This window comes from Pristis pectinata, chromosome 33 (assembly GCF_009764475.1).
Source record: "Pristis pectinata isolate sPriPec2 chromosome 33, sPriPec2.1.pri, whole genome shotgun sequence".
Taxonomy (NCBI): domain Eukaryota; kingdom Metazoa; phylum Chordata; class Chondrichthyes; order Rhinopristiformes; family Pristidae; genus Pristis; species Pristis pectinata.
In genome coordinates, this window is record NC_067437.1 from 11737157 (window position 1) to 11881335 (window position 144179).

Sequence of the window (144179 nt, forward strand, 5' to 3'; positions counted from 1 at the left end):
GTTCCTGAATAGTTGAGTGTAAGTCTTCAGGCTCCTGTACCTCCTCCCCGAAGGTCGTAACGAGAAGAGGGCATGTCCCAGATGGTGAGGGTCCTTAGTGATGGATGCCGCCTTCTTGAGGCACTGCATCTTGAAGACGTCCTCGATGGTGGGGAGGGTTGTGCTCGTGATGGAGCTGGCTGAGTCTACAACCCTCTGCAGCCTCTTGCAATCCTGTGCACTGGAGCCTCCACACCAGGCTGTGACGCAACCACTGCTGGAAACCAGGATCTCTGCAGGGAAAATTGCAGTATAGCAAGTCGACAATTGCATTTAATATGGCCTTCCAAAGGTGGTTCTGGTTTAACTTCCTGTGAATCTATTTTTGCACTGTTCTCTGACTGAACATCTGGAGCTGTGCACAGATGCAAAAATATAATCTGATTTATTTATGGACCTTTACCAAGCAAAGCACATCATCTGCATAGAAGAGACCACATGGTGGCCACAGGCTGGAGAATGCTAAGTTTCCATCTCTGATTTCAATAATCAAAGAGCCATTTAACTGGAGACATCATTAGTTTATACAGCCTTCAGACTAGAGGCTCCATCTGGATCCCTCTGGGACATTTAACATCCGCTGTTGTACAAACCACATCAATTTGCGATGGTAATTCACAGTGCGTCTTGAGTAACAACAGAATGGTGATTAATAATTTTTCCTCCGAAGGATTTTTAGCCATATTTCAGCCCTATGCATTTTTTGATAATTACAGGTAATTTCCATTTGTCTTTTAAACATAAAGTGTGGGCAATGGTCTCCTGATGATCTAGTTCATTTGCTAATGGTTGCTGTGGTAAACTGCTGCTTCCAGGTTCCATCTTTCCTGGATGTTGAATCAGTTCCCAAGTTCTGAATTCCACTCTCTGTAATAGATGGTCCTTTCCTTGCTGCCAAAGTCAGTGTGCCGAGCTTTCCTACAAATTTACTCGGTAACCTATTAACCTTTCAACCCGCACATCTTTGGGATGTGGGACTAAACCAGAGCACCAAACCCAGTCTGTCACAGGGAGAACGTGCAACTCTACACAGACAATAGTGAAGGTAGGAATTGAACCTGGACCTGAGATAGTGGCCCTACGTGCAGCAGCACTGTGCCACCAAATGTGGTGTGACATCGTTTTTTGGTCTGACAGTGCACCTGTGGTGCATCTGGGGCAGTTTTATTATAAGATTTCTTTATTAGTCACATGTACATCGAAACACACAGTGAAATGCATTTTTTATGTAGAGTGTTCTGGGAGCAGCCCGCAAGTGTCACCACGCTGCCGGCACCAACATAGCGTGCCCACAACTTCCTAACCGGTACGTCTTTGGAATGTGGGAGGAAACCGGAGCACCCAGAGGAAAGCCACGCAGACACAGGGAGAACATACAAACTCCTTACAGACAGTGGCCGGAATTGAACCCGGGTCGCTGGCGCTGTAATAGCGTTACGCTAACCGCTACACTACCGTGCCTGCCCATCACTACCGTGCCTGCCCATACTAAAGGTGATAAATAACTGGGAACTATGGGTAAATAAAGGGTGGCACACTGGCTTGGCTGGTGGAGTTGCTGCCTCAGAGCGCCAGAGACGTGCATTCTATCCTGACCTTGGGCGCTGTCTGAGCGTGAAGGTTGAATGTTCTCCCTGTGACCGCCTGGGTTTCCTCCGGGTGGTCCAGTTTCCTTCCACATCCCAGATATATGCCAGGTTGGTAGGATAATTGGCCATTGTGAATTGTTCTGAGTGTGTAGGTGAATGATGGAAGCTGGGGGGGAGTTGATGGAAGTGTTGGGAGAATTAAAGAATGGGATTAGTGTAGGATTAGAGTAATCAGTGCTGACTCAATAGGCCAAAGTTTCTGTGCTGTATCTCTCCATGACTCTATGACATCCACACAATATGCCCTCTGTCAGAATTTCCAAAGGTTATGGTTTTGGTGGGCTCTAATATTTCCTACAGCCTGTGGTAGTCAGTCTAATGGCTTGATGCCAACTGATGCTGCTCTTCATTTATTGCATAGCATTCAGTTAAGAAAAGGATTTATTTCGACAGGCTGATTGAAGGGAAACGGAGACACAAGGGACTGCAGATGCTGGAATCTGGAGCAAAGAACAAACTGCTGGAGGAACTCAGCAGGTCAGGCAGCATCTGTGGAAGGAAATGGGCAGTTGACATTTTGGGTCAAGACCCTTCATCTAGACTGAGATGGAGTCTCGACCCGAAAGTCGACAGTCCATTTCCCTCCACGGATGCTGCCTGACCTGCCGAGTTCTTCCAGCAGTTTGTTTTTTGATTGATGAGAACGGCTGAGAAAGGATCTCTGGAAAATAGCTCTATTTATATGGTAAGTGCTGAATTTTACATCCTGGAGACAGCAGACATAGATCGTTAAAGACACAATAGCATGGTGGTTATGTTACTAGGCTCATACCTAGAGGCCTGAATATTGATCTGATATGTGAGTTTGAATCCAAAGAATGCAGCTGGGAAATTTTAACTCAAGTAAATTAACTCAGCAACATAAAGCTAGCGTCAGTGGCACTGATTAAAACTCTGACATGTTCACTCCTATATTTGTGATTAAGCACACACATTGCTGTCCAGGTAAGATGAAGATATGCCTACTTCTTTATTACCCTTGCTGCTGCAAACTTTCTTAAAGGGGAAATGTACTGTGTTCTTAAAATGGAAATAATCACAGTAAAGATCAATGGCATGTTGACTGTGAAACTGCTGGACAGTCATAGAAACTAATGTCCTTCGGAAAGAAAACTTGATCAACTCCTTATTGATTCAACAAGTTTCTCAGTTCAGGGGCCATTAGAGCAGGACCATTCATGTCCCATGAACTGGTTTGCGACAATATATAAGCTCCACATAAGTCTCCTCCATCTGACCCTAACTGGGCTAGTCCCATCTCTCTCACGTGCTTGTCACAGAATTGTACAGCATAGGAGGCCCATTGTTCCTGGACCTCTTCATCAAAGGCCTCTCTAATTCTTCCCACTCTGATTTCCTTTCCCCATAACTCAGTGTGCAAAAGCCATTGCGTATTAAAGTAGATCATGAACAGCATCTTCCACTCTTCACCATGGTAAGTTGTCCTTGGCCCCAAGGACTGTCTGTATATAAGGAGTGAAATGGTGTGAATATCCCAGGCAGTGAGTGAGGCACACTGACAAAGAAACTGCCAGAATGGACTAATTTACTGAGGGTTTTGTGAGCTCTGTGTAATCTACCACTGTACAATGATTTCCACCATGAATGACCAGACCCTGGAGCACAATGTCAGCAAGGACCCCTAACCACCTGACCCCTTCTACACTGGAGTAGAAGTGCTCCAGGAACTTGAGGCATGGACTTGGAGAATGTGAAAGATCCGCTGGTAGCAAGGTCCCAACCACGGTGATCCGCTCGTTTGGAGCCAGGGACACTGCCTGAGGGATCCTCAGGGGAATAAAAAAGCCTTAGTCATGGATTGTCATACAGCACAGAACCAGGCCCTTCAGCCCATTGAGTCTGGGTCATCCATTTTTACACTGATCCCATTTTACTCTCCCCATGTTCCCATCAACTGCTTCCCAGGTTTTACCTCTCATCTACTGACTTGGGGCAGTTTATCATGTCCAATTAAGCCACCGACCTGCACATTTTTTGGGATGTAGGAGGAAACCAGAGCACCTGGAGGAAACAAATGTAGCCAGAGGGAGAATGTGCAAACCCCATGCAGGCTGGTCAGGACTGAACCCGGGTCGCTGGAGCTGTGAGGCAGCAGCACTACCAGCTGCACCACTGTGCCATCTTCCTGTGTAGTTTAGAAGCTGCAGCAATGGCTGAGAGGGCCAATAACCTTGGCCATTGCTCTTACATGAAGCCTTTGGTGCCCCGATGCAGGGCTTCAACCCAAAACATGGGCAGTCCCTTCCCCCCCCCCCCCCCAACAGATGCTGCTTGACCCGCTGAGTTCCTCCAGCAGATTGTTTGTCGCTCTGATGTCATGTTGGAGTGGGCATTACTCATGACACCAGATGTACTGGTGATTGACTTAAATGGCAACATGGCAGCAGAAGTGACTGCACAGTGAGAGAGAAGCAAGAGGGCTGCCTCCAGCTCAGTGGTTTGAGATTTTAATGAGCACCTTAACACAGTTTTTCCACTTTCTGTTAGTAAGGAGATGACTTTACCCGAGGCAGTTGTATCTGCCTAGGCATACTCCCACTTTCTTGAGGGACACAGTTCAAAACGATGCTAACCTTTCTTCAGCCAGGCAGCTCCAGCTCTCGAGTGCCAGGCAGCTGGGGTGGGAAGGGAGGTTGTCTGTGTACCGGCCGTGTGAGAGACAGTCGCCCTATAAATAAGAGGCAGTCCCACCTTCAGATCTTCCAGTCTCTTCAGACTCTCTATGTGATACAAATGTCCTTTGATGCTCAGACCCACCTCAGTTAAAAAAAATGATGTTTTTCTCTTGGCTTTCACTATAATTCTTCTTTTCCCTCTCCCACACCAGAAGAATTGGTAGAAAATGAAGCCACTCCTTCCTCTTACTATCAACACCTCTAGTAGCTAGGCCGCACACTAACTTTAAACAAACTACTCTTTACCAGATTTATTAAGCTTTGCACATGATTAGGAACATGAGGTTTCCCAGAGAATTTGCCATGATACAGTAATTTAGATAGAATGGACTCAACACTTTGCAAGTTCCCATCATGTTCAAAGATGCAATCCTATGAAAGGTCCAGGGATTTTGCCTGTTCCCAGCCTTTGGCTCACCTCCTTGCTGATGACCTGAGTAGAAATGGTAGTTTCCTGGCAAATTCAAAAAAGGAAAAGCTCCGCCTTTTCAAAGACATAACTTCCCTCCAAACTCCACTGTAATCAGGAGTGTTTTCCCTGGGAATGTTTGACAGGACAGTGTAGGGGAAGCTGTGTCAAATTCATGCTGTCCCTAGATGGGAAATATTTGACAGGATAGTGTAGGGGGAGCTTTTCTATGCATCCAACTCATGTTGTCCCTGACTGGAGTTTTTTCGAGAGGTCAGTGTGATGGAATTTTCACTCTATCTAACATAGTATCGCTGCCCTGGGAGTGTTTGACAGGACAGTGTACATCTATGTACCTAACCCTTAACAGACCTGCACTGGGACTTTGATAATGTGTGGGCGATTCAAGCTGTTCCAACCTCTGTCACATACTTGACCACAAAAGGAACCCAAGAGAAGTGCCCTTTAATTACAATGAAGCAACAGCATCCAGCTTGTCATAGTGCAAATGGATTCCAGCTAAGCACATTTGTGACTGATAATCTCTGCTGCTTGGATCTCACTTCCAATTTGCAAATGTGAGTCACTGTCAGATTGCATCAAAGATGAGCCATCAAAGTGAAGCAGCAAGCTTTAAAGCTCACAGCTGCGTGAATGACTCCTTCAGCAATGGATTCAGGCTCACTGTGGGATTTGAGCGAACAGTTTATATGTCGGTTGCGGAAGTGCAGCACTGTTGCAGGCTCATTTCCTCAAATTACCATTCACGACTGTTCTGCTTTGGATTCTATGATTGTGTTGGGGACAGTGGTTATGATACGGGCTTCAAGATCAGAAGATTGAGTTCAAATCCTACCAAGGGCAGTGCGAGAATACAGACTAAAAATAAACCAATAGTGTCTGTAAAAGTAAAAGTGAGGCTACTGAATCCTTGGAAACATTCCTGATTGATAACGGGAAGGAAATATGCCATCCTTCTCCTGAGTGGCACGCGATTCACCCTACACCAGTTTTGGCCATCTCTTATCCACCCTCCTTGGGCCAGTGAACCAACTGGAGGAGGGGAGCAAACGCGAATTGTGCCAGCGTCCCAAGCATGAATAAAGCCCCAATCAGAGATAAATTACTCTGTGGGATCTTGCTGTGCGTAAACACAGTAGCGGTGCGTGGGACAATCAGGTTCTGCAAAGCACCTCAGCCTGGTAAGAGGGGTGCTACCAATGCAAGTTTAGTCATTCTCTCTGTCAACAAATGGTCTGAACAATTCCTCCATCTTGCACACCATGATCCCACACGTGATGCTAATGAATGACCACTGTGCATTCTTGGTGCTGTGGGTCTAGGAAGGAGAGAGGCCAGCACACAACTTCCTTCCCTGTTCTCTAATTCCTCCAAGGTACCTGTAGTCTCAAGCGACACTTTTTAAACTCCCTGTTCCAACTCCTGCACGGTTCCTATTCAACCATTACTCCTTTGTGTGCTGACTCCTTGATTTAAAAAAATCTCAATCTTGCTTTAAAATCCCTCTATGGATGCACCCCTCCCTCTCTCTCTAACCTCCTCCCTCAGTTCTGCCTGTCTGACTCTGCTCTCCTCTCACGTTAGCCTCTTATCATCCCCAGACTTAAACAATCCACCACTCTTCAGTCCTTCAAAATTCCTCTTAATTATTCATTGGGTGATTGGTCACCAGCCCTGATATCTTTGCACATGGCTCGGGGTCAATGTTTTTGTCTGGTCACCCTCCTGTGAAGTAAACTGGAACGTTTTTGCTACACAAAAGAAGCTTTATTAGCTCATTGTTGCAGAAGCCCATTAGACCAGAGGCTGAGCTGAAATGAAGCTCGAGCAACTCTGCAACTCAGCTGAGAATCCAAGCCAATGAATCAAATTTGAGAATCCTGAAATGTCAAAACTTCCAATCTGTCAGAAGCAACTCAAATGGAATCTCATTAAAAATGCTCACATACAGCTTCAAGCTGTTTTATGGTTATATCTTTGCCTGTCAGTCTCACTGGTTTGAGAAAGAGCTTAATGATCAAATTTCATGTAATATGGATCTTGAAGCAATTATGACTTCAGAAGACAGGCATTTAATCTTTGTTTGCAACAAACAGAGAATAAAACATTGCTGTATATTGATGGATTACAAACTGCTTTACCTATTCAAATCTCCGAATATCATGTGGAATTTTACTCATCTACAGACTGTGTAAGGATGAATTGCCCCAGGTTCTTTCACTGGGAGGCTAGGTAAAAGTATTGTATCCAAATAGCCCGTCCTCCTCTTGCATCTGTCCCCACTGTTGGCACTGTGCATCTTTATCCTTTATCTGGATTCACCTAATATTTAATTAATGTCACTGCTTCTCAGGACTCTCCATGTCTATTTTATCTCCCTTGCTGGGTCATTGCATTTCTGAGCTCTTCTAAATGCATCCATCAGTGCAATGTTTAACTTCTGGCAGTACAACCTCTCTGCCCGTCTGACAGAGCAGTGCTCCCTCAGTAAAGCCCCTCTGATAATGGGCACTCCCTCAGTACTGCCCCTCTGACAGTGAGGCACTCCGTCACTACTGCCCCTCCGACACTGTGGCACTCCCTCACTACTGCCCCTCTGACAGTGCGGCACTCCCTCACTACTGCCCCTCTGACAGTGCGGCACTCCCTCAGTACTACCCCTCCGACAGTGCGGCACTCCCTCAGTACTGCCCCTCCGACACTGTGGCACTCCCTCACTACTGTCCCTCTGACAGTGCAGTACTCCCTCAACACTGCAGCGAGCATCAACCTCAGTCCATGTGATGAAGTCCCTGAAAATGCAGCTTCCTAACAGAAGAAGAAAGGTTGCTACTTACAGAGGGAAAGCTAAAGCAGGTACCTCATCACAGCTGACTAACCCCACACCTTCATCCTAATGATGCATCAGTTACCAATGCAACTTTTTCATCCAAGTCAAGCACAGCCTGTTCCTGTTGCTTTGCTTTACCTGCATAATTCCTCTCCCTTCTTAGAAGCAGATTGTCTGCAGTATACAACCGGTGAAGGAGGGGGATTTGTATCTGAGGGGCTGGGATTGTGGGGTGACCACATGGTGATCACTGGATTAGATTACATTGAGATACAGTGATAGCCCACACAGTTCAACAAGCTTCATGCTGGTGTTTCTGCTCCATATGAGCCCTCTCCCACCAGGCTTCACCATCTCTTTCTCTTGCTTCATCCCTCACATGCTTCCTGAAGACTCTTATCACTTAGAATTCAGCCCATTGTGTCCAATCCAGCCTTTCAGGAGAGCTCTCCTGTTGTCCCATGCCTTGTTATTGTGTCCCCAGGGTCCTCCATCTTTTTCCCCTTCAAGTATTTATCAAATTCCCTTGTTGAAGTTCCTTCTGAATCAACTTCCACTGTCTTTTCGGGCAGTTTGTTCCAAGTGCACCAATTTGCTGCATGGTATTAAAACAGGAGGTGCTGGAAATAACCTGCATCTGTGGAGGGATAGAGAGAGGGAGGGAGAGAGGGAGGGAGAGAGGGAGGGAGAGAGGGAGGGAGAGAGGGAGGGAGAGAGGGAGGGAGAGAGGGAGGGAGAGAGGGAGGGAGAGAGGGAGGGAGAGAGGGAGGGAGAGAGGGAGGGAGAGAGGGAGGGAGAGAGGGAGGGACATTTAATGGTTCAAGTGGACAACACCACCAGAATTTAAAATAACATTGTTTCTCTCCCTTACATGTATTATGACACAGAGGGAGGCCATTCCGCCCACTGGATTTGTGCTGACTTCAAGTAGGATAAGCCCCTCAGTCCTGTTCCCCCTCTTATTTCTCTGTACTCCTGCAACTTCTCTCTCATGTGCTCATCAACTTTCTTTTGATTGCTTTGCCATTTACTCACACCAATGGGTAATATACAGTAGCCAGTTAAACTACCAGCACATCTTTGTGATGTTAAACCGGAGCACCTGAAGGAAACCCACGTGGATAGAGAGTGTGCAAACTCCACACAAACCGCTCCTGAGATCCGGATTGAACCCCGGTCCTTGCAGTTATGAAACTGCCCACCTTGCTGAATATCTCTGGTGTTTTCTGTTTTTATTTCAGATTTCTGGCAACTGAAGCTTTTTGCTTTTTTTTAAACTTGCTGAAGGAAATGATTTATTTTCAATTCTGCACTGTCAATGACCACAAATTTGCTTCCTCCGGGTACCAAACTTTTTAGCTGTGGAAGCAGTTCTATTAACTCCAGAGAAAAAAGTCCTTCATTATTTTTAATGGTCCTTCTGAAATATCTTGACAATCCCTCTCCACATCTGCTGAATACGGGTAATATTTTCACATTTGTGCATGCAGATGCTTTGACTTGTCTTTATTTAGTTAAATAATAATGACTCAATCAGGGAAACCAACTAGACAATGCATCTGTAAGTGTAAGAGGAAGCAAATGTACCTAGAGCCAAAGTTGAACACTTAGTTACTGACACATCATAGGCTGAGTAGCTCCTTGGAGCCAATTATCTGAATTATAGGATGACACCAAATCTCCGGCACAGAACCAAGCCGTTCAGCCAAGGTGGCCCATTCTAGTGCTCATGCACCACAGCAACCTCCTTCCACCATCCTTTATTCTTCATGGAGGCACAAGAGACGGCAGGTGCTGGTACCTGGAGCAAATAAACAAGTTGCTGGAGGAACTCAGCCGGTCAGGCAGCATCTGTGGAGGGAAATGGATAATCGACGTTTTAGGTCGAGACCTTTCATATGAACCCAAATGAAGGGTCTCGACCCAAAATGCTGATGCTGCCTGACCTGCTGCATTCCTCCAGCAGCCTGGTTTTTTATCCCAGCTTTATATTTTTATCTCCTGTCACATGTCCACCCAACTTCCTCTTATATGTATCTCTGACGTGCTGTTCCATCACTCCCAGGGGAAGTGAATTCTACGTTCTTATCAATCCCTGGGAAAGAATACCACCATAACCTTAAAAAAAACACTGCTCTGACCACCTCTCCGAAAGGAAGTGGAGTCTCTTATGATTGTAAACTGGCATAATTCTTGTAAATCCATGGTTCGCTTTCTACAGTGCCTCTGTGACTTTTCGTCTTGTAAAATGGAAACTCGAGCTGAAAGTGGTATTAATCTTAGTCATGTTTAAAAATACTTATTTAAGCAGTGGACTTAAAATAAAGGGCTATAAAGAGATCACTCCTTGTGCCATTACTCAGAGTCTCTCTGTCAGCTTGGCCACAAAGGAAATTTGGCTTTCATTTTCGGCTGAAGTGGCATATCCAATTTCATCTCGTAGCTAAAGTTTACAGCTGAGGTCCTGTGTAATTTAAAGCACCCTTCTCCCCCACCCCACCAAACCCCCAGCCTCACTCCTTGAGCATGCGCACACACACACAAACGCACTCACCATTTCATTATTCAGCTATACTGATCAATATTTTACCACACTTAAATGAAGAGACAATACATAACCGTTAAAAAAAATCAAATTCTTAAAGCTTGCTGCATCACTGCACGAAGCAACCCAGGAATCAATTTAAAGGCAATACAACAAACGCCATCCCTCAAGTGGTGCTGGAATTTCACGAGGGAACTAGGCAGCTTCCTGACTGAACAGCAGTATAGAAATCATAACTTAGGGTCAAGGTAGGAAGAATGCAATGGAAATTAAACTGTGGAAGAGATTTAATGAACCTTTGCCTGTTCTTCTCTCTTGGTATCTCTTCACCACCTGCTATCCTTGTGTACCAGACTGCAATTAAGTTACTGCGGTTCCGGTGAACTTAGTTCCAGTTTATAGTCACCATAATACCTCTAGACAAAGGGAGATTTCAGTGATGCAGTTCACCATGGCTTTCGATGCGACAGCATTGCCTATGGTTCACTCAGGAAAAGTGTGTTTGAAGGTCAAGACTTCAGACCTGACACAAAACTCACGGTTTACAGGCAGCAGTGATCCCTGCCTTCCTATATCTTTCCCACATCTGCCCTACCTTCAACAGGCACCACAAGGCACTTAAAAGATACTACCAACACTTTTTCAGCAAAATCCTCCAAAGTTATTGGAAAGATAATCAAACCAATGTCTATTCTATCCCAAGCCAACATCTCCAGCATTAAGGCCCTAATTAATCTTAGTCGGCTCCATTGGCAAGCCATGTAATTTGTCTCCCTGATACCCAAGATGGACATTCTACGCCAAATGTACTGCTGAGGCTTTATAAGGCATTGATCAGACCGCATTTGGAATATTGTGAGCAATTTTGTGCCCCATATCTAAGGAAAGATGTGCTGCTCCTGGGTCCAGAGGAGGTTCACAAGAATTATCCCAAGAATGAAAGGCTTAACGTATGAGGAGCATTTGATGACTTTGGGTCTGTACTCAATGGAGTTCAGAAGGATTGGGGGGGGGGGGGGGGGGGGGATCTCATTGAGACCTACTGGATACTGAAAGGCCTGGATAGAGTGGACATGGAGAGGATGTTTCCATTAGTAGGGGAGTCTAGGCTCCGAGGGCACAGCCTCAGAATAAAGGGATGTCTTTGGTTGACTTTGAGAGAACTGAGGTGAGGAGGAATTTCTTCAGCTAGAGGGTGGTGAATCTGTGGAATTTGTTGCCACAGAGGGCCGTGGAGGCTGTCATGGGTGTATTTAAGGCAGAGATTGATAGGTTCTTGATTGGTAAATGGGTGAAGGGTTACAGGGAGAAGGTGAGAAAATGGGGTTGAAAAAATAATCAGCCATGATTGAATGGTGGAGCAGACTCAATGGACCGAATGGCCTGATTCTACTCCTATATCTTATGGTCTTATGGACTATTCCAAGCTCCGTCATGGGAAGAAATACCAGGTGGACAGAGGGAAAGAAGTCAAGGATGTGCTCAAAGACTCCTTAAAAAAGAAATGGTATGTCCTCACCAACTCCAGGGAATGCCTGGTCTATGGTGACTCAGATTGAAGAAGAAGCATTTGGGATGGTGTTGAGAACCTCAAGTCCATGTGTTGGGAACACACAGAAACCCTGTGTACATGGTGGCAGGAGCACACCACCTCACAGACTGACCATGGTTTGCATATTGGCCTTGCCCCAGAACCGGAATGGAAACAAGTCACCCTGGATCCCAAGGGATGGCCTAAGAAAGGGCAAATTGGGATGGAAGGATTTTTGTTAGGTAACAGTACTAAGAATTATGGAAAGCAGCATGGGGGATGGGAGCAAGGCACAAATCAGCTAATTGAAAGGGAGGGGATGGGAATGGAAGCAAGATCGAGGGGCTAAATCATGTACTCCTGCTCCTAGTGTGGAATTATGTGGATCAGTAATGGAATTCTGGGAAATTGTTCACTTCTTTCTAATAACTGTTGCCTTTGGAGCCTAGACTTTCAGATTATAAACCCTTCAGACAAATTATGGGTCACATTAGCTGCTTGGAAAAGAATAACACAAGTCAAGGGTCTTTCAACTGATTCCAATACCCAGACTGAGAAGTCCTTTTTTGTCATGATTAAGGCTCAGGAAACAGGAAGCTTGGCACCAGTCATAAGTCAATTAAAATCCAATCATTACAATTCCTGACATCTGTCTGCCCCATCAAACTTGTAATATAAAATAATAGTCCAGTATTTCCTGAAACTTTACAGTGATTCAACAACAATCCATGTTTCTCAGGAGCTTTTACGTAACAATCAACATAATTAAACAGCAATTATTGCTGCTGCCTCATGGTGCCAGTGACCACGTTCAATCCTGATTTCCAGTACTGTTTGTGTGGAGTTTGCACGTTCTCCCTGTGACTGTGTGGGTTTCCTTTGGGTGCTCCAGTCTTCTCCCACACCCCAAAGACGTGCAGGTTAGTAAATCATATAAATTACCCCTCGTGTAGGGGGTAGTGTTGTAAAACAGGTTCGAGGTCTCAGAGGCAAGGACTCTGAGCACAGTCTTAGAGATAAATGATTTATTTACAAAAGACAAACTCAGGGAAAGGGTAATGGGAACAACACACACACGCGTGCACTGTTTATAGCGAACGTGGGAAAATTGCAACAGGGTTAGAATACACACACACACACACACACACACACACACACACACACACACACACACAGAACTAGGTACAGACAATCAAGGAAAAACAATACGAAACCTGCCACCCTTTGACTCAGTGCAGGCACAGCTCTATGGTACCAGGGATACTAACTAAGATGTCCCCAACCCTTTTTAACAGTGCACACCTCACCAATGATTTCTCCAGCGCCGTTTCACAATGCTCAGCCTGGAGCGAAGCAGGGTGAATCCCTCAGAGACAAAGAGGCCAAGCCAAGCACATGGGGCACTCTTTATAGTGCTGGAGGGATGGGGGGTCCAGCCTAGGTAATTTAAAATGGCCAATGGCCAGATGTGCGCTGATGGGTGGGGTGGGGCCAAACCTTGATTGGCAGTGGTGTGTCTTCCGATCAGGTAGGGACAAGGCTGTCATCCGATCAGGTAGGGGCAGTGTTGTCAAGTGACAGCCACAACCCTCCACAATACAGGTAGTCACAGAATCAACAGAGAATTGTTGGGCATGTGAGATAAAAGGTTACAGGGAAATAAGAGGGGGTATGGGATTGATTAGATTGCTCTGAGAGCCAGCATACACTCAATGGGCTGAATGGCCTCCTTCTCAAAACTATGAGAAGAGTTATCAGAAATGCTTTGGGTTAAGGTAGGGTCAGTGTAAGAACAGGTGCTTGATGTTTGGTTAGCTAAGGGCTGTTTCTGTGCTGCATCTGTGTGAATTTATGACTACGATATTTAGTGGTCTCCATGATCCCAGAACCAAATCAGCTGGCTATTCTCGCTCATAACTTCGAAATCTTCTGCATCCACTGAACTGCTAATCTGGAGTTAGTGTTGAGAATTTAGGCAGCTTCTTCCCAACGTCTGTAACTTTCTGGTTTCCCTGTGCTACATTTATACCGAGTTCATTTGGTCAACCCATCCATTGACTTGCAGCATGTACGTATCTTGCTTACTTTATCCTAACAATTTTGGAGACTTCTTGTGTTCCCTTGAGTCTAGCAAACCATCATATGCAATGGAGTCAAAAGAGAGACTGCAGTCATATGCAAAGAGTGTCTTGGATAAATTAGCTGTTCTCTTACCCTATTTACAAGCCTGCATGTTTCAACAGTTATTGCTTACATTGCACTTTACCCACATAGAACAGTACAGCACAGTATGGGCCCTTCGGCACACGGTGTTCTGCCGACCTATATAAACCTTATCCACATTCTATCTATTCCCCCTCTCTACTTTACCTCCCATAACCCTCTATTTTTCTTTCATCCACATGCTTATCTAAGAGTCTCAAATGATGCTATCATATCAGCCCCTACAACCCCCACCCCTGGCAGTGCATTCCAGGCACCCACCATTCCCTGTGTAAAAAAAACCTACCTCTGACATCCCCCCTGAACTTTCCTCCACACACCTTAAACAGGTGACCTCTAGTATTGGCCATTACTGCCCTGGGGAAAATATGCTGGCTGTCCACTCTGTCTATGCCTCTCATAATCTTATACACCTCTATCAAGCCTCCTCTCATCCTCTGTCACTCCAAGGAGAAAAGCCCTAACTTGCTCAGCCTCTCCTCATAAGACATGTTCTCCAATCCAGGCAGCATTCTTGTAAATCTCCTCTGCACCCTCTCCAAAGCTTCCACATCCTTCCTATAATGTGGTGACCAGACTGAACACAATATTCCAGATGTGGTCTAACCAGGGTCTTATAGAGCTGCAGCATTACCTTTCTGCTCTTGAACTCAATCCCTTGGCTAATGAAGGCCAGAACACCATATGCCTTTTTAACCACCCTATCAATTTGCGGGGCAACTTTGAGGGATCTGTGTACTAGAACCCCGAGATCTCTCTGTTCCTCCACACTGCTAAGAATCCTGTCATTAGCCATTTACTCTGCCTTCCAGTTAGATCTTCCAAAGTGAATCACTTCACACTTCTCCGGATTGAACTCCATCTGCCACTTCTCTGCCCATCTCTGCATCCTGCCAATATCCCATTGCAACCTATGATAAACTTCTGTACTATCTACTGCACCACCAGTCTTCGTATCATCTGCAAGCTTACCAACCCACCCTTCCACTTCTTCATCCAAGTCATTTATAAAAATCACAAAGAGTAGGGTTCCCAAAACAGATCCCTGCAGAACACCACTAGTCACTGACCTCCAGGTTGAATTCTCCCCTTCTACAACCACCCGCTGCCTTCTGTGGGCAAGCCAATTCTGAAACCACATAGCCAATTTTCCACAGATCCCATACCTCATGACCTTCTGGATGAGCCTACCATGCGGAACCTTGTCAAATGCCCTGCTAATATCCATATATACCACATCCACTGCTCTGCCTTCATCAATCTGTCTCGTCACTTCCTTGAAAAATTCTATTAGGCTTGTGAGGCACAACCTGCCCTTTACAAAGCCATGTTGACTATCCCCTATAAGACTATACATCTCTAAATGCTCATAAATCTTGTCCCTAAGAATCTTCTCCAACAGCTTGCCCACCACTGATGTAAGACTCACTGGTCTATAATTCCCAGGATTATACATTTTATCCTTCTTGAACAATGGAACAACATTTGCCATCCTCCAATCCTCCAGTACCATTCCTGTGGACAGGGAGGACTCAAAGATCATTGTTAATGCTCCAGCAACCTCTTCCCTTGCTTCTCATAGTAACCTGGGGTATATCCTATCCGACCCCGGGGACTTATCTATCCTAATGCTTTTTAGTAGCTCCAACATTGCTTCTTTCTTAACCTCGACATGCTCCAACGCATTTGCCTTGCACCTGGGAGGCAACATACCATCTGGGAGTCTCATTCTTGTCCACAGAATCTCCTGTCTGTTCCCCTAACCAACGAATCTCCTATCACTATCGCAGTCCTCTTCCCCCCCCCCCCCCCACCTTCCTTTCTGAGCCACAGAGCCAAACTCTGTGCCAGAGACCCCGCTACTGTGGCTCTCCACTGGTGATTCATCCTCCACAACAGTATCCAAAACGATATACCTGTTATCAAGGGAAATGCTCACTGGCGTATCCTGTACCGACTGCCTATTCCTTTTCCCCCTCCTAATGGTCACCCAACTACCTACATCCTGCACCCTAGATGTAACTGCCTCCTGGTAACTCCTATCTATCATCTCCTCAGCTTCCCAAAATGATCTGGAGTTTATCCGGCTCCAGCTCCCTAACGTGGTCTGTAAGGAACTGCAGCTGGATGCATTTCCTCCAGGTGTAGTCCTCAGGGACACTGGAGGTCTCCCTGACTACCCACGTCCTACAGGAGGAGCATATTTCTGCCCTGACTGCCATTCCCACTGTTCTATACAAAGAAAGTAACAAAGAAAGAAAGAGAACTTACCAAAAGAAGCCTCTGCTCACCTACTCCACCTCTTGAGCCAAAGCCTCAATTCTCCACTCACACAATGGCCGCTTCGCTTGACCCTAACTTCTACAGGCCTGTCTACTCACCACAGGAACAAGAACCACAGAAACTGGCCTACCTTTTTAAACTGCTTCCCGCTCTAATGATACCATGGCAAAGGAGACTTCCCGCTCCCATGCTTGTACTACTCACCACAGCAACCCCATACATCTTCCAGTAGATAACAACCTTGGAAAGGTCTAAACATATCTGAACCGTTGACAGGTTGATGATCCCTCTAAGGCAGCATAATCCTTGCTTCCCTTGCATTTCCTGTTCCTGCTTACCAATTCTTTTTCTATTTGGTTTGTTGCAACTATTTATTGATCTTTTGCTATGCATTTACAATTATTTTATGTAAGGTGGAAGGAATGTCCATCTGAGGGGCTTATTATCTTTTGTGACTAGCAAGGCTGTCTCTTTGCCAAGCCTGTGGCTTGTTGTTAATGGCTTCCAGGCCTGAAGATACAATTAGCAAGCAGATATGGTACATTTTAATCAGCAGGCCTTTGTCCTCTGTTTTCAGACTGTTTTGCAGCTTAAATTCAAATTCTTGTAGCTAAAATGTGATCAATCATTCTGCTGGAGTGGATAGTGGTTTTAATCTTGTTTAACTTAAAATGAATTGGTAATTTTCTGCACACTTAAACCATAGAACCAGAAAGGGATAGAGCATGGAAACAGGCCATTCGGCCCACCAAGTCTGGACCTACAATTAACCACCTGTTTACACTAATCCTACATTAATCCCTTTTTTTTGATTCTCCCCACGTTCCCATCTGATTCCCCCATATTCAACCACTCACCTACACAACAATGGTCAACTAACCTACCACCTTGCAAGTCTTTAGGATGTGGGAGGAAACTGGAGCACCTGGGAGAAACCCACGCAGTTACAGGGAGAACGTGCAAACTCCACGCAGGCAGCACCAGAGGTCAGCATTGAACCCTGGTCTCTGGCATTGTGAGGCAGTGGCTGTACTGGTCACACCACCGTGCTGCCCACCCTGCAGTAAATCTGAGAATGAATTATTCCTCTGCTTGCTCACTGACACTGTCCCCTAGTCTGCCAGTTCACAGATTTTTAAATTATCCTAATTCTGAATCCTTTCACGGTCCTGTCTTTATCGCTTCCTCCAGCTCTATAACCCTCTGGCACCCATTCCACTGCCCTCAATCCACCATTGATACTGTTTCTTTACTGATCATTGTAGGAAAGGTATTCAGAATTTCAACAAGAAATTTAAGAGGTGTTGAAGTATCTCAAAAGACAAGTAGTTTTGGAATTGGGTCTAATAAATAGAAAAAGTCATAATATTAAAATTGGGAGGTTAAATGTTTAATCAAATAGATTACTAATAATAACTATTTCCACTTATATAGCCATGTTAATTTGACAAAAAATATCCAAATGTGCTTTGCAGGAGCATTATAAAAGATGTGCATTATATTTGCATGTAATATGGATCACAGCTTCTCAGCATTGGTCCTTGAATACAGCGGTGCTATCAAATAATAATGGAGAGGAGGAATGTACATGTAATGTTGGTTATGTTAGAATAAACAGGCAACCCAGAAGACTGTGGGTGGTGCCTGAATCTGATTCTTTCCAAGGTGGGTAGAAACAGCTAATTCGATCCAAGCCAACCCACACTATAATGTTATGCACTGGTGCTCATACTCCAGGAGGTAACCTAAAAAGTAGATTGCTAAAACACTTATTTTATCTCCACCCTTTGAGATAGTAAGCAAGTACTTCAGGCAAACTTGGTCATTGTGATAGGTTTCAAGGATAGGAGAGAGGTAGAGAGGCGGAGAGATTTAGGGAGGGAATTACAGAGCTAGGCTTGGTCCAGATACCAATGGAAGAATGAAGGAGTAAAATGTTTATAGGAGGTTATAGGAATGGAGAAAGACAGGCCAATGAAGGGATTCAAAAGCAATAGTCTTAAAGTCTATGCACTGCCAAATTGGGAAAGAGTATGGGTGAGTGAGCATGGGAGTGTGGGGTGTTGGCTCATTGGAGCTGGTGCAGCTGGAAGTGTTGTGAGGTACCCATGGGATAAGGAGCAGAAGATCAATCAGGGTTCTGTCCCTCAACACCATGCAAATGGCTCACTCCCTTATGGGTAGGTTCCAGGGGAAGATTGCAGCAGCCTTGCCTGTGGTGCCCCACTGATCTCACCATCACAGGCCAGGTGTTGCCACCATTTATGCCATCTCTCAGGACTTCTGCCGCTTGCTGTTTTATATAACCCAGTCCAATGCACAATTACAGTTCCATACCCAAACTGATCAGGACTGGGGAGCAATACATGCAACAACTCACCACTACGTAGCACCTTTAAAGAAGTAAAGCACTTCACTGGAGCTTTACAAGATAAAACTTTGAAAAGGATAAGATTTTAAGGCACAACTTTTAAGAGGCGGAGAGATTTAGGGATGAAATGCGAGAAAGGCCCAGGCAACTGAAGGCACGTGCACTGGTGAAGCAAAGAAATTTGGAGATGCACAAGAGACCAGAATACTGAATGAGCTTCTCATGCCAGAATCAACAATGAAGGTGGACTTATAGATACATCAAGTACCAGAGTGGCATTCAATAACATCGATAAGAAAACAGTTAATATCATCAAGGATAACCAAGGAACTCATAAAACATTTAGGAGAATGCATTAATCAAAGTTTAATCACCATTGGTACAATGGCAGTTCTAATCAAAATTACAAAGAAGTTGTGCAATTTATTTCAGCTGAAGCTCTGCGATCTGTGTTCTAACTAGCATTAAGTCGCATTCAGGAGCCTGCAGAGTTCGGTACAACAACAGGCTGTCTGCTTGCACCAGCATCTACCAAGGCAGACAAGCCACCATTCATAAGTATGACAAATAGAGAAATGTGCATGAATTAATTCATTGACGCAATGGCATCAACATCTTGAGCTTGAGATCCCCTACCGTCAACATCCTGGGGATCAGCATTGACCAGAAACTTAACTGGACCAGCCAGACAAATACTGGGTTGCAACAGCTAGACAGAGGCTGGGTGTCTTAATAGAACATAGAACACTACAGCACAGTACAGGCCTTTCAGCCCACAATGTTGTGCCGACATTTTATCCTGCTGTAAGATCTATCTAACCCTTCCCTCCCACATAGCTCTCCATTTCTGTATCATTCATGTGCCTATCTTTTGGTATTGGTATTGGTTTATTATTGTCTCTTGTGCCGAGGTACAGTGAAAAGCTTGTCTTACAAACCGCTCGTACAGGTCAATTCATTACACAGTGTAGTTACATTGAGTTAGTACAAAGTGCCTTGATACAGTACAAGTAAGAACAGTAACAGTACAAAGTGTCACAGCTACAGAGAAAGTGCAGTGCAATAAGGTGCAAGGTCACAACAAAGTAGATTGTGAGGTCATAGTCCATCTTATTGTATGAAGGCCAACACTCCATACGCCTTCTTAACAACCCTATCGACCTGGGCGGCAACCTTGAGGGATCTATGGACGTGGACCCCAAGATCCCTCTGTTCCTCTACACTACTAAGATTCCTGCCATTAACCTTGTATTCTGCCTTCTTGTGGTGAGTGAGTTACCTCCCAACTCCCCAAAGCTTCCCCACCATCTACAAGGGACGTCAGGAGCTTGATGGAATACTCTCCACTTAGGAATCCTCTGCACCGTGAAGAAAACAGCCTACTTTAGCTGGCACCCCATCCCCTTGAACATTTGCTCCTTCCACCACCAGTGCACTTGAGGCTGCAGTGTAGACCATCTACAAAATGCACTGCGGTCCCTTAGCATGGCTAGTCTCTCAGCAACTCCCAAAACTGTAACGCTACCATTTGGAACAAGAGCTGTAAACTCATGGGGACACTACCACCTGCAGGTTCCCCTCCAAATCACACGACTGTCCTGACTTGGAAATATATTGCAGTCCCTTTATCAAATGCTGGATCGAAATTCTGGAACTCTGCACCCTCGAGCATTGTGGGGGTTTCTTCGCCACACAGACTGCAGTGGCTGAAGAAGGCAATTCACACATCTCCACAGGAGTACCAGGGTTAGGCAGTAATTGTTAGCATAACTGGAAACATCTCATAAGCGACTTTAGAAAAGGAATAAACTGATTCACTTGGAGCTAAGATTTTTGTTGCGATTTATTGCATTTAGGTCCCATATGATACCCTTCTTCAAACCCTGTAAGAGAAGAGACCTTAATCAAATGGTACCTCTCTCTGCCTGAATCTTTAATATGCTTCATTGCCTAGACTCTTATACACATCATTAAAAATGTATGGCTCCAGCTCTCCTCCTGCCGGCAGATCTGCAAAGGAAAAAAGTCATCACTGAAAGTAGCACATTAATCTTGCCACTGGATTTTAACCATTTCTGTTCTAATTGACTTTCACTGGGTGTTGTTGTGAACGATGGAATCAGGGAAGTGAAATATTTTCTGCACTTTCCTGTACTTAAGAGCAGAAGTCATAATTACACTTATAAATTAGAGTCATACAGTAACACGCCCTTTGACCCATCCAGTCTGTATTGACCATTGAGGACCTTTTCACACTAATCCCATCCATTTTCCCATCAACTCCCCAGTTATCACCACTCACCTACACATTAGGGGCAACTTACAGTGGACAATTAACCGCCCAACCTTTACATCGTTGAGACATTGGAGAAGACTCGAGCACCCAGAAGAAACGCACGTGGCCACAGGGAGAACGCGCAACCTCCACAAGAATAAGAACACAAGAAAATAGGGGCTGGAATAGGCCACTCGGCCCCTCAAGCCTGCCCTGCCATTTAACATGATCATGGCTGATGGATGTTGGCATTGTCCTCTTCTGTGCCATTTCCCCATAACCCTCAATTCCTCAATCTTTCAAGTGTTTATCTATATCCACCTTAAATGTGTTTAATGATACGAGAGGACAGGATTGAATGAGTGTCTGGACCTGTGATGCATCAGCTCTACTTAGATGCACCACTGTGCCACACATCCTTCACATCAAACTACTCTACTTTACCATAAGATTATAAGACTATAAAACATAGGAGCAGAATTAGGCCATTCAGCCCATCAAGTCTGCTCCACGATTCAATCATGGCTGAATTTGTTTTCCCCAATCCCATTTTCCTGCTTTCTCCCTGTAACCCTTCACCCATTTACCAGTCAAGAACCTATCAATTTCTGCGTAAAATACACCCAATGACTTGGCCTCCACAACCCTCTGTGGCAATGAATTCCACAGATTCACCACCCTCTGGCTGAAGAAATTCCCCCTCACCTCAGTTCTGAAGGGTCGTCCCTTTATTCTGAGGCTGTGCCCTCTGATAATAGACTCTCCTACTAATAGAAACATCCTCTCCACATCCACTCTATCCGGGTCTTTCAGTATTTAAAACAACTGTGCCTCAATTCAGAAAATGCTGTCCAATACATTATCCAATACACAGATGATTGAGATTTCAGATGTGGATAACTGGGTATCAAAATATGAATAAATTCACTTCTGAGGGGAAAATAAAGAAACACAAGTAACATGCACATGTTGGCTGTGTGGTGGGTAGGATAGCATGGTGGTTGTATTGCAGGACAAGATGACTTCCGGCCGCACCAATGCAGTTGACTTTTTAAGTAACCACTAAATTGGCCTGGCAAGCCTCTCAGCTCGTGGAACTAGGAAAGAACAATAAATACATGTCTTTACAGCAACACGGAACAAATTGATCCTTTACTTCCTCTTCAAGGTGACTGTTAACATTGATGAAATGAGAAGCAGAGGGATCACAGGGAGCTTCACAGAATTCTGACAGACGTTGGTGCACTACATCTACCTGTGAATTCCACACTAATGTGCATTCATGTTTTACACACTCTTCTATTTCTCTCCCTCAGCCACAGCCCTCCATCAGTGTAATATTTCTCTCCAAACAAATGAATCTTCTGGTTATAAATCTGTCACCACCAGCACAATATTCTTCTGTGCAAGATTCTGGCTCATCTCTCATTCTGTGTCCCAAGCTACAGCTGTGCTGAAATGTTTTTGCTTTCCTGATATCAGATAGATTTCCTTTCATTGTATTAGATTTTTAATTTAGTACATTTTGTATTTCAACAATATCCACCTTGTTATAATTTTCCCTACTTTAGCAATTTATTCTAGATTCCTATTTTCTTGTATTAATATTTTATACATAATCTTCAGTGGGTGACATTTCCTTGCCACATTTCCTATTACGCTCTCGGGTGCCTTCACATTGAACTTGCTATGCTGCCACCTCACAGCACGGCAGTTGTACATCACAGCCCTCCTGCATATCGAAGCCTTTGCCTTATACTAAATTTCAAACAAATGACTGAGCACAAGATAAACATCTATACACTGTGGAACTTGAAATAAAACAAATGTCAGAAGTACTCCTACTATTTAGGAGGGGCCTACTCCTTAGGCCTGTATTCCCTGGGCTCTTTCTCTCTCCCATCTTCTATCAAGAAAACTAAGAAAAGGAGGCCATTCAGCCTGTTGCTTCACTCTGTAATGTTGTGTCCAATTTGCATCTGAGACCTACTTATCTACCTAGGATGCATTTTCCCCAATACCAGAATGCTACACTGCTTGAGGAGGAAATGCCTCATTCTCTAATTTTAAATGTAATGTCCTGTTGATCTGGACTAATTTCCAGAGTGAAGTTTCTCCCCTCTCTGTCTAGCCCATCAATTCATTCATTCATCTCAACCGTCCTTTCAGAGGAGAAATGTGAACAGTCTCAGATGACTCATTGCCATTTATTCTTTGTTCCCTGCACAGAGGAGAGCAGCCCAGCCTCTCTGCTCTACCACCCACTGAGGTCACTGGCAAATGCTGAGAACATCTTCCATGTTAATTAAACCTTCTTATTACAGAACATCCCCCCTCTCTTGTATTTTGGCTAATGGTTTCTCCTGAGGAGAGCACACATGATATTCATGGCAGTTTTAACTGGATCTGACTGCACTTTATGCTACAAAATTCACACTGTATTCTTGGTTCTCAAGTTTTCTTTTTTTTCCCCCACAGAAATAAGTCAGGATGTGGATATAGGCAGCTAGGTCATCACTAATTACCCATTGCTGAGTTCTGTGTAGCTTACTGGGCCAATTCAGCAGACAGTTATAAGTCAATGACATTGGTGTGGACTTGGATGTGTAGAAGCTGGACTTACATGATCTTATTCTATGGGCAGTTGAAAGCGAGATGGGATTCTCATAGCAGTCACTAGCTTTTTGGACTCTTATGATTGACACCAGGTGAGCACTTTGGTTGGCATGGACATGTTGGGCTGAAGGGCCTGTATCTGTGCTGTATACTCTATGACATTAATTTTTTTTATAATCTTTTTTTGTGAAATCTTATATACTGCCTTAGACTACTAATCCAGAAGTTATGGACTTAAGTGTTGTTACAGCTTTGGTTTCCTTACCTAAGAAAAAATATACCTGCAATAAAGATTCACCAGACTGGTTCCAGGCATGGCGGGTTTGCCATGGGAGAGATTGAGTAGACTAGACCTGTACTCTCCAAAGTTTAGAAGAATGAGTGATCTCATTGAAACTTGCAGAATTTTTGCAAGGCTCGACAGGCTGGATGCAGGGATGACACTTCCTCTGAATGAGGAGTCTAGAAGCAAGGGTCACGGTAAGGTGGACAGTTTGGGACTGGGATACAAAGGCTGATGAATCTTTGGAACTCTGCCCCAGAGGCATCGCCCCTGCCAATCCCCGCCTCTGGTAAAATTGACATCCCAACCGACCAATCACCGTTGGCAGAAGGCGGTACTTCCACTTCAACTGGTTGCTAAGACGCAGACCTACACTTTGGCAACCCACCGACCTCCAATTGATAAGCACTTAATGAATTTTTTTCTCTCAACAAAGTTAAAGCCACTATAACAATCCATTGACCCGATTGCTAGGGTCTCTTCGCCATCATTAAATCTCCGCCGATAGAGGCCAGCCCGTACGCTGATGATTGACGTTCCTATTATCCATTCACTTTCCACATGCTGAAGCGGTGGCCAATTAAATTTAGAAGAAGGCGGGACGCCAGGCCCCTCCCAGTACAGGGGGTGTGAGTGGCAATAATTCTAACCAGTGGCTAATTGAACTCGAGACAGTACGACCAATCACGTGCAATGGTGGGCGGGACTTCCTTTGACCGCCGTTACCAGGACCCGGATCCTGCCCCTAACAACGGTTGAGTTGAATGGAAGAAGTCCTGCCGAGGGTGAGTTACCTGGTTGCGGGGGGAGGGGAGTAAATGTTGGGCTCAGGGCTGCTTTTGTCCCTTATTGTATAGTTTGCCGAGATGAGGGGCTCTTGAAGTTGAGGTGTTGAAGGTGGGGGAGTGGACGTGGGTGGTTGTGGCTTGTGGGTGGAGGTGGGAACGGGGGGGGGGGGGGGTGGGGGTCAGCTTTGGCCTCGGTGGGTTCTCCTCGGCCCTTTTGCAACCCAACAACATCCCAGAGGCAGTACTGTGCTAGGGAGCGTTCGGCTCTGTTCTCTTGGCTTGGATTGATGTTCTCTTGACTAATGCTGTGGCTCCCAGAGTAAACGACGTGCAGTCGTTCATGGCTGGGGTATTAACAAAAAGACCCAGTCTCTGGGTATTGGTATTGGTTTATTATTGTCACTCGTACCGAGGTACAGTGAAAAACTTGTCTTGCATACCGATCGTACAGGTCAATTCATTACACAGTGCAGTTACATTAGGTTAGTACAGAGTGCATTGAGGTAGTACAGGTAAAAACAATAACAGTACAGAGTAAAGTGTCACAGCTACAGAGAAAGTGCAGCGCAATCAGGTGCAAGGTCAGTGGGTGATGAGCTGCGTACCCTCTTAGTATCTGAATCGTTATGGATCAGAAAGACAACTTGACCTACTGAATCTCTACTGGCTCCTTGCAGAGCAGGCTATTTGGTTTGACTTTCCCGTAGCCTGCAAATTATTTTCCTACAAGTGCCTGTCCAATGACACTTTCTTTTGCAGGCACTTCCACATCATAACTACTTGGTCGGGGAAGAAAATTCCTCAAACCATTCTGTGCCCTTTGTCCATCATTTTGAATCTGTGTCCTCAAATCTTTGAACTATTTTCCAATGGGAGCTGCTTATCTCTTTAACAAATTCCTTGGAAGGATAACATCAGTGTCCTCATCAGGCAAACATCCCCAGCATTGAGACTCTAATTCTTTTCAGGTGGTTCTGTTGGGCAGATCGCATTGCTTGCACACCTGACTCCAGACTCATGAAACAGACACTTCTATGTGACAAGCTCGGAACAGATTGCAAGGTGGACTTTGGGAAAAGATTCAAGGATGTGCTCAAAGTGTCCTTGGGAGGGGTGGGGGGGAATACAAGAAACCCCACAGAATCCCTGGCCCATGACTGTTGAAAGTGGAGAAGGAGCATCTAGAATGATATTGCGAACACCTCTGATGTTCATGTATCTGGTGCACACACAAGCTATGTGTAAACAGTGGAATAAATGTACCTCATCACAAATTACCTACCCCACCCCTTCTTCTGCTGACACCTGCTGCCCCATCTATGGAACAGTCCCACATTGGCCCCATTGGTTATCTCGGAACCACAAAGGTGGAATGGAAGCAAGTTGTCCTCCATACTGAGGAACAGCTTAGGAAGAGAACATTTAACCTGTCCGAACCAGGCTCGATCAAGCTCACTGCAAATCTCCTCTCAGCTTTACTTCATGGAGGCCATCCTATGGGTTCTGTGTCTAAATTTAAGCTGAAATCAGTCATCCCTGGAGCCATTTGAGTAAATCTTGTCCCATAGGATCCTGTCGATAACTAAGGTTATCTTTTGAGAGTAAACAAAAATAACAATTTTCATTTTATATTGTATATTTAATGAGGCAAAATTGTATTACATATTTCAGTGGTGTTTAAGAGAAAGCTAACATTGAGATATGTAATGAGGTTCTAGGTGACCAAAAGTTTGGTCAAAGGGGGTGCTTTAAGGAGCATCACAGAGGGAGAGTTTTGGAATTTAAGAACTTGATGGGTGAAAACATAACAACCAATGGGGAAGCTGTACAATTCTGGAATGATCAAGAGGCCAGAGTTGAAGCACAGGTATTGAGTTATGAGAATTTTAAAATCATTGTGATCAACCAGGTGTTGATGCAAGCACAGCAGTGAGCAGGACTTGGGTGCAAGTTAGAACATTAGTGGAAATCTGTCTAGTTACAACAAGGACTTGCATTTATAGCCTCTTGTTAATGGTAGTGCTGCAGTTTTCATTGTAAATTTGAATGTGGGTTTTTCAAAAACTAATAGAAAATGATGTACTTTTTTAAAATCTGTGCTCCTTAAGGTTTCTTAGGTTTTGTGGAGCCTGTGAAAAGCTAAGGCCCCAAGCACATACTAAACCAGGTAGTTATTGGGTTTTATCTCTGCTGTTGGTCTCCTTCAACTGGATGGTGGTGCTGCTGTGGTTTACTGGGTTTGGGAAAGAAGAATGATCTGCCATGATCGCCTTATTCACTGGGTAGTGATGTGTATGCAGTGTAAAGTGGAGACAATTGGCTGTGACACCCTTGTCTGCTGAGTATGCTACTCTGTTTAGATTCCCCCTGAGGATAACTTGGGGGGGGTGGAAATTATGAACTGAAGTTTCCAGTCTGGATGAGTTGTTTGGTGATGTCTGCTGGATTATTTCAGTAGAACCTGCTGGGATTGTTTAGTTCTAATTACCCCTTTCTCTGAAATCATTCCTCTATTGCAGTTGCAAGAACTGAGCTGGGGAAAATTGTGAAATGCAGAAACTAGCCCCTTCCATAGCTCAGTAGATAAATATAAAGCCCAATGTTATATTGAGCTTTGAAGACCAGGATAGTCCCGCATTTGATTCTGGGTCGTGGAAATAAGTCATCATATTTGATTATGAAAGTTCATTAAGTAAATGCACTGTCTTCTGTAATCCTGAACTATGTGGAATTGTTGGTTTAATATTATTTTTATATATATATATATATGTAATATAAAAAAATAATGTAATGACCATATAAATTGTAAGTGTGAGGCATAAGTGTTCTTTTATATGTAAGTTATTGGTCTTCTCTCTCCCAGGATTTGCACTTGTTCATTTATCCTGGGACTTGCCCTGCGATTTTAACCATTGAATATGGCAGCAAGGAAATTGACTTGGTCATTGAACAGGTTCCACTGAAGGCTGTCCTTAAACAAGGGGAGGACTATACCTTTGATCCATCCCATGAGTTAACACATGGTGGTTATACTTCGTAGTGTGTAGTAACTATCCAGTGTAAAACATTTCCAGCTGTCCTCTTTTACAGAAGAATGTTTGATCATGAGGAGCAGAGTGATTAAATGTTCTGACAATCTGGTAGATAAGTTGATGTAATCAACTTTCTGAAATGGAAAATTAACAGTTTTTTTTCTTTTCTCTTGGCAGGGATAAAGTGTGTCCGCAATGGCAGAGCCTGAGCCAAAAAAGGAAGAGCCAGATTCCAGGCGTCTTCAAACCTTTCCCATCGTCAGAGTGAGTTTCCCATCAAACTGCTTAAACTTCCTTCTCAACTGCGGCTGAAAGTTCTTGCGATTCAAAGACCTACCCAGCTCCTGTATCTCAAGTGTCACCTGCTGCCTCTGGCTGTGTAGTTGGCTCACAACATTGTTAGTGCCTGAATATTCTTCACAAGTAGCTGTCCAAAGCTAATGTGAATCTTCATCTACTGAAGCAGTATATTAAGCAATAAATAGGGCCCTTTTATATACTGAAGGTCAATTTATCTCTTCAATCTTGCTGAGCTCTGGGCTCAGAACCTCTTTAGCAGGCAGTAAATGCTAAATTCATTAATCAATTGATACTTTGGGGGAAAAAAAATGAATGTCCTTATTGATTTAGATATTGTTATAATTGAAACCTGTCATATATAATGGGCCAAGTAAGCTTATTTGTTTAGCTGCTTATAAGCGTGTGGCAAACATTAGTAAAGGGTATTGATTGTGGTGATGGACTTTTGTTACACCCACAGATCATCTTTGCTTCCAAGTGGCTTGTCACTTTTGATCGTTGGACTTGAAATTTGAGCAGGAATTAATGATTTTTCCCCTGGGTCACCCATATAGCTAGGTGTTAAACTTACTGGACTGTGCTTGGGGGAAAAATCTATACCCCCAGGTACAATCTGATCCAGGTGAACAATTGTAGGGTGCAGGAGCAGACTGCAATAAACTTCAGGTCAAATACGGGGAAAGTTCAGAAGCTTAGGATTAATGCAGGTGAACTCTAGGTGAGATCCTCTTTATTCTAAAGAATAATGTTGTGGTAGGAAGGACCCAAGTGCTCAATGGGTGTAATTTGGGCAAGGGAATGATTCAAAGGTAGAAATTTTGACTTAAAGCTGAAATCAAAAATTTCCAATAGCCAACCTTTCTAGTTTGTATCAGAACTGACCCGTTCAGAGGAAAGATCAACTTTTCTATCTCTGTGGATGCTGCTTGACATGCTGAGTATTTCCAGCATTTGTTTTTATTTTGTATTTCCAGCATCTGCAGTGTTTTGTTTCTCCAGTGTATATCTTGTGGTTCCAGCATTCTTTTGCCTTCTCCCTTTTTTTGTTTCCCTCTCTTGTTTTCATTTATTTTTTTTTATTTGCATCTTCCTCTAGACAGATCATTTCCAGTCAATGAGCCTTTGTCGCCACCTCTCAGCTGGGATCACCGGCAGTTATCATTCAGTCTTTCTTCATTTCTATCCTATCACAGGCATTCTTGTTGTTATCTCCACCCCTCCCACTTCTGTTTTCTTAGTCAGAGAGGGGTATGGAAACAAATCCTTCAGCACATCAAGTCCATGCTGACTGCCAAGCTCCCATTTTTTTTTCATTAGCCCCACTCTAACCCATGTTATCCTCCCCACGTTCTCATCAATCTTCCTCCGCCCCCACCCCCCCACCACCACTATCTACATGCTACAGGCAATTTACAGCAGCCAATTAATTTACCAACCTACATGTCGTTGGGAGTGGGAGAAAAAAACAGGAAGAAATCCATGTGGTAACAGGGAGAACATGCAAACTCCACATAGATGGCACCAGAGGTCAGGATTGAACCTATCATGAGCTGTGATACAGAACCTCTACTAGCTGCACCCCCATGAGCATCTTAATTAACCGGATAATCTGTTTATTCCCCTCCTCAGATGCTGTTTGACCTACTGCTTATTGCTAGCTTTTTCTGTTTTTACTTGAGATTTCTAGCTTCTGCAGTTTGATTTGTGACATCTTTTGGGTCAAATTTAAATGCCATATACCCACATGGTCAGTTGATACTATTTATATTATTGACTTTGGTTTCCATTAGCAATTTATCCTGGTTAATGCTATAAATTTCAATGAACTTCTGTGGTTTGTGATAATCACATCCTGAATTTAAAAAGCCTCATGAACACCAAAAAATTTAATATTCCGGCTGTGGTTTTACTTTTAAGTTCCACGTGTTCTTTACTGACTAGACCAAGTTGAGACTACTCTCTGCCTCTGAGCCTGAATCATATATGTTTAAGAGGCAGGTCGACAGACACTTAAATAGGCAAGGCATAAAAGGATATGGTATTAATGAGAGCAAATTGAATTGGTGTAGATGGGGAAGAAAAGGTCAGCATGGATGTGCTGGGACAAAGGGTCTGTGTGCTGTACAACTCTGAAGGATATTTGTACTTGGTTTGCTCAACAGATGAGGGTGGAGGAGAGGGGTGCAGTGGTATTCCTGTATGAGAGTATCTTCGAAGTCCATTAGTTACAAAGCACTAATGCAATCTGCCCCTTATTTTGCTGGAGGAAATCTTCTCTAGAAACATCTGAGAAATGGGGAAGTATCCCAAGGATACACTTGAGAGATTGGGTGAAAAATATTTTGGGGGCATTAAGGAGTTTGACAACTTAACTGTATAAGACGCTGTCTGGATTTGGGAGATTATTCCTTGAGCTAGCAATAGATCCCTCCGAAACAAAATATAAAACCATCTGTGTAAATTGCTCTCAGATATTTAAAGAAAATAAGAACATTGTGCAGGTTAGCTGTGGCTTCTATCCTTCCCAAGAGTTTTCACCTCATTGGAAGCTGATTCCTAATCTCTTCTACGAACAAGGCCATAAGAAATGGGAGTAGTCCATACAATCCTTGAGCCTGCTCTGCTATTCGGTAAGCTCGTGGCTGATCTGATTTAGGCCTTGGATCCATTTTCTACCTGTTCCTCATATCTTCAATTCTCAAAAACAAAAATCTTGGCCTTAAATATTGAATAATTCAGCCTTAATACCTCTGAAGAACAGAATTCTAAAGGTTTGTGACTCAAAAGAATTCCCTCTTCATCTCAGTCTTTTGTTTTCAGCATTGTGATATGCCAGAGGAAATGAAAGTTGAGACGATGGAACTGTGTGTCACAGCTTGTGAAAAATATTCTGCAAATAATGAGGTGAGTCTGTCTTGTTCTCACATGACACTTTTGTGGATGGGATGATGGAATGAGATCTTTGTTCTGTTCATTTTGATACTCTTCCTAACGGTGAACTTTGTAAAGGTGTTGCTTCAATGTGTCTGAAAGTCACCATGATGTCCTTCCTGGTGAACTAGCCTGCCAGCACATGGAACTTTGCCCCAACACCGATCTGTGCCTCTTTGAAGATCGAGGAAGTAAATAGTGATTGCATGAACTGGAAGGGGATGTATCTGTGTTCATACTTGCTAAAGAGAACAAAGTTGCTGACTCCATTTAAAACATGGTGGTTTGTGCCTCTCACACCATCACCTTTCATGTGCTTTCATTTATATTTGTTCCTCCTCCTGTCTAAATTGGAGGTGAAGAACGTGCCCTTATTCTGCATTTGTTGTCTGTATGTTGGTGATACTGATAATCATTCCTCATTGAGTGTAGTGATGATGGTACAGCTATAATGGGGTTTGGTTGTTAAGGGTTCTAAAGTGTTGATCAGAAGCTGATTTGGGATGGCTCTGTTTCCAGGATCATTGTTTTTGCATCGGAAAAAGTCACTGTACCTCTGCTTTAACTGCCTTCTAGCATGCTGGGTCTTCCTGACAGGGTTCATAACAAAAATACTCCACTTATGCAACTTCATTTGATTGAAATAATTGGAAAGTAAAGCATAGGCTGGAATTGATTTATTATTGTCACATATACCAAGGTACAGTGAAAAACTTGTCTTGCATACCGTTCATACAGACTAATCCATTACACAGTGCATTGAGGTAGTATAAGATAAAACAATAACAATGCAGAATAAAGTGTAACAGCTACAGAGAAAGTGCAGGTAGACAATAAGGTACAAGATCATAATGAGGTAGATTGTGAAGTCAAGAGTCCTTGTCTTACTAGGGAATTGTTCAATAGTCTTATAACAGTGGGATAGAAGCTGTCCTTGAGCCTGGCGGTACGTGCTTTCAGGCTTTTGTATCTTCTGCCCGATGGGAGAGGGGGGAAGAAAGAATGTCAGGGTGGGTGGGGTCTTTGATTATGCTGGCTGCTTTACCGAGGCGAAGTATAGACAGTCCATGGAGGGGAGGATGGTTTCCATGATGTGCCGAGCTGTGGCCACAACTCTCTGCAGTTTCTGAAGGAACCACTCAATTAACAACAAACCTAGTTAATATCTCCCCAAACATTGAGCAAAAGTGAGGAATCGGGAGTATCTGGTAACATGACCAGCGGCCTATGGTTTGTCAACCATCACAGCATCATAAAGGAGTTTTGATTCTATTCTAGAGGATAGTCTGTCTGTGTTTCAGTGTCAGGCCTTGTAATAGTGTTAGGCTATGATCCGAAGTCAGTTCAGATGCACGACCAGGTTCCCATGTACCAGAAGCACAGTAACCAGCATGTTTGAATGTGTGATGCTGTCGGGTCAGAGTAGATCAGCTGAGTTGCACGATGCCATGCAGCATTGTTGGGGCAGCAGCATCTATCATTAACTGTACTGTGGTATTGGAATTACTGGATAATGAAATGACTTGTGGCCTGCTAGTTTGCTTTATACTATTCTGTTCGTGGCTTGATTCTCTGTATTCATAAACCATTTTCCTATCCTTTCAAAACACATTTCTTCTCTTTCACAGACCGCAGCCAAAATGATCAAAGAAACCATGGACAAGAGGTTTGGAGCTTCCTGGCATGTCGTGGTCGGTGAGGGGTTTGGGTTTGAAGTCACTCACGAGATGAAGAACATTCTGTACATGTATTTTGGGGGCAACATGGCAGTGTGTGTGTGGAAGTGCACATAACAGAAGAACTGTACATGGAACAGCAGCACTGAACCTCCCCTTCCCTCCCTTCTCCAAATCCAGCTGTGTAAAAAGACACCAATCCTGTGCAAATTGTCACTGATGGCAAATGCTGCAAATGGACTATTCGCCATTCAGAGATTCAAAAGATTTCTTAGGGTTACACAGCTGTAGGAACAAGGACTAAAAGTATTCTTATTTCCCTGTTTTTTTTTAAGCTACAAAAAAAAATCAATAGTCAAAAACAGGTTATCCATTTGAAGTACTGAGATATTAACGTGACTAGAATATTAACAAGGTGAATAATCCACAGCAATAGAGAACTTTTTTAAAACCCTTTCTTAAATCATATTGCCATGATATTTCCATTACGTGACAAGGAAGGCAGTTTTCTGAGAAGTTACTGGAAGCTGAATTTCTGCTTCACCAGTGTGTTTGTCATAGAAGCCTCAGCTTTTTTAGAATAAGGTGTATCTGGGAGAGTCTACTAATGTTATCAGGGTGGGGAAGTAGAGCAAAGGAGGGAGAACAGTGGTAAACTTTATATTCTGACCGACAAATGTAACCTTGTGCCCTAGTCCTCCTCACTGTTTATCCTGTTGTCCTAATGAGACTAGACTGAGATGTAGTTACACTCACATTCTTATAATGCAATTTCTAGGGACCAGATAGAGGAAGAGGTTAGGAGGGGAGATAAGAGTCCAGTCGATTTCATCATTAGTTAAAAGCAACATTACCAGCTCTGGGGTTGGGAATACAAGCCTTCAAGGGAAATCCTTCATTAGCTTGTTTTGAAATACTTTTTTAACTTTTTGATGTTGTGATAGAAATGCTCTTACTTGTATTTTAACATGTTTTAATAAAAAAAAACTATTATGAGTGGTAGCATTAATTTACATTTTAGGGTTGGAACAATCCTCCTGTCAGGCTTGTGTCTGCGCATGTGTGTATGTGTTTTAGTATCTTATTTCAACAGAACTATTAACATATTTCCATTGACAGCTTGTATTTGCATTGTAAGATGTCCCAGAGCACTTTGGTGCACTGAGACCATTTTTCTCTTGAGCTATATAAGGTTGTGGACGAAAGAGGGTGATATTTAAGAAGCATCAAAGGAAAGAGTTGTAGGAGGTACCCTGAGTTAGTGGTGTAGGTAGCTGATAGCAGGCTACCTATGACAAAGTGGTAAAAATCAAAGCGGTAAAAATCAAAGCTCAAGAAGGATGCATTAGAGAAATGAAACTTATTTAAAGGGTTGAAGGTGAGGAAGATCAAGTCCAGACAGGGATTTGAGCATAAGAATTTGGAGTCTATTAAGTACAATTTTAATTTAGAAATGCAGCAACTAACCTTCAGAGGAGGGTCTCACAAATGACAATGTGATAATTGAGTTATGTTGGTTAGTGAAATCTGTTCTTTTGACATGGCAACAGTAAATAATGTTCCTGCATTCAAGAGAGAGTAAATAGGATCTCCCCAGCAATGAAAGCTCAAACCTCTGGAGCAGGGCTTGAGCCCTTCAGACAATCAGTATTCAAATATCCAGTTTATCAATAATATTTGAGAGGATTCCTGACACAGGCTCCTTGGCCCAACTTGTCCATACCAACCAAGTTGTCTACCTGAGCGAGTCCCATTTATTTGGACTTCCTCTAACATTTTTAATAAAGTTGCATTAATCGCAAGCACTAGATTTCAAATAATGAGTTTTAAGTTGGAAGGTTGTGGGTTTAAACTTCTTGTCAGAATTTGTCCAGCCAACCTAGGCAGACACTGCTGTGTTGTTGGACCACTTTCACATTGGCTGAGATGTTAGGTCTTCCCTGTTTGAAGAGTTTAAGCTGTTAGTGGGAAGAGCAAACAGCTTTCCCAGCTGATGTTCTTCCCTGCTTTATTTGTCTTGCTACTGATTCTGGTATTTTATGTGTAGCTTGCTTGCATTGTGATGTACGTAATGGGTGTTAACCACAATAATAAATAACTTTTTGGTAAGCTGGTCGAAACTTACCTGGAATGAATCACTCCCTAATTTCCCAATCTTATAAGTAGTTCAAAATCCTACCACTTCCTGTTGTTGGATGAGGTCTCCTGTTCTTTGAACACTATCATGGACTTTCCAACATCCGATGGAACAATGAGGAAAGATATTCCTTCACAGATAGGAAACATTCCCAATACAGCTTCAGCATAGGTTACTGACAGAAGAAGGATTCCCTTAACTTCGAATCAAAAACTCTTAAAACAACAGCAAGAGTTTAGAATTACATTTATTCTCAAGCATTCCGGACTTTAGAGATACTAAGGGCTTAGGCCAGCGAGGGATTTGATGACAAGGTGCTGTTGCAGAGGTGGAAATATTTAGTATTAATGATGGGAGTTCCCAAGTAATTGGAAGCTCATTATGGTGTCAAGTAAAAGAGGTTGTGAATGTTTTGGTACTGTATCAGACTATTGTCAGGAGGAAATATAGTGTTAGTGTTTGGGGAGTGATATTTAGGTGGAGGAAATTTCTGCTCCACCGGTGTTGGACAAGTAAGGTGACAATTTAGGACGAAAAGGGTAAGGGGGTAGGGGCTTGTTCAAAGGGTGTTGCTGAAGTTAATTTGTGTGTCATCAGCATACATGTGGAAACTGATGTGTGTTTTTGTTGGATGTCATGTGAGCAGAATGTACCCAAGAAATAGAAGGGGATGAGAACAAAGATCTCTGAGGAACACTAGAGTAATGGAAGGGAAGTCACAGCAGAAGTTTTAGTGGCTATGATAAGATAGAAACAAGAATGGAAATCCACTGGAGAGATATTGGAGCAAGGTAGTAAAGTCAACTGTGTCAGAGGTCAAGAAAGACCCTCAAGTTGCACATGGTCTAATATCTATGCATGGAATGATGTGCATTGAACAGTACAGGCGAATAGGTTTAACTACTGGGACAACCCCATCCCCAGATGCAACTCACTCTGATGAATTTCTTCTCTAATCAATCTTCTAGCTCTGTAGAGGCACAGACACCAATCTTCACAAATAGTTGATGTCCCATTACCACAAGAGATAGAACTTGTGTTTCTGTATCTCAAATGCTTTAGAGCCAATTAATTAATTCTATAATATAGGAAATGTGGACAAGGAACTCCTTTCAAATCCTGCTGTTTATTCTTGCCTGTTATAGATGTTTTGGTGTGTGGTATGAGTGTGGATGCTTGAGATTCTTACTGTGATGTTACGTTGATTGTAATTGAATAAATAATTTGAAAGCACTTATCAAACTGGTTTAACAGCACTGGAAATTCTGTATATATAGAAGAGAATCAGCTGAAGTGTAGAAACATTGCTGCTGAAATTGGTAAGTTAATTTTATTCCTGGTTTATCTGTGGGAAATACGAGTTCTGGATGTATATGCAATTGATCGATAGTGCCTGTGTGACAATATTTGGTGATCTTTAGCTCTAAGAGATCTATTCCTCTTGGTCTGGGTTTCCAGAAAAATACCCACTGGTATTTTTGCCACACCAACTCTTGTTATGAGTACCAGTTTCACGCAAGAAGTGCCGCTGATTAATATCCCACCTGGCAGTCCCAGTGTGGAATGGCACTCTGAACTTGTTGCTACAGTTCCTATCCATAATGGTGGGCTCTCACTGAATAACTGGGTTGTGAAGATGCAAAATGGCTTTCCTGTTGTGTCATTACGCTAGTCGATATTGCAGGATGAAATTTGTGGTTTAATTGGTACAGTGTGACTTTTCAGTGCCATTTTAATGATAGCACAAAAAGGCTTTAAAATCTTATGTAGGAAAGATTTGTGACTAGGAAAAGTCTGATACAGCCTTCAAGCAGTTTATAGTCCAGCATTCCTGAGCAAAGACGCAGCTATTTAGACTGTCTACAATGCAGCTCTTCTCTCTCCTTGATTTAATGAGTACTCAGATTGTGGGTGAGATTAGAACATGAGCCTCCCTTGTGTGGGTTTGAATAAGCAGCAAACTGATTCACTGGGCAAGAGTCTGCACAATCTAAAGAAAAACAATATATTTTTGTAACTCGGTGCATTTACCCTCTCTGAACATCCCCCTTCCCCATTTGCTATACCCTCTTTATGGTTCCATCTTTTGAGATGTGATCCAAAATCAGGCAACGATCCTCCTGGGAGATTGGGTCTGGTCTCTTCTGAGACTGGCTCCAGTCTCTCTTCCATCATATGCATCCCACTTAAACCATTAGCATTACATTGCAAACTCCCATTCCATCGTTTCATTATAAAATCTGTGACAGACCTTGCACTTATGAAAGAGTAATGTTCTGAGGTTACCGCTCAAGCTTATTGGATGGAATTAGCTCCGTTTTGTGCCTAAACCCCCACCACACAATGCAATGTGCAGCCCTGGGGACAGTACATGGGGCAGTACATATAATTGGCCCCACACTCTGTCATATGCATTAGTTTCCTGGTGCAAATTTGTTAACCCACACTAAGCTATTATAGTCAATGCAAATATGTTAATATTTTCACTTAGTTAAAAGATAATTTGCATTAACCCAGTTTCAGTAATGCAGTCTCTGTATTTTTTTAAAAATAAACTTTATTCACAATAAGAAATATATACAAAGGAATAAACAGTGCAAAACTCATTACATTCTTAGTGTCATTTGGTCAACACATTCAGTAGTGTTAATGCATTTTTTACATAGCGCAATTGCCACTGATGTGGCCTCCTGAGGTGATCCACCCTTTTGTTGTTTCAGGGGCTTCCCCACTGGTCTCAGCCCCTCAATGTGTCTATTAATGAAGAATTGAGCCGCTGATTATGGCGGGTGCTTCCCTAAGCATGGATTTACTGAAGGATCACAGTTGGGGATCACAGTTGGGGATCCCACCTCACATTTCACTGACTGGGAGAAGGAAATGATCCTTTGGGAGTGTGTTGCACATTTGTCCTCTCCTGGTACAGAGAGAGTAACTTGCCAGGATAGCTGCTTCGGTGAATCCTTCAGTACAGCCTTCCTGGCTTTGCTTGCCAATTCTACAAAATGGCATACCTCTACCCCAGGAGGCAGAGTGCAGGGAACAGACCAGGTCAAAAGAAATGCCCAAAGAAATCACCTGAGCACTGAATATGTGTAGACCCAGAATCAAGGTTGGAAGAATTGTGATCCAAAAGCAAAATATTGCAGATGCTGGGAATCTGAAATAAAAACAAAATGCTGGAATTACTCAAAGGGTCAGGCAGCAGTATCAGTGGAGGGAGGGACAGAATTAATGTTTTGGGTCAACCTTTCATCAGAACTGGAAAAAATTAGAAATGAACCAAATTCTCAGTCAAACTTTCCCCCTATCACCTTAAAGCTATGTCCTCTATTATCTTTTGGCATATCCCCTTTGATGCTCACCAATTTTTATCGATGCACCATAGAAAGCATCCTATCTGGATGCATCATGGCTTGGTAAAGCAACTGCTCTGCCCAGGACCGCAAGAAACTGCAGAGAGTTGTGGACACAGCCCAGCACGTCATGGAAACCAGCCTCCCCTCCATGGACTTTGTCTATACCTCTCGCTGCCTCGGTGAAGTGGCCAGCATAATCAAAGACCCCACCCACCCGGGTCATTCTCTCGTCTCTCCTCTTCCATCAGGCAGAAGATACAGGAGCCTGAGGGCACATACCACCAGGCTCAAGGACAGCTTCTATCCCACAGTGATAAGACTATTGAATGGTTCCCTTATACGATGAGATGGTCTCTTGACCTCACAATCTACCTTGTTTGACTTTGCACCTTATTGTCTACCTGCAATGCATTACCCTGTCGCTGTGACACTCTACTCCGTATTCTGTTATTGTTTTTACCCTGTACTACCTCAATGAACTGTATAATGAATTGATCTGTACAAACGGTATGCAAGACAAGTTTTTCACTGTACCTCGGTACAAGTGACAGTAATAAACCACTACCAATACCAATATTTGACATTTCCACCCTGGATCTCGATCGGATCTCCCCTCAGCCACCGGCGCTCCAGAGAAAACAACCCAAGTTTGTCCATCCTCTCCTTATAGCTGAAGTTTGGAGTACATATTGATGGAGTACATATTCTGGGTAGAAAGGAGGAAAACAGTCCAAGGAGTCAGTGAGAGGACACATAGGTGCGTTGAGCGGTATAGATTGAGGGCCCACATAGCCTTAGAGTTGAACAACACAGTTTTAAAGGACAGATATGGGGCAACATAGTTTGAACGTACATGAGCAATGCAGGGACCTGAGGGACAACTTTTTCACACAGACGGTGGTGAGTATATGGAACAAGCTGCCAGAGGAAGTGGTTGAGGCAGGTACAATAGTATCATTTAAGAAGGACTTGGATAGGTACGTGGAGGGGAGGGGCCTGGAGGGATATGGGCCAAATGTAGGAAATTGGGACTAGACAGGTGGATAATGTGGTTGGCATGGACTCATTGGGCCGAAGGGCCTGTATCTGTGCTGTATTGCTTTATGACTATGAATACTGTTCCAGAATGTTGATATAGGGTCTGAGGGTGCAAACACAGAGCCACACAGTCTGAAGGTACGGGTACGATACAATCTCGGCACAGGTACAGGGTAAGACTGAGTACAGAAGGGAGGGGGTAACACAGTCCAGTGGGTAAACGATTGGAGGAAAGAGGTTGATTCAGTCTGAGAGTGCAAGTTGGACAAGACAGTCTGAGTGTACAGCCTGGGTCAGTCTCCCATCCCAGCTCTCTGCCAATCAGATGCTGTGCCTCGCTTTAACTGAGGTGACGTCAATGGGCATATTTCCTGGTTCTAATGCTCTGAGTTTGCTGGTTTCAACATACAAGACCAGCGTCTACGAGCAGTTCCAACGGTGAGTATCAGCATCTCCTGTAGGGTGTTTGATAAAGCCTCATGTTTTATACCATTCTATCATGTGTAGCTGTGTTAAGGTTAAAATTAACTGTAGGAATGGCAGATATTTTTCAGTTTATTATATCTCACTTTCTCTGCACTGAGGTGTTGAAATGATTGCAGTTAGATTGTTTCCTGTTGCAAGCAGCAGCGAGACTGAAGCTCTTTGAAACTCTCTGCCACTTGCCCATGGCTCTTGGATCAGATGATTTTCCCGGTCTTTGTTCATCTTTGTTCTTTCTTCATGAGTTGAACATCCATGGGGAAGTGCTCATTCCCCTCATAAATCTTTGCTTACCCTGAATGGTCTTTCACCTCAATAGGAACATGGATGGAAGTTGTTGGGCTTGGACTGAGCTTCTCTCTCTTTCTCTCCCCCCCCCCCTCTTTATCTCTCTCTCTCTCTCTCTCTCTCTCTCCCCAACTCTCCCCCCTTTCTCTCCCTCTCCTTTTCTCTCTCTCTCTCTCCCTCCCTCTCTCTCCCTCTCTCTCTGTCTCTGTCTCTGAGTAACACAAGATGCAGTATGGAGTATGTTTCTTAGTATCCTTTGACAGATCGTCATCTGATCTCACTGCTTGAATGTCCATGGGGCAGAATTTAGCCAGAGGGGAAAGATTTAAGGGGGACTTGAGGGGCAGTTTTCAACACAGAGAGTAGTGGGTATATGGAACGAGCTGCCAGAGGTAGAGGTGGGTACAATTACAAAGACATTTGGACAGGTTCATGGATAGGAGAGGTTTAGAGGGATATGGGCCAAATGCCAGCAAATGGTATTAGCTCAGGAAGACACCTTGGTCGGCATGGATGAGTTGGGCTGAAGGGCCTGTTTCAGTGTTGTATTACTCTGTGATTCTAGGTCTGGGTTGAATTAAACTTCAGCCACAGTAGAGAGGTTAGTTCTCTTAATTTCAGGATAAGGGTATCACTGATATTTCTTGTCTATCGAGAAAGTGGTGTGAGGCGCCTTGAATTGTCAACACAACTGAATGGCTTCAAAGGGCACTTACGAGAACAATGTGGGACTGGAGTCACATTTAGACACAGCATGTTAGTACATCAGGTTTTTCTTCCATAAAGGTGACTAGTGAACCAGTTAGGACAGCCTGGATTCTTTATGTTTCCTGATCCCAGATTTTTATCTTTTCTTTAAAAAACACAACTAAATTTAAGTTCTCTAACTGGCCAGATGGGATCTGAGCTCCCATTCCCTAGATTACTGAGCAGGTAACAGAAGCACCCTGGCCAGCAGAAGTGGTGTTTGAATGGAGATGGAGCAGGTTGCCAAGCAGACACTCTTCTAGTTAAAATAATAAATAACTATGTTATAGACGTTGACACTCATGTTCGCCCCATAACTCAAGGATTCAACCCTGCGCCTCTCCAAAAGCCAGCAAATCTACCTCCTGTGCACACCCCTGACCTGTGGTGAAGCATTGCAATTAGCTTCCATGGCATTGGATGCCAAACAACAGAAGGAAACGAAGCATTTAGTCAGAAACAGAATCAGACTTTGCAAGTGAAGCTCCATTGAGTTAAAAGCCCTTAGGACCCACCCTTAGGAACTGTCAGTTCATAGTTTTGTTGTACATCTGAGTTTTAATTCAAACTAATTCAAGGGACTTGTTTGAAACTACAGCAAATCACCATTGGTACAGGTATTTTGGTGAAAAGCACAGCAGGTTTATTAAGTAAGTCGTATCCAGTATAAAGGAGCAATGCTTAAAAGGACAACAGTCTGTTCCTCAAAACTTCGGAGACTCACACTCCGAGTGACTGTGGACTGCGATGTGATATCCTTTCCCCTGCTGTTGAGTTCAGGTTTGGTTCCTGCTGTGCTCTCTGTCTCTGTCTCTCTCTTTCTCTCTCTGTCTCTTTCTCTCTCTCTCTCTCCTCCCTTCTCTCTCTATCCTCTCTCTCTCCCTCTTTCTCTCTCCCTCTCTCTCTTTCCCTTCTCTCTCTGTTTCTGTCTCTTTCTCTCTCTCCTCTTTTCTCTCTCTGTCTATCCTCTCTCCCTCTCTCTCTCTCTGACCCCACATATTAGACGTCCTCTTTGATCTTAAGTGGTTACTAATTTCCTGAGCTCCTGGTTCTTGAAAAATTTATTTTATGTTTTCTCTTTACTAAACTTGTTCCTTCTTTTGCAAATGGAACTATTCCTTATCATCCTTGTTTGCTCTCTGACTGAGCTACCCCTACAATGGGGCTTCTGCACTTATTGTCAAGAATTCTGTCACAAAGGCTGTTTGCTCCTTTGAATATTTCAGCCCCTGTGTTCACTATAAACCTAATGCCTATAATTTACTTGTATCCAGTAGTATACCTCATGGTGGATTTAAATTATTTGCCCTGTCCCTGGTTATGCGTCTGCATTAACTATAACACCACAATCCCATAGTTTCAATTAGTCCTCTGATCTTCACTCTTGAAAACTTTTAAACATAGCACATTCTTTGCCATTGGTATTAATTTTTTTTTACTTAACTGACCATCATGCTTTGCTTAACATGTAAAAAAAATGTTGCATTTGTTTTAAAATCTAACACTTCCGTTGCAACAATGACAGTAAAACCGAGTTAGTGTTGCAGGTTGAAGAAGGGTGAAGGGTCTGATGAAGAGTCTTCAACCTGAAGCGTGAACTGTTCCTTCTTCCACAGATGCTGCCTGACCTGTTTCTGGCATTTTCTGTTTTTATTTAAAATAGGCTTATATGTTTAAAGCATTTTACTATTTAAGCTACTTTGTATTGGTATTGGTTTATTATTGTCCCTTGTACCGAGGTACAATGAAAAACTTGTCTTGCATACTGATTGTACAGGTCAATTCATTACACTGTGCAGTTACATTCAGTTAGTACAGAGTGCATAGAGGTAGTACAGGTAAAACCAATAACAGTACAGAGTAAAGTGTCACAGAATAGTAAGTGACATATACTTCAAGCTTAAAAGTGTAGAACAATTATAGTAAGGGTAATGAGTAGATCTGTAGAGAGCAGCTTGCAACGAGTCGCCACACTCTGGCGCCATTTTTGCAGAACAATGAGCAGATCCACAAGAGAGAAGAGCAGCAGTGAGGATCAGGATCTGTCAGACAGACCAAAAATAATGAATAAAAAATTGACCGTACCGGCACATACAGTTGGCATCTCTCTCTGAAGCTGGGACACAATTGTGTGCAATCAGAATTTGACGAGCCTGACAAAGAATTTAGAGCACAGACACAGGCCACCTAGTCCAACTGGTCCATGCCAGCAGTCATACAAAACAAAACCATGCTAACTCCCCCTGACTCCCAGAGGCCATTCAGCCCATCATGAACTTCAAGCTGACCATCAAGCACTTATCTGTACAAGATTTGAAGGAGGGTTGATTTCAATAGTATAAGACATGAACTGGCGAAAGTGTAGTAGGAGCAGCTGATATTTCTAGTCAATCGAGAAAGTGGTGTGAGGCACCTTCAATTGTCAACGCAACCGAATGGCTTCAAAGGGCACTTATGAGAACAATGTGGGACTGGAGTCACATTTAGACACAGAGCATGTTAGCACATCAGGTTTTTTTCCATAAAGGAGAATAGTGAACCAGCTCGAGGGAAAAACAACATCCGATATGTGGGAGGCATTTAAAAGCAATATAGTAAGAGCTTAGTGTCAGTATGTCCCTGTAAGGGTAAGAAGCAAAGGTGGTAACATTAGAGAACCTTAGTTAACAAAGGGATTTGAGGGTTTGATCAGGAAAAAGAAGGAAACATATATCATGTGTAGCAAATTATTATCCTTTGAAGTGAAGTTTATACAGGATATAGAAGGGAAGAAAGTAGTTAGGAGGACAAAAAAGGGGATATGAAATGGCCCTGGCCAACAGAGTTAAAGAGAATTACAAAACCTTTTAGAAATATATCAGAAGCAAGAGGGTAGCCTGGGAAAGCATAGGTCCCTTTAAGGAGTGGGGGCGGTTGGCATGGTAACTCCTACCTCATAAATCTGATTGAGCTTTTGAGGAGGGTACTTAGAAAATTGATGAAGGCAGGGCAGTAGATGTGGTACACATGGACTTCGTCACAGCTTTTGATGAGGTCCTGCATGGTAGGCTGGTCCAGAAAGTTAGGACACTTGGGATCCAGGGTGCTTTGGAAAACGGATCCAAAACTGGCTTGGTGATAGGAGGCAGAGGGTAGTGGTGGAGGGTTGTTTCTCTGACTGGAAGTCTGTAACCAGTGATGTACTGCAGGGATCGGTGCTGCAATCTTGTTGTTGGTTGAGAATGTCTGTGGTCTGATGACTAAGTTTGCTGAAGGCATGAAGATTGGTGGAGTTGTAGAAAGCAAGGGTGTTGCCTGAGGATATAGAGGGACGTGGATCAGCTGAAAAGTTCAGCGGGGTGGTAGCAGATGGAATTTAATCCAAACAGTTGTGAGGCAATGAATTTTGGGCTGTCCAGACATACAGTATACAATAAACGGCAGGGACCTTAGGAGTGTTGATATACAGAGGGATCTTGGTGTGTAAGTTCATAACTCCCTGAAAATGGTGACACAGGTGGATAGGGTAGTGAAGAAGGCATTTAGCTTGCTTGTCTTCATAGGCTGGGGTATTGAGTATAACAGTTGGGACATCATGTTGCAGCTGTATGAGACATTGGTTAGGCCACACTTGGAATACTGTGCACAGTTCTGGTCACCACACTATAGGAAGGTCACCACACTAAAGAAGTTACAAAAGATTCTGCAAATGCTGGAATCTGGAGCAACACGCACAAAGTGCTAGAGGAACTCAGCAGGTCAGGCAGCATCTATGGAGGGAAATAAACAGTCAATGTTTCAGGTCGAGACCCTTCATCAGGACTGGAAAAGAGGGCAGAAGCTAGAATAAGAAGGGAGGGGGAGGGGGAGGAGCACAGGATGGCAGGTGATAGGTGAGTCCAGGTGAGGGGGGAAGGTAGATAGGTGGGGGGAGGGGGATGAAAGGGAATGATGTAAGAAACTGAGAGGTAGAAGAGGCAAAAGGCTGGGGGAGGAGGAATCTGGTGGGGAGGGCAGTAGACCATGGAACAAAGGGAAGGAGGTGGGGAATAGATGGGTAGGTCATGAGGGCATGGGAGGGGAAGAGAAGGGGCGAGGGGGCCCCTTCAAAACAAGGGGGGGGAGGGAAAAAAGGGGGGGAGAAGAGGAGAGGGGATACTGGAAGTTAGAGAAATAGATGTTGAGGCCGTCAGGTTGGAGACTCCCAAGGCGGAATATGAGGTGTTGCTCCTCCAACCTGCGTCTGGCGTCAATGTGGCGGTAGAGGAGGCTGTGGACATGTCGGTATGGGAGTGGGATGTGGAGCTGAAGTGGCTGGACACCGGGAGATCCTTGCTTTTGCAGCGGACGGAGTGAAGGTGCTCGACGAAGCAGTCACCCAATCTGCACCCTCTTATTCCATGGTCTCCCGACCTCTCCTACCGGATTCCTCCTTCTCCAGTCCTTTGCCGTCCTTCCCCCCCTCACCCAGACTCACCTATCACCTGCCAGCCTGTGATCCTCCCCCTCCCCCCCATCTTCTTATTCTGGCTTCTGCCCTTTTCCTTTCCAGTCCTGGTGAAGGGTGTCGACCTGAAATGTCGACTGTTTATTTCCCTCCATAGATACTGCCTGACCTGTTGGGTTCCTCCAGCGTTTTGTGTGTTGTGTCTTTGGAATTCTCTAGAAATCGAGTCTGTGAACATTATTAAGGCAGAGGTAGATGGATTCTTAATAAATGAGAGGGCGAGAGGTTACGACAGGTGGAGATCAGATTTCAATCAAATCAGTCATGACAGGGTGGATTCAATGGACTGAGTGACCAAATCTGCTCCTAATTCATACCTGTGTATGAAACCTTTCAACATTAACCTGAATAGACACAGCTTTTGAGAAAACAGGTTCAACAGGGCCAGAGGGAAAAACATTTTTCAGAACTCTGCTGTACATTCGATCAGAGTACTGCATATACCCCTCTAGGCAGTCTCCAGGGGAACCTGTCAACTCAGAGAATGTGCCCGCTGGCACAGAATCCACTGACACCTTCTACCAAAGGCATCCAATGTGGGACTTACTGAAGGAATAGAAGAAAATTGCATTTCAAGACCCATCTGAGAGAGTGTGTGTGAAGGATGCCGCAGTGGGGATTCTGGATCAGTCTGTTCTCTGCGCGTCGGTCACGTTAGAACTGGCTAAAAGGTTTCTACTCCTCAATGCCTCATGTTCCTGATGTCTTTGAACACTTCATCTGATGATTTCAGAGTTTGAAAGTCCAGAAATCTGGCAGCTCACAGTTTCTGGAAACCAAATGACAGTGCCGGTACATCCTTGCCCCTGTGTCAGGGACGTGGTGGTGCTGGAGGGGGAGCAGAGGAGATTCACCAGGATGTTGCCTGCGATGGGGCATTCCAGTTATGAGGAGAGACCGGAGAAGCTGGGTCTGTTCTCCCTGGAGCGGAGAGGGTTAAGAGGGGACATGGTTGAGGTTTATAAAATTATGAAGGGTGTAGATAGGGTAGACTGCAGGAAACTTTTCCCCAGATCAGAGTAAATAAAACTAGAGGACATCGATTTAGGTTAAGGGGTAGGAGGGGACAAAATAGTGGGGAGTACCTGGACCGCACTGGTGGAAACAGAGTCACTGACAGCATTTAACAAATGTCTAGATGAACACTTGAGTCGCCGAAGGCATTGAAGGTTACGGGCCAAGTATTGGAAGATGGGATTGATATGGATGGGTGCCTACTAGTTGGCATGAATGTTGTGGGCTGAATGGCCTGTTACCCTGATTCATGACGCTCTGATTCAGCAGGTCATAGGTATGAGGTAGGTGTAAGGGCTGGAAGAAGTTACAAGAGAGAAATGGCTGTAGCTGCTGCAGGAGGTTACAGAGGTAGAGGGGGTTAGAGAGGCTGGAGGAGGTTACAGAGATAGAGAGGGTTGTAGGGGCTGGAGGAGGTCACCGAGATAGAGGGTTGTAGGGTTTGGAAGAGGTTATAGAGGGGGTTTATAGAGGAGGTTATGGAGAGAGAGTTGTAGAGGTTGGAGGACGTTATAGAAATTGAGAGGGTTGTAGGGGTTGGAGGAGGTTGTGCGGGAGAAGTGCCAGGAATAAAAACAACATAAGTTAGTACGCCGTGTTCAGTACTAACTGAGAATGGGCAACTGTGTAGAAGAGTCCCACTTGGTCGATAGTTGGTTTGTCTGATCACTTCCTCATTTGTCAGTCTTATCAGTCAAGCTCAACTCACAACTTCTCCATGTGAAACTGGAAAGGACTGATTTCACAAGCTCCCACGTTTCTCAACCATTTCACAATTGTCAAACTTCCCGTAATCAGTAACTCCTGCTGAAAGCACATCCACCAATGGTGGAGCAATTAGAATTGGGGACCAGATTGATAAGCTCTTGCTACCCAACCCATGAGTAATAGTATCAGTCTACACTGCCACCACCTCACAGCTCTTCTGGCTTAGAAAACAAGAATTTTTTAGTCAGTGAGTTTGAGGATTAACTTCAATTCTGTCCTGGGGTAATGAAGCTTCAAGTTTTTATCTGTCATCGACTACATACAAACCTGTCTTTACTTAGCACCTTTAACATCCCAACACGTCCCAAGGTGTCTCACAGACTGCGAGATATCCATGGGGGAAAGCTGCCGACTGGCACATTCCAGGCTACAGGAGTACGTGCTGAGGGACGCACTGAAGCTCGGTGCAGCCAATGCAAAGGCTCTGTGGGGAAGGTCCACAGTCTGGGCTCCTTCCGCTACCGGACATGGAGGGGCTGGGTCTGGTGGGGAATCCCCTCAAAAATTGAAAGGGATGTATCGCCCCAGGGGGCCACATGAGTGGCAGTGGTGCTATGGTTTAATAGAAAGTGTTAACACTACTGAATGTATTGACCATATGATACTAAGAATGTAAAATGTTTTGCATTGTGCTTTTCTTTTTGTATATAGATTTTATTATGATTAAAGTTTATTTTTGAAATAAAATAAACAAAAGATGCCGCACAGATTTTAACTGAGCTACATAAGGAGATAATACAACAGGGGACCAAAAGCTTGTCCAGTGAGATTGGTTATAATGGGATCTTGGAGGAGTGGGAGAGGTAGGGAACTCCAGAGGTTTAGGGCCTTGGCAGCCAGTGGTGAAGCAATTAAAACTGGGAATATCAGGAGCTCGGACTTGGCAGAGTGTAGGGATCTCCTCAACCGCTCCTGGGATAAAATCCGTGAGTAATAATATCAGTCTATACCCCCACTACCTGTATTTACATAGCACCTGTGGCACAGGACACTACTCCAAGACATTTTGCTGAACTTATCCTGAGATTAATCCCCCAATTTCTACTGCTCCACCACTGATGGTTCCACTTTCAGCTGCTTGGGCCTCGGGCTCTGGAAATCCCTCTCAAACACTCTATTCTCTTTTAAGACACTTCTTAAAACTTTGACTGAGGTTTTGGTCATATATCCTCATTTGTGTCAAATGCTTTTATGCTCCTTTGTTTCTTTGCTTTGTTAAAGGTGCGATAAAAATAGGAGTGTAAATTGTTTGTGGGATCTTTGCATTCAGCTTGGACGATAACTTCACCCAGGTCTCTGAATTTACCCAGTGTACTCTGCCTGTCACTCTTTGAGGGAAATTATTCCTTGTTCAATCATTTCTCCACGTACTTTTATTCATTTTCAGGGTCTGGGTATTACTGCCCCTCCTGATTTACCCTTCAGAAGGTGGTGGTGATTTGCCATTTTGAATTGCTGCAGTCCTTTTGGTGAAGGTGTTCCCACAATACTATTGTGGAGAGAGTTTCAGGAGTTGGATCCAGTGATATTGAAGAACTGGTGACATACTTCCAAGTCAGGATAGTGTGTGATTTGGAGAGAAACCTGCAAGTGGTTCTATCCCATGGACCTGCTCCCCTTGTCCTTCCTGGTAGTTGAGATTCTGGGTTTGGGAGGTGCTGTCAGAGTAACCTGGGTGAATATCTGCAGTGCATTTTGTAAATGGTACAATGGAGACACTGCAGATACTGGAATCTGTAGCAACGCACAATCTGCTGGAGGAACTCAGTGGGTCGAGCAGCACCTGTGGGGGGAAAGGAATTGTCGATGTTTCAGCTCCCACAGATGCTGCTCAACCTGCTGAGTTCCTCCAGCAGATTGTTTATTGCTGCAAGTCCCCACTTCTTGCTTTTTTTTTGACTCACAGATAAAGTCAACTTGTATTTGTTTAGCACCTTTAATGTGGTTTTAAAAAAAAAGTCTTTCACAAGAACAGGATCAAATTTCATTTGATTCAGACCACAACGCAGTATTAGGACTGGTTACCAGATATTGATTTAAGCAGCCTTCTAAAATGGTGGAAAGTAAAGTGTAGGGAGGGAATTATAGGGCCAAGGGCCTAGGGAAACAAGTCTTTGGGCCAAAATCCTGCATCAGGACTGATCTGGTTGAGTTCCTCCAATAGATTGTTTGCTGCTTGTAAATGGGACAATTGTTCTCAACAATCTTTCCATCTCTCAACCACCTTTCCTGCTCCAGGCCTCAACCTATAACTCCTGGCCAATAATCTTGTGCCTGACTGGACTAGGTAGGTACATTAATCAACCAAGGTCTGGTTCCTCACTCCAGGACAGAGTTCCATTGGAAAAGCCATAGGAAATCAACCTTGGTCAGTATTGTCCCTGTCCTCACCTGAACAAATTCCTGTATGACCCACACATGCCAACACAGCGTCGCTCGAAAGGTGATGCTGTTTGGGGATATCAGACTCCTATAAGCCCATCTCCTCGGAAAAGGAGAGGTGATGGATGGGAAGGAGCTAGGAAGCAAATGCTTCCCATTGTCCAGGAATGATGAAGTTTCTCTATTAGTTCCCCAGATAACATGGCTGAGCAGGAGCAAGAAGAACATCTAATCGCTGACGAGGATGAAGTGGACAAGGCATTGAATTACAAAGCACCGGTGCAGAAGTCTCTGGCCGAGATTGTTCAACTCGATCAGCACGATGAGAGTCTGACCAAGTACAAGAAGACTCTGTTGGGAGAGCAGATCCCCCAGGTTGCAGGTCAGTGTGACACTGCCCATTCTAATGCCCATGCAGATGTCAGTGGAGTAAGTTATCAGAGAAGGCAGACAGTGCAAGAGGTGCAGAGGGAATTGTGTGCATTTCTGGGGATAGATTCTTCCGAGGAATATGCGGAGAAGATGGATGTGGAGGGTGGGGATACAGGAAGGGAATGGGTAGGTAGGGTTGGGTGATACAGAGATGGAGAAATGAGATGTGGGTTGGTAGGGGTGGGAAATATGGAAAGAAAGTGGTCAGGTAGCGCTGGGGGATGCAGAGACTGGGGTTGTGTGAGCAGGATGAGAAGATATACAGAGTCAGTGAAGGATTATGCCTCAGACCCTGTATGATTTAATGACCCATTTCCAAGTAAAATCTTCAACTAATGACATTGGGGTTCCCGTTCTAGATCCCAATGCACCCAATGTGACTGTGACTCAAATAACTCTTGTCTGTGAGGAGGCCCCGAAACCAATCATCATAGATCTCACTGGTAAGTTTGGAGTCATTAATGAGTTTCAAGATTCCTATCGCTGGTGATTCGAATTAGAAAGTTGGCTGTGCCAACAGATGTAGGGACATGCTGAGGTACATCATAAATGGGATGGCATATGCCAACACGATCTGGATGGACACAGACAGAAAATGAGGAGGTAGTTAAGGCGGTGGTATAGATACCTTGGCCCATTCACCACCAACACGGTCACTGCCTTCACTCACTTGTTTCATTAGACAAGTTTTAGAGAAGAACTATGCAGCCTTGGCATGCTATGGCTACAATACCTTGGCCGTTGTTATGGGCATTGACGGAGAATGAGATTGCAGTTAATTTGGGGTTTGAGCCTGCCCGACTCAAGTACGCCATGCCTGAGTCACACAATCATCATAGTCAGTCCTAGCCTTGATCCAGTTGCTTAGTCACGGTGAGATGATGAACCACCATCTTCTTCCATTCATGGCATCTGGCCCCAGTTCTTCAGGCCTGATGCCCAGAATGACAAGGACTGCTGTTGAGTTTGCCGGCTTTCATTGGTTGCAATCCAGAGGTTTCCCCACACGATGCATCATGTTGGTCAAGAGCTTCATTTTCCACCTCCAATACCAATAAATAAAAGAAGGCACCATTTTTCAGTGTCCCCAATGATATTTCTCCTGGGTATCACAAACATATGAATTGCCACAGGAACAGGCCACTTGGCCCCTCTAACTTGCTCTGCTATTCAAGCATCGGTGGTGGTTGCTCAGAATCGAGGCTATTAACAACCAGGCTCGAGGATCTTCAGGTGACTGAGGAGCTCACCTCTGGACACACGGGTCCCTTGGGGCTCAGGGGCAGTGGGATCTGATCCCCTGGGTTTCTCCCCTTCTCCTTCCTCCTCTGCTACCATCGCACCTCAGTATCACTGGGCCTCAAAATTACTACCGTCTAGTAGCTTGGTCCTCCCAGCCTGGGAGGACCTTGAGAGCATGTCTTTGCATTGTTTCACTTCAGCTGCCTTTCGAACATTGGCCATTGGAGAGCAAGGAGAAGGAAAGCTGGTGAAGTTGGAGCCACCCCATTCATTAGGACTGTGGTTGTTCAGACTGTTGCTCATGTTTGGGAGACTAATATTTAATTCCTGCAATACATCGACTCTAAAAGAAAGTCATAGAGTTGTACAGCAGAGAAACAGACCCTTTGGCCCACTAACCACTAAGTAACTGGTATTCAATGCTCTGTCACCCTCCTCCCTTCCCATTATTTATAAACCATTGGCATCTCAATACCAAGCAGTGTCAAACCCTGGAGACTGGAAGGCATGCGAGGCACATGCCTATTGCTTTCTCGTTATTGAGGCAGAACTCTTGAGGTGCAAACAACCTCCCGAGGATGATTTGGGTGGGGGAGGGTTAGATTTTACAGCTCAGAAACAGGCCATTTGGCCCTACTAGCCTCAGATCGTCAAGTTTATTGTCACGTTCACAATTACAGTGATGTACAGCTACAACGAAAAACTTGCTTGCAGCAGCATCACAGGCACGTAGGTACAGACAACACAAGAACATAAATTATACCTAAATTATACAAGAGAAATGAAAGTGTGCAGAGCAAGACACTTGTGCAGAAAAAAAACAGAGACAAATCCTTAGACTTTGCTTGTGTTTCCACTCCACCCCATCAGAAGGGTTAAAAAAAAACTGAATCAGTTTCTCAGTAAAAGAAAGTAAAGGTTAAATTTTCTGCCTGGGATTGATAAACAAACTGCCAATTTAAGTCATGTGTTTCCACTCCACCCACTCTCCCCATCAGAAGGGTTGAAAAAAACTGAATTAGTTTCTCAGTAAATGAAAGTAAAGGCTAAAGTTTCTGCCTGGGATTGCTAAACAAACCGTCAATTTAAATCATGGGCTTTGCTGGGTGGTGAAAAATCCATTAATCCTTGGTTGTCAGGGGGCAGGGTTAAAGGATCAGTCCTTTGGTCAATCCTTCCATTGACATTTGACAATCCAGTCAGGAGCATGTGTCGTTTAGGTACCTGAGCTACAGGGGACACAGGAGACAGCAGATGCTGGAACCTGGAGCAGTTTGTTCTTTTGCAATTGTGCCACAGGTTAAAGGTGCAGGGGGTGGGCTGGGATTTGTAGAAAGGTATTTGTGGCTTCGGAATTCACAACTTATAGTCTCAACGTGAGTGTTTATTGATGTTTCACCCAAAACAGGTGGAGGATCTTTGCAGATGTAGGTTACAGCCTTGTCGCCGTGACAGTAGCCCTCCCTCAGTACAGTGTAGCGCTCCCACAGTACTGACAATGTAGCCCCTCAGTACTGAGTGTATTGGCGTTGCTCTGCCTTGCTCGGAAGTTTGGTGATACTGAACTGGCCGGATTTTACCACTATTTTAAATCACTTTTGTTCGAAAACTACAGTCAGTACTGAGAGACTGATGCTCTATCTATACTGAGTGAGTTCAGAGAGAGTGCAACACTTTGAGTCTCGAAGGAGTGCTGCTCAATAGTGGGCGAGAGCTGCACTGTCGCTACTGAGGAAGTCCTAAACCATCAGAACTGAGGGGGCATTCTTTTCGCAGTCCTCGTGCGGTGCTATAGTACGAACACTGAGGTAGTAATTCAGCATCACTGTTGAGGGAAGGCTGCATATGGTGGGGTTCACTGCCTGTACTGTGACTATTGCTGAGAGTGGTGAACTTTTATCGTGCTGTTTGTACTGGGGGAGTTTTGTACTGTTGGAAGTTTGCAATGAGGGATTGCAGTGCCTTTGCGAGGTGGTATTGAGGGTTGGTATACTATGGGAGGGGCGATACTGAAGATGTGCTGCACCATCAAAGGGCCAATACTGAGGGATTGCACCTTTAGTGAGGTAGTAATGAGGGACACCTCCAGTGTTGGAATGCCTCCTTTCAGATGAGACGTTGTATTGAGGGTCAGTGTGCCCCTTCCAGTGGAATAGTTTGAAGGGGAGCAGGGAGACTTTCTCTGCTGTTCTGACCAATACAAAACCAGCATAGCTGAAAGAGATGTTCTGGTCATTATCGGTTTGCTGTTTGTGGGACCTTGCTCTGCTTAAATCGGCTTCCGAGTTCCTCACGTTGCAACAGCAACCAAGTTTCGGAATTACTTCGTTGGCTGCAAAGCACTTTGTAACATCCTAAGGTTGTGAAAGGGACTTTGGAAATACAAATCTTCCTTCCCCTTTTGTTCTCTGCTGACCCTGATACTTACTCCTTGTTCTGTGTTCAACAGGTGATCTCCAGGCCCTGAAGAAAAGTAAGGTTGTGCTGAAGCAGGGTGTGTCCTACAAAATGAAGATTAATTTTAAAGTCAGTCTCACATTCTGATCTTTCTGCTTTCTGTCTGGCCAGTGTGTTGTGGTTCAGTCACCACATGTACCCCTTCATCTTCCTGACCCTCTCCTCCCGCCTTAACCCATTGGGACCATTTGACTAATGACCTTCTCTGAGTTCGCCTTGGCCACAGAGTGCACAGATCTGTAATTTTGATGGCAGTTGACAGCGTATTCAGGTTAAGTCACCGAGTGTCCCTACCTGTCTCCATCATAGGGACAGGAGAAGGCCATTCGACCCTTCGACACTACTCTATTATTTGATGAGGTGCAGCGTAATCTGTAGCATTTACCCATCTTGGTACCCAGATCAAAAGTCTCAACCACGGAGGGGAGAGACTTCCATACATCCACCACCCTCTACACTGAGATGTTCCCTGAATGATGTGGTTCTGATATTTATATCAAAAAGTCGTACAGCACAGAAATGGGCCCTTCAGCCCATCATGTCCATGCCGACCATTTTGTCCATCGCACTGATCCCATTTGCCTGCATTGTCCGTATCCTTCCACGTTTTGCCTATTTAAGTGTCTGTTTAAGTGCCTCTTAAACATAGAGATTGTGTCTGATTCCACCACATCCTCTAGCAGATCAGTCCAGTATCAACAACTCTCCATGTAGATTAACCTCCCTCTCAGACCCCCTTTCAAACTCCTTCCTCTTACCTGAAACCTGTGCCCCCTTAGTTTTTGATACCCCTACCATGGGAAAAAGATTCTGACTATCCACCCCATCTATAACTCTCTCATAACTTTATCTACCTCTATATCAGGTTACCCTTCAGTCTCTTTTGCTCCAGGGTTAAACAAGCCCAGCACATCCAATCTCTCTCCATAACTACAGTCCCCCAGTCTCCCCTGTGTCTTTGTTCTGGTATCCTGGCTTTGGCAATACAGGACGCAGGTCAAGAGTGTAATGGAATATTTTCCACTTGCCTGGATGAGTGCAGCTTCAACCACACTCAAGAAGCTCCATCGAGGACAAAGAAACCCACTCGAATGGTACCCCATCCACCACCCTAACGGTCTACAAAAGTGCGCTGTAGTTACTTGCCCAGGCTACTCCAACAGTACCTCACAAAGCCATGTCCTGTGCCACCGAGAAGGACAAAGACAGGCTGTGTATGACAACACCACTGCCTGCCGATTCCCCTCTGTGCTGCACACCACCCTGACGTGGAAATATATGGGCTGCTCCTTCACCGTTGCTGGGACCAAATCACAGAACTCCTTGCCCTTTAACGTCAGAAGGACTAAAGTGGTTCGAGATGGTGGCTCACCTCTGTGTTCTCAAGGGGAAATTGGGTTTGGACAATAAATGACAGTCTTGCCAGCAACACCCAAGTCCTTTAAATGAATAAAATAAGATGTACAATGAGTGAGTATATGGAGTTATGTTATAATTAACCATATCTGTTGAACGGTGCAATAGGGTTGAATGGTCCCTTCCTGTTTCGTGTTAATATAAATCCTTTAATCATCTAAAACACCTCACTTGGATCTCCGTTACATTCGAGGAACTGCAAGTCTAGTCTGTGCGACATAACTGAAAACTTACCCTTTAATACTTGTTACCATTCTGGTGAATCTGTTCTGCGCCCCATCTTTTTCCTGAGGTACAAAGGGACAGAGACATCCCTGCGACTGCTGTGAGGTTTGTGCCTGTAAATAGGGAGTAGAGAGAAGGATTGATAGCCAGTCACCAGTGGCTGCGCCACTCACTCCTTTTGTGAGCTGGGACTACCACAAGGGCCAACTTTCAGCAGTTAAACATCAAGTGATTTTTGGCCTCTGTTTTGTTGACCTGGTTGGAGACGAGGTCTCAATATTTTCAATGTGGTCACATATTTTTGGGGCTTTTACAGCTGGTACATATTTACATGTAAATTTCCAACAGGCGGAGAGAGAGAGTCAGGCACTGCATGTTTGTCACACATAATCTGGGTGGTGTGTTGGTGTGTTATAAACAAACAGTCTCTCTTTAATCTCAGTGCAGCAACAAGGGTGCTAAAGTTGTGATGTACCACTGACCAACATTTATAAGGTTTCGTTCTTCTGTGAAAGGATTGTTCATTTTAGAGTCAGCATGGAAAAAGGCCCTTCAGCATACCAGGTCTGCACTGACCATCTACAGTATATGAATCCTATTTTATTGCCCCCACGTTCCCATCAATTCCTCCCCATCCACCCCCACCAACCCCCACCATTTACATACATAGTAGGTTCAATTTACAGTGGCTAATTAACCTAGCAATTCTGCCCGTCTTTGGGATGTGGGTGGAAAACAGGAGCATCCAGGGGAACCTTAGCAGTCACAGGGAGAACATGCAAACACCACACAGACAGCATCTGAGGCCAGGATTGAACTTGGGTCGCAGGAGCTGGGAGGCAACAGCTCTACCAGCTTCGCTACTGTGCTTGTGTTAAACAGACATTGTCATAAAATTATTGGTGGAAAGTAAAATCTCTGATATATAAATCACTCTTAATGTATTAGTGGCAGCTTTATTTAGTTCTGAGTGCATTTTTGCAAAAGTCACAAATTGAAAAGATTTGGGTAATTTCCCTCAGCTATTTTTGTACCTAAGTGGGGAGATCATTCCAACTTCTCCTCAGAAATTCCAAGAGTTGGTTTGGTTTAACATTGACACAGCTGGAAGAGCTGTTGTCTCACTGTGGCAGAGAACCTGGGGTCAATTCTGCCCTTCTGTTCTGTCTGTGTTAAGTTTGTATACACTCTCTGTGACCTGGTTTCCTCCCACATAGAAACATAGAAAACCTACAGCACAATTCAGGCCCTTCGGCCCACAAAGCTGTGCTGAACATGTCCCTACCTTAGAAATTACTAGGCTTACCCATAGCCCTCTATTTTTCTCAGCTCCATGTACCTATCCAAAAGTCTCTTAAAAGACGCTATCGTATCCACCTCCACCACCGTTGCCGGCAGCCCATTCCACACACTCACCACTCTCTGAGTAAAAAACTTACCCCTGACATCTCCTCTGTACCTACTCCCCAGCATCATAAACCTGTGTCCTCTTGTGGCAACCATTTCAGCCTTGGGAAAAAGATGTTGGGAAAAAGAAAAAGAGGTTAATTGGAGGGAGGCAGGGAGGGAGGGAGAGAGAGAGAGAGAGAGAAATGGGTTACAGGGAAAGTGGAGGAATGGAATTGATAAGATTGCTCTGAGAGTTGGGACAGACTTGATGGGCTGAATGGTCTCCTTTTATCATAAGTCAGTCTGACTGGTAATGTTTGTTGGAACTAAAATTGCTTTTTTTTATAGGTAAATAAAGAAATTGTTTCAGGATTGAAGTACGAGGTACTCAGCTACAGGAAGGGGATAAAAGGTATGGCAGAATATAGAATATATTCTGCATTCTGTTTTACTTTTCCTTTTGTACTGCCTCACTGTGCTTATGTATGGAATGATCTGTTTGGATGGCACGCGAACAAAAACAGGAGACACAAGAGCCTGCAGATGCTGGAACCTGCAGCAACAAACAAACTGCGGGAGGAACTCAGCGGGTCAGACAGTTTCTGCAGGGGGCAAGGAATTGCTGACTTTTCGGGTGGAAAACCTGCATCAGCCCTGGACCCAAACAAAATCTTTTCACTGTACCTTGGTACGTGTGACAATAATAAACCAATTACCAATTAGAACAGTTCAGCGCAGGAACAGGCCAGGATGAACTGACCAAGATGCCAGTTTAAACTACATATCTGCTTGCACATGATCTATATCTCTCCATACATTGCCTGTTCATGTGTCTGTTTAAATGCGTCTTAAACGTTGTTGTATCTGCTTCCACCATCTCCCCAGCAGCCCATTCCAGGCACCTATCACTCTCTGTGTAAAAAAACTTACCTCATAAATCTCCTTTAAACTTTCCCCCTCTCATCTTAAAGCTATGTCCTCTTGTATTTGCCATTTCCACCTTGGGTAAAAGACTCAAACTATTTATCCTCTCTATGCCTTTCATAATGTTATCTACTTCTATCAGGTCACCCCTCAGGCTCTGAAGCTTAAGAGGAAGCAATGCAAGTCTGTCCACCTGCTCCTTATAGCTACTACTCTCTAGTCCAGGCAACATTCTGGTGAACCTCTTCTGCACCCTCTCCAAAGCCTCCACATCCTTCTTATAATATGACAACCAGAACGACACACGTGGCCAAAGTATTATTCAGCTTCAACATGAATTTTATACTCATTGTCCTGAATGGTGAAGGCAAATATGCAGTATGTGATGGCCAAGTAAATCCCCATGGTTAGATTCAACACCCTCTGCTCAGCTTATGGCTGCTGATGCTGATTGGCTGCCAGTTATAAAACATAACTGATTTCTATTGGCTTTGATTTCAAGTGTAAATGATGATTGGACAATGGCTGTAACAGACAGCCAATCCTAGGCTTCTGTTTTATTCCTAGGCAGCCCATTCATGTAGCTACGCCACTGTGGGAGTACAGTAATGGTTACTTTAATAACCAGTAACTTAATAGTCTGAACAAGTAAATCAGAGAAAGTAAGATCAACTCTAGCCAGACCGATCTGAGTATTTCTTTGTAATATGCACCTTAAGATCAAAAGCAGGAATCAGTAATGGATATCATTAAATCGTCAGAAGAGCCCAACTGGTTCATGAATGGATCTGCCCTCCAAGTGTGACTATATGTGAATCCAGTCCCCACATTGAGAGGTAACTGTCCTCTGGACTGGCCTACCCAATCCCTCATTCAAACTACTAGACTCATACAGGACGGAAACAGGCCCTTCAGCCCAACTGGTCCATGCCAACTAAGATACCCTTCTAAGCTAGTCGATTTGCCTGCGTTTGGCCCATATCCCTCTAACCCCTTCCTGTCATGTACCTGCAGAAATGTCTTTTAAATGTTGTTAATGCACCCGCCTCAACTACTTCCTCTGGCAGCTCGTTCCAAATATGCACCACCCTGAATCGAAAGAAGTTGCCCCTCTCACCTTAAACCTATGCTCTCTGGGTTTTGATTCTCTTTCCCTGGGCAAAAGACAGTGCACATTCACCCTACCTATGCCCCTCATGATTTTATACACCTCTTTAAAGTCACCTTTCGGTCCCCTGTGCTCCAAGGAATAAAGTCCTTGCCTGCTCCACCTCTCTCCATAACTCAGGCCCTCGAGTCCTGGCAGCATCCTCAGAAATCTTCTCTGCATTCTTTCCAGCTTAAGGAGGTTTTTCCTATAACAGGGTGACCAAAACTGCACACAATACTCCAGGTGCGGTCTTGTACAACTGCAATATAAGTCCCAGCTCTTCTACTCAGCGCCCGACTGATGAAAGCCAGCGTGCCAAATGCCTTCTTCACTACCCTGTCTACTTGTGCTGCCACTTTCAGGGACCTATGTACTTATACTCCTAGGTCCGTTCTACAAACGTCCTTCTGACCTACTCTAACAATGTGGCCATCAACACCTTCCCAGGGTCAGTGATAGTGACCTAATCACTGTAGCATCAGTGTGGAGCTACAGTTCATACTGTACATGTGATGAAGGGGCTAGATGTGTAAGGAACATTAACAGCCTGAAGAGGAGAGGTGGGTAAATGGCCGGAGAGGGGAGGTGGGCTTTGGGACCAACTAGGTGGATGACCAGCCCCACTTTAGCCCGAGGCTCCCAGGGTGACATACTGTCTATTCGGATCCCAATTTTTTAGCTCAGGACACAGACGTGGGCGGAGGTGAAGCCAGGCAGACTGGTACCCCACCCAAACATATATTTAAGCACAGCACGGGACCAGTCAGCAACTGGGACAAGGCAGCAGCTGTTGGTCCAGAGCGGGTGAGAGAATTGGCTCGAGTTCACTGCTATTCGCCAAGTTGCAGTTGAAGCAAAGAGCTAAAACTGACTCATGTGAGAACCAAGAGCTAGATATAGGTAGAGCCTTGGTTCACTCAGTTACATTAACAGTGTGCCTATTTGTTTATGTTTTGTAGACTGATACAGCCCTCGTTGAATATTTGCCTGGTGTTCATATACTTATCATAAGAATGTAAGAACACAACCCAAGAAACGTGAGCCAGGTCCCTTGAGCCAGCTCCGCTATTCATCGATCGTGGCTGATCTACCTCTTGTGGAATGTTCCTGCCTTTCCCCATATCCCTGGTTTTCTCAATATCTAAAGATCTCTGTTTTGAATAAACACAATGACTAAGCCTCCACAGTCCCCTGGGATAGAGAATTCCAAAGGTTCACCGGCCTCTGAACGAAGGAATTTCCCCTCATCTCAGTGCTAGACAGCTAACCCCTTATTTTCAAATGATGCACCCTGGTCCTCGTCTCCTCAGCCAATGGAAACATCCTGTCTGGACCCAGTCTGTCGAGCCCCTTGTAATGTTTCAATATGATCTCCTCTCATTCTCCTGAACTCTTATTACAACTTAGAAGACCATTCAGCCCATCAGGTGCATGCTAACTCCTAGGAGAGCAAACCATGTCCCTTCTTCCTGGGATTTAACTCTGACAAGTGCGAAGTGTTGCAATTTGGGAAGTTAAACCAGAGCTTGACAGATTGGCAAGGGCAGGACTTACACAGTGAATGACAGGGCCCTGAAGAGTGTTGTAGAACAGAGAGACCTAGGGGTACAGGTACATAGTTCCCCAAAAGTGGTGACGCAGGTAGGCAGGGTGGTGAGAAGGTGTTGGTACGGTTACCTTCATCGGTCAGGACATTTGAGTTCAAGAGCTGGGATGTCATGTTATGACTGTACAAGGTGACGGTGAGGCCACATTTGGAGTATTGTGTGCAGTTCTGGTCGCCCAGCTATAGGAAGGATGTCATTAAACTGGAGAGGGTCCAGAAAAGATCCACAAGGATGTTTGCTGGGACTGGAAGGCTCAAGTTATAAGGAGAGACGATAGGCTGGGACTGTCTTCCCTGATACAATGGAGGTTGAGGGGTGACGTTATGGAAGTTTATAAAACCATGAGAGGCAGAGATAAGGTAAATGATCACGGTCTTTTTCCCAGGGAAGGGGAGTCTAAAACTAGAGGGCATAGGTTTAAGGTGAGAGGGGAAAGACTTAAAAGGTGACTTGGGTTAGGATTAGGGTTAGGGTTACTTCTCCACCTGGAGGGTGGTGGGTATACAGAACAAGCTGCCAGAAGGTGTGGTAGGGGGAGGTACAACTACAACATTTAAAAGACATTTGGATGGGAACATAGATAGAAAGGGTTTAGAGGGATATGGGGCAAACACAGGTACGTGGTTCTACCTCAGGTAGGCAAGTTGGTCGGCATGGACAAGTTGGGCTGAAGGGCTATGACCCTATAACCCTATAACTTCTTTCCTTAGTTCCCTGTACTCCTACAAATGAGTCTCTATCATTTGCCGCTGATTCTTCTTGCTTTTAATCTACACTAAGCAGGCAATTAAGATAACATAAGATTTCTTTATTAGTCACATGTACATTGAAACACACAGTGAAATGCATCTTTTGCGTAGAGTGTTCTGGGAGCAGCCCGCAAGTGTCGCCACGCTTCCGACGCCAACATAGCACGCCCACAACTTCCTAACCTGTACGTCTTTGGAATGTGGGAGGAAACCGGAGCACCCGGAGGAAACCCACACAGTCACAGGGAGAACGTACAAACTCCTTACAGACAGTGACGGGAATTGAACCCAGGCTGCTGGCGCTGTAATAGCGTTATGCTAACCGCTACACTACCATGCATGCAATAGTAAGCAATGTGATCTCATTCAGGTGGATCTTGCCAGTCCATTCACAATCTATAGGGCTGTGACAGAGTGGGTTGCACTCTCTAACCCACAGAGTCAAAAGGTTGTGGGCTTGGGTTTGGGCTTGAGTCCCACTCTAGAGACTTAAGTACAGCAGGCCAGACTGACATTACCAGTGCAGGGGGAGCTGCCAATAGAAATATCATGTCTGCTGACATGTTAAGCCTGAATGGGCAATAAATGCAGGGATACCTCTGAGCATCTGCCGGGTGTAAACGAATCCTCTAACGCAGAACAAGAGAGGTCTCCTACATCTACATTTGTCTGTCTTAACTTTGTTTTTACGCTGACACAGGAGACTGCAGGTGCTGAAATCTGAAGCAACAAGCAATCTGCTGGAGGGACTCAGCGGGTTGAGCAGCATCTGTTGGGGGAGAGGAATTGTCCTGATGCGGGTTTCAACCCGAAATATTGACAGTTCCTTTCCTCCCACAGATGCTGCAGACCCACTGAGTTCCTCCATCAAATCGATTTTGTGCTGCTGTTTGTGGGATCTTCCTATGCGCTAAAATAGAAACAGAAAATGCAGGAAATAGTTTCTCTTCCTACAGATGTGGCCTGACCCGTTGCGCATTGCCTGCACTTTCTGTTTTTATTTTAGGTTTCCAGCATCTGCAGGTTTGCTCTTAAAGTGTTCTCTTCCCCCATGCTGATTGGTTGTTCACTTTCCCACGTTTTGAAGCCCCTGCCCGCGTTGCTACAGAAATGCTTCTTTTTTAATCTCTTTGATCTTCTCTCAGTGGAAAAGGTGGTCGTCATGATGGGCAGCTATGGCCCCCGCGCTGAGGAGTACGAGTTTGTGTCTCCGAAGGAGGACGTGCCCAAGGGGATCTCCTCCTGTGGCACCTACGTCGTGAAAGCCCTCTTCACCGACGATGACAAGACTAACCACCTGAGCTGCAAGTGGTTCCTCTGTCTCAGGAAGGATTGGGATGAGGATCCTGGCACAGAATGAGTTCGAGTGAGTGCAGCTGGAGCCCACATTGAGCCTCCCGATGTATCCATTGGTGATCAGGAACTCCTTCTTGAACAGTTCTACGGCCGGATCACACACGCTGTACCCTCTGATGCATTGTCCTTGTCAAGGTCAACGTTGCAGCTCCACTGAACATTGCACAGTCCGTGCTGGGAGGGGGGTGGGTGGGTGGGGTTAACGCACAGATTTGCTCATTCTGCTGGGTCTCAGCAAATTCTCCCTTCATGATCAGGACTCACACCAACACCTCGCAGTGGGGCAGGAGGATCTGTGGTGGGGTTCTGTCTCCAGGTCCTCTCTCTCCCTCCTCTCTCATTCCTTCTCTCTCTCTCTCTCATCTGTTCTTTCTCTCTCTCATGTTTTCTCTCTCTCTCTCATCTCTCTCTCTTTCTCATCTGTTTTCTCTCTCTCGCTGCCACCCACCTACATTCTTTCACTGCATCTTCCCTGGTCTCATTCTTTATTCCTCCTCTTTCTCATCGTCATAGTGTCAGAGAGCAGGGAAACAGGCCCTTCAGCCCATTAGTCCATGCCGACCTATTTACATCAATCCTGCATCAATCCCATTTTATTCCCATCATCCCCATCAACTCCCCACTGGTTCTACCACTCACCTACACATCAGGGGCCAATTAATCTATCAGACCTCACGTTCTTAGGATGTGGGAGGAAACCGGAGCACCTGGAGGAAACCCACACGGTCACAGGGAGAACGTGCAAACTCCACACAGACAGCGCCTGAGGTCAGGATTGAACCTGGATCTCCGGCACCATGAGGCAGCGGTTATCCCTGCTGCGCCACTGATCCCTCTCTCCCTTCTCTCCCTTCTCTCCCTCTTGAGTGTCACTGCCCCCCTCTCTTTCTCCACCTCTCTGCTGGCTCTCCTCCTCCTCCCTGCCTGTTGTGTCGACTTCATTCTCTCTCTGGTTCCCTCTACCCTGTAAAGTGATCTCCACTCATAGTCAAGCCTCTGATGACGTGGTTGGCCTTCTATTGTGCAACAGAAATAGACAGTAAACTACGACAATTCCATGCTACTTCCAGACTCACCGTACGCACAGTACGTGCCTTGCCTAATGCTAGCCTGATGCATTGTAAGTTACAAACTGCTCACAATGATCCTGTTCCTATGGCTTTGCCTTCTATTATCTGATGAAATGTTTTCCAATAAATTAGATAACTCCCATTATCTCTTTCATTGTGGTGTTTTTAAACCTCTTTTAGTTGTCAAGTGTGAATGTCCTTTGCAGTTTTCAAATAGTGTACATGGGAAATTTGCCTGGTTGAGAGCCATCGGTGAGGAGAGACTTGGGCTGCTGGGATCATTCTCCCTGGAGCAGCGAGAATTAAGGAATAACATCAGGAAAAGCTGGAGATACTCAGCAGGGCTAGCAGCATCTGTGGAGAAAGAAACAGGGTTAATGTTTCATGTTGGTGAGCTTTCATGAGAAGATAACATTTTTTTGTGGGGGGGGAGGGGCGGCGCAGTGTTGCAGCGGGTAGTACCGCTGCCTCGCCACTCCAGAGACCCGGGTTCAATCCTGACCTCAGGCTGTCGGTGTGGAGTTTGCACGTTCTCCCTGTGACCGCGTGGGTTTCTTCCAGGTGCTCTGGATCCTGAAAACGGCTGACAGGTAGGTTAATGGGCTATTGTAAACTACCCCTAATGTAGGTGGGTAGTAGGAGAATCTGAGACCCCTCGCAGACTCAATGAAATGAATGGCATCCTTCTACATTGTAAGGAAATATGAGAAAATGTGATAGGTTGCATTAGTTATTGACCTAATAAAGTGGGCTGGACACTGGTTAATGGCGGGAGGAGGCACTGCTCCCACTGACCAGAAGGGATGGAAATGCAGTTGCCTCTTGCTCAGTTTTATCTTGGTTGACACCAGACCCACGGGGACTGAGATTCAGTAAAGCAGCGTCTGTTAGTTCCACAGGGCATGTTGGTAAATGTTCCTTATTCTAAGTAACTGATCAATAAACCAAAGGCTTTGTCAGATTGAATAGAGATGATTAATTAACTTGAACTGCACGGGGGGGGGGGGGTGGAGGGGGGGGGAATCATGTCATGTAGATTTAATTTGGATCAATCAGAGCCATAATGTACCAATGGACCACTGTTAGTACAATGTGAATAAAGGTGTGATCAGTTTGTCTGTGTGTGTCTGTGTGTGTGTGTCTGTGTGTCTGTGTGTCTGTGTGTCTGTGTGTGTGTTTATGTCTGCATATGTGTTTGTGTGTGTGTTTGTGCCTGCGTATGTGTTTATGTGTGTCTGTGTCTGAATGTGTGTGTGTGTCTGAGTTGTGTGTGTGTGTGTTTGTGTCTGAGTGTGTGTGTGTCTGTGTTTGTGCCCGTGTGCATGTGTCCGTATGTGTGTTTGTGCCTGTGTGTGTCTGTGTGTATGAGTGTGTTTGAGTCTGAGTGTGTGTGTCTGTGCCTGAGTGTGTGTGTGTGTGTGTGTGTGTGTGTGTGTGTCTGCTGTCTATCATCTATATTTCTGTCGGTCTCACAATTTCTGAATCGTGTGCGTCTGTGTGTGTGTGTGTGTGTGTGTGCTGTCTATCATCTATATTTCTGTCGGTCTCAAAATCTCTGAATCGTGTGCGTCAGTGTGTGTGTGTGTCTGTACGTGTCTGCCATTACCTGCATCTCCGTCTGACTCACATACTTTGATTGTGAGTGTGCACTGCAGGGAGATATATTGAAAACCTCTGGGGTTTGTTCAAGAAGTTGTTTCCACTGGGAGGAGGATTGGTAACCAAACAGCAGTATTAATGAAGAACAGTAATTTGGTTAAAGAACTAGAGGAGAGATGAGGAGAAATTTTCACTCACACAAGGAGTTGTTGTGATCCAGGTCACGCTGTCTGACAGGGCAGTGGAAGCAGGTTCAAGAGGAACTTTCAAAAGGGGAATTGGGTAAATACTTAAAGGGCTCTGAGGAGGGAGGAGGGGAGTCTGACTAATTGGGGCTCTGTAAAAGACCACGCATAGACATGATGGCCTGAATGGCTTTCTATGTCCATGATTCCAAATATTGTCACAGTACGTTGCTAACTTTAAAGCAGATAAATAAACCAATCAGTATTTATTTATCTATATCAATATTTCATGCGGCACACACTGGTGCATTCTCAGCATGTGGCACCACCGGACTTGGATCAGGAGCTGGACTGGACTGGAGCTGGGCCTGAATAAAAAGCTGGAGCTGGATCACGATTGGGATTCCGACTGGGAAAGGGACTTGGACTGACTTCACTCAGCTCTCCGCCAGGACCTTAAACCCTTTCCCTTAATCTCAGCCACTGCAGGATCTGTAGTTTCTGTTTGAATTCGAGGTTCTCACCATTCTGAAGTTTTATAGCCGCTAAATCTTTATTTTAACTCAACAAATGAGTGCTGTGGATGACCCCTGCTGTAGTACGGTGGCGCAGCCAGTGAGAGTCACCAGGCCCTGCCCGTCACCTGCCCTGTTCCCACACCTGCTCCAAGGTCAAGGTTTATTTATGTAACGAGGTGCTGGTGTCAGTGTTATAACTCTGCCAGCCTCTGGTGCCACCTCAGTCGGAGGGCTCGGGGAGTTGCAGCTGGTGTTCTGTTCGCACGTGTGTGTGCACGTACAGCTGCTCAAGATGACTGCCCACTCCCTGTTCCTCCTTATTCTGCTCTCCCTCCCCTCCCTCAGGGCTGGAGGTGAATTCTCCACCGAGGACGTTGGCCAAGAAGGGAAAGCCGAGGAAGAGGAAAATAACTCCAAAGGACAGCCTTCTTCAGCAGGTAGGAATCAAACCGATCCACGTCACTAGAGGCCTTTCAGCCCATCACTCCCAGGGCAGGGAGTCCGGTGGTGCCACATGCTGAGAATGCACCAGTGTGTGCCGCATGAAATATTGATATAGATAAATAAATACTGATTGGTTTATTTATCTCCCATTCTCCCCCTTCCTCAAAGACCTGAAAGTGGTGACCCAGGTGAAGAAAGCATCTGGCAGACTTGCCTTCATCGGTCAGGGCACTGAGCTGGGGAGTCATGTTACAACTGTACAGGACGTTGGTGAGACCGCACTTGGGGTATTGTGTGCAGTTCTAGTCGTCCTGCTATAGGAAGGACGTCATTAAGCTGGAAAAGGTGCAGAAAAGATGTTACTGGGACGGGAGGGCTTGATTTATAAGGAGAATCTGGATTTTTTTCCCCTGAAGCGTAGAAAGCTCATGGGTGACCTTCATAGGGTATATGGTTGCAGTGTTTTTCCCAGGGTAGGAGAGTCTAAAACTGTCACAAGTTTAAGGTGACAGGGGAAAGATTTAAAGGGGACCGAGAGGTTTTTCCACACAGAGGGTGGTGTGTATATGGAATGAACTGCCAGAGGAAGTGGTAGGTGTGGATACAATTATAATGTTTAAAAGACAGGCACATGGATGGGAAAGGTTTAGAGGGAAATGGGCCAAATGTAGGCAAATGGGACTAGCTCAGGTAGGCAACTTGGTCAGCATGGATGAGTTGGGCCGAAGGGCCTGTTTCCTTGCTGTATGACTCTATGACCTTTCTGGGATCTATTTGAGGGATCAGCTTCATCCCAGGGCAGTGTTTCAGATTCTGACAGTGATGAGTGAAGCCTCTGAGCGAACAGAATGGGTTGGACAAGAGGAAGAGCATTCAGCAAAGTTACAGGTTCGAGTCTAACTCAGTGTGACGGAACTACACAGCTCAGGGGAGTGTTCTGGTCCCTTCCTGTAACTGTAGCATGACGTTGAGTATTTGCTAAAGGCTGTCAGTCTATAGGTAGCTGCCAGTTAACCACCTGATGATCAATTGAACTTACACTTTTAAAAGGGTGCATTGTTCCTGTTTGCAATGAATTATCAGCCACTCGTTCAGGCTGGGGTAGTAGAGGGCGTTACTCTGGTCCTGTGTCAACTATCTTCCCTGTTCAGCACTGGGTGTGGGTGCCCAGACTGGACTCTATACCTGACCTGATCCCCTGAGTCAATTCTGTGAATTCAGCCCAGGGGAGGAGATGGGGTCGGGTGGGGTGAAACTGGATCAGCACAGTGGCTGAGAGTTGGCAAACACTGGGACCCATCACTGGCTGAGACTCATAATACGGGGCCCAAGGCTGATGTTCAATGTACAGAGCCTGGACCCAAGATTTCAAAATACATGGCCCAGGGCAGATTGTTCATTATACAGGGCCCAGGACAGAGACTTCATTATACAGGGCCCTGGGCTGATAGTTCATTATATAGATCCCAGGGAAGATAGCTTCTGAACTGGAGATTAAGGAGGCTGCTGATGCAGGAACCTTGAGCAACACACAAGATGCTAAAGGAACTCAGCGGGTCAGGCAGCATCTATGGAGGGAAATGGACAGTCGACGTTTCGGTTTCCCTACATAGATACTGCTTGACTCGCTATGTTCCTCCAGCATCTTGTGTGAGCCTCTGAACAGGACCTGGCGCCATACAAAACACAAAATTCGTTACACAAGGTTCAAAGCCCAGTTCAATTAATTTATTTCATAGGGTAAGGGGCCTCAGTTCATTAACACAAGAACCAAGGCCCAAGAACTAAGAGTTCATTATGCACAGCACAGGGCCCAGGACTGATATTTCATTGTTCAGGGTACAGGGCCCAGGACCTACCTCACAGGGCCACAGGATGCAATTCTTTCTTTAATGAAAATTCATGGGAAAACAATTCAGCAGCCAAACTTTTTCATTGTGTGTATCCTTCCAGAACAATCTGACTCTCAATCTATGCCCTATATTCCTGTCCAATCATGAGTAAGTGAAGAAACCTTGCGTAAAAGTGCATGAGTTACTGATTTAAAAAGCAAGCTGGAACAGAACCAATAATGACAAGTGGGTGAAGCACAAAGCTAACTACACAGGAGCGAGAACACATGAGCACTTGAAAAAACATTGAGTTACCAGGAGTTTAAAATATCACATCTGTTTGAAATCAATATCAGATTATACCAATTTAATGTCAGTATTGGTTTAGTGGGTAGTCCATCACACCTGAGTTAGACTTGAATCTGTAATCCAAGATGAAGCTCCCATAGTATTGAAGGAGAACCTTGCAGATGAAGGGGCAGTACTGAGGGAGTGCCGCACTGTCAGAGGGGCAGTACTGAGGCAGTGCTGCACTGTCAGAGGGGCAGTACTGAGGCTGTGCCGCACTGTCAGAGGGGCGGTACTGAGGCAGTGCCGCACTGTCAGAGGGGCAGTACTGAGGCAGTGCCGCACTGTCAGAGGGGCAGTACTGAGGGAGTGCCGCACTGTCAGAGGGGCAGTACTGAGGGAGTGCCGCACTGTCAGGGGGGTGGTACTGAGGCAGTGCCGCACTGTCAGGGGGGCAGTACTGAGGGAGTGTGCACCCAGTGGATTCCCGCCCATGCTGAAGGCTTCCATGTGTTGTTTGTCTCCAGCTGCCCGGCTGTGCTAAAATGCAGCTGTTGCCTTTCCCTGTGACGAAGGCATCTCAGACTGGCTCAGTCGAAGTGCAGTCATTGGGGGTCAGCAGTTAGTGAGGAAGGTTGTCACTCCCCTACCCTGGACCCACCTGACTGGACACTCACTTGAAACTACTCAGCGTCCAATCATTACTTGTATATCCAGCTGCACTTCAATCACAACTCCACAACCTCCTCTACTAACTACCCAGCCCCAGTCCCTCTAATCCCCTTCATCCACTGCCTCCCCTCAGCTTTCAGACCCTTCGGTGGGAGCCTCCACCTCTGAAGAATAGATTCTCCCTCAGTCAGAGGCTCCCTCCTCATTTGGAGTATCCTCTGCAGTTGAGGGACTTTCTCAATTGACGTGTTTCCTTGGAGGATCTCCCTCCGTCAAAGCCTTCCCTCAGTCACCAGGACTGCACTGTGATTGTTTTACAGAAGTGGTGCGATTGGTCCGGGTGCTGAACGATGTGCCCAGCGCTGAAGCTTTCATCCAGGGGGCTCAGTCTGCTGTTGTTGGGTTTCTCAAGGTAGGAGATTGGCTGCAGTTCAGAGCCCAACACCACAACCTGCAACCACTCTCTACACACACACACACACACACACACACACACACACACACACACACACACACACACACACACACACACACACACAGATATTGAGACATACACACACACATTCACATACACACAAGATACACACACAGATACAACACATGTACACACATCACACAGACATGCACACACACATGTACACACACATACACAAACACAGACATACACACACAAAAACACACACACACAAGACACACACACAGACACCATACATGTACACACATCACACACACGCACACAAACACAGCCATACACACACACATGCACACAGACACACAAAAACACATACACACACACACACACACACACACGGACACAGATATTGAGACATACACACACACATTCACATACACAAAAGATATACACACACACACACACACACGGACACAGATATTGAGACATACACACACACATTCACATACACACAAGATACACACACACAGATACAACACACGTACACACATCACACAGACATGCACACACACATGTACACACACATACACAAACACAGACATACACACACAAAAACACACACACACAAGACACACACACAGACACCATACATGTACACACATCAGACACACGCACACAAACACAGACATACACACACACATGCACACAGACACACAAAAACACATACACAAACACACACACACACACACACACACACACACACACACACACACACACACACACACACACACACACACACACGCAATTCCCACTTCAGGGACTCGAGAGTACACAGATCTGGCGAGTGCTACACTGTGAGAGGTGCCATGCTTGAACTGAAGCCTCACTTGCCCTCAGGCAGAGTAGGAGTTCCCTTAGAACAGACTCGCTGCCCTGGCCGTCAGTTATCTCTCATCCTTTCACAAGCAGGTGAGCTGCAGTGCTTCAGCTACCGGACTAGTAACCCGAAAACCTGGACTGACAGTCTGAGGTCAAATCACACATTGTCAACTTTGGAAGTTCAGTTCTGTCAGTGATCAGGAATTTAAACTACTGGATTGTTGTAAAAACCCATCTGGTCCTGTCAGGGAGAGTTGGGGATTGGGTGTTGGGGATTGGAGGGGAGGAGGAGATGAGGGGCAATCTACTGTCCTTGCCTGATCAGGCCTGTTTGTGACTCCTAACCCATTAGTCTGTCTGACGTAACTCACCAAGCTGGTCGGTTTCAGGGCAATCAGGGACATCGCTGACCTTGCTAGCGATGCCCACACCTTGAAAAATGACCAAAAAAACTGCAGATACTGCAAACCTGAAATAAAAACAGAAAATGTTGGAAAGACTCAGCAGGTCAGGCAGAATCTGTGGAAGGAGAAACAGTCAACATTTTAGGTGGAGGGTTTCTGACAAAGGGTCTTCAACCTGAACTGTTAACGGTGTTTCTCTTTCTGCGGAGGCTGCCTGACCTACTGAGTGTTTCCTGTGTTTTCTGTTTGTATTAATAAAAGAATTATACATCAATAAAAGTACAGATTATTGGGTCACAACCTTACTGCTGTCTGTGGGATCTTGCTGTGTGGCAATGAGTTGCTGCATTTCCTACCTTGCAAGAATGAATATGCTTCAAGAGTCGGAAAGTACTTTGGAACATCCTATAGAATGACAAATTAGTTTTTTCCACTTTTTAAACCACTTGCATGAGCCTCAGAATCAGAATTATTTTCACTGACTTAGATGATGTGAAATTTGTTGTTTTGTGGCAGCAGTTACCATAAATTTACAAAAATAAATAAATAGTGCAAAAGAAAGGAATAACAATGTAGTGTTCATGGGTTCATGGACTGTTCATAAATCTGATGGCGGAGGGGAAGAAGCTGTTCCTGAATCATTGAGTGTGGGTCTTCAGGCTTCTGTACCTCCTCCCCGATGGTAGTAACGAGAAGAGGGCATGTCCCGGATGGTGAGAGTCCTTACTGATGGGTGCCACCTTCTTGAGGGACCGCCTCTTGCAGATGCCCTCGATGGTGGGGAGGGTTGTGCCCGTGATGGAGCTGGCTGAGTCTACAACCCCCTGCAGCATCTTGCATTGGAGCCTCCATACCAGGCAGTGATGCAACCATTCAGAATGCTCTCCACTGTACATCTATGGAAATTTGGTGACATACCAAATCTCCTCAAACTCCTAACGAAGTAGAGCTGCTGGCGTGCCTTCTTCGTGATTGCATCAATATATTAGGCCCAGGATAGATCCTCTGAGATGTTCATGCCCAGGAACTTGAAGGTGCTCACCCTTTCCACCATAGTTTGGTGGGGAGTCGGGGTAGAATCGGACAGGACTCCTCCTGCTGGTCACCGAATACTTTGGGTTTGTTTCCTCCTGTGACTTTTCTTCATGCTTGTTCCCCAACCCCAGGATCAGGACTCCTCGGAGGCCGATGCTTTCAATGATCTGGTTCAGAAGCTGAGACAATTGCCTTTTGCCGTAACCTATAACGCAACAGTTTGGGAGAAGTTTAACATCAGCAGGAACACCATCACCCTATTTAAGAAGGTGAGACCAAGGTGAAGTTACAGCTCTGTGTGAATGCTCCAAACGAGCTTCCTCCCACCCCTCTCCAACCCACGCCATCGCTCCGTCCTTTATCCCACCGGCTTTTCCTCTCTGCTAATTCCCTCTAGGGTCAAGTCCCATGTCCTCCACTCTCCAGGGAAGGAGTGCGGCGGTTAGCGTAACGCTATTACAGCGCCAGCGACCCGGGTTCAATTCCGGCCGCTGTCTGTGAGGAGTTTGTACGTTCTCCCCGTGTCTGTGTGGGTCTCCTCCGGGTGCTCCAGTTTCCTCCCACATTCCAAAGACGTACGGGTTAGGAAGTTGTGGGCATTTCACTGTGTGTTTCGATGTACATGTGACTAATAAAGAAATCTTGCCTCCCCTCCCCTCCCCTCCCCTCCCCTCCCCTCCTCTCCTCTCCTCCCCTCTCCTCCCCTCCCCTCCCCTCCTCCCCTCCCGTCCCCACCCCATCCTGTCCCACCTCCTGGAGGTTCCTGAATTCACTTTGGATTGTGTGTCAAGAGCCTTCACTCTATTCTCTTAATTGTGTGCTGTTCAGGATTCCAGCATCTGCAGTCTCTTGTGTCTTCTCTTTGTTCCTGTCAGTTTGATGAAGGGCGCGCCGACTACCCCATCGAGGAAGGTCATCTGAAGCCGAACGTCACGAAGATTATTCGCTTCCTGAGACACAATGAACTTCACCTGGTGACTGAGTACAACCGAATGGTAATCTCCGCCGCTGCGGAGCAGGGGAAGTCAGGGTGGTCAGTGCACGTCAGTCTCAGTGACAGAACCATCCAACCTAGTGGCCTGTTCCAGGGCTGGAAGATGATTCTACGCCCAAACTCAAATAGAACCCTTAACACAAGAGGATTGGGGACACTTTGATCTAGGGCGGGTAACCAGAGATCCTTCACAAAAAGAATGGTTCCCAAGGGAATGGGAAGGCCTGGGATAACTGAGGTTAGGAAGTACGATGGGTCGATGATCTTATTGATCTTGCGATCAGGCTTTCTAACGGTAATGCTGGTGCCCAGTGTCCAGGTCACTGGGTTAATTCTGCAGTATTGGTGTGGAGATATGAGGTCACATCCCTCACTGAATTCAAGTCATTAATTAAATCACCCTGCAGGGAAAGGGTATTACTAATGGTGAGGGTTGAACTGTCAGATTGTTATAAACCCTATCTGATTCATGGTGTTCCACAGGGATGGACTTCTGCTTCCCTTACCCATTCTAGCCCATATGTCAGCTAGAACACTAGAAAGCAGGAGCAGCAGTAGGCCACTCGGCCCCTCAAACTGTTCCCACCATTCAATATGATCATGGCTGATCTATACCGGCCTCAACTCCTCTTCTGTGCTGGTTCCCCAGAGCTCTCAATCTTCCAGAAATGTATCTACCTCCTTTTTTAAGTACCTCCAATGATTTAGCCTCTAAACCCCTCTTAGGTAAAACTTGCAGAGATTCACCACCCTCCACAAGAAGGATTTTTCACACACCTCAGTTTTAAATGACTGCCCCCTGATCTTGTAACCAAATCCCCTCATTCAGGACCCTCTCACCAGTGGAAACGTCGACATTTACCCCATCACGTCCTCTCAGGATCTTATGCGTTTCAATAAGATCACCCCTCATTCTTCCAAACAAAGAACACAGATCCATCTTCCTTAGCCGCTCATGACTGGACAATCTTCTCATCCTGGGAATTAGCACAGAGAACTGAAAGCCATCAGATCAAGGGTTAGTAAGGGATGGACAACAAATTCCGGAATCGCCATCCTGTGAGTGAATGAATTAAATAAAGGACTCTGGGCAAAGTGCTTTGGAATTTCATGGCATCTCCCTCTTCTCAGGATGCAAGCCAGATCTTTAGGTCGGGGATTCCTATACACCTCCTGCTCCTTGTCAGCAAGACGTCAAAAGAATATCAACCTCTGCTCGAGGAATTCAAAGGTGTAGCCCCCGAGTTTCGGGGGAAGGTAAGTCCCAGGGAGCTTGGAAGAGGCACACTCTGGAGCTGGGTTCATCTCTGATGTGTTGTATCTCTTGGTCGAACATTTTTGATGTCGAGGGGCTGCTCATTGGGGAGTCGGATAGGCGGGCAACTGTAAGCAGGTGGACAAGACCATCCCCAAGTCCAATAGGGAAGAGGGGGGATGTGGAGAGGTGGAGAGGCTGAGGAGGTGTGGGGTCCTGGGGTTAAATCGAATTAGGACCAATAGTGGTGGCGATGGGTGGGGTTAGTGGTTCACACCACTGACCCCTGGGTCATGGATTCAACTCGCACTGCAAAGAATCAGAGATAAAATCTGACAGTTCGGTGCAGTAAGGGAGTGCCGCACCGTCGGAGGGGCAGTACTGAGGGAGTGCCGCACTGTCGGAGGGGCAGTACTGAGGGAGTGCCGCACTGTCGGAGGGGCAATACTGAGGGAGTGCCGCACTGTCAGAGGGGCAGTACCGAGGGAGTGCGGCACTGTCGGAGGGGCAATACTGAGGGAGTGCCGCACTGTCGGAGGGGCAGTACTGAGGGAGTGCCGCACTGTCGGAGGGGCAGTACTGAGGGAGTGCCGTACTGTCCTGATGCAGGGTTTTGACCCGAAACATCGAGTGGCACGGCAGCGTAGCAGTTAGCGTAACGCTATTACAGAGTCAGCGGTCGGGGATCAATTCCCGCGGCTGTCTGTAAGATCCCCCCGTGTCTGCGTGGGTTTCCTCCAGGTGCTCCGGTTTCCTCCCACATTCCAAAGACGTACAGGTTAGGAAGTTGTGGGCGTGCTATGTTGGCGCCAGAAGCGTGGCAACACTTGCTTGCTGGCCCCCAGAACACTCTATGCAAAAGATGCATTTCACTGTGTGTTTCGATGTACATGTGACTGATAAAGAAATCTTATCTTATTATTGCCACATGTACCAGGATACCATGAAAAGATTTGTGTGTCATCCAGGCAGATCACGACATACAAAAATACATTGAAGTTGTTGGAAGAAGACAGAATGCAGAATAGAGTGTTCCAGCTTCAGAGGAAGTGCAGTGCAGGCAGAGTCTTAGAACTGAGATTTAAAAGCGTAGAATGATTGTAGTAAATGTAATGAGAGAATTTGCGGGGGGCAGCTTGCAGAGTCATCACTCTCTGGTGCCATCTTGAATTGAAATGGTTGGGCAATGATTTAAATGGGGTTTTGACCCGAAATATCAACAGTTCCTTCCCCCCCACAGACGCTGCTCGACCTGCTGAGTTCCTCCAGAAGATTGTTTGTTGGTTCACATTTAAGTCATTCAGCCTTTTGGCCTCTTGATAAGACAGGTGGGAGGCTTCTCAGGAAGGAGTCACGTGGCTGCTGCCATTTCAGTTCCTAACCTCTGCTCACCTCTTCCCCCTCAGGTCATTTTTGTTCTGGTTGACACAGACAAGAAGGAAAATCAGCGAGTGACTTCATTCTTTGACGTGAAGGAACCCGATCTGCCTGCGATCTGCCTCTTTCACGTGGCGACTAATGCAGTGAAGGTGATGAAGGGCGAATATATCAGCCGGGACACGATACGGAGGTTCTGTACTGACTTCATGGAAAGTAAGGAGGAGGTGAGTGACAGGGTCGTCTCGATGAAGCATGATGATAATTGTTAGCAATATATATCACTACTGCTCCTGGAGCTTTGTGTACTGTGTAGAGTGTTGTGGACACAGACCAGTCCAACACACAATCCATCCTCCCCTCCATTGACACCACCTATACTTCCCGCTGCTTCCAGAAAGCAGCCAACGTAATCCCCTCCCACCCCCATCATTCTCTCTTCTCCCCCCTCCCATCGGGCAGAAGATACAAAAGGCTGAAAGTGCCTGCCACCAGACTCCCCTATCCCGCCATTATCAAACCCTTGAACAGATCTCTCAGTCGCGAAAGATGAATTCTGATCTCCCAATCTATCTCATTGTGGCAGCGGCACTGCACTCTCTCTGTAGCTGCTGCGCTATATGCTGCATTCTGTTTTCATTTTACTACCTCGATGTACTTATGTATGACATGATCTGCCTGGATGGCATGCAAACAAAAGTCTTTCTCTGTATCTTGGTAATAATAAACCAATTCTAATTCTAAATTCCAGTTTTGGTCACCCTGTTATAGGAAAGATGTCATTAAGCTGGAAAGAGCTCAGAGGATTTACAAGAACATTGCGAGGACTCGAGGGCCTGAGTGAGGTTGGGCAGGCTAGGACTTTATTCCTTGGGAGTGTTGGTGACTGAGGGGTGATCTTATCGAGATGTATAAGATCATGAGGGGCATAGATAGGGTGAATGCACACAGTCTTTTTCTCAGGGTAAAGGAATCAAAAACTAGAGGGCACAGGTTTGAGGTGAGAGGGAAAAGATTTAAAAGGGACCTAAGGGGCAACTTCTTCATGCAGAGGTGGTGCACAGATGGAACGAGTTGCCAGAGAAAGGTTCAGTAACAACATTTAAAAGACATTTGGACGGGTACATAAATAGGAAAGGTATAGACGGATAAATGATATGATAAGGTATCTTTATTAGTCACATGTACATCAAAACACTCAGTGAAATGCATCTTTTGCGTAGAGTGTTCCATGCAGACACAGGGAGAACGTACAAACTCCTTACAGACAGCGGTGGGAATTGAACCCAGGTCACTGGCGCTGTAATAGCGTTACGCTAACTGCTACACTACCATGATAGTAGAAAATAAAAGAATGTGGTAGAAGAGAACAAAAAGTAATCTGAAAGAGGTGAAAATGCAGAATTATTATCTGAAGTTACCGGAGAAAAGTGCAGCAATTGCCGTAATTCTAAAACAATGACTCCTGAATGGCTAATTATCTGAAATTATTGGTATCAATATTGAGCTCCAAAATGCTGAAAAGCACATGGTTGGAAGAAGAGGACTATTCCTTGACCTTACCAAATCTGGGCAAATGGGATTAGCTTAGATGGAAATCTTGGTCGGCATGGACCAGTTGGGCCGAAGGGTCTAACCCTTTCTCCTCCAGGATGGTCCTTGCAACCTCATGAAGATCAAAAACCGCAGATGCTGGAAATCTGAAAGAGAACACTCAGCTGTTTAAACCTGTCTGAATGTGGTTCAGAGTTGAATTTTAATGATGGTGCTTCTTTGGAGCACCTTGTGCCTTTTTACTACATGTACTACATAAATCCCAGTTTTAAAATACGAGTTCTTGTGTGGGCCCCAGTTCATGGTCCTGAAATGTCTGGGAACCAGTGTGCTGTGGGCCTGAGGGCAGGAGCACAGTCATGGCATGGCCAGCAGAGGGCACTCACGGACCATCCTGACCCTGCAGAGAATTTCATCAAGAGGAGGCACCCGACGATGCATCGTAGAACAGGAAACTCAACTGCCACCTCTTACCAGTGCGGCACACTTTCGTGCTCATTAGAATGAAGCCCATAAAAAGTTTCCACTGTTTCTGACATCAAACGGACCCCGGGAAAGTACAGCAGAGTAATGCAGTGTAAAGCTCCCTCTACCCAGCCCCATCAAACATTCCAGGGCAGGGACAGAGCTGTGTTGTGCAACAGGTTTTTATTCATGGAACTGGCCATTTCTGCAGGCTGCAGGACTCCGTGTTCCATGTACATACAGCGTGAGAGTTTGCAGCCCCCGTCTGAGTATTTGGCGAGGGCTGCTCCTCAAGTTCTGGTTGCATTTCAGCCCCACTCTCCTGACCTTTGGGCATCCGGTGCTAGGGTGGGGGAGGTTCGGGTCGACTGGGGGAACCTCTTCGTCAGTCTGCTCCTGGGCTGGCCAGGGTGGCCAATCACAGCTCCAGGCTGTAGAGGGTTCCATCTGAGCTGACTGCCTTCCCCTCTTCCGAGGATACACTGGTGCCTAAGTGTTCCTGGGGAGGGAGCACGTGGTGTCCACTGGCTCTCTGGAGGCCTTCTGGGACCGGTGGGCACTGCTGGGGCTAGAATGCATCTCAGACAAGGATAATCATGTTTTAATATGAGAACCATGTAAATATTGTGATGAAAGTTGTATAAGTATGTAAATAAACCTCTCTCTTTGAAAAATTAGGTTAGAGTAAAGCTCCCTTTATACTGTCCTTATGGGGAGGGACAGGATATATTGGATGCAGCATGAAGTGCCCTACACACTGTGTCATCAAACGGTCGTAGGGCAAGAACGGAACAGGCAAAGTTCCCTCAACATTGTCCCATCAAACACTCTCGGGGCAGGGATGATGCAGCTTAGATACAAAGTGATTGAAATTTAAAACTCTGCAGATGTTGGAAATCTGAAATAGGAAGCGAAAATGCCGGAAAGGGTGAAGGTGCTCCCACAGTGGTGTTCCAAATTTCTGGACCCCTTGCCCTTCTTTGTGGTGGAGGTAGTGGGGTTAGGAAGTGCTGTTAGAGTAACCTAGACAAATAGCTGCAGTATAGCTGGCATCCAGTGTGCGCCAGTTCGTGCAGGGTTTGAATGTTTAGGATAGTGGGTGGAGTGTCAGATAAGCAGGTTGTTTTGTCCTGGATGATCCTGAGCTCCTTCAGAGTTGCTGGAGGTGCACACTCGTCCAGGGAGTCTTCCATCACACCCTGTGCCTTGTAGATGGTGCAAAACATTGGAATGTCATTAAGTGATCACTTATTACAGGGTGCCCAGCCCCTGACCTACTGTTGGTATTGGTATTAGTTTATTATTGTCACTTGTACCGAGGTACAGTGGAAAAACTTGTCTTGCATACCGTTTGTACAGATCAATTCATTACACAGTGCAGGGTAAAAACAATAACAGAATACAGAGTAAAGCGTTACAGCTACGGGGAGGTGCATTGCAGGTAGACAATAAGGTGCAAGGTCAAACAAGGTAGATTGTGAGGTCAAGGGTCCATCTCATTGTATAAGGGAACTGTTCAATAGTCTTATCACCGTGGGATAGAAACTGTCCTTGAGCCTGTTGATATGTGCCCTAAGGCTCCTGTACCTTCTGCCTGATCAATAACTAACATTCAAAGGTGTCGATACTGGGTCCTCCCGATCTTAATCAATAGCTCGTGGTGCTCGGATGTGTCGGTCCTGGCGAGCTCCTGCTCATCCAGCCTGGAATATCTAACAGTGAAGTGTCGACCATACTACCTGCCACGGGAGTTCACTTCAGCTATCCTGACGGCAGTCTACATCCCACCCCAGAAGGACACGAAGCCTGCACTCAATGAACTACACTCCGTGGTCAACAACCTTGAGACAGGATACCCTGAAGCCATGATGGTAGCCAATGTGGCTGGTCCAGTTGAGCTTCTGGTCAATGTTGGCTCCCAAGATATCGATGGTGGGAACTCAGTGGCGGGGACACTGTCAAATGTCAGGTTGGAAATGGTCATTATCTGAGACTTTGGTTCCTTGCTACTCATCAGCCCGAGACTGAACATTGCCAAGGTCTTGCTGCATGTGGGCACAGACGTGTTCATTTGCAGAGACTTCGCGAATGGAACTGAGTATGGTACAGTCACAGCAAACATCCCCACTTCTGACCTTACGACGGAAGGGTCATTGATGAAACAGCTGAAGATAGCTCGGTCTGGGACACCGCAGTGATGATTGACCTCCAACAACCACAACTATATGTGAATCCTAATGCAGGGTTTCGACCTGAACCGTCAACAATGCCTTTCCTCCCACAGATACTGCTTGACCTGCTGAGTTCCTCCAGCAGATTATTTGTTACTCTGGATTCCAGCATCTGCAGTCTCCTGTGTCTCCACAAAAATCTTCCTGTGTGTGGGATATAATTCCTACTGGAGTATTTTCCATTTGATGCCCACCGACCAGCTTTACCAGAGCTCCTTGACGCCATATGTGGTCAAACGCTGCCCTGATGTTGAGGACAGTCACCCTCATCCACCTCAGGAATCCAGCTTTGGATCCATGTCTGAAGCAAGACTGCAATGGGGTCTGAAGCTGAGTGACCCAAGCGATATCCAAGCTGGGCATCAGTGACCAGGTTATCGACACTGCTTGATGAAGAGTCACAGAGTCATACAGCACAGGAACAGGCCCTTCGGCCCACCTTGTCCATGACAACTGTCAAGTACCTATATACACTAACCCCATCCACCTGCACTTGGTCTGTAGTCTTCTGTGCCTTAGTGATTCAAGTGCTCCTCTAGATACTTCAATGTTGGGAGAGTCTCTGCCTCCACCACCCATTCAGACAGTGCATTAAAGATTTCAACCAACCTCTAGGTGAAAAAATACTTCCTCAGATCCCCTCTCAACCTTGTACCCTTTACCCTCTAGCTTTAGATACCTCTGCCATGGGTAAAAGTTTCCTACTATCTCCCCTATCTATGCTGATAGTTTTGCGCACCTCCATCGTGTCCCCACTACAAGCTTCCTCTGCTCCAAGGAAAACCCAGTCTCCCTGATATCTGAAACACTTCATCTCAGGCAACAAGCTGGTGAGTCTGCTCGGCACCCTCTCCAGTGCAGTCATGCCCTTCCTATAGTGTGGCGACCAGAACTGTACACGGTACTCCCGCTGTGGCCTAACTAATGTTTTATAAGGTTGTATCATAACTTCTTATATTAAGTCCCCCAGCTAATGAAGGCAAGTATCCCACATGCATTCTTCAGTGCTCTATCTACCTGCCAGCATCTGAGCTCCTTCAACTTATACACCGAGGTCCTTCTGCTCCTCAATACTCCCTGGGGTTCTACAATTCATTGTGTTTGTCTTATTATTAGACCTCCTAAGGTGTATCACTTCACACTTGGCTGGATCTAATTCCATCTACCAGTGTTCTGCCCATTTTACCAATTGATCAATATCATGCTGTAGTCTGTGACTATCTCCTCATCATCAACAACACTCCCAATCTTCCTGTCATCTGCAAACTTACTAATCACTCCTCATTCATTCATATCCAAATTGCTGATGTATACAACAAACAGTAAGGGTCCCAGCACCGAATCCTGTGGTACACCACTGGCCACAGTCACAGACCCATGTCTCCACCTTCACCCACAGTGATGGTGGATCACTCACCAAGATTACTGAACCAATTTTGGATTCAATTTGCCATCTTGTCCTAGAACCCATGGGCTCTAACCTTTTGGAGCAGTCTCCATGTGGGACCTTGTCAAAGGCCTTACTGAAGTTGATGCAGGCTGCATTGTTTTACAGTTTGTTATTTTGATACTCGTTTGAAAAATTCAATCAAATTAGTCAGACAGGATCTGCCACAAACAAAACCATGCTGACTATCTTTGATTAACCCCTGCCTTTCCAAGTTCAGATTAATCTGGTCCCTCAGATCTTTTTCCATTATGTTCCCTACCACTGACATTAGACTCAGAGGCCTGTCATTACCAGGCATTTTCTCATTGTCCTTCTTGAATAACTCTACCATGTTTGCTGTCCTCCAGTCATCTCACCTGTGGCCAGTGAAGATTTAGGCCCCGAGCAACCACCTCATTTGCATCCCATAGCAACCTGGGCTATATCTCATCAGGCCCTTGGGATTTATCCGCCTTTAGGACCACTACGATATCTAAAACTCTCCTTTTTAATGATAAGATAAGATAAGATATCGTTATTAGTCACATGTACATTGAAACACACAGTGAAATGCATGTTTTGCGTAATGTTCTGGGGGCAGCCCGCAAGTGTCGCCATGCTTCCGGCGCCAACATAGCATGCCCACAACTTCCTAACCCGTACATCTTTGGAATGTGGGAGGAAACCGGAGCACCCGGAGGAAACCCACGCAGACATGGGGAGAACGTACAAACTCCTTACAGCCAGCAGCCAGAATTGAACCCGGGTCGCTGTCACTGTAATAGCGTTACACTAACTGCTACACTACTGTGCCTGCGATGGTCCAGAATTTTATTGCCCTCTCCCTGAATTCTCCAACTATAATGCCTTTCTCCTTAGGGAATAACGATGACCAGCATTTGTTTAAGGCTCCACCTGTGGCTCCAAGCACAGCTTACCGCTGATGTGAATGTCAATCCTGGTGTGGAAAGAGGTGAATGGAAGGATTAACCCATCGAGCTGGCTAATTTTCACCAGCCTCCTGAGCCTTGCATCTTGGCTGTGCTCCCTCCCACAATAACATCGGGTGTAAACACTAAAAGCCAGACTTTCCATACAACTGCGGAAAGCAATTTCCCTTCTCCTTTCCATTAGTGCTGTGATTCATATTCTGGGGAATGATATCACAAGGCATGGTGTTGGACAGGGACCCAGAGCGCGCGACATGTCCCGAGACCACATCATTAATATTGGCCTGGGTGGGGTCCAGATAGGGTTTGACTGACCCATCTGAGGTTACATACTTTGGTAAGGAGAATCCAAAGGCAGATTATTATCTAAATGAAGAGAGATTACAGATGAGAGTAGAGAGGGCTCTGGGTGTTCTTGTGCAAGAATCACAGAAAGTTAGCAGGCAGGTGGTTGGGAAGACAACTGGTAAGTTGGTTTATTATTATCACATGTACTGAGGTACAGTGAAAAACTTTGTTTTGCCTGCTATCCATACAGATCAGAATCAGGCTTATTATCACTGACACATGTCGCAAAATTTGTTGTTTTGCGGCAGCAGTACAGTGCAAAGACATAAAATTTGCCATGTTACTAATAAATAAATAAATAGTGCAAAAGAGGAATAACGAGGTAGTGCTCATGGGTCCATGGACGGTTCAGACATCTGATGGCGGAGGGGAAGAAGCTGCCCTAAAACATTGAGTGTGGGTCTTCAGGCTCCTGCACCTCCTCCCTGATGGTAGTAACGTCAAGAGGGCATGTCCCAGATGGTGAGGGTCCTTAGTGATGGATGCCGCCTTCTTGAGGCACCACCTCTTGAAGATGTCCTCGATGGGGGGGAAGGTTGTGCCCGTGATGGAGCTGGCTGAGTCTACAACCCTCTGCAGCCTCCTGAAATCATGTGCACTCTTATACCAGGCTGTGATGCAACCAGTCAGAATGGTCTCCACCGTACATCTATAGAAATTTGTAAGAGTCTTTGGTGACTTACTGAATCTCCTCAAACTCCTAACGAAGTAGCTGGCGTGCCTTCTTCATGATGGCATCAATGTGTTGGGCCCAAGATAGATCATCTGAGATGTTGACGCCCAGGAACTTGAAGCTGCTCACCCTTTCCACCGCTGACTGTGGTCATTTCATCACATCACTACATGAAGGTGATACAAGGGAAAAGAATGCAGAACATAGTGTTACTGTTACAGAGAAGGTGCAGTGCAGGCAAGCCCATGGTGAGATAGTTTGTGAGGTCAAGGGTCCATCTTATTGTACAAGAGGTCTGTTTAATTGTCTTATAACAGAGGGATAGAAGCTGTCCTTGAGCCTGGTGGTATGTGCTTTCAGGCTTTTGTATCTTCAGCCTGACGGGAGGAGGGAGAAGAGAGAATGTCCGGGGTGGGTGGGGTCTTTGATTACATTGGCTGATTTACCAAAGCAGCAGGAAGTGTAGATAGTGTCCATGGAGGGGAGGTTGGTTTCCATGATGTGCTGAGCTGTGTCCACAACTCTCTCTAGTTTCCTACGGTCTTGGGCAGAGCAGTTGCCATACCAAGCCATGATGCATCCTATGGTGCATCTATAAAGATTAGTGAGGGTCAATGGGGACATGCCAACTTTCATTAGCCTCCTGAGGAAGCAGAGGCACTGGTGGCATTTTGGCCTTTATTGCAAGTGGCTTGGAACTTAGAGATATGGAAGTATTGTTACAGTTGTATAGGGCACTTGTGAGGCCGCAGCTGGAGTATTGTGCACAGTTTTGGTTCCCTTGTCTGAGAAGGGATACTGGCATTGGAGGCAGTCCAGCAGAGATTCACCAAGATAATTTCTGGGGTGAGCAGGTTGGGTAAAGAAATAAGATCTTTGGGGTTTAGCAGAATGAAGGGTGATTTTATTGAAACATATAAGATCCTTAGCGGCCAGGTAGATGATGAGATGTTTACTCTGGTGAGCGAATCTCAAATGAGGGGACATAGTTACAAGGTTCAGGAGTGATCATTTAAAACGGAAGTGCGATGGAACTTCTTCTCGCAGAGAGTGGCAGTGAATCTCTGGAATTCTTTACCCCAGTGGGTTGTGGAGGCTGGACCATTTGAAGTATTTTTGGAAGATGAGGGAATTGAGGGTGATGGGGAACTGGCACAGAAGAGGGGATGAGGCCTGGCCACACCTGAGGGGCTGACTGGCCTCCTCCTGCTCTGGTTTGCTTATGTTCTGTCTCCTACATCAGTTTACAACGATGAAGAGCGTTTGCACTGACTGATGTGGCTTTATTGGCTCTCACCCTGTCTAAATCCTGGCATAACGCACAGATAAAGCCTGTCTAATCCAAGTAAGTACGGGAATGGATAGATCCAATAGAAACTCTGCTAGTTGAGGGAGACCAAGGCAAAGGGTGCAGAAGCTTAAAATCAGAGACAGGTCATTCAGGATGATGTTGGGAAGACTCGGAGACCCAAAGGGGAGAGGGAAACAACACGATGATGCTGGAGGAACTCAACAGGCCAGGCAGCATTTGTGGAGAAAAGCAGGCGGTCAACGTATTGGGTCAGGACCCTTCCTCAGGACGCGTCCTGAAGAAGGATCCTGAACTAAAATATTGACCCCCTGCTTTTCTCCACGGATGCTGCCTGGCCTGCTGAGTTCCTCCAGTGTCATCGTGTTTTTCATCTAGATTCCAGCAACTGTAGTCCTATGTTTCAAAGGAGAGAGGGAACCTGGAACAGTCCCCACAAAAAGCTGCAGAGACTGCTGATTGTTCCAAAATTGAGGTCGGTGGATTCAGTGGGATCAGGTGAAGGGAACTGGAGGCAGGGCAAGTCAATGGAATCACAGTGGGGGCAAGTTGCCTGAATGGCAGACTGGGCAAGAAGTGGGGAGAGGGAAGGTGGAGGGAAGGTGGAGCGAGAGGATGGACATGGTGAGAGAGTAGACATAGTGTGAGAGGGACTGAGTGAGAGTGTAGAGTAATGGGGGGAGGCGGCAGGGAGAAGGGGTGCAGCTGGAGAGCAAAGGGGAAAAAAAGGCTTTAAATTATTGGCTAACAACGATTAGCGTTAGGAAAAGGAAAAGGCTTATAATGTTGCCAGAAAGAGCAGCCAGCCCGATTCGGAAAAATTCGGAAGTTGGCAATGGAGAATAAAGATATTGATATGGGAAGGATGGTAGAATACGAGAATGTCTGAGGGAGGAACATAAAACAGGCTGTGTATGCTATGGTAGCTGTGTCACCCCCATTGTGAGGAAGGATGTGGAGGCTTTGGAGGGGATGCAGAAGAGGTTTACCAGGATGTTGCCCGGATTGGAGGGCATATGCTATAAGGAGAGGTTGGACAAATTTGGGTTGTTTTCTCTGGAGCGGCGGAGGCTGAAGGGAGATCTGATAGAAGTTTATAAGATTATGAGGGGCATAGATAGAGTAGACAGCCAGCATCTTTCTCCCAGGGTCGAAATGTCTAATACTAGAGGGCATGCATTTAAGGTGAGAGGGGGTAAGTTCAAAGGGGATGGGCTGGGCAAGTTTTTTTACTGGAATGTGCTACCAGGCGTGGTATTGGAGGCAAGTACAATAGAGACATTTAAAAGGCTCTTAGAGAGGCACGTGAATGTGCAGAGAATGGAGGGACACGGATGTGCAGGCAGAAGGGACTAGCTTAGTTAGGTTTTTAATGACTAGTTTAATTAGTTCGGCACAACATCATGGGTCAAAGGCCTGGTTCCTGTGCTGTACTGTTATATGTATTATGTTCTAGAAAGGAAAAGATTACCTTGGTCCCTATCAAACAGAGAGAGGAGAAATAATAGCAGGGAATAAAGAAATAGAAGAGAAATTAAACAAATATTTTGTGTTCTGCCTTCACAGAAGGTGGCACAAGAAATATCTCCCAGAAATTGTGGGGAATAACAGATCTAGAGTGAAAAAAGCTTATTGGAAAATTATTGGAATTGAAAGCCAATGAACCCCCAGGACCTGATAATCTTTGGATGCCCGTTATTTTCAGTTAATCAGTTCTATCCATTCCCAACTACCTGCAATCCACAACCAGAATGTTTATCACAGCAAATAAAAGTTAAGAAAATTTAAGAGTTAACCAATTAATAGGTTTCGAACGCACTGGCTGTTATTTTGCAAAATTCCTGAGGTTTTGGACCTGAGAGGCAACTTTTTCATGCAGAGGTGTGTATGTGGAATGAGCTGTCAGAGGAAGATGTAGAAGCAGGTACAATGACAATGTTTAAAAGACATTTGGACGGGTACATGGATAGACAAGGCTTGGAGGGATATGGGCCAAACACAGGCAAATGGGTCCAGTTCAGATAGACATCTCAGTTGGCATGGATGAGTTGGGCTGAAGGGCCTGCTTCTGGGCTGTATGACTATGACTCAAATTAGACGGTTCCCACAGACAAGAATAATGTAACCCCAACATTTATTGGAAAGGAAGCAGAGAACTACAGAGCAGTTAACCTGATAGCAGAAGTAGTGAAAATGCTAGAATCTACTACAAAATAAGTGGTGACATCGTACTTACAAATTAACAGGATAGGGGAGAGTCAACTTGAATGTATTAACAGGGAATCATGTTTGACAAATCTGTGCATTTTTTGAGATTATAACTCACTAAACAGGTGAGAAGGAGTAATGTGATGTATTTGGACTTCCAGAAGATCTTCATTGAGGCACCACACATAGGGCTACTAAATAATATTAGGATAGGGCGTAATATACTGACAGACTACAATGATCTCCCTAAGCTCCCACATATGACAGTTGCAATATGCAACCTTCCCTGCATTGCCTGTTTAAATTCAATTTATTTAAATACATTAATTTATTTCATTCTTTAAATATAAAATCACATTGTTGTCCTTACCTGCACTTGGCCCCTTACTCACCAGTCTACAGACATAGCACACAGTGGACTTCGCAGTCTGTGGTAAAACACACTCTACCTCAGCAGAGTCCACAGACTTTTATTGCCAGCATCCACAGGTTCTAGTACTAGATGTCAAATACCAGAGGACATGCACTTAAGGTGAGAAGGGGAAAATTTAAAGGAGACGTGCGGGGCAAGTTTTTACACGGAGAGTGGTGAGTGCCTGGAACGGGCTGCCAGGGGTGGTAGTGGAGGCAGGTACGATAGTGGTGTTTAAGAGGCTTTTAGACACATGAATATGCTGGGAATGGAGGGATATGGATCATGAGCAGGCAGAAGAGATTTAGTTTAATTTAGCATTGTGTTCAGCACAGACATTGTGGGCCGAAGGGCCTGTTCCTGTGCTGTACTGGTCTATGTTCCATGTTCTGAGCTTTCAGTTAATCAGTTCTATCCAGTTTCCCAGCTACTTGCAATCCACAACCAAATTGCTTATCACTGCAAATAAAAATTACAAGGTTAAGAAAATTTAATAGTTAAACAATTAAACCTTTGAAAGTAACTCATCCTCTTACCCCCAAAGTCCAAATCCTAACAGCAGAAGTAATGAAAATATTAGCACCCATTTGAAGTAAGATGTAATCGGGCATTTATAAAATAATAACAGATCTGGGCAGAGTCAACAAATATCTATGAAAGGGAGATCATGTTCGAGAAATCTCCGAAGTTTTTGGGGTTGTACCTAACAGAAAAGGCTGGACAAACTTGGGCTGTTTTCTTGGCGGAGGCTGAGGGGTGATCTGTTGGAAGTGTATAAAATTAAGAGGGGCATAGATAGGGTGGTCAAGCAATATCTTTTTCCCATTACTGAGCGATCCAATACCAGAGGGCATGCATTTAAGGTGAGAGGTGGCAGGTTCAGAACAGACGTGAGGGGTATGTTTTTTACTGAGAGAGTGGTGGATGCCTGGAATGCATTGCCTGATAGGGTGGTGGAGGCAAACTCACTGGGGGCTTTTAAGAGAGGCTTGGATGGGCACATGAATGAGAGGAAAATAGAGGGATATGGGCATTCTGTAGGTAGGAGGGATTAGCTATGTCGGCACAACATTGCGGGCCAAAGGGCCTGTTCTGTGCTGTACTGTTCTATGTTCTAGAACAGGTGAGGGGATAACAGAAGGTGTCACCACTACATACCACGTTAAAACCATGCAAGAAGAAATTTCGTCACCCAGAGGGTAGCAACTTTTTTACCCAAGAGAGTTTTGCGAGCTCAGTGACTGAGCATATTGTGGACTATTTTCTCAATGGGGAGAAAATTCAGAAATCAGAGGTGCAAAGGGACTTGGGAGTCCTAGCACCGGATCCCCTCAAGGTTAACTTGCGAGTTGAGTTGGTAGTAAAGAAGGCAAATGTAATGTTAGCATTCATTTCAAGAGGACTACAATATAAAAGCGAGGATGTACTACTGAGGCATTAGTCAGACCTCATTTGGAATATTGTGAGCAATTTTGGGCCCCGTATTGAAGGAAGGATGTGCTGGCCCTGGAGACTGTCCAGAGGAGGTTGGCAAGGATGATCCCAGGAATGAAAGGCTTAACGTATGAGGAGCGTTTGATGGCTCTGGGCCTGTACTCAATGGAGTTCAGAAGGATGAGGGGGGATCTCATTGAAACCTACCAGATACTGAAAGGCCTGGATAGAGCGGACATGGAGAGGATGTTCCCATTAGTAGGAGGATCTAGGATCCAAGGGCACAGCCTCAGAATAAAGGGATGTTCCTTTAAAACTGAGATGAGGAGGAATTTCTTCAGCCAGAAGGTGGCAAATCTGTGGAATTCGTTGCCACGGAGGGCTGTGGAGGCCAAGTCATTGGGTGTATTTAAGGCAGAGACTAATAGGTTCTAATAGGAACTAATAGGTTCTTAATAGGGATTAAGGGTTACAGGGAGAAGGCAGGAGAATGGGGTTAAAAAAAGTCAGCCATGAATGGCAGAGTAGACTCGATGGGCCAAATGGCCTAATTCCTCCTATATTGTATTGTCTTATATTCAAGACAGAGTTTGATAGATTTAAGGGACTTGGGGTCAGTGAAAGAAAGTGGTGCTGAGCTAAAGTATTACCAATGATTTTATTGAACAGAGAAAGGAGAGAGGGACTGATTAACTAACTTCCAGTTTTATCTCTTATGCTCTTACACTCATGTACGTTAGCAAAGACTGAAGCTCCCCTTTCTGTTTTCCAGCCTCCGAAGAAACCTCCATCAGAGGAGTTGTGAATCATAAGGAATGCCATTCTCTTTACATTGCTTGTTTCCTTACAGTGTGTTCAGCCAATGAAATAAAGCAACACCCTCCGATCACTGTAAAAAGATTGCTTCAACACTCTGTATTGGCTGTAGGTCGACTATTAACCTGGCTCTCCTTTCAAACGATGGTTGACAGACCAGTACATGTCAGTCAGTCTGGCTTTACTCTCTTATCTAACCCTTTGTTTTTCCTACGTTTATTCCCCAGTTCCAGTTTGTACGTTCTTTTGGATTTTTAAAATAACTTTATTAAAACATCAGTAAAATTAAAATTAAGATGTCATCCTTGGTATCCAGGATGCACTCCAACCCCTGCAGTGTCACATGGTGCTAGAAGGCTCCAGTGACCCTGCAAGCACTGTGTGTTCTCTCAACTTGGGCGTGGTTGTTACCTTGGAAGTGGGCAGTCAGAATGAATGTTTGCCGTTGTTGTTGGCTACGGTTACCTTCAAGTCAAAAGTCCCGTCAACAACACCCTGTGACAGGACGGTGGAAATGCTCATCTCTCCAATCCCTCAGCAGCTCAGTGAGGAATTCACTGAACTAACGCTGCTCTATTGCAACTAGGCATATGTCCTTCCCCACCCACACTGCAGCACCAATTCTGAGCAGGTCAGGGCAAGTCGAGTTTATTGTCATGTGCACAAGAACAGTGAGGTACAGGTACAATGAAAGACTAGCTTGAAACAGCATCACAGTAGGTACAGACAACACACAGAATATAAATTACACATAAAATCATCTAATACAATGAAAAAAAAGGCTCTGCAAATGCAGAACATTAATGCAAAAAATAAACACAACTGTAGACAAGTCCATGATAGTGCAAGAGGTGTTCCGTTGCTGAGGTAGGGTTAGGGTTGTGCAGATCAGTTCAAGAACCTGATGGTTGGAGGAAGGTGGCTGTAACTGCCAGCTAAGCTTTATTGCAACAACTCCTGGTCTTTTCCAGGAACTCCTGGAGCTCCCTAATGTCAATGAGAAGTGCCTCGGTAAGGATCATGTTGGTGTCCACTGGTGATAGGTTCTCGATCCTCCTGTGCTCCATACCGAGTCCCTGTCCTTCTCTGGACAGTCACTGATGTTCCAAACCCACACTATGTGGCAGGCATCTCAGCCATGCCATCTCACCCCACCTTCCCAGAAGCGATGGCAAGCAGTCCTCCTGGGATCTCCACCAGGGACCAGTGACCCGGGGCTGAAGCAGGCCTGACTCGCCCCCTGTTCCAGGTGTCAGGCCAAAGGGTGGCCCCACTGCCCCTGGCTCTGAAAATCCAGCTGGAACGTGTGGGATGGATGGAAAACATGCCACAAGCCTCCCTGTGGAAACAGCTGCCACATCTCGGTGACGTTACAGCTGCTTCTGCCTCCCTCTGTGATCTTCTTATGTCCAGTCACCAACCTTACAATAGAAAAGATTTCCTTTTGCAATAATCTCTCTTCTTCCCATCACCAAATGTTGACTGTAATCAGTCTCTCTTGAGCTGCCTCAGCTCCAGCCTCTAACACACTTCCCTGTAGTGGTGCACACTGATTGCAGCAGATGTTCTCAGTCCAACACGCCATCCCAGCCCTGGGGGTGTTTGATGGGACAGTGTAGAGGGCACTTTATTCTGTACCTAACCTGTATTGTCCCTGCCCTGGGAGTGTTCAGTGGGACAGTGTAGAGGGAACTTTGCACTGTATCTAACCCATGCTGTCTCTGCCCTGGGAGTGTTCAATGAGAAAGTGTAGCAGGAGCTTTCCCTGTATCTAACCTGCACTGTCCCTGCCCTGGGAGTGTTTGATGGCACAGTGTAGAGGGAACTTTATTCTGTACCTAACCTGCACTATCCCTGCCCTTTTTTTTTCATTACCTTTATTACAAAATACAATCTACAATACTACAAAACTACAACAAACACAGACAGTAACGGTGACTAACACAGTCACTAACACAAACAAAACTAAATTAAAATATTCCCATCTCTACCAAGGATGGTGCTTATCCCCTGCAGTGCCCAATGGTCCCAGAACGCCTCCATGGTACCCGTGGACACTGCATATTCCCTCTTCACGGTCACCCGGGCACGGACATAACCCCAGAACATCTCTAGGCAGTCCGCCTGGGCAGCATCCTCTACTACCTGCTTCCAGGACACACATATAGCTATCTTAGCCAGCCCCAAGAGCAAGTTTACGAAGATATCCTCAGCCCGTCCTGCCCCTCTCCTCACTGGATGATCGCAGATAGGGTACTATCCCTGCCCTGGGAGTGTTTGATGGGATAGAGTAGAGGGCGCTTTACTCTCTGTCTAACTTGTACCATCCCTGTCCTGGGAGATAAAAACAAATTCAGGAGGTCATAGTAACTAAAAACCCAGATACTTTCTGCATAATATACCCATTGCTAATCCTTGTGATTAAGTCAATGACTACAAAAAGGAAGCAGAGAAGAAGACAGCCCAGGTTCCTTTCAAGGTCACGGCCAAGTTACACCTTTCAGGTTACACCTTTCAGTTAAGTGTGAGATCTGCACTCACTGCCCATCTCACTTGCTGTCATGATTCAACCACAGGAAGTGGGTCTGGAGCCTTGGGTAAGGATGGCACGCGTCCTTCCCTAAAGGACGTCACTGAATCAGATGGGCTGTTATGAAAATTCAGTGAAAATATTGGATTTTCGCAAAATCCATCTGGAGGAGTGAAATTAGCCGGGATTCCTGCTCCCAATGACTGGTTTATAGACACAAGATGCTGGGATCTGGAGCAACAAACAAGATGCTGGAGGAACTCAGCGGGTCAGGCAGCATCTGTGGAGGGAAATGGACAGTCGACGTTTCGGGTCGAGACTCTTCATCTGGACTGTCCATTTTCCCTCCACAGATGCTGCCTGACCCGAAGTGTTCCTCCAGCATCTTGTTTGTTGCTCCTGGTTTATAGAGAGTAAAATCAGCCAGGGCTCCTGCTGCCGGGGTCCTGGTTCATAACGGGTGAAATCAGCCTGGACCCTGTGGCGTTCGGAGACCGTTTTGGGGGGCGTCTGGGGGTGCTGGAAGGGCGGGGGTCCCAGCTGGTGAGTACCGTTGTTTCAACAGTCAGGCGCCCTCGGGGGGGGGGGGGGGGGAGTGTGCACCCGGGGATGTAGCCACACGGACGCCTCCAGGAGGCAAGCGGTGGCAGGAGAAGGGGCTTTTGTTAACCACCCCCCCCCCGCCCCCGTCCCCGTCCCCGTCCCGCCGGCTGTTCAGCTGGGATTGAACGGCCCGAGCTTCGTGGCGTCTGACTCCCGTCCACGTCCACAGACATCCCAAGAGCCGCCGTCCGCACACACTTGTCTGGAACAATTAATGCCAGCGGATTCCTGATACAAAACAGATTTTGCTTATTTGGAAAATTCGCCTTGCCCAGGAGATGAATTCAGGTTGTTTGGAGCCTCCGACCGGCCGGTTAATGGGAGTGTTGGTGCTTCACGTGGAGCCGGGGCGAGGGCTGCCTGCAGATTGTTCCGTGAGCTGCCGGCCCGTTTCCAGCCGGTGCCGACCCCGGGCCCGCCGCCGCGCTCAGCACTTTCCACTGACTGTTAACCGTCTGGCTCCGGGCTCTCCAATGCACCCCCCCCCCCACCCCACCCCAGGGGCAGCTGCCGCTCCCCTCACCGGGACCCATCCCCCGGGGGCAGCTGCCGCTCCCCTCACCGGGACCCATCCCCCGGGGGCAGCTGCCGCTCCCCTCACCGGGACCCACCCACCGGGACCCATCTCCCGGTGGCAGCTGCCGCTCCCCTCACCGGGACCCATCCCCCGTGGGCAGCTGCCGCTCCCCTCACCGGGACCCATCCCCTGGGGGCAGCTGCCGCTCCCCTCACCGGGACCCATCCCCCGTGGGCAGCTGCCGCTCCCCTCACCGGGACCCATCCCCCGGGGGCAGCTGCCGCTCCCCTCACCGGGACCCATCCCCCGTGGGCAGCTGCCGCTCCCCTCACCGGGACCCATCCCCCGTGGGCAGCTGCCGCTCCCCTCACCGGGACCCATCCCCCGGGGGCAGCTGCCGCTCCCCTCACCGGGACCCACCCACTGGGACCCATCTCCCGGTGACAGCTGCCGCTCCCCTCACCGGGACCCATTCCCCGGGGGCAGCTGCCGCTCCCCTCACCGGGACCCACCCACCGGGACCCATCCCCCGGTGGCAGCTGCCGCTCCCCTCACCGGGACCCATCTCCCGGTGGCAGCTGCCGCTCCCCTCACCGGGACCCATCTCCCGGTGGCAGCTGCCGCTCCCCTCACCGGGACCCATCCCCTGGGGGCAGCTGCCGCTCCCCTCACCGGGACCCATCTCCCGGTGGCAGCTGCCGCTCCCCTCACCGGGACCCATCTCCCGGTGGCAGCTGCCGCTCCCCTCACCGGGACCCATCCCCTGGGGGCAGCTGCCGCTCCCCTCACCCCACTCCCCCTCACCGGAGCCTACCACACCCCCCTCCCCCCCGGCACCGAGACCCACACCCTCCAGCTGCCGCTCGCCTCACCCCGTCACCCTTCACACCGATCCCCACCCTTCTGACCGGGACCCCGCTTCCCCCAGCACTGGTATCAATATATACCGAATAAAGATATCTTTTCTTGTTTTGCTCAGTCAAGTATTTGTTCAGATGCTACTGCTCCTGCCTCTACCACCTCCAATGGCAGCTCATTCCAGATAGAAACTACTCTTTGTGCGAAAAATTTATCCCTCAGGCCTGCTTTAAACCTCCTCCCTCCCATCTTAAACCTATAGCTCTTAGACACCCCTACCATTGGGAGTACTTGAATCACCAAGGCATGGAAGGCTACGGATCCAATGCAGATCAGTGGGATTGGTGTAGGTAGGTATAATGGGCGGCATGGACATTGTGGGCCGAAGGGCCTGCTTCTGTTCTGTACAACTCCGACTGTGTTGAGGAATTGAGGGCTATGGTCAACTGACACAGAGGAAGAGTTGAGACCTGGGGTAGATCAGCCATGAACATATTAAGATAAGATTTCTTTATTAGTCACATGTACATTGAAACACACAGTGAAATACATCTTTTGCATAGTGTTCTGGGGGGCAGCCCGCAAGTGTTGCCACGCTTCCGGTGCTAACATAGCATGCCCAAAACTTCCTAACCCGTACGTCTTTGGAATGTGGGAGGAAGTCGGAGCACCCGGAGGAGACCCATGCAGACATGGGGAGAACGTACAAACTGCTTACAGACAGCGGCCGGAATTGAACCCGGGTCACTGGCGCTGTAATAGCGTTACGCTAATTGCTACACTACCGTGCCTATTGGCAGGTTTGAGGGGCTGAGTGGCCTACTCCTCTTATACTTCTGGTGTTGTTTTGCATTATGCTGCTTCTGCGGTTGGATAGCTTGCCATCACACCATGATCCATTGAAGTGTTACCTGGACAGGACCCCTCAATCCTCCAACCCACGCTGACAGATCCTACCTTGGCCAAACCCACACCAGCTGAGTCAGGGAGTGGGATCCTGGCTGGAACACCATTGAGCGCATGACTGGGGTAACTGATGGTACGAGAGATGGAGCTCCATGAAAACTGTGAATATTGTTCACTGGCTTTAATCAATCATAGTCCAAATACAAAACAGGGAAGCTGCTTGAAATCTGAAAACACTGGAAATATCATGGACAGAGTTACCAAATAAAATCAATGCCCTCTCATCACAGCTTTGTGAACCGCTGAGTGTTTTATGAATTGTGGTGTCAGGCAGTTAAATCCAAATGAAGCATCAGTTTCAGGAGTGTGGTGTAAGTTCATTAATCTAGTTACTTGAAAACATTGGTAGTATGAAGGGAAGAACTGTCTGATCAGTCACGTGGGCCTGACTGCCCCTGAACTGAGTGGCTTGCTGGGCCAGTTTAGAGACGTATTTCGGCCGGGTCAGGTAAACGTAGGCTGGTCATTCGATGGAAGGGAAGTTGCATCAGATCATTTGACTGTTGGTAGATTTCCTTCCCTGAAGGATATTAGTGAGGGCAGTTAACAAATTGCTATGGTTCTGGACTCGACTGACAGGACAGATGGCTGATTCCCCTCCCTGGCAGACATTAGTGAACTTTATAGACTTTTACCTCCGTCCTCGTGTTTGGTGCCACCATTGCTGATTCCTGCGCCTTAATTCCGGATTTATTTAAATTGCATAGTTGCTGCATTGAGATTTGAACTCTGGGTCATTAGTCCGGGGTACTGGAATACCGGTCCAGGAGCATAACTGCCTTGTTGTCATTCTTTAAGAGTGGAAGCTGTTTTTCAAAATACAACAATCAAATGAACTGATGCAATTTCCCTTCCATCGAGCAACCAGCCTATGTTTAATCTTCATCCATCATAGACCATAAAATTCCAGGCAGGCAGTGGCCTCAGGAAATAGCTGAGCTTCAAAGAACCTCTGAGTCTTTGAAGTAATTAATTAGTGCGTGTGCCTAGCATTATAAGATTAGTTATAAACAAATATATATCTATACTTAGATAAATATTGTATGAAGTTGAATGGACGATGCCTGTCTACAGACCCAGCATGTTTGCCCCTTGCCCATTCTCAATGCATGGGTGTAGACTGTGCACTGCAGTGTAACCCACTAGATAGCACACTTGCAGTGTCAGGAGGCTGCGTGCCAGTGAAGAGGTTGGAACGTAAAGAAATCTAAGCTTTCACTCAGTGGGACTGAGATCACTCAGTGAAACTCTCAATACTTTTGAAGTGCAACAGGGGTGTTTTCCTGGTGTCTTGGACTGTATTTATCCATCAATCAGCATAGTTATCACATTGGTGTTTGTGGGAGCTTGCAGTCCCTGTATTCCCTACCTCCGCAACGGAACACTACAGACCACCTCTCGCACTACCATGGACGTCTCTGACTGTGCCTTTTTTTTTGGGACTAATATCCTGTTTTTGCACAGTTGTTTTTCCTCTCTCTTTTTTTAGGAGGCACGTTAAGGTAGCAGTTAGTGTAACGCTATTACAGCACTAGCGACCCGGTGATTGGACTGGCTGGGACTTTTTTCCCTGGAGCGAGGGAGGCTGAGGGGTGACCTTGTAGAGGTTTGTGCAATCATGAGGGGTTTAGATCAGGTGGATGGTCACCGTCTTTTTTCCCAGGATAGAGGATTCTAAAACTAGAGGGCATAAAGTTAAGGTGAGAGGGAGAAGATTTAAAGGGGACCTGAAGGGCAACTTTTTCCACACAGAGGGAAACGAGCTGCCAGAGGAAGCAGTAGAGGTGAGTACCATTACAGTCTTTAGAACATAGAACATTACAGCACAGTACAGGCCCTTTGGCCCATGATGTTGTGCTGACATTTTATCCTGCTCTAATATCTATCTCACCCTTCCCTCCCACATAGCCCTCTATTTCTCTATCATTCATGTGTCTAAGAGTCTCTTAAATGTCCCTAATGTATCTGTCCCCACAACCTCTGCCGGCAGTGCGTTCCACGCATCCACCACTCCGGTTTCCTGCCACGTTCCAAAGACGTACGGGTTAGGAAGTTGTGGGCGTGCTATGTTGGCGCCGGAAGCGTGGCGACACTTGCGGGCTGCCCCCAGAACACTCTGTGCAAAAAGACGCATTTCACTGTGTGTTTTGATGTACATGTGACTAATAAAGATAACTTAAAAAAAACTTACCCCTGACGTCCCTCTTATACTTTCCTCAGTCACCTTAAAATTATGCCTCCTCCTGTTAGCCATTGTCGCCCTGGGAAAAAGTCTCTGACTGTCCACTCGATCTATGCCTCTTATCATCTTGTACACCTCTATCTTACATATTGTAGATTAATAATGTTTGTTACTGGCAATTGTTTATTCCCCTTATTAGATAAGGCTCACCATCTTGCCCAAAGTGTTGGCAACCTCTCCCATTACTCTGGGTCGCCATTCTTTGTTCACCTGCTTTAAAAGACATTTAGACAGGTACATGGCTAGAAAAGGTTTAGAGAGATATGGTGCAAACACAGGTAAGAAGGGACTAACTTGGATAGACATCTTAGATAAGATACCTTTTTATTAGTCACATGTACATCGAAACACACAGTGAAATATGTCTTTTTGCGTAGAGTGTTCTGGGGGCAGCCCGCAAGTGTCACCACGCTTCTGGCCCTAACATAGCATGCCCACAACTTCCTAACCCCTACGTCTTTGGAATGTGGGAGGAAACCAGAGCACCCGGAGGAAACCCATGCAGACACGGGGAGAACGTACAAACTCCTTACAGACAGTGGCCAGAATTGAACCCGGGTCGCTGGTGCTGCAATAGTGTTACACTAACTGCTACACTACCGTGGAAGGACCTATTTCTGTGATGTATTAATCTATGACTCTCACACATTCACAATAAGGACCCACAGCCTTCAGATGTAGAAAATTCCAAAAGATTCACATCCCTCTGAGTGAAGAAATGTTTCCCCATTTCTGTCTTAAGTGGACTACCATTTCTCCAGAGGTGGTAGCCCTTAGTTTTAGATTTGCTAGCCAAATGAGACAGTCTTTTATCATTTACCCTGTCAACCCCTTTCACAATTTTATACAATTTGATGTGATCATCTTTCATATAAATTCTTTGGGAATGTAAACCAATCCTGCTCAATTTGTGGGTGTCTCAGGACGACTTGAAAGAGCAACTGACCTGAAAGAGCCTCTTGTCAACATCAGACCTCACTAATCCCTCATCTCCTTTGCTGAGGTTTCACGCTGAGTTCCCCACAGTGTGAACAGCCCATTCCGATCTCTGAAGTTTTCTGGTGGCTATGTTCCCAATTCAGCGTTGTCAAAGTAGATGGGATTTGGCAAGAGAACTGGCTGAGTTCAGCAGTGACCAGAGTCTTCGGCACGCTCCCCTCTTCAAATGGAAACAGGTTCATTGCAGGAGGGTGCTAGTTTACAATCAGGGAACATTTTGCGAAGTTTATATGTGAAGTGACCACATGGAATGCCAGCATGTTTCCGATATAATGACTGTTTCATCTGGAATTAAGCGGGAACACATGTTGTCCAAAGAGTGGATTCTCCACTCCTGATCAAACGAATACAATGAAGTCAGTGTACAGGATGTTGAGTTGGCTCTTGGTATTCGAGGACTCTTCTCACCTTAAAGTGCTGACTCTTTCACATGTGCGCAGCATCCCTCTGCGACGTACCCAGGCTACAGCGCTGGGGTGGGCATCAAGGCCAAGACAGACCCTGTTCTCATTTGAGTCTGTGCATATGGGTGGCTTGCGAGCACCGGGCCAGTGTGGGATTGACGTGCCTGTGTGGCTCCCTCCAATAACAGGAAGGATCTTCGTCCTTATGTTGAGGGCTGAGGAACCTGCTGTCATGGTCTGAAGTGTTTGGCGAAGGCTTCTGTCTCCTTGCGAGTGAGGATTCAAATCTCACTGCAGAAGGTGTAAAGCATCTACTTTCTCTGGAGCGTGGGAGGGAGGGAGAAAGTGAGGGGTGGGGGGGCGGAATCCAAAACAGGAGCAGATTCTTAAAGTTAGGCAGCAGGATTCAGGAAACATTTCTTCACAAAAAGCGGAAGGGAAATCTGGAACTACTCTCCCAAGGACGTGGATTGGAGCTTCTGTGGCAGAGGTCAATAAACCTTTGTGGAGCAAAGGTTATGGAGAAAATATGGGTAAATGTTGTCAAGACACAGATCATCAAAATATTGAATGGGAGTGGAGTGGATGACAGAATGGATTCCTCATGCTCTTAAACATTCTATGGCAAATGTCTGTGGTATTTTAGAAAGAACAGCTGATGCACCCATATCAAAATATCCTCTTCACCCATATCAAAAAAAATATCTTCACTCTTAAGATAAGATAAGAGAAGATACTGTAAGATATCTTTATTAGTCACATGTACATCAAAACACACAGTGAAATGCATCTTTTGCATAGAGTGTTCTGGGGGCTGCCCACAGGTTTCGCCACGCTTCCGGCGCCAACGTAGCATGCCCGCAACTTCCTAACTCGTACGTCTTTGGAATGTGGGAGGAAACTGGAGCACCTGGAGGAAACCCTCGCAGACACGGGGAGAATGTACAAACTCCTTATAGACAGCGGCTGGAATTGAACCCGGGTTGCTGGCGCTGTAATAGCGTTTGGCTAACCGCTACACTACCATGCCTGCCCCTACACTGGGTTAAGCTTTGACCACTGCCAACAACTGGTAGCTCTCTTGCCTTCAGAGTCAGAAGATTGTGGGTTCAAATCCTGGTCTGGGCACTTCAGCACAAAAGTCTAGGCTAACACTCCTGAGCAGTACTGAGGGAGTGCTGCACTGTCTGAGGTGCTATCCGTTAAAAGGGATGTTAACTTGAGCTCTGTCTGCCCTCTCATGTAACAAAGAAGTACAGGCGAGTTCCTGGGGCAGATCCATCATCATCACAACAGCAGACTATTTTGTCAGTACCACCTTGCTGTTTGTGGCAACGTTGAATCCAGTAATACACGTTGGATACTGCAATTCCCACATTACAACAGTGGCCACACATCAAAACCATTTCATTAGCTGTGAAGCACTTTGGGGTGTCCGGGGAAAAAATCACAAGTCACAAGAAATAGGAGCAGGGAGATCTCACCCAGGTCTCTTGAGCCTGCTCTTCCATTCACCATTTTGACTGATCTTCTACCCCTGCACCATTGTTCTGCACTAATTCCATGCTTCCCTTAATATCCAAGAATCTATCAATAAACACAATAGCTGAGCTTCCACAGGCAGAATCAGGATTATTATCACTGACATATGACATGAAATTTGTTGTTCTGCGGCAGCAGTACAATGCAAGACATAAAATTACAAAAATAAATAAATAGTGCAAGAAAAAGGAATAACAAGGTAGTGTTCACAGGTTCATGGATCATTCAGAAATCTGATGGAGGAGGGGAAGAAGCTGTTCCTGAATCATTGAGTGTGGGTCTTCAGGCTCCTGTACCTCCTCCATGATGGTAGTAACAAGAAAAGCGCATGTCCCGGGTGGTGAGGACCCTTAATGACGGATGCTGCCTTTTTGAGGCTCTGCCTTTTGAAGATGTCCTCAGTGGTGGGGAGGGTTGTGTTCGTGGTGGAGCTGGCTAAGTCTACAACCCTCTGCAGCCTCTCGCAATCCTATGCATTGGAGCCTCCATACCAGGCGGTGATGCAACCAGTCAGAATGCTCTCCACCGTACATCTATAGAAATTTGTACATCTATAGAAATTTGTAAGAGTCTTTGGTGATATACCAAACCTCCTCAAATTCCTAACAAAGTAGAGCCGCTGGCATGCCTCCTTCGTGATTGCATCAAAGTGTTGGGCCCAGGATAGACCCTCTGAGATGTTGACGCCCAGGAACTTGAAGCTGCTCACCCTTTCCACCGCTGACCCCTCAATGAAGACTGGTGTGTGTTCTCCCGACTTCCCCTTCCTAAAGTCCACAATCAATTCCATGATCTTTCTGACATTGAGTGACTTCCATAGTCTTCCTGGGTAGAGAATTCCAAACTTTCACCACCCTCTGGATGAAGAAATTGTTCCTCATCTCAGTCCTAAATGTTTTATTCTGAGACTGTGACCCTGGTTCTAGACTCCTCATTCCGAGCGAAGCATCTTCCCTGTATCCAGCCTGTTGAGCCCAGTAAGAATTTTGTAAGTTTCAACAAGGTCACCTCTCATTCTTCTAAAGTGCCTAATATCCTCAATGTTTCGTCGTATGGCAAACTTGCCACTCCTGGAACCAGTCTCGTGATTCCTCGCTGTACTCTTTCTGTGAAGTTTATCCTTTTTATTCCTAAGGAGACAAAAACTATACAGAGTACTCCAGATCATGTCTCACCAGGTCCCTATATAACTGTAGTAAGACATCTTTACTCCTGTGCACTAATCCTCTCCAAATTCACACTCCTTGGAAGTCACTGACATTCACCAATCCTACGTTAATAGGGTGGATACATTAACAGTGTGCCATGGTGCTAAAAGCCACTTTGAACATGGAATGATGTCTGCAAACCAGGTACCATTTTAAGTATGCATAGCAGATACAGTCATAGAGTCATACAGCAGGAAAACAGGCCATTCAGCCCACCATGCTGACCAGTGGGCACCCTTCCATATTAATCCCATCTCCCATAACCTTCTATGCCTGGACAATTCAAGTGCTCATCTAGACACTTCTTAAATGCTGTCAGCAACTTTGCTTCCGCCACTGTCTCAGGCAGTGTATTCCAGGTACTCAACACTCTGTCGGTGAGAAAGATCCCCCTCAGATCTCCTCTAAACCTCTTGCCCTATGTTCTCTAGTTTTATCTATCTCGGATATGGGGAAAGGTTTCCTGCAGTCTACCTAGCTATAACACTCATCATTTTATAAACCTCAATCCTGTCCCCTCTTAACCTCTCCCACTTTAGGGTAAACAGGACTATCCTCTCCAGAATCTCCTCAAAACTGAAACACTCCAAGGCAACATCCTCTGCACCCTCTCCAACATTATCATGTCCTTAATGCTAGAGCCTTCAAGGGTGAGTAGCATTGTACGGCAATGGAAACTGAGACTTCAGCCCACTCATTGGAGTTTCCAGTGTTGAGATGAAGCTGGCCACTTTCTTCCACGTTGGAATGTCTGGGGCTCCAAGCTCCACTCAAAATCACGTCCGCAGTTGAAGTTGGATTCCCCCAGGCTCCATCGCGTTTCAGACCAGGCCTGCCTTTCGCCTTTTGTTTTCATTGCTTTCTGCACCTGCATGTTGGCTTTCAGTGTCCCCGGGTGGTGAAAGGCAGCACGGAAATACAAGTCTTTCCGAAATGGAGGAGGGAAATCTCACTCCAATGAGGAGGCCTGTGTGTCAGATGTTTGGACCACATCTTCGGGACACTGCGCCAAGTGAACAGCCCTCCCGAGTCAACCTCGTCACCCAAGGCTGGAAAACTGCTTAAATGCAACAACTTTTTGTCCCAGGGTCGACGTGGGGGGCGGTGGGGGGGAGCATGTATTTAAGGTGATTGGGGTGGAGGGGCAAAGTTCAAAGGAGATGTGCAGGGAAAGTTTTTTTACACAGAGAGTGGTGGGTGTCTGGAATGCACGGCCAGGGGTGGTGGTGGAGGCAGATACGATGGAGGAATTTAAGACGCTCATGAATGTGGAGAGAATGGAGGGTATGGATCATGTGCAGGCAGAAGGGATTAGTTTAATTAGGTGTCATTGGCTTAAGTAGTTCAGCACAACATCGTGGGCCAGAGGGCCTGTTCCTGTGCTGTACTGTTCTATGTTCTATGTAACAACTGGTACAGAGTGAGAGAAAGAGGGAAGAACAGAAGGGGATGGGAAATATAATTGATGAAGGGGTGCAGAAAAGCTGAACTTTGGCCATTCACTGTATCCTGGGCCTTACAATCCTGCCCCCACAGCCTGCCTCGCAAGATCACTTTCACCACAGTGACAGCAGTGGCTCGAGAACACAAGATGCCCGGGGTAGTGAAGGATATAGCCCCCATGTCAAACCGCAGCAGTCTATGTGGTGATGGTAATGGGCAAAGAGGTGGTGGTGGATACAGGGGAATAGATTACAGAGGGTGTTGGAGCTGGAGAAGGTGGAATACAGAAAGGTACAGAAGTTGAGGTGCAGACTGTGGATTTGAAGGTGGGATACTGGAGATGGATGTGGAGGGGGATATACAGTGGGTAGGGTGGAATGTGGGGGGTGGATACAGAGAAGGATACGAGGGTGAAAGACAGGGAACAGAATATAGGGGTAGATGCTTGTGATGGATACTAGAGTTGACTATGAGGGTGGATTCATGGAATAGAAAACGGGAAATGGGATACACGGGCTCGGTCACATGGGATATAGAAAATGGGCTTCAGTGTGTGATATGGAGTGGATAACGAGGCTGGACTACAGAGGCTGAATACAGAGTCGGGGTTACATGGATGGATGCAGGGGATGGATATTGTGAGAGGATTTAGGGAGTTCTGAACACAAGATGTCGGCTTGAGTTGTGAAATATGCCAGAATACTTCAACTGGTAAGGAATGCAACCAGAATCAAAATCAGAATCAGATTTATTATCACTGATTTACGTGACGTGAAATTTGTTGTTTTGCAGCAGTAGTACGGTGCAAAGTCGTAAAGTTACTAGAAATTACAAAGATAAATAAATAGTGCAAATTAAAAAGGAATAACGAGGTAGTGGTCATGGGTTCAGGGATCATGAGGTGAGGGGGGGGGGGTTGTAGGTGCCTTGTGCAAGGCATCGACACCAGCATTGAGCGGTTGGGCTGAATGGCCTGTCTGTGATATGCATTCAAAGACAAAACTGTAATTGGCTTCAAGTGGAGCAAACGCAAGAGACCTGTCCAACTGAGTCATTAAAGGAGATCTTAATGGTTTCAAAACAGACAATTTAGAACAACGTTTATGTGGTAAACCACTCAATTGGTGAGGTGCTAAAAGCAGTAGGAAACTCCCTGTGAGCCTGGTTGCTGTCTGCAAAACTCCAATTGGCACAAAGGAAATGTCGAGTTATGTTCCTCACATGTGCCTGTGTTAAATTAAGTAGATGCTCAGGAGGTGGTTGGAAACGGAGCAATCGTAAAACGCTACAGGAATCAGAAGGAAATTAAAACTGCTTGGCCTAGATTTGCAGCAATGAGTTGGGGCCAGTGAGAAATCCGACCCAGCCCTGACTGACACCCACAGTCTGCCAGATATGACCCGATCTCTTCTCACTGATAGAACGAAGGGCCTTGTCTCCTTCTGCCCCGGTATGTTGACCTGAAGGACACCAACATCAAGCCCTTGGGTCCAAATGGGCCTACCTGTATTCCCTGAGAGATTGAACAAAGCCAGAGCAACTGTGGGGAATGCCACATCTGACTCAGAAAGCAAATGGCATTCCAAAGTTCCTAATCCAGGTGAGGTCGCAATTATGCTGACACTCATGGTCAAAGATCTCCCAGTGCTCATTGCCCTGGGACCAGCTGAGTGTTATCTGGTCTACAGCCCCTTCTCCAAACATCCTTCTTTACATATTGGTGAAAGCAGCAGCCTCAGTTCTACATTACGCCCTCCGTCTTCCCAGTCAACAGCTGGGCAGCACTCAGGAACCCATATCCACTACATGCCCTGGTTCCAGTATCAAAGGCTCACCTTTTGTGAAAACAGGGCAACATCAAGTGATAGTCATCGAGTGATACCGCACGGAAATGGGCCATTCGGCCCACTGAATCCCATCAACTACCCATTTTACATAGTCCCACACTAATGCCATTTTATTCTCCCCATATTCCCATCGACTCTCCACAGATCCGACCGCTCACCTACACACTAACCTACCAATCCCCACGTCTTTGGAATGTGGGAAGAAATAAGAATACCCGGGGGAAACCCACACGGTCACAGGGAGAATGTGCAAACTCCACACAGACAGCACCAGAGGTCAGGATTGGACCTGGGTCTCTGGAGCGTCACGCTGACGACCTACCATTTGAAGCTAGTTAGTGGATTTAGGCTCCTGATCACTGCCCAGTTGTCTTCCCACTCAACAACTGGGCAATGACCCAGGAGCCTGAATCCACGATGTGCACCTTTCCCCTCCCACTCCCCCCATCACACCTCCCCTTCTCCTTCCTCACCTTGGGACCCCAAACCACTTGTTGCTCCTCTGGACCAGATCAGCCACTCACAGAAGACCCGGGATCTGATCTCGGACCACCCACTCAGTGTAGCCCTGTTTGCCTAGTGACATTGAGAGTCTTGGAGAATGCAGCACAGAAACAGGCCCTTCACCCCACTGAATTGGTCACTGTGGACTGTGTAACCGCCCACCATTAACCACCCATTTACACTAATCCTACATTCAGTCAATTTTTTTCTCCCCACTTCATCAACAACTTCTCCAAATTCTACCACTCCCTTACACAAACTAGGGGCAGTCTACAATGGCCAATTAACCTACCAACCTGCACTCCTTCGGGATGTGGGAGGAAACTGGATCACCCGGGAGAAATCCGCACGGTCTCAGGGAGAACGTGCAAACTCCACACAGACAGAACCCGAGGTCAGGATTGAACCTGGGTCTGTAGCCCTTGAGGCGTGCACCACCCATTTTCCTTTCCAATCTTAAGGGTTTGGAGAGGTTACGATCGCTACTTGAGTTGTATCTCCAGGTGCAATGAGTGGACCAGGTACCATGGAATGGCGCAAGATGTGGGACCTCTCCCACTGTGGCTCTGCCCCGAACTGAGATTCCTAAGAGACACACGAGACTGCACATGCTGGAAACTGGAACAACAAACAATCAGCGGGATGAACAGCGACTGTGGGGAGAAAAGAATTGTCGACGTTTCGGGTCGAAACCCTGCATCAGGTTCCTTAGAATCTGGTAGCAACTGATCAGGGCAGCCTGGTATCACTTATCATTCTTCTAAGAAATAGCTACCTTCCAACATTTCCAACCGCCACAACACAACTATAGAGGGAACGCTTTAAAGAAAGTTCCATGTACAAATATTCCCATGGATTTGAATAAGGTGGGGTGGGGGGTTGTTTTAAACAGAATGGAAATGATTGTAACTGTGTCTTTGTGATAAGTACCAGCCAGGTGTACTGGCAGGGATGCTGATGGAATGAACTGTTTCTTTTGAACACAGCGCCTACATTCCAATTAGATGTGAAGTTTTCCATCCAGAAAGCTGTTTAGTTTACTCTGAAGGCACCCCGCGGTGATCTATCGTGGCCCTGTCCCCTTTCCCCTTCAATCTGCCATGTTAGCCACACCCTAACAGCCCAGAGTCACACAACAACAGCGTGTTAATGCCGACTCCTGCCACTCCTCTGATGTGCAGTCTCCCACCACTTGCATGCATTGTCCTGACATAAAATGCTCACAGCAGCGCTCATTTACATAGGCAGCTGGTTCAGGGGAAAGAAAAACACTTTGTGGCTTTGCCTGCGCGCCATCTGGGGACGTGTGGCTCATGGCACAGCCTCTGTCAGTGAGACAGTTGTGGGTTCAAGCCCATGTTAGAATCAGCAACAGTGGGACCACTGGATACAGCTGAGGTCACTCAATAGGGGCAAGACATGACAGCACTGGAGAAGGTGCAGAGGAGATTGCCAGCACTGAAGCATTACTGTTGGGAGACACAGTCTTCAGAATTTGTCTCCTTTGCATTAGAGGCGATGGGGTGGGAGAAGGCGGTGTATAAAGTTACATGAGGCTTAGATAGGAAGACCAGAAGGTACCTGGTGGACAATAACTTTGGGACATAGATTTAAGTCAAGTGGTAAAAGGATAAAAAGGAACTTAATGCCAGGCATGGTAGTGTAGTGGTTAGCATAACGCTATTACAGCGCCAGTGACCCGGGTTCAAATCCGGCCGCTGTCTGTAAGGAGTTTGTACGTTCTCCCCGTGTCTGTGTGGGTTTCCTCCGGGTGCTCTGGTTTCCTCCCACATTCCAAAACAGATTAGGAAGTTGTGGACATGCTATGTTGGCGCTGGAAGTGTGACGACACTTGCGGGCTGCCCCCAGATCACTACGCAAAAGGATGCATTTCACTGTGTCTTTCAATGTACATGTGACTAATAAAGATATCTTACCTTAATTGTTGATTGAAGCATATGGTTGATTTAGATAAGGTAAATGTGAAGATGATGTTTCTTCCTGCGGAAGGATCTCAAACCAGGAGTCACTGTTAAAAGTAAGGGGTCACCCATTTAAGAGGGGAATATTTTTCTCTCTGAGTATTATTGGAACTCGCTTCATCAATGGGAGATAGAATCAGGGTTTTTAAATATTTTAAAGCAAAGGTAGATAGCAAACTGGCAATGGGTATCTTGAACCCCCTGCTTGAGGCAGAAAGTTCCATCAGATCGAAATGGTGTCTCTGCCAACTGTTCCCTACAAGGATGAGAGCTGGACTATTGGGATTAGTCCCAATAGCCCTGCATACTGAGACAAGCATCAAGGGCTGCTGGAGGGTCATCAACTCGGTGAAAGGTGTACTTTGCCTTGCCTGAAACTCATTGGTCATCCAGCACAGTGAGATGTCCATAAGGGAATGCTGCCGATCGGCACATTCCTGGCTGTAGGAATACATGCTGAGGGACGCACTGAAGCTCAGCGCAGCCAATGCAAAGTGCTTGTGGCAAAGGACTGCAGTCTAAGGTTCTTCCCGCTAGACATTAAGGGGCAAGGTCCTGTGTAAAAACATCTCAAACACAACAAGTTTTGTATTGCCCAAAGAGGGCCATGTGGGTAGCAATGGTGCTCTGTTTACAGCATGTATAGAACCAACAACACTATAAATGTTTAGCCTGGATGACACTTCAAATGTAAAGACAGCCATGCACTGTTTTTTTCATATTTCTTGCATATATTTTAAGAATAAAGTTTATTTTTTGCATTAACTAAAGCGTGGACTTGAAGGGCCGAATAGCCTTCTGTGCTGTAAACCTCTGTACAAACATATGAATTAGGAACAGGAGCAGCCACTTGGCCTCTTGAACTTGCTCCACCATTTAATAAGATCATGGCTCAAGTCCACACTCCTTCCAACGTCTGGGAATCTTTCACGCTCTTGTTCATTAACAATCTATCTACCTTTGCCTTAAAAATATTTAAAGACGCTGCTTCCATCTCCCATTTCCAGCAACCAGGGAAATAAGGAGTTTTTGTCGCACTTAGGGAGATGTATTCGATTCCATGTTTAGAGCAGATCAGAGCAGTTACATGGCAGAATTTATGATACATTCCGTACTTTAACTTTCTATTTTTTAAATGGAACTTTCCGTACTCTGCAAATGAAACCTAATTTCAACAAAATATTTCCTTTTTACTCCCTTAATTGTTTCAAGAGGGCCACAGCGGGAGCATTCACATTGCAGCCCTAGGAGTCTTTCAGTAATCCTGTGATTGTGCCTGGCAGTGGAAAGATCCCTGAATTTGGTGGATGAACATGAGAAGAAGGAGAATAGTTTCAAAAATTTTATTAACATCAAAGTGAGGAAAGTGAGCCCATTGGAAAGGAGCAGGTGAGTGTGTGAAGGATGCTTTACACTGCATCTAACCTGCACAGGAAGAGTCCAGGTTAGACCCGGAGTAAAACTTCCTCTATAATACCCCATCAAACACTCTCAAGGTAGGCAAGGTGTGCGTTAGATACAGCGTAAACCTCCATCTACACTATCCCATTAAATCCTCCCAAGATAGATAGAACAGGAGTTAGATACAGAGTAAAGCTCCATCTACATTGCCACAGATGGCTGTGGAGGCCAAGTCATTGGGTGTATTTAAAGTGGAGGTTGATAGGTTCTTGATTGTAAGGGTGCCGAAGGTTACGGGGAGAAGGCAGGAGAATGGGGAAAGGGCAAAATAAATCAGCCACGATCGACTGGTGGAGCAGACTCGAAGGGCCGAATGGCCTAATTCTCCTCCTATGTCTTATGGTCTTATAGTCTTACACTGTCCCACTAAATACCCATAAGGTAGATAGAGCATGGATTAGGTACAAAGCTCCATCTATACTATCCCATCAAACACCCCACATTTACACTGCAATGTTATCACTCTGTGGTCTGTGTCCTTTTGATATTTTCCTCAGCAGCAGTAATTCCCACCTTTTTAGTTTCCTGGTTCTTAAACTTGCTAATAAATATGTTGCAATAAATTGAACACTTTATATCATTAAATTCTTTTCTGATATTCTGCATGATAACGCTGTATAACCAATTTATAACCTTGTTGTACACAGTCCTCCCACTGAAAAATTAACTAATTGCCCCATAAATGAGAAGCCATGCGGATCAGATGGTCACATGTAAACTCTGTGATACATTTGCAGATTAGATCTTCAGCACCGAGGCAGAATTCACACAGTCAGCTGCTAATTTGCCATCATTGAGTCCCTGTTAGAAAGTGCCATGTGTTTAACAATTTGAGGAGGGTGGGATCAAGTTTGACTGTTATACAGTTATATCAGCAACAGAACTTGCATTTACATTGAGCTTCTAATGTGGTAAAACATCATCAGGGGTGCTATCAAACAAAAATTGGCGCCACATCCAGAGATATTAGAAGTGGTTACGAAAGGCTTGTTCACAGATGAATGATTAAAGAGCATCTTGAAAGGGGGAATAGAGGTAAGCAGAGATTTTGGGAGGGAAATCCAGAGCTTAAGGCCCAGGTAACTGAAGACAAGACCACTGGTGGTGGAGCAATTATACCAGAGGATAATTAGGAGGACAGGATTGGAGAAACAGAGATGGTTCTAGAACAGGAGGAGATCACAGAGTTAGGGTGGGGTAACTAAGAGACAAAGGGGAATCTAAAGGCAGGGATGATAATTTTAAAAGTGAGGGCTTGCTTAACCTAAACTCAAGTGAAGGTCACCATGAATGGTTCTTGGTGCTGGGTAGTTGGGGTTTGCATGGCCTCGTGTTTATAGAGGCAGGAGTAGGTCAGAACAGTCAAGCCCAGAGGTGACGTCCACTCACGAAGTGGAATGCCCTGCCACATTCAAGCTTATGTGTAAATGAAGGCCACCTGGGTGAGTTAGCAGAGGTTTATGGGCCCTGACCCCAGCAGGAGCTGCCTCCAGGCCTGAGGTGTAGGGAGGCGGTTGGGTAGGCTTGGACTTTATTCATTGGAGCGTGACACTGAGGGGTAACCTTATAGAAGTGTATAAAATCATGAGGGGCATCGATAGGGTGAATATACCCAGTCTTTTCCCCAGGGAAAGAGAATCAAAAAGTAGAGGGCACAAGTTTAAGGTGAGAGGTGAAACATTTAATAGCGACCTGAGGGGCAACTTATTCACGCAGAAGGTGTTACGTATATGGAATGAGCTGCCAGAGCATGTAGTTGTGGCAGGTACAATAACAACATTTAAAAGACACTTGGACAGGTACATGGATAGGAAAGGTTCAGAAGGATATGGGTCAAACACAGGCAGATGGCACTAGCTTAGATGGGCATCTTGGTCGGCATGGATGAGTTGGGCTGAAGGGCCTGTTTCCGTGCTGTATGACTCTATGAGGAGAGGAGATAAAATGATTAGTTAAAAGTTACGCAGTAAAGACCTTGCTCCCTTCAGTGCCTTTTACTGTCTCCGAACACTTCACAGCCACTGAGGCCCTTTTCGAAGTCTAATCATTTTTATGATGGGGCGGACAATTTGTACACAGGAAGCTCCAGCAAACAGCAATGTGACGATCAAGAGGGAGCATCTGTTTTTGGGATGTCGATTCAGAGATATAAATATTACATGGAACATAGAACTATACAGCAAAGGAACACAGACCCTTTGGCGCACAATGTCTGCACTGAACATGATGCCAAATTAGACTAAATCTCTTCTGCCTGCACATGATCCATATCCCTCTATTGCCGGCATATTGGAGTGTCTATCTAACAGTTTATAGCCACAGGACATTGGGGCAAAATCCTCTGAAGTAGCATCTCCAGGTCTTTCTCATCACCCCCAAGAGGCCAGACAGGGTGAGGGTAAATATCCGAAAGCTGGCACCTCGGACGGCACTGGACAATAATCTCTGGCTTCCGACTCACAACCTCCTGCCACGGGGACGGGAGAGCCCATGTCTGATTCTGCTGTGAAGGATAGAGCTGTGCAGGGCTTGCTAACTGAGAGTGCCTGGCAAGATGAGGCTACACTAAAACGTGCCAGACTGCTGTCTCATTCAGTGAAACGTGACCTGGGCTGTGATTCAGTTAAACCCTCACACCTTGGCTTCACCTCCAGGGCTTGTTCTCCAATAAACTTTAACATCGGATTAATGAGCTTTGACTCCACTTTGATGTTTCCCCAGGATGGTTTTGCCAAATTAACGTTCAGCCCTCCCACCGCATGCCAACCCTTCCCACCCCCCCCCCCCCCAACATACCTCACCCCACTCTGACCACCTCCCCTCCCTCATCCATAGGTACCTCCCACCTTGTCTCTCCGCCCTGGGGGTGTTCCCGGGATAATTAGCCGAGCTTGGGAAATAAAATGCAGCAATGGTTCCCCAGCCTTGATCTGTCTCCCACGCACATCAAGCTTTACTGAAAGCAGAGAAGCAATTCAACCAAGAGCCGAACCAAGATGAGGACCCTGATTCTGCTCAGTCTCTGCGCCTTGGCTGCTGTCTGCATGGCAGGTAGGATGATCTAACCCTGGTACTATTAACCTGTAGACCTTAACAACCACCGTCCATTTATATGGACTCATTGGTATCTCAAGGCACTTCAGGGGAGCATTATTAAAGATAAATTAACACCTGGCCACAAAGGGAGGTTCTGGAGAAGGTGACAAAGAGTTCCATCTTATAAGAGGAGAATGAGGCAGAGAGGGAATTCCACAGCTTGGGGTCCAAGCAGATGAGGGCAGGGCCATCAGAGGTGGAGTAAATATGCTCAGGGATGTTCTAGAAGCCAGAATGAGAGGCGGACAGAGATCTCGGAGCGTTTATGGCTGGGAGAGATTATCGATTTAAAGAAAAGCAGTCTCATGGATCTAAAACTGAGAATTTTAAAACTGAGATGATGTTAAACTGGGAGGCTGTGTGGGTTGGTGATCCCAGGGGGGTGATGAGAGGACTGGAGTTGGTGCTGGTTGCAAAACAGACACCAACTGAAAGGGGGCTGTGTTACTGTGTGCCTTTATTGACCAGTGTGTTGTTGATTGAATGGGTTGAAATGGTGAAGTTCTGGTCCACTTGTTAGAGTTAAAGCAGGGTAGTTGTCAGTGAAACTCAGGGAATTTATTGCCACAATCTCTACCTCACTGATCGTTGGCTTGGAAAAGGATTCTGGGCCCAGTTTGTGTGTGTGTTGACTCTGGGAGAGACCAGAATTTGGTGGAGTGGGAGCTCCTTAAATATTCTACTGCAAAAAAGGAACAGTTTGCATAATCGTAGCATCTTCCATACCCTTTGGCTTCCCAAGGTGGTTCATGGCCAGTGAATTAGGGTGATAGAGAGATGCAGTGCGGAAACTGACCCTCCATCCCACTGTCTACGCCAATCACCAACCACCCATTTACATCCACCCCAGTTTTTATTTGCCCCACGTTCCCAATGACTCCCCTCAAATTCTACCATTCACGGCACACCAGGGACAATTTCCAGCAGCCAATTAACCTCCCAACCCGCACGTCTTTGGGACATGGGAGGAAACCGGAGAACACGAAGGAAACCCACAAGGAGAACGTACAAACTCCAGGTCAGCACCCAAGGTCAGGACTGAACCTGGGTCTCTGGTACAGTGAGGCAGTGGCTCCACTAGCTCATTGCTCTCACGTAGAAAGGCTCAATGAACAAATGTGTGCACAGCAAGATCCCACAACCACTTGGTGAGTTAAATGACTGAGGTAATCAGAATAACAGTAGCACTGTAATGCCTGCCATTCCAATCCATGAAAGGTTTCGGCGTCTGCCTCACCCTGTGGACAGGGCCTCGGTTTATTCAGTTCTGGGCAAGACCAGCATTTATTGAGTATCCCTAATTGCCACCTTACTGAGGGGCTTGCAAGGCAATTTAAGAGGGCAATTAAGAGCCAACCACGTCGGTGGGGCTGGAGTCACATATAGACCAGGCTGGGTAAGGATGGCAGATTCTCTCCCCAGATCATTTTTATGACAATAAAGCAATTGCTTTTAAATGATAATTGTTATTTTTAGATTATTAATTGTCATAGAGTCATACAACACAGAAACAGGCCCTTCAGTCCATCATGTCTGTGCTGACCATCAGATACCCATTTAAACTAATCCCAATTTAAATTCCACAGCTCCCACGGTGGGATTTGAACACAGGATCTCTGTACTGTTAGTCCAGCCTTCTGGATTGCAAGAATGTTGAAAGGGGGAGGTGCAGGAGAACCGATGGCCATTCAGGGAGTTGAGGCCAGGCTTTTGGCTTTCGGGCATTTCCACTTTCAGCTTTGGGTCGTCTCTCTTACCTCGCAATCTGCCCTTCTGTCAGTATAACTCCATTCCATGTTCTCTTCCCCTCATCATATCGGTACCTTAATGTAATGAGGGCCCCTCCCTCCCTCCATAACCACCTGACTGGCACTGCCCTTGCTTACTTCCACTCTGACCAACCCTATCGTGGCCACAACATTGCAAGTCCTCTCCATTGTACGCCCTTACCCCTGAAGTCCACCAGAATCCCTCTCTGACCCCATTTCCTTTCCCCCTCACCAGAAGGACTGTAAAGAGTTGGAGATGGCAGCCCACCACCTTCTTCTCAGGGGCAATTAGTGATGGGCAATGCCACTGATCTTTCCCTTGCCACTGATCCCCTGACCCACAGGAATATTGTAAGAAACATTTCCTACTCCAGTGAACCTTGTCCTATAAAATTCCTCAGGAAAGCAGCCAACGTAATCAAGGACCTCTCCCACCTCAGTGATTCTCTCTTCTCCCCCCCCCATTGGGCAGAAGATACAAAAGCCTGAAAACACGTACCACCAGGATCAAGGATAGCTTCTATCCCGCTGTTATAAGACTCTTGAATGGACCACTTATGTGATAAAGATGAACTCTTGATCTCCCAATCTACCTCATCGTGACCCTTGCACTTTATTTGTCTACCTGCACTGCACTGTCTCTGTAACCGTAACACTATATTCTTCATTCTGTTTTTTTTTTCCTTTTGTACTATCTCGATGTACTTGAATGCACTGTCTGGATGGCAAACAGAAGCTTTTCACTGTATTTTGATACATGTGACAATAATAGACCAATTATCAATTACCAGTTGCCTCCACTGCCTCACTCCCCACAGCCTTCGTCAGCCCAACAACCCACTTCACTTTGTGAGAATCCGGGATTTTCATTGCTTTGCAACAGGTATCCGTGATTTCTGGGATTTTCAGCTGCTGATACATCTCTGCCTCCTTCCCCTCTCTGTGTTGTACAAGAGGACAGATCCAATGTCCTTTCACTCTCACACTGACCTACTGCTTACCTGTACCTGTTACTTGGCTCAGTACTTACTCAGTCATACAGCACAGACACATTGACCCATCCTAACCAACTATCAAACACCTATTTTTATACAGATCCTTCACTGATCCCATTTTATTCTCCACACGTTCCCATCAACTCTCCCCAGATTCTACCACTCACCCACACACTCGGGACAGTCTACAGTGGCCAATTAACCTGCCAGCCTGCACCTCCTCGTCACGTGGGAGGAAACTGGAGCACCTGGGGCAAACCCACACCGTCACAGGGAGAACATGCGAACTCCACACGGACAGCCCCCGAGGTCAGGATTGAACCCGGGTCTCTGGCGCTGTGAGGCAGTGGCTCCAGTAGATGCCCCTCTGTGCTTCTTGAGACTGAATGGGAAGATGGTGAGCTCTCTGTCTGTTCAACATTGAATTCTATTTGTCCTCCTCTCTTCCAGCCCCGAAAGAATTCACCGGACCTGTCGAGAAAGAAGGTCAGTATATCCGCCAAGGGTTTATTCACCATGGTGCTAGGGGGTGGTGCCTGGAAAGGGATTGACAGCGAACGGTAGTGAGAGGGGAGGGAGAGAGGGATCTCACTCCCGACTCTCACCTTCCTCACCCTCTCCTCTCGGCCCTCTCAACCAAGGGTGAAGGGGTGCTGAGGGACACAGAGAGAGGGCATGGGTAAGTGAGATGAGGGAGCTGGAGGCTGGGGGTGGGCAGGAGTCGGGGACGGTGCTACCAAAGGGTGATGTGTAAATCTTGAGTGAAGAAACTTCCAGCCACACTTAAGGGGCGGAGAAAGTTTCCAAAGGGCAGTTAAAACCAGCTGATGTCATCACAACCACACACTGAGACTGCAGCCCTGTAATGATGCTAATTATCCCCTATTCTCAAGATAACATCCTTTCTAGTCTCACTAATCCTATATTGTGATCCCCAACTACAATCTAATCCTGTAATTACTCCTGCACTCAGTGACGTGACCAAATTATTCTGGAAGGGTTGACTTTCTCTGCTGACTGTACACTCTACATTGTCTGAAAACTGCAACCTAGTCATATGCTGCTAATTTAATAACAGAAACGTAATCAGTTCAACACAAACTCTCTTTTTGGCCTCTGACTTCAATCGAGGCCTCGTCTTGACTTCTGCTGATTGCAAACCAGGGTGACTTTCGGCCCATTGTCCCTGTACTAGCTCCTTAAAAGACTTGTGAGACGTCCCACTTGCGAAAATTATTGCCACAGAACTGATTACTTTCCTATCGCCATATTTCTTTCACAGGTAACTAACTCTCGTGATGGAGTAGTTAATCCATACGTTAATTCTCACTGGGGGATGGGTCCCACACACACTGACCCTCTCTGGGGGACAGGTCCCACACACACTGACCCTCACTGGGGGGGGGGGGGGGCGGGTCCCACACACACTGACCCTCACGGGGACGGGTCTCACACACACTGAGCCTCACTGGGGGGATGGGTCCCACACATACTGACCCTCACTGGAGGACTGGTCCCACACACACTGACCGTCACTGGGGGACGGGTCCCACAGACACTGACTCTCACTGGATCAATAGTTCTAGGCTCATGGCTCTCTCTGTGGGATACCCTCCATTACAACCCCAGCCAGAGACAGTCAAGTATGCAACTGAGAGGCATCACCACCCTGGTCTGGTGCTTCCCAGCAGCCCATGACTCTTGAGGGAGCTGCTCACAGCCAGGGTGATGGTCATGATTTAACAATGGCTGCATGTCCTAGGATAGGGAAGGGAAGATCCGGGAATCTTCATCTCTTCACTGCTGAAGATTCCCAGATCTTCCCTTCCCTATCCTAGGACATGCAGCCATTGTTAAATCATGACCATCACCCTGGCTGTGAGCAGCTCCCTCAATACTTAGACCCAATTCTTGTCTGCACTGGAGACTGAACCAGCCTGCCAGTGGCATTTATCAATTTATCAACTTATAAGGGAAAAAAGAGACATGCTTGGCATTGGGGCTTTTTGCCCCTGGTTACGTTCTGTAGATTCACTGCTCATTAATCCAGGGCAATTTCATATTTCCTGTAGAAACCTTTATGGACAAACAATCTGCGAACAACTTTGTGAGGAGGAAGCGACACACCTATGGTTACTACCACCACGTACCATCATACGAGAGGTAAGGCCCGTACTGAAAGGTGCGACTCACCCCTCCCTCTTTGTTTTGAAGCCCCTGGCAATTTTTTTAATGACATCCCCAGGAATTTCTTTGTTGGGAGGCATCATTCCAATTCTCAGGAATGGCGTTCCTTAGGTCGTGGATCTGTGGCAGGAATTTCCCACTCTTTAGTCCTGTGTTCTAACACCTCCTTGTGAGGAATGCTATCAAATTATTGTTGAAGTATTTATATCAAGTCACAGGTGCTGTATAGGCAAAACACTTTTATAAAATTGACATCCTTTGCAGGGTTAGTGCCGATCTCAGCTCAGTGGATAGTGCTTTGTGGAATCAACAAGTTGTGGGTTCAAATCCCACTCTGGAGACTTGATCAGAATAATAAGATTTTAACTCTCAATATAGCACTGAAGGAATGCTACACTGCAGAGGTGTGGTATTTTAGATGAGATGTTAAACCAAGACACTGTATGCTGTTGGTGTGGATATAAAAGATTGCATGGAACTATTGATGGGAGTGTGGGATTGGTGTAAAAAGGGTGCTAGATGGTTGGTGTGGACTTGTGGGGCAAAGGGCTTGTTTCGTGCTCACTATTAGAGATCCCCGGGCCAATAGTTACCCTCCGCAGCAATGATTAGAATCTCTCTTATGCACCTCCACCCATGCCTTTCTCTCTCTTTCCATTCCTCGATGCTTATAGGAACTTGCTGTGCCCAAGTTGGCTGTGGTATTTCCCACATTATTACACTTTAGAAACATTTCAGTAGCTGTGAGTTGCTTTGAGACGTCCTGGCATTTTTGGAAGCTGTAATAGAAATGGGATTCTTTCTGTTTCAGTGCCCGGGAGATCTATAAGGCCCCTATAGAAATTTCCAGAGAATACTGCCAGGACGATGAGAACTGCGGAAAGGGCTACCCCTACCCCTACTATGGCAAAGGCAAAGGCTATGGCTATGGCTACTCTGGACACTACAGACCTCACTACTACGCCTCTGCCAAACACTGAGTGTGATTACAAAGAATCTCCCATCCCCTCACCCCTTGTCAAAGCAGGCAGCGGTCAGAGTGATACAGTTACTGGAAATACGCAGAGTTAAGACAACTTACCAGGGAAGGTGAAGCAGAGGCATTGGATCATTGATCTTACTGATTGGGGACCAACCTCTTTCTCCCCCCCCCCCCAATGTCACTCAAACCGCTCCCCCCCCACCAACCCCCGGAAAGGGATTTGAAAATCTGCATTGCCCTGGCCTCCAATGCAGGATCTGCCATGTATTACTTGCACACCCAGCAACTTGTTTGGCAATTGGATGAAAGAAGTGGCTGGTAAAAGTGCAAGGTTAAAGAAAAATAGCCATTCATCCCAGCTCAGGTTAACTGCCAGCTGAATTGTGGGCTTGCACAGATAGAGCGGGAGGTTCGATTCCCATTGTAGGAGAGAGAGACAAGGTTAAACCAAAGAGTAAAGGAGTTTGGGGATAATAACAATTGCACCTCTTTGGGAATGGGGGACTCGTCACAATCCTACTGATGGATGTCCATGCAAAACCACACTGAGCTAAAACAGGGAGAGCACCCATTGCACCTTCCCCACTACTAACTCAGCACAGCTCTCACTCTTCTGCTCCACTATTCCCAGTAACAGTGTCTCTTTCGCCTGTGTAGCTTGTCAAAAGTCTGAAGGAATATTTTAACTTCAGCAACTCCGAAAGCCGCAACTGACAGAAGCAAAAACGTGTACATTATAATGATGTTAGGGCACAGACAGATTAGTATTTGATCAACCATTAATAGTAAGCATGTCTACAACATACCGTTCCAGTTACCACTGCTTTTAAAATCATTCCCTTGTCTCTTTGATGCCTCCTCACTGTAATTCACCTTTCTGTATCTAGTGCGAAAGCACTCCAATATGCATGTACCACTGTACTCTTGCGAACTTAACAGAAATAAATAAATAAATAAAATGCATTCTCCCTCCTCGCATTGCGTACTTTATCCTCTGGTCAGAATGATTGTGATGGAGAGTCTGGGCAGTCAGGGCCCACGATGTACACGGAGCAAGGTCTCAGGAGGGCAGGGGCAGTCGGGAGCTGAGGTTAATGTTGTCTTTAGGCTTCTGAAAGGATTGACCAATTATATAGAACGTTGGAATCGTAGATAATTTGGCTCATTGTAGGGAATGAATTGCCCAGCCTAAACCTACCCACCAGCACGGTCTGTATCCCTGCAGGTCTCTGCTCTTCAAGTTCGCATCTGAATACCTTTTAAAGGTGGGGGCTTTTCTACCTCATCACCCTCTCAAGCACTGAGCTCCACACCCTACCTTCCTTTTCAAAATGTTCTCTTTCTTTTTATCCTCCAACCATTCACCTTAAGTCCGCCTGGTTGTTGGCTCTTTATAGTGAAGGAATAGTTCCTCTTGTTGTCTCCATGTGGGTCCATTATAATTCCGCACTTCGTAATTAATTTCCCCTCAGCCTCTTCTGTTCCAAAGGAAACAACCGTTCTGATCCAATATTTTCTAACAGCTACAGTTTTCCAGTCCTGGCAACATTGTCATAGATCCCCTCTGCACCCTCTCCAATCATATCTGTCCTGTAACGTAGTGATCAGAACCATACGCATTACTCCACCTGCAGCCTAACTAGGACCGTACAGTTCCAGCATAACATCTCTATTCCTCTGTGAAAAACACTATGATGCTGGAGGAACTCAGCAGGCCTGACCTGCTGAGTTCCTCCAGCATCATAGTGTTTTTCATCTAGATTCCAGCATCCGTAATCCTTTGTTTTTCTATTCCTCTGTGCCTCAGTACACTATTTATTTCTTTTAATCAGCTTCCTGGCCAATCCTGCTACCCTTTTTCACCTGCACCTCGCTTAATCTCATCTACTGCATTCGGTGCTCCAAGTGTGGCCTCCTCTACATTGACGAGACCAAACGCAGACTAGGTGACTGTTTCGCAGAACGCCTGCGCTCTGTCCGTGACCGCAATCTGCATCTCCCCGTTGCCGGTCACTTCAGCTCCCCCTCCCACACTATCACTGATAGGTCAGTCCTCGGCCTCCTCCACTGCCAGGAGAATTCCAAGCACAAACTGGAGGAACAGCGCCTCATTTTCCATCTTGGAACCTTGCAGCCTAACGGCATGAACATTGAATACTCCCACTTTAAGTAATCGCCACCCCCCTTCCCCACAACACCACGCTTCTTCTCTTCTTCCCTTTCCTAGCCTATCTCTTTGTTTTCTACTCTTTTTTCCATTCCCTCCTTACCTTTGACCCATCCCCCAGTGGATCTGCTCTCCCCTCCTCCCCCGCACCTGCCCATCACTATCTCTTACCTGCATCTACCTATCACCACCTTGTGCCCACCCCGCCTCCCCTCTTTTGTCCACCTATCACTGCTCTGCTTTTCCCTCCGATATATTGGGCTTCCCCTTATCCTATCTTCAGTCCTGAAGAAGGGTCCTGACCCGAAACGTTGACCGCCTGCTTTTCTCCACGGATGCTGCCTGGCCTGCTGAGTTCCTCCAGCATCATGGTGTTTTTCATCTAGATTCCAGCATCTGCAGTCGTTGCTACCTTGAAGGATGGGTGGAAAAACAGTCCAAGATCCATTAGTTCCTCCACACCACCCACTATCTACCACATTTATCGTGTGTCTCCCTGCCTTGTTCTACCTCCTTAAATACATTCGCTCATATTTCTCTAAATTAAATTCCATTTGCCATATTTCTGCTCAGCTGACCTGACGATCTATATCTTCCCATAATGACTAGTTTTGTATCACCTGCAATTTCTTTACTGCGCCCTTGCATTTAACTGTATAAAATGTATAATACAGAAAGCTCCATTGCTGAGATAGATTTATGTTCTTTGCACGTCTCAGCAATTCATGTGTTTTATATTCACTTGTGGCAAATTGAGCATTTCTTACCCACCTGTAGTCCCCTTGTCCACAGTTCTACATGTGGCACAATGACGTAGCTGCCTCACAGCTCCAGCGACCCCGGTTCTATCCTGACCTCTGGTGCTGCTTCTGTGGAGTTTGCACGTTTTCTGCCTGAGTTTACTCCGGCTGCAGAGGTTCCCTCTCACATCCCAAAGACATGCTGCTAGGTTAATTGGCCACTGTAAATTGCCCCCTGTGTGCAGGTGAGTGGTAGGATCTGGGGAGGAGTTGATGGGAATGTGGGGAGAATAATTTGGGATTAGTGCAGAGTACCGTAAACGGGTGTTTGATGGTCGGCACGGACTCACGGGGCTGAAGGGCCTGTTTGACTCTATGACAATAACTCTATAATAAATGTTGAATTGCTCGAAATATATAGGCTGGAGGTGATGCAGGCAAAGACCGTAGCCATTTTGTACACAGAACAGTTCCACAAAGAGCAATAGTGTGATTCACTTGGGAGAGTAGGGATAGCACTGCGAAATTCTTAAATGTTCCCAGGGGCAATGAGATGGAAGCTTGGCCTTACTGTCTCAGACTCTCAATAGTGCACTCACGAGTCAGACTGGACCTAGTCTGCTGTGAACCCACCACGTGCTGACTCACGGTGTTACTGAATGTCTCTGCTGACCACTCATTGTCAACTCCAATAATGATGTGGAATATTTATTGACAACTCTACGTCAGCCAGAGCTGGAGTGGAGCAAATTATTTTTGAAGCATGCTGAGATAGCTTTTAACAAGTCAAATATGCTGTATAGGCAAAACACTGCTGTAAGATTGAAATTCTTTCCTTGCAGTGTCACTGCCAGCCCTAGCTCAGTGGATAGTGCTATCTAGAATCAACACTTTATGGGTTCAAATCCCACTCTGGAGACTTGATCGGAAATCTCGGAGTGACACTCCCAGTGCAATGCTGAGGGAGTGCTACACTGTCAGAAGTGTGGCTTTTCAGATAAAATGTTAAACTAAGACCAGTTCTGCCCTTGGTGTGGATATAAAATATCGCATGACTTTTGATGGGGGTGTGGGATCAGTTTAACAAGGGTGCTTGATGTTTGGGACGCACAGTAAGATAAGATACCTTTATTAGTCACATGTACATCGAAACACACAGTGAAATGCATCTTTTGCGTAGAATGTTCTGGGGGCAGCCCGCGAGCGTCGCCACGCTTCCGGTGCCAACATAGAATGCCCGCAACTTCCTAACCCGTTGGTGTTTGGAGTGTGGGAGGAAACCCACACAGACACACAGGGAGAATGTACAGACTCCTCACAGGCAGTGGCGGGAATTGAACCCCGGTTGCTGGTGCTGTAATAGCGTCACGCAGTGGGCCACAGCACTTGTTTCGTGCTTCTCCTGGGCCAATAGATATCTCCTTATTACCAGAATATAAATAGATAACAAAAATATTTACTTGCCTCCCCCCACCCCCACAACCATGATTACACTCTTCCTCACCTCACCCCGGCCTTTCTCTTTCCATTCCTCGCTGCTAATGGGAGCTTGCTATGCACAAGTTGCCTGTGGCACTTACCATGTTATTGTACTTCAAGATGATTTCATTAGCTGTGAGGCGCTTTGTAAAGGCTGTGATAGAAACCGGATTCTTTCTGTTTGTTTCAGTGTCCGGGAGGCCCATAAGAACCCTATAGAAGTTACCAGAGAATACTGTGATGGTGATGACAGCTGTGGAAAGGGCTATCCCTACCCCTACTATAGCAAAGGCTATGGCTATGGCTACTATGGATACTACAGCCCTTACTACTACGCCTATGCTAAATACTGAATGTGATTACAAAGAATCGCCCTTCCCCTCACCCCTTGTCAAAGCAGGCAGCGGTCAGAGTGATACAGTTACTGGAAATACAAAAATTTAACACAAGTTACCAGTGAAGCTAAAGCACAGGCACTGGACCATTGATCTCACTGATTGGGGACCCTCCCTCATATCACTGCACCCCCTCTCCCAACCCCCAGAAAGGGCTTTGAAAGTCATGTTCTGTTGCCTCACCCTCCAAAGCAGTATCTGCCATGTGTTTTCGGTCCTGCACACCCAGTGACTTGTTTGGAAATTGGATGCGAGAAGTGGATTTTCAAAGGTGTACAGAAAAAGAAGAATGACCGTCCAGCTCAGCTCAGGTGGGGTCGAGGTCTCCCTCTCTTGGTGCTCCTTCACCTTTGACCTTTAGCGCCCAAACTGACTCCACTGTTGCAAAGTCCCAGGTAGAACAGAGCTTGGAAGTTGAGACCCAGCGGTGTCTGTGGGACCAACGAACAAAACAGCATTTTGAACGTGAGTCGGGATACAAGATTTCTAGTGGAAGCAGGGGTGAGAATTATCTGCCAGCAGTGAACCTTCACCTCCTGTGCTGGTGCAGTTGGAGCTGTATGTTTGATTCCCCATTGTAGGGGAGAGGGAAGGTAACAGTGGGGAAGGAGTTTGGTAATAAGGACAATTGCACCGCTCTGGGAATTAGAGACTCATGCAACATCACACTGAGATATAACAGGGAGACCGCCCAGTGAACCTTCCCCACTACTAACTCAGAACAGCAACCTCATTTCTGGTCAACTACTTCCAGTAACAGTATCTCCCTAGCCTGTGTAGTTTGTCAAAAGTCTGAAGGAATATTTAAATTTAAGCAACTCCAAAAGCCACAAACAAAAACATGTACATTATAATGATATTAGGGCACAGACAGATTAATATTCGATCAACCGTTAATAAATGCATGTCTACTGCATACTATTCCAGTTACTACTCCTATTAAAATCACCCCCTTGTCACCTTGATGCCTCCTCACTGTAATTCATCTTTCTGTATCTAGTGCGAAAGCACTCCAATATGCATGTACCACTGTACTCTTGCGAACTTAACTGAAAAAAATAAATAAATAAAATGCATTCTCCCTCCTCGCATTGCGTACTTTATCTTCTGGTGAGAATGATTGTGACAGAGAGTCTGGGTAGTCAGGGCCCACGATGTAAACAGAGCAAAGTCTCAGCAGGGCAGAGGCAGTCGGGAGCTGAAGGTAATATTGCGCTGAGGTTTCTAAAGGGATTGACCAATTATATAGAAGAGTGGAATCATAGATACCAAATAGACAGAGGCCACTTGAGTCATTGTAGAAAGGGAACAGCCTAGCCTTAACCCCCCAGCACTTGGTCTGTACCCCTACAGGTCTCTGCTCTTCAAGTTCACATCTAAATACCTTTAAAATGTGGTGAGTGTTTCTGCCTCCATCACCCTTTCAGGCACTGAGTTCCACATCCCCACCTCCCTCTGAAAACGTTCTATTCTTCTTGCACTCCAATCATTTACCTTAAACCCTCCTAGTTGTTGTGCCTTTTGTGATGGAAAACCGACTTTCTTGTTGACCCTATGTGGGCCCATCATCATTTTATTCTCTGTAATTAATTTTCTCCTCAAGCCTCTTCTGTCCCAAAGAAAATAACCCTTCTTATCCAACCTTTCCGGCAGCTGCACCCCCATGACGAGCACAGTGGAGCAGCTGGCATCACCAGCGACCCAGTTCAATTCTGGAGCTGTCTGTGTGGAGTTTGCACGTTCTCCACATGAGTTTCCTCCAGCTGCTCTGGTTTCCCCCACATCCTGTAGGCATGCTGAGAGGTGAATTGACCCCTGAGTGGTAGAATCTGACGGGAGGATAATATAGGATTGGTGTAATTTAGAGTAAATGGGTGCTTGATGGTTGGCATAGACTCAGTGGGCTGAAGGGCCTCTTTCCATGCTATTTGACTCTATGACAATATAATAATTATTGAATTGCTCTAAATGTATTGGCCACTGATTATATGCAGCCACGTCGTACACAGAACAATTCCTCAAAAAGCAATGGTGTGATTGACGTGTTGGGGTAGACAGTATCGGGGGTAGGGATATCTCTGTTAAATACTTAAACTTTCCCAGAGACAATAAAATGAAAGTTTGGCTTCACTGTCTCAGATAGTTCAGCAATCCCTCATTACTGCACTAACGAGTCACCCTGGATCTAGAACCCACCACAGACGGACTCATGGTGTTACTGAATGTCTGTTCTGACCACTCACCATTAGCCCCAACAATAACATAGTACATCAGCCAAGGAGCCAGCAGTGGAACAGAGCAAATTATTGTTTAAGTATATTGAGATATCGTTGATCAAGTCCTATGTGCTGTAGAGGTGAAACAATGTTGTAAGACTGACACTGTTTTCTTGCAATGTCAGTGCCGAGCCTAGCTCAGTGGATAGTGCTCTCAAGTTGTGGGGTCAAATCCCACTCTGGAGGCTTGATCAGAAGTGTAAGGCGGCACTCCGAGTGTTACACTGAAGGAGTGTTACACTGTCAGAAGTGTTGCTTTTCACACGAGATGTTAAATCAAGACCCTATTTACCTTGAGTGTTGATATAAGAGATTGCATGGTACTATTGATAGGAGCCTGGTATTTGTCTGAAAAGTGTGCATGATGGTTGTCATGATGGGCCAAAGGGCCTGTTTCATGCTGACTGTTGAAGTTCTGGGCCAATAAATATCTTCTTATTACAATATAACCGAAAGAGAACAACCAAAAGACTAAATTGCCCTCCACAACTCTGACTAGAATCGCTTTTCTACACCTCGCCCCTGCCTTTCTCTCCCTTTCCATTCCTTGCTGCTATTGGGAGCTTGCTACGCCCAATCTGCCTGCGGTATTTCCCACATTATTACATCTTGTTGGCCGTAAGGTGCTTTGTAACATCCTGGCATTGTGAAAGTTGTGATAGAAACAGGATTCTTTCTGTTTGTTTCAGTGTCCGGGAGATCTATAAAGGCCCTGCCGAAGTTAACAGAGAATACTGTGATGGTGATGACAGCTGCGGAAAGGGCTATACCTACCCCCACTATGCCAAAGGCAGAGGCTATGGCTACGGCTACTATGGATACTACAGCCCTTACTACTACGCCTCTGCCAAATACTGAATGTGATTACAAAGAATCTCCCTTCCCCTCACCCCCTGTCAAAGCAGGCAGTGGTCAGCGTGATACAGTTACTGGAAATACGGATAGTTACCACCACTTACCAGGGAAGGCAGAGCACAGGCAGTAGATCATTGATCTTGATGGTTAGGGACCAATCTCTTTTCCCTCCCTCTTAGATTGGATGCAAAAAGCGGCTAGCAAAAGTGAGAGGGAAATGAAACATAAACATTCAGCTCAGCTCAAGAGTGAGAATTAGCTGCCAGCAGTGAATCTTGAACCATGTGCTTGCACAGGTTTGATTCCCCATTGTAGGGGAGAGAGGATGTAAACAAAAAGGGGGAAGGAGTTTAGTAATAAGAAAACCTGCACCTCTTTGGGAACTGGGGACTCATCACAACCCCCTGATGGATGTCCATGCAACACCACACTCAGATATAACAGAGAGAGCACCCATTGCACCTTCTCCACCACCATCTCATTTCTGGTCAACTATTTCCAGTAACAGTATCTCTCCAGCCCATGTATTTTGTCAGAAGTCCAAAGGAATATTTAAATGTCAGCAACTCCAAAACGTGTACATTATAATGATGTTAGGGCACAGACAGATTAGTATTTGATCAACTATTAATAGTATGCATGTCTACAACATACCGTTCCAGTTACCACTGCTTTTAAAACACCCCCCTCCCTTGTCTCTTTGATGCTTCCTCACTTTAATTCATCTTTCTGTATCTAATGCGAAAGCACTCCAATATGCATGTACCACTGTACTCTTGCGAACTTAACTGAAAAAATAAATAAATAAAATGCATTCTCCCTCCTCGCATTGTGTACTTTATCCTCTGGTCAGAATGGTTGTGACAGAGAGTCTGGGTAGTAAGGGTTTGTTATGTAAATAGAACAAGATCTCAGCAGGGCAGAGGCAGTCAGAAGCTGAAGATAATATTGTGTTTAGGTTTCTAAAGGGATTCACCAATTATATAGAATAGTGAAATCATAGATAATTTGGCCCATTGCAGAAAAAGAGATGCCTAGTCTAAACCCACCCACCAACGTTTGGTCTGTATCCCTGAAGGTCTCTGCTCTTCAAGTTTGCATCTAAGTACCTTTTAAAGGTGGTGAGTGTTCCTGCCTCCATTGCCCTTTCAGGCACTGAGTTCCTCACCCCCACTTCTCTCTGAAAATGTTCTATTCTTCAGAGGAGTGGTCGCTCGTTACAGCACTCACTGGATCTAGTCTGCAGTGAACCCACTACATGCAGACTCATGGTGTTGCTGAATGCCTCTGATGACCACTCACCATCAGACCCAACAATAATGTAGATTTTTTATTGACAACAGTACATCAGCCAAGGAGCCAGAGGTGGGGCAGAGCAAATTATCATTGAATCACGTTGTGATAGCTTTTATCAAGTCATATGTGCTGGATAGGCGATAGTAAGATTATCGCCCTTTCCCAGCGGTGTCAGTGCCCACCCTAGCTCAGTGGATAGTGCTCTCTGGAATCAACAAGTTGTGGGTTCAAATCCCACTCTGGAGTCTTGATCAGAGTGATACTTCCAGTGTATACTGTCAGACGTGTGGTTTTGCAGATGAGATGTTAAACCAAGACCCTACATGCCCTGAGTGTAAATGGAAAGGATTCCATACAGCTATTGATGGGAGTGTGGGATCAGCATGAAAAGGGTGCTTGATGTTTGGTGTGGTCTTGGTGGCCTGAAGAACTTGTTTCCTGTCGAATAATGAAGTTCTCCTTGGCCAATAGGTATCAGTATCACAATATAAATGAAGGATTGCAAAAAAAATTAAAATGGCCTTTCACAACGATGATTAGACTCTCCCTTCCACACCTCAACCCTGCCTTTCTCTTTGTTTCCATTCCTCGTTGCTAACGCCCAATTTGCCTGAGGCAGTTCCCACATTTTTACACTTCAGGACCATTTCATTGACTGTGAGTTGCTTCGATACGTCCTGGCATTGTGAAGAGCTGTGGTAGAAATGGGATTCTTTTTGTTCGTTTCAGTGTCCGGGAGGCCCATAAGGACCCTTTAGAAGTCAACAGAGAATACTGTGATGGTGATGACAGCTGCGGAAAGGGCTACCCCTACCCCTACTATAGCAAAGGCTATGGCTATGGCTACTATGGATACTACAGACCTTACTACTACGCCTATGCTAAATACTGAATGTGATTACAAAGAATCTTCCTTCCCCTCACCCCTTATCAAAGCAGGCAGCGGTCAGAGTGATACAGTTACTGGAAATACAAAAATTTAACACAAGTTACCAGTGAAGCTAAAGCACAGGCACTGGACCATTGATCTCACTGATTGGGGACCCTCCCTCATATCACTGCACCCCCTCTCCCAACCCCCAGAAAGGGCTTTGAAAGTCATGTTCTGTTGCCTCACCCTCCAAAGCAGTATCTGCCGTGTGTTTTCGGTCCTGCACATCCAGTGACTTGTTTGGAAATTGGATGCGAGAAGTGGATTTCAAAGGTGTACAGAAAAAGAAGAATGACCATCCAGTTCAGCTCAGGTGGGGTCGAGGTCTCCCTCTCTTGGTGCTCCTTCACCTTTGACCTTTAGCGCCCAAACTGACTCCACTGTTGCAAAGTCCCAGGTAGAACAGAGCTTGGAAGTTGAGACCCAGGGAAGTCTGTGGGACCAACAAACAAAACAACATTTTGAACGTGAGTTGGGGAACGAGGGATTTTTAGTGGAAGTGAATTCAGGGGTGAGAATTAGCTTCCAGCAGTGAATCTTTAAATCATGTGTTTGCGCAGTTAGAGTGGAGTTGATTCCTCATTGTAGGGGAGAGACAATGTGAAACAAAAGGGTAGGAGTTTAGGGCTAAGGACAATTGGACCTCTTTGGGAATGGGGGACTCATCACAACCCCACAGATGGAAGTCCATGCAACACCACGTTGAGATATTGTACCTTCCCCACCACTAACTCAGCACAGCTCTCACTCTTCTGCTCCACTATTCCCAGTAACAGTATCTCTCTCGCCTGTGTAGCTTGTCAAAAGTTTGTAGGAATATTTAAATGTCAGCAACTTCAAAAGCAGAAACTGATGGAAGCAAAAATGTGCACATTATAATGATGCTGAGGCACAGACTGATTAATATTTGATCAACCGTTAACCGTATGCATGTCTGCAAAATGTTAGCAACTCCAAAACGTGTACATTGTAATGATGTTAGGGCACAGACAGATTAGTATTTGATCAACTATTAATAGTAAGCATGTCTACAACATACCGTTCCAGTTACCACTGCTTTTAAAACTCCCCCCCCTTGTCACTTTGATGCCTCCTCACTGTAATTCATCTTTCTGTATCTAGTGCGAAAGCACTCCAATATGCATGTACCACTGTACTCTTGCGAACTTAACTGAAAAAATAAACAAATAAAATGCATTCTCCCTCCTCGCATTGCGTACTTTATCCTCCGGTCAGAATGGTTGTGATGGAGAGTCTGGGTAGTCGGGGCCAATAATGTAAACAGAGCAAAGTATCGGCAGGGGAGAGGCAGCCAGAAGATAAAACTACTGCTGTGTTTAGGTTTCTAAACAATTATATAGAATAACTGAATCATAGAAAATTTACCAAACAGACAGAGGCCATTTGACCCATTTTTGAAAGGGAACAGCCCAGCCTCAACCACTAACCACCCCCCCCCCCCCAGCATTTGTTCTGCACCCCCACAGGTCTCTGCTCTTCACATCTGAGTACCTTTTAAATGTGGTGCGGGTTTCTCCCTCCATCAGCCTTTCAGGCACTTGGGTTCCTCACCCCCACCTCCCTCTGAAAAGTAGTTCTGTTCTTCTTATCCTCAGCCAATTACCTTAACCCCTCCTGGTTGTGAAGGGAAACAGTCCTCTTGTTGATTCTATATGGACCCACCATAATTTTGCACTCTGTAATTAAATTTCCCCTCAGCCTCTTCGGTTCCAAAGAAAACAACCATTCTGATCCAATCTTTTCTAACAGCTACAATTTTCCAGTCCTGGCAACATCGTCATAGATCCCCTCTGCACCCTCTCCAGTGCAATCGTATCTGTCCTGTAACCTGGTGACCAGAACTGTCTGCAGCACTCCAGCTGTGGCCTAACTAGGAACATACACAGCAGCGGCATAACCTTCCTGTTCTTCTGTGCCTCAGTACCTCATTTCATCACCTTCCTGTCCTGTCCTGCTACCGTTAAGGATATGTAGACAAACTTTGCAAGATCCCTGCTTCCTCCACACCACTTATGATCTGCCCCATTTATTGTGCACCCTCCTGCCGTGTTGTACTTTCCCCAAACCCATCGCCTCACATATCCCTGGATTAAATTGCATTTGCCACTTTTCTACCCAGTTGACCAGACTGCAGACCCCCTCCTGCAACTTAAAGCCTCACAATTAGTTTTATGTCACTTGCAACTTCTTTACTGTGCCCTTGCATTTAAGACAAGATAAGATATCTTTATTAAGCACATGTACATCGAAACACACAGTGAAATGCTGAGGTCGAGAGGGTTGAGAGCTTCAAATTCCTGGGAGTGAACATCACCAACAGCCTGACCTGATCAAATCACGTAGATGCCACGGCCAAGAAAGCTCTCCAGCGCCTCTACTTCCTCAGGAGGCTAAAGAAATTTGGTTTGCCCACTTTGACTCTCACCAACTTTTACCGACACACCATAGAAAGCATCCTATCTGGATGCATCACGGCTTGTTACGGCAACTGCTCTGCCCAGGACCACAAGAACTGCAGAGAATTGTGGACACAGCCCAGCACATCACAGACACCAGCCTCCCCTCCTTGGACTCTGTCTTTACCTCTCGTTGTCTTGGTGAAGCAGCCAGCATAATCAAAGACCCCACCCACCCAGGACATTCTCTGTTCTCTCCTCTTCCATCGTGTAGTAGATACAGGAGCCTGAGGGCACGTACCACCAGACTGAAGGACAGCTTCTACCCCACTGTGATAAGACTATTGAACGGTTCCCTTATACAATGAGATGGACTATGACCTCACGATCTACATTGTTGTGACCTTGCACCTTATTGCACTGCACTTTCTCTGTAGCTGTGACACTTTACTCTGTACTGTTACTGTTTTTACCTGTACTACCTCAATGCACTCTGTACTAACTCAATGTAACTGCACTGTGTAATGAATTGACCTGTACGATCGGTTTGTAAGACAAGCTTTTCACTGTACCCCAGTACAAGTGACAATAATAAACCAATACCAATACCAATCTTCTGCGTAGAGTGTTCTGGGGGCAGCCCGCAAGTGTCGCCACCCTTCCGGCGCCAACATAGCATGCCCACAACTTCCTAACCTGTACGTCTTTGGAATGTGGGAGGAAATTTCCTCTGGAGCACCCGGAGGAAATTTCTGTATATGACAGAAAACTAGTTCAGAGTACCGACATACATTTATGCTCATTGCAAACCTCAGCAATTTATGTGTGTTTTTATTCATTTGTCAGTTTTGCACAGTTCCACGAATGGCACACTGGTGTATCCTCACAGCTCTAGTGACCCGGTTCAGTCCTGACCTCTGGTGCTGTCTGCATGGAGTTTGCATGCTCTCCACATGAGTTTCCTCCAGATGCTCTGGTTTCCTCCCACAGTGAGGATAACTGCCCTTGACATCCAGGAAACATTTGATTGAGTATTGCATCGAGGAGACCTGGCTAATCTGAAGTCAACAGGAATCCGGGGGAAAACCCTCTGCTGGTGGGAATCATACCTAACTCAAAGGAAGATGGTTGTGATGGTTGAAGATCAATCATCTCAGCCACAACACATCTCTGTAGAAAGTCCCCAGGGCAGTGTCCTAGGCCCAGCCATCTTCAGCTGCTTCATCAATGACCTTCCTTCAATCGTAAGGTCAGAGGTCGGGATGTTCACTGACGACTGCACGGTGTTCAGCACCTTTCACGACTCCTCAGATAATGAAACATTCCACATCTACACGAAGACCTGGTCAATATCCAGATGGCAAGTAAGATTTGTGCCACCCAAGTGCCAGACAATGACGATATTCAAGGGAAAATCCAACTATCACTCCTGACGTTCAATAGCATTGACAGCACTAAATCCCCCGCCATCAATATCCTGGGGTTACCATCGACCAGAAACTGAACTGAAATAGCCATACACGCAATCCTGCAGTGAGTAACTCACCTCCTAGCTCTCCAAAGCCTGTCCACCTTCTACAAAGCTCAAGTCCGTAGTGTGACGGAACATTCTCCACGTGCCTGAAGTTTCAACAACACTCAGGAAGCTCGACATAATTCAGAACAAAGCAGCCCGCTCGATAGGCACCCCATCCACAACCACACTCCACCACCAATGCACAGTGCCAGCAGTTTGTACCATCTACAGGATGCACTGCAGCAACTCACCGAGACTCTATGGACAGCACCTTCCAAACCCACCACCTCTACCAGGATAAGGGCAGCAAAAATATGGGAACACCTTCATCAAGAAATTGCCCTCCTAACCACACACCATTTTGATTTGGAAATATATCACCGTTCCTTCACTGTCGCTAGGTCAAAATCCTGGAACTCCCTCCCGAACAGCACTGTGGGTGTACCCACACCTCAAGGACTGCAGCAGTTCGAGAGGGCAGCTCACCACCACCTTCTCAAGGGGAACTAAGGATGGGCAATTAAATGCTGCCTCAAGCCTGCAAAGCCCACGTCCGCTGAATGAGAGAACAGCACCTCAAAAACACATCGGAAGGTTAATTGGCCACTGTAAATTGCCCCCTGCGTATAGGCGAGTGGTAGAATCTGGTGGAGTTGATGGGAATGTGTGATTAATTTGGGATTATTGTAGGTTAGAGTACATAGAAGATAGGACAGTACAGCACAGGAACAGGCCCTTCGGCCCACAATGTTGTGCCAAACTAATTAAGGTAATGACACCTAATCCCTGCTGCCTGCACGTGGTCCATATCCCTCCATTCCCTGCATATCCATGTGCCTGTCTGAGAGCCTCTCAAATGCCTCTGTCGTATCTGCCTCCACCACCACCCCTGGCAGCGCATTCCAGGCGCCCACCACTCTCTGTGTAAAAGAACTTGCTCCGCACATCTCCTTTGAACTTTAAAATGGTGTGTGATTGTTGGCACAGACAGCAAGCCAAAGACATATTTCCATGCCCTCTGACTTCATGACTTGTTGGCTATGATAAATGTTGAATTGTTTGGTTCCCTGAGCAGACTGCCCAGATCATCTGGCAGAATGCCTCATCGCCAGAACTTACCAACAAGCACCAAGACCTCACTTGGCTGGCGGTGAGAGGGGCCCCTCCCAGTCAGATCCTTCCTGCATGGTCAGAACATCACTCCCAACACGCGCTGCCCCCGGGATGACCGCGCTGGGGACGAGACGGTCACCCACCTCTTTGCGGGCTGCGGGTTTGCGAAGAGGGTGTGGAGACGGATGCGGGGGTCCGTGTCCCGGTTCATCCCCAGCAGCTGTGTAACAGAGGACTCTCTGATCCCCGGGCTGTTCCCAGGGACACACACAGAGACTGACATCAAGTGCTCCTGGAAGGTGATCAGCTCGGTGAAAGACACCCTTCGGTCCGCCCGAAACTTGTCGATCTCCCAGCACAGCGAGATGTCCGTAAGGGAATGCTGCCCATTGGCACATTCCAGGCTGCAGAAGTACATGCTGAGGGATGCACTGAAGCTGGGTGCAGCCAACGCTAGGGCTTGGTGGGGAAGGGGCACAGTTCAGTGTTCTTCCGCTACTGCACATGGGGGGGGGCAGGGTCAGGCGAGGAAGCCCCTTAAATTTTGTAAATATTCGACTGGGGTATCACCTGAGGGAGCCACATGAGTGGCATCAGTGCTGTGGGTTTCAAAAATAAGTTAACACTACTGAATGAGCTATACATGAATGTAAAGGGTTTGCACTGTTTAGTCTTGTATATATTTTGTTTTTTACGATGAATAAAGTTTATTTGTGAAGAAATACTGAGTTACGCCAGAACTAGCCAGGGATTGAAATGTAAAACAAATGCTAGAAATCTGAACCAAAAACATGAACTACTGAAACACTCAGCAGGTTTGGCTGCATCAACTACAGGTCAGCCCCAGCAATGAACGACTTCCGTTTTTACAGACGTCCAGAAGTTAATTTTGCCCATTAGTCAGAAAATACACAAAAATCACCCAATACAGTAACGATACCTCCACACATTTGTAATGAATGCCATCAAAAGCACATCAGCTTGAGAACAATTGGCAAGGTGGAGAGAGAGAGAGGAAACTAGTTCCGCTGTTCATAGGAGCCAATGTATGTACATATGTTGGACTTCTGAATTTAATGATATTATGGGAGCTTGTTTGTATGTAAGGGTGTCCATAAATCAGGTGTTCTTAACCCAGGGACTGCCTACACTGATAGGATTAGAGATATGGGGAGGAGGTTGGTGTGAATCAAATACGCCAGCATGGACTTATTGAACCAGCTGGTTTGTTTCCATGTGCTGCACCTTATTGTCTACCTGCACTGCACCTTCTCTGTAACTGTAGCTGTAACACCAGCATTCTGTTATTGCTTTTCCCTTTGTACTACCTCGATGTACTTTTGTTTTGAAGTGATCTGTATGGATGGCATGCAAAGCAAAGTTTTTCACTGTATGTCAGTACATGTGACAATAATAAACCAATTACCAATTGTTTTGTAATTTAAAAAATGTTGAATTGTTCAAAAAGTCTGGCTGGAGGTGATGCAGGCAAACACTGCAGCCATTTTGTACACAGAACAGTTCCACAAAGAGCAATGGTGTGACTGACGTGTTGGTATGGGTGGTATCGTGGGGAGGGATTTCACTGTGAAATCCTTAAATGTTCCCAGAGACAATGAGATGAAGGCTTGGCTTCACTGCCTCAGACAGTGCAGCAGTCCCTCATTACCACACTCACGAGTCAGCCTGGATCTAGTCCACAGGGAACCCACCACACGCTGACTCATGGTGTTACTAAGTGTCTGTGCTGACCACTCACCATTAGACCCGACAATAACATAGAAATTTTATTGACAGCATGACATCAACCAAGGAGCCAGTGGTGGGACAGAGCAAATGGCCCACATCTGTCTACTGTGCATCAAATAAAGTCAACTTACTCAGATATCACAGAGGAAATGAACACTAGAGCAACTTCTCCTGATAAATGCTGGGTAATTTCTCCAGAAAATGCAGCAAATGGAGGAGAGTTATTTAGTTTACAATTGTCACATGTACCGAGATACAGTGAAAAACTTAGTTTTGCAAGCCATCCATACACATCATTCAAAACGTAAGTGCATCAAGGTAGTAGAAGGTAAAAGCGTAACAGAATGCAGAATATAGTGTTACAGTTACAGAGAAAGTGCAGTGCAGGCAGACAATAAGGTGCAAGGGCCATGACGAGGTAGATTGTGATGTCAAGAGTTCATCTTTATCATACAAGATGTCCATTCAAGATAGCAGGATAGAAGCTGTCCTTGAGCCTGGTGGTGTGTGTTTTCAAGCTTTTGTATCTTCTGTCCAATGGAAGAGGGGAGGAGAGAATGTCCGGGTGGGTGGGGTCTTTGATTATGCTGGCTGCTTCACCAAGGCAGCGATAGATATAGACAGAGTCCATGGAGGGGAGGCTGGTTTTTGTGATGTACTCTCAGGCAGAGCAAGCTGTCACACCAAGCTGTGATACATCCAGATAGGAAGCTTTCTATGGTGCATCTATAAAAATTGGTGAGGGTCAACAGGGACATGCCGAATTTCCTTAGCTTTCTGAGGAAATAGAGCTGCTGATGTGCTTTCCTGGCCATAGCATTTACATGGTTGGACCAAGACAAGCTAAATAAACTTGAAGCTCTCAACCATCAAAGAGGAGATGGGGAGTGGTAAGACAAGAGGCCAGAGGTGATTGGTGGACTGACGGGGGGGGAGCGGGTGTTGAAGGATGACGGAGAGAAAGACCCAGGTAGCCATTGCGTTCTCACTTATCGCCCTCCAGCAGCTGTCTCCACCTTCCCCCTCCCGCCGCGCCCCCCCCAGCTCCAACTCCCTCCTTTGTCTGCCTCCATCTGCCATGTCTCCCAACTCCATCCTCCCCCTCCCCTAAGTGGTTCGATCTGCACATCATCCTTCAACCCCCCCCCCCCCCCCCAGCCCTGTCAGTCAGAGGCAGAGTTATACAGCATGGAAACAGGTCCTTCGGCCCAACTCGTCCATGCTAACCAAGTTGCCCACCTGACCTAGTCCTATTTGCCTGCAGTTGGCTCATATCCCTCTGAACCTTTCCTGTCCATGTACCTAAATTTCCTTCTATTTTTCCCACCCCAGTCACCTCTGGCCTCGGTCTCACCACTCCCCCTCTACATACTGGCCACCTCCCCTCTCCACTCCCAGTCCTGATGCAGGGTTTCAACCTGAAACGTCGACAATTCCTTACCCTCCCACAGATGCTACTCGACCCACAGAGTTCCTCTGGCAGATTGTCTGTGACTACAGACAGAGTTATCTAACCAGCAACACATAAAGTCTCCTGCCGCAAGCGTCCCAGTCTTAGGGCAACCGGGGATAGGTTCTAACTGTTGGTCTTGGCAGCGATTCTCATGAATATTTAAAACCTCTATCTCCACCATGAATGTGCAACAGGTGATGATTCTGACAGTTGGGGCTGAATGTAGTCAGTTAGCACAATCCACACAAGGTCTAACTTCCTTCAGTTAATGGCTAGGTACTTTCAGACACCAAATATTTGATGCAATGTGTTGTCTCTACGCCCCCACTCCCAGGGACTTTTCCCTCTCACCATCCTCCCAGGTGTGATAGTGTATCTAAGGGCACATTTAATTGACTCAGTCCCAAAACAAACAGCAACAGGCCGGCTGTCAGTGCCAGTGTATACAGGGTTGTGCTAATCAAACTGGGTTCATCCAGCACCACAAGTCCATCCAGTCCATGCACCATTATATCAGACAGGAACGTGGGGAATGTGTGCTGCATGGTCCACAACCTCGATTCAACAAATGTTTACATTTACCTTCAATATTTTTTCCCTGAAACAACCTTGATGGTTACCAGTGGAAGAAAGTGGTGGGGTGTAGGAGTGTTTGTGTCCACATCTCTGCCAGATCCCAGCCTGGGCCAAGGATCAAGTTCTATGGAAAAGATTGACATGTAGTTGGGATGTTTTATCTCCATAAGGCATCAGGGAGTGCCCCGCAGTCAATGACGGGCAGGTATGCCATGTAGGCAAACAATATGAGCACAGCAGGATCCTACATTGCCATAATTAGCCAGTCATATTCCATATTTCTCATGACACAGGGAGGCCATAGATTCATACACCAGGGAAACAGGCCCTTTGGCCCCTCGAGTCCATGCTGACCTACAACTGCCCACTAACACTAATCCTACACTAATCCCATTTTATTTATACATCCCCTCCCCCCCCCTCCAGTTCCTACCACTCACCTAAAATTTACCTTGACCAATCAACCTACCAACCTGCCCATCTTTGGGATGTGGGAGGAAACCGGAGCACCCGGGGGAAGCCAACATGGCCACAGGGAGAAGGTGCAAACTCCACACAGGGAGGACCCGAGGTCAGGATCGAACCCGGGTCTCTGGCGCTGTGAGGCTACGGCTCTACTAGCTGCATCACTGTGCCATTCAGCCCCTCGAGTCTATGCTAGCTCTCAGAGTAATCCCATCAATCCCATTCCCCCGCTGTTATATATTCTCTTTCACCCGAAACGTCGACGATCCCTTTGCCTCCACAGATGCTGCTCGACCCTCTGAGTTCCTCCAGCAGTTTGGGTGTTGCTTCAGTTTATAGCACCTGCGGTCTCTTGTGTCGGCATCTCTGACAGTGCTGCTCTCCCTCAGTAATGCACCAAAGCACAGCTGAGATTGTGGCTACAATGCTCACATCGCGACTTTCATGTCTCAGAAAACCAGTGCTACCAAAGAGCAAGTCAGATTAATATTAGGATCTTCAGTAATGCATGCTACAGTCAATCAGCCACCAACATACACAGACCTGGGTCACGAATTAAAGCTGTTTAATGGGCTGATTTCAATGTGTAAACAGTTGGTACCTTCAAGAAAATGAAGAGCGTTAGTTTTGCAGAGATGAGATCTGTCCTATTGTGGAGCAAGTCATTCAAATTTATAGTTTGTGTGAATTTCTCCTAAGATTAGGAGACTGATGTTTTTGTTTTAACCATGTTGTGATTTTGTTTTGGAACTGGGTTTTGCTGGTGGATTGAGCCACAATATGATACAGTATAAATTATTATTTAAGTTGCTTGGCTAATCTATAAATACGACCAACAGCACATTTTTAATTGAAGACACAAACCAAAAGGATGTGGAGTTCTTATATTATGTATATTGTTCCTTCGAGCATGATGTAATATAAACTATTTTAAACAAGTATTTAAATAATATCCCAAGATAAATCTTGTGCAATTTCCTAACACAGATGTATGTTTTCTCTTTGGAAAAACAGCCAGAAAGGATTGGGTTGGATTGTGTCCTTTCTGTCCCTCACATCACAGATACAACACTGATCGGCTCTGCCCACCATCGAGGACATCTACAAAGAGGTGATGCCTCAGGAAGGTGACATCCACCGTTAAAGACCCCCACCATCCGGGCCGTGCCCTCTTCTCGATGCTGCCATCAGGCAGGAGGTACAGGAGCCTGAAGACCCACACCTCAAGGTTCAACAACAGCTTCTTCCCCACTGCCATCAGGTTCTTGAATCCACCTGAAAAACCCTAACACTACCTCGAACTATCTTGCACTAACGTCATTATGTTATTTTGATTTATTGTGTTGTGTAAGTTGTGTATAATTTATGTTAATTTAAGTTCATGTAATGTATGTTTGTCATGTACTGTGCTGCTACTGCAAAAAGCCCATTTTCATGGCATTTATACCCTGGGTATGTCTGCCCATGACAATAAACGACCTTGACCTTGGTTCATTCTAACTGCATGTGGCTACATCCAACCTTATCTCCAAAGTCTGGCTTCAGTTCTGGCCCTGGCTCAGGTCCCACTGTGAGGGCTGCAGGAGGAAAGGTTCACAGCAAAACCACAGCCTGAGTAGATGATGGACATTCTGTTCAAACCAACAGGAAGCAGATCCATTTGACAACCCCCTATTTTCTAAGTGTTCATCTCTTTCTCTCTCGCTCTCTGTCTGCAGGAAGACGAGACCACAGGAATAGACAGGGATAACTTTGTGATTTCAGTCGGACTCGCGCACTTCTCTAGGGCAGGCATGGTAGTGGAGCGGTTAGCGTAACGCTTTACAGCACCAGCAACCTTGGTTCAATTCCGGCCGCTGTCTGTAAGGGGTTTGTACATTCTCTCCTTGTCTGCGTGGGTTTCCTCCGGGCGCTCCGGTTTCCTCCCACATTCCAAAGACGTACGGGTTAGGAAGTTGTGGGCGTGCTATGTTGGCGCCGGAAGCGTGGCGACACTTGTGGGCTGCCCCCAGGACACTCTACACAAAAGGTGCATTTCACTGTGTTTCGATGTACGTGTGACTAATAAAAATATCTTATCTTACACTCCAGCCAGCAAGCAAGCAACAGCTCACCCTGATACCAACAAATGTGGAGATAAAATGGAAAACTTTTGGTCAAATGCCTGAGCCCTCCCTTGGATTTGCATCAAAGTTTGACAATTGCAATACATAAAAAGCTGGAGGAACTCAGTGGGTCAGGCAGCATCTATGGAGAGAGGGTGACAGCCGATGTTTTGGGTTGAGACCCTTTATCTGGACTGGTCCCTCCATAGATGCTGTCTGATCCGCTGAGTTCCTCCAGCTGTTTGTGTGTTGCTCCAGATTCCAGCATCTACAGTCTCCGTTTTGCTACTCCACTGTGAAGTGTCTTCAAGGTATGCCTACTTTGAAGAAGTTTTCCTTCTCTCTTCGACGAGGTTCTGTGAGAACCTCTCTCACTGTTCCCCCTCTGTGATTTCTGCTGCCCTTTGACCACACTCTCACCCAGACTTGCTACAACAGCCATGTCCCCTTCCTGAGTACCAGCCCAGATGAAGGGTCTCGACCCGAAACATCGACTGTCCATTTCCCTCCACAGATGCTGCCTGATCCGCTGAGTTCCTCCAGTATCTTGTGTGTTGCTCCAGATTCCAGCATCTGCAGTCTCTTGTGCCTCCAAAGTTAGACAATTTGTGACCTTATACTTGGAATGAGTGGCGCAGAGGTTTCGTTGAAAGGTCAGGGGGTGAACAGTTCCCTCCTGGCCCCACGTTCTGTGACATCTTCTTGGAAGAAGGTGCTTATCGGTAGTGGCCATATTATGGGACTAGTAATCCAAACACCCAGGTGAATAACACAGGGTGATGAGTTCTGAACCCAGTTGATGAGGAAATTAGACTGAAGTTAAATTGAAATAAACCTGGAATAAAAAGACAGGGACAAGAACGAAGGGCATGAAACAACCAGATCATGGGAAAAAATGACTAAATTCACCCACATTCCAGAGGAAGGAAAATCAAGACAAATCATCGAGTCTATTGTCATGTGCACAAGTACGGTGAGGTACAGGTACAATGAAAAACTTGCTTGCACCAGTATCACAGGCACGTTAAGTACAGACAACACACAGAGCATAGGTTATACATAAATTATACGAGACAATGAAGAAAAAGCGTGCAAAACGACATTAGTGCAAGATACAGAAACGAAGCCATCCAGGGCCGTGCAAGAGTGTTTTTATCTCTGATTTTCAGCATCTGCAGTATTTTTGATTCTCCCCTTATTGTATCTCTACTTTTCCCTCATCCACCCCAGAGACAAGAGACTGGTCTGAGACTGGTCTGTGGTCTGTAGTGTTCTGTTGCTGAGGTAGGGTTAGGGTTGTCCAGGTCAGTTCAAGAACCTGATGGTTGTAGGAGAGTAGCTGTACCTGGACCTGGTGGTGTGGGACTTCAGGCTTCTGTACCCCCTGCCCGAATGTAGCAGCGAGCTATCACACTGAGTCATACTGGTCACATGTGACTCCAGACACTAGCCTCTCAACTGCCCAACAAGCCACAGTGCATGGGGGGCAATTAGGGATAATAAATGGTGGCCTTTCCTGTGATCCCCACATTCATTGAATGAAACCAAAATTCTGGGAAGTCCATTCTGTACCTGAGCCACTGGCAGGTAGAGTGGCTTCCAATGGCTGGAGGACTAGCAGCCAAGGAGGTCTGAGTTCTCCCTGGAAATCGTCTGCACCGAGGCCAACTTAAGGTGTTAGGGCGACACAGTGGTGCATTTGGTAGAGCTACTGCCTCACAGCTCCAGAGACCTGGGTTCGATCCTGACCTCGGGTGCTGTCTGTGTGGAGTTTGCACATTCTCCCTGTGACCGCGTGGGTTTACACCAGGTGCTCTGGTTTCCTCCCACATCTCAACGATGTGTGGGTTGGGAGGTTGATGGCTGCTGTAAATTGCTCCCTAGTGTGTAGATAAGTGGTAGAATCCAGAGGGTGAGGGGGATGGGTGTAGTGGGGGGAATAAAATGGATTAAGGTTGGATGTGGAAAAACAACTGTAAAAAAGCAAGATGATGCCAGAGCGTGGCGACTCGTTGCAAGCTGCTCTCTACAGACCTACTCATTACCCTTACTATAATCGTTCTACACCTTTAAATTTAAACTCTATGTCACTATTACTAATAATGTTATCTGTACTACCTCAATGCACTCTGTACTAACCCAATGTAACTGCACTGTGTAATGAATTGACCTGTACGATCGGTTTGCAAGGCAAGTTTTTCACTGTACCTTGGTACATGACAATAATAAACCAATACCAATACCGATAAAAAACAGGTGGTTAATGATCAACGCGGTCTCAGTTGATCATTAATCTGTCCTCTAAGGGCCTGTGCTCTATCTCTCTCTGACTGTGATTCTGGCACGGCCCTCAGTGTTAATGGATTGGAGGCATCAGTCAGGAGCATTGCACAGACGGCCTGAATCGAGCCTTACACACACTCAACCCCAACACCCTTTACAGTAAAGCAAGCCCTTTTATAACCACTGCAGTAAGAGAGGAAACACATCACCCAGTCTGCACACAACAAGCTCTTGCCAACAGCAGTGTGCGACTGACCAGATCAACTCCTCTTCCTGGGGATGTTGGAGGAGAAATGCTGGCCCCAGAATGTTGGAGAGAACCACCACGCCCTTCAATATGGAGCCACAGGGTCTTTCCCATCCAGCGCTCCAGGTAGATGGGGCTTCAATATCACATTTAAAAGATTCTGGCAGTCATTCAGACAGTGCCTCAGTGCTGCTCAGGAAACTGAACAGCACTCCCTCAGTACAGCTTGTAAACTGTGTCTGTTTTACCCTCGTACCTGTGATTAGTTTTACAGACTACCCACTCCTGGGGCAGCATTAACTCAGAACCTTCCCTCCCGAGGGTGAGATACACTCTCAGTGCCACTCCTCAATCAGGGCAGCACCCTCTCAGTACCTTCCCTCTCACAGAGCCATACAGCACAGAAACAGGCCCTTTGGCCCACCATGTCCGTGCTACCTACTGACAGGAAGGCAGAATCTCAGGACTGCCCCTCCAACAACACAGCGATTGCTTGGTGCATTCTGACAGTGCAGAACACTCGGTACTGTCCCTCCCTCTATACCTTCCCTCTCGGTACTGCCTCTCCTACAGCACGACGTGCCTTCAGTACCCTTCTTCTGACAGTGCAGCACTCCTTTACTCAATCACTAGATTATTGATCTATGTTCAAGTCTCTGGAATGGATTTGAACCCAGAACCTCTGATTCAGGATGTTACTAATTCTCATCAATAAAAACGCTCTTTGGTTTCAGATTCCAACATTGACTTGGCCCTGCCATTTAACCACCATGTAGAGGTGGTGCTTTTGTGTTCTTCATGGGTTAACTTGCACAGTGGCATCATCGTTGAGGACAGAGAGCTGGTGGAACACCGGGAGGAGCTGGAACCATGGAGGTACCGAGGGGAACACGCGAGGCTTCTGTTAACATTGCACTGACCGGTCCCCTACATAAACCCTGAAACATGAACCGCTTCTCTTTCTACAGATGCGGCCTGATCTGCTGAGTGTTTCCAGCATTTCCTGTCTTTCTTTCCTCTTCTACGCACCAAATAAAGCCTGCGCTCACACAGTTGTACAGACTCAACTGTAGAGCCACCTGCCAGCCAGGAGCGAGATATTAACTAACCATTCATGGGTTGACTGTCCCATTGTAACTTGCACACTCACAGGCAGTCATTTGTTACAAGACGACTTGTGTTTGCCACCTTGGTCGTCTGCAAGTGTGCACCACACTCTCCCCCATGTCAGACTGATACAAGTAGGTAATAAAGTCATGAGGGGGCATTCATGAGGGTGAATGCACACAGTCTTTTCCCAAGTGAAAGGGAAGCAAAAACTAGGGGGCGTAGGTTTAAGGTGAGGGGGGAAAGATTTAAAAGGGACCTGAAGAGCAACCTCTTCATGCAGAGGGTGGTACATGTGTGGAATGAGCTGCCAGAGAAAGTGGTTGAGGCAGGTACGCAAACAACATTTAAAAGGCATTTGGATAAGTACAGGGATAGGTGGGGTTTAGAGGGATATGGGCCAAATGGGACCAGCTTAGGCGAGTACCTTGGTTGGCAGGGACAAGTTGGGCTGAAGGGCCTGTTTCCATGCTGATTTACTCTATGACTCTATTCGAGATCTCCTCCTGTACACTGATCGGCTGCAGTATGGGGAATGGATCAAGTCAAAGGCTTTGAGATTTCATTGGTCCTTTTCATTACAAAGAAGAGTAGCTTACAGTTCGAACTGACACATGATCCTTCCCCTTCCCCTTCCCCTTCCCCTTTCCCCTTCCCCCTCCCCCTCCCCCTCCCCCTCCCCCTCCCCTTCCCCCTTCCCCTCCCCTTCCCCTTCCCCCTCCCCTTCCCCTTCCCCTCCCCCTCCCCTTCCCCTTTCCCCCTCCCCCTCCCCTTCCCCTTCCCCTTCCCCTTTCCCCTTCCCCTTTCCCCTTCCCCTTTCCCCTTCCCCTTTCCCCTTCCCCTTCCCCTTCCCCTTCCCCTTCCCCTCCCTTCTCCTTCCCCTTCCCCTTTCCCCTTCCTCTTCCCTTCCCCTTCCCCTTCCCCTTCCCTCCCTTCCCCTTCCCCTTCCCCTTCCCCTTCCCCTTCCCCTCCCTTCCCCTTCCCCTTTCCCCTTCCCCTTTCCCCTTCTCCTTCCCCTTCCCCTTCCCCTTTCCCCTTCTCCTTCCCCTTCCCCTTCCCCTTCCCCTTCCCCTCCCCCTCCCCTCCCCTCCCCCTCCCCTTCCCCTCCCCCCTCCCCCTCCCCCTTCCCCTTCCCCTCCCCCCTCCCCTTCCCCTTCCCCTTCCCCTTCCCTTCCCCTTTCCCCTTCCCCTTTCCCCTTCCCCTTCCCCTTCCCCTTCCCCTTTCCCCTTCTCCTTTCCCCTTTCCCCTTCTCCTTCCCCTTCCCCTTCCCCTTCCCCTTCCCCTTTCCCCTTCCCCTTCCCTTTCCCCTTTCCCCTTCCCCTTCCCCTTTCCCCTTCCCCTTTCCCCTTTCCCCTTTCCCCCTTCCCCTTTCCCTTTCCCCTTCCCCTTCTCCTTCCCCTTCCCCTTCCCCTTCCCCTTCCCCTTCCCCTTTCCCCTTCTCCTTTCCCCTTCCCCTTCCCTTCCCCTTCCCCTTTCCCCTTCCCCTTCCCCTTTCCCCTTTCCCCTTCCCCTTCCCCTTCCCCTTTCCCCTTCCCCTTCCCCTTTCCCCTTTCCCCTTCTCCTTCCCCTTCCCCTTCCCCTTCCCCTTCCCCTTTCCCCTTCCCCTTCCCCTTTCCCCTTTCCCCTTCCCCTTCCCCTTTCCCCTTCCCCTTCCCCTTTCCCCTTTCCCCTTTCCCCTTCCCCTTCCCCTTTCCCCTTTCCCCTTCCCCTTCCCCTTTCCCCCTTCCCCTTTCCCCTTTCCCCTTCCCCCTTCCCCTTCCCCTGTCCCCTTCCCCTTCACCTTCCCCTTCCCCTCCCCATTCCCCCTTCCCTTCCCCTTTCCCTTTCCCCTTCCCCTTCCCACTCCCCTTTCCCTTTCCCTTCCCCTTTCCCAATCTGCCCAACTGCTCCCTGCTGTTGACCTCCTCATGCTGAAGTCCCTCTCTGCTGGAAC

The 144179-nt window shown here is 46.2% G+C and overlaps 3 protein-coding genes across 6 annotated transcripts; all 3 read left to right on the forward strand.

The window, feature by feature from the left end:
* Positions 1-2197: 2197 nt before the first annotated feature.
* On the forward strand, positions 2198-33494 carry LOC127585472 (dynein axonemal light chain 4-like). Of its 2 annotated transcripts, none has more exons than XM_052042947.1 (4): positions 2198-2373; positions 27769-27855; positions 30712-30795; positions 32451-33494. In XM_052042947.1, exons 2-4 carry the CDS (start codon positions 27787-27789, stop codon positions 32613-32615), a joined length of 318 nt encoding a protein of 105 aa, XP_051898907.1. In that variant the 5' UTR covers positions 2198-2373; positions 27769-27786; the 3' UTR covers positions 32616-33494. The 2 variants fall into 2 exon arrangements, with proteins under 2 accessions (XP_051898907.1, XP_051898906.1); XM_052042946.1 differs by lacking the exon at positions 2198-2373 and adding an exon at positions 24482-24556.
* Positions 33495-35826: 2332 nt separating this feature from the next.
* Positions 35827-63359, forward strand: LOC127585471 (rho GDP-dissociation inhibitor 2-like). 3 transcript variants are annotated; one of them, XM_052042945.1, is made up of 6 exons: positions 35827-35954; positions 49389-49582; positions 49992-50075; positions 53324-53400; positions 56710-56773; positions 61937-63359. In XM_052042945.1, exons 2-6 carry the CDS (start codon positions 49402-49404, stop codon positions 62149-62151), a joined length of 621 nt encoding a protein of 206 aa, XP_051898905.1. In that variant the 5' UTR covers positions 35827-35954; positions 49389-49401; the 3' UTR covers positions 62152-63359. The 3 variants fall into 3 exon arrangements, with proteins under 3 accessions (XP_051898905.1, XP_051898903.1, XP_051898904.1); XM_052042943.1 differs by lacking the exon at positions 35827-35954 and adding an exon at positions 39344-39470; XM_052042944.1 differs by lacking the exons at positions 35827-35954; positions 49992-50075 and adding an exon at positions 39344-39470.
* A 2452-nt stretch (positions 63360-65811) lies between these two features.
* LOC127585418 (endoplasmic reticulum resident protein 27) lies at positions 65812-79730 on the forward strand. The gene is made up of 7 exons (XM_052042842.1): positions 65812-65956; positions 69076-69167; positions 71617-71754; positions 72361-72480; positions 73611-73736; positions 75141-75338; positions 79563-79730. Exons 1-7 carry the CDS (start codon positions 65812-65814, stop codon positions 79728-79730), a joined length of 987 nt encoding a protein of 328 aa, XP_051898802.1.
* Positions 79731-144179: the final 64449 nt, after the last annotated feature.

Bases quoted from the DNA above. Each gene is read 5' to 3' on its own strand.
- LOC127585418 (XM_052042842.1), top strand. From the start codon at position 65,812: ATGACTGCCCACTCCCTGTTCCTCCTTATTCTGCTCTCCCTCCCCTCC. The intron at 69,168-71,616 runs GTAGGAGATTGG...CCCCAACCCCAG, and splicing joins CTGTTGTTGGGTTTCTCAAG to GATCAGGACTCCTCGGAGGC. The intron at 75,339-79,562 runs GTGAGTGACAGG...CCCACCGACCAG, and splicing joins TCATGGAAAGTAAGGAGGAG to CTTTACCAGAGCTCCTTGAC.
- LOC127585471 (XM_052042943.1), top strand. From the start codon at position 39,358: ATGCTGTGCCTCGCTTTAACTGAGGTGACGTCAATGGGCATATTTCCT. The intron at 49,583-49,991 runs GTCAGTGTGACA...TTCCCGTTCTAG, and splicing joins GCAGATCCCCCAGGTTGCAG to ATCCCAATGCACCCAATGTG. The intron at 50,076-53,323 runs GTAAGTTTGGAG...TGTGTTCAACAG, and splicing joins AATCATCATAGATCTCACTG to GTGATCTCCAGGCCCTGAAG.
- LOC127585472 (XM_052042947.1), top strand. From the start codon at position 27,787: ATGGCAGAGCCTGAGCCAAAAAAGGAAGAGCCAGATTCCAGGCGTCTT. The intron at 27,856-30,711 runs GTGAGTTTCCCA...TTTTGTTTTCAG, and splicing joins AAACCTTTCCCATCGTCAGA to CATTGTGATATGCCAGAGGA. The intron at 30,796-32,450 runs GTGAGTCTGTCT...TCTCTTTCACAG, and splicing joins AATATTCTGCAAATAATGAG to ACCGCAGCCAAAATGATCAA.